Raw genomic sequence first — 144,179 nt, forward strand, 5'->3', positions numbered from 1 at the left:
GTAGGATGTAGTGTATTAACGCGTTGTACCGGTTTTAGAAATTATGGCATTATGGATAAATTACACCACCCAGACCAGTATATTAAAATAAATCATTTGAAAACAATCCTGTCAAAAAATTATATATATAAATAAATAATATATTTATAAAAAATATAATAAAAAATTAAATATGTAAATAATTTTTTATAATTTTATATTATTTTATAATAAAAAAAATATTTTTTATATAAAATTTAAAATTAATTTTACTTTTAAATTAATGTATTAAAAATAATACTTTTAAATTAAAATGATATATTATATTTTTTTAAGTATTATTTTTTTATATTTAGGGTAAGATGCAAAATACGTTGTATAATGATTATTTTTATTTTTTATTTGTTTTTTTTTTTTTTCACTGTAGATTTACATTTTGATAAAGTAATTTTCCATTTTTATCTCATTGATTTAAAATTTACATTTTGCATTAGAGCCTAAAATTATGTATGAAGATGCTTTTTTTTTTGCATTATATTTATTTTTATAATACAAACAAATTTTGAGGTAAAATTTGCTTATGCATAAACTTTGCCATGTTAAATTTTTGGAATGTTAATATTCCGGCAATTTTGTGGTTGGAATGCTCGACTAAACTAGTTCTAAGGGACATCAAATCGCTCGGTCAACCATAAAGTTGACCTATATGATGAGTATCTAATGAATGCTGACATAATTACCACAAAATAGGCATATATTAATAAATGTATTCAAGTGTATATTTGTTTGTTTGTATGTATGTATATATATAAAACGCAACGGTTAGTTAAAGTTTATAAAGAAGATAAAGGCAAACTTGCTTCATCCACAAAGGCATGTTCTTGTTGTTGGTGGTTTCTTGTTTGTTGTGTTTCATAGCTTGGACTTATTGTTACGAACCAAAACTACAGCACAGAAAATATGCAAGTGTGGATGTATATATACCAAAAGACCATGAGAATGAACTTGCATCCACAAAACTCTTGGTGTTTAAATTATTTATTTATGTACGAGAAACAATTCTTGAAGGTCTGTTATATGAAGATTCATTAAGAATCTTTTTAACCAGCTCAAGTTTTACTTGAAGTTTTCGAAAATCCTTCTGGGATTGGTTTACTCATATGGCTTTTAATTAATTGTGAAATTATTTTGGATTTTTTTATCAACAAAAAAAAAATACCGAAGAATTGACGACGATAAGTTTTTTAATTTTAAAACAATTGATAAATATAAATTAAAATATGTAATTTAAATTTTTAAAAAAGTCTTTGAATAATCATTTTTTAAATAATAAAAAAAAAAGCGAAATTAAATTAAATACAACAGAGACAAATCGACCATGTACATATAATTTTATGACAGTCTTATGTCGTATATTTTTTTATGATGAATGCACTGACCTCAGACAATGAAAAAAAAAATATTCACACTGTCTGAAGTTTTAAAAATAAATATTACTAATAATAATAATGATGGTAATAAAAAACACGTCATAAAACAGTGCATATACAAAAAAGGTAAAATAATAATAATTATAAAAAAAGACCCTTTAATTTTGACAGACACAGGAGTCACGATGTTGAGATTCTATTTGTTTACGTTTTTTTTTTCTCATTTTTATTTTGTCTTTAATAAATTTTACTTCAACCCACTTGGCTGCTTAATTTTTAATTATTATTTTTATATGATTTAATTTGATTATTGATTTAAAAAAAAATTAAATTTATATTAAGTATTTTTATTATTTATTTTTGAGATTTATATCAAGCACTATTGTTTTGCACCGTTTTTTTTCTTAACTTCAAAAAAAACATATGGGCTGATGGAGTTAAAGGTGTGTGTGTCAGTGTGTGTGTTTATTTACTAATCGCACAATGCAAAACAACCTTGACATGATGGTGGCAATGGTGATCTATATATATTATGTTTTTTTTTTTCTGCCCTGTGGAGCGAGAGAGATCACACATTGATAGAAAGAAATAAACACAATAAAAAAAATAAATAATTACTAAAAGATGTATAACACTGAATAATAATAAAAATAAAATTACCTTAGGTGTCAACAGGTCCATGATGTCCTTGACAAACTCCAAAACACGTAAATATTAAATTCACTCACAATATTGTCATTCACTATATACACACATTTTCTTAATACATAAAAATAATAAAAAGACTATATTTAAATAATTGATTACCAAAAATCAACAAGACAAATTACGCTATGTACGCCCCTTCAAGCCGACTAACATAATTTTTACTCAACATGGTGTTGCAATGAGATGACAAAATGGCCATGACAATGATGTAAAAAAAATTGTCAATAAATAAATCGATTATCCCTCATATACCTAACCATCCATCTAAAATATATGAAAATTATTTTCACTCACGTTATAAATAAAAATAAAAAAATAATATTTATAAATTATATTCATTAGCTTGCGAATAAAATAACTATGAATAATGCTCAAAAATGTCAATGTTTTCAACGGCGTCCTTTTTTTTACTCATCTCACGATTAACACACAAAATAAAACTACACTTTGATAACACCATTGTGATGTCCACTATTTAAACTATGCAATTGTTATAATTTTAGAAATTAATTCGCACTTGTAATAAATAAAATTTACTCAAATATTTATGACTGACACGAGCGTGGGTGACCACCAACCATAACTGAATTTGTTTTTTTTTTTTTTTTTCTCGAGTGAGACAGCGACAGCGACAATCAACTAGGGGTGAAAGACAGAAACACAAGAAAAAAAAAAAAACAAAACTTTAACTGCGAATAAATACACAAACAATTAGAATACTATAAATTATAAATAATTTTTATTAATAAATGTAACAATTAGTCTAATCATTTTAATTTAATAATTAATATAAACAAAAAAACGTATATTTATTTATTTGTAATTTTATGATTGGTTAATTTATGCCAATCGGTAATGTCGGAATGGCGCAATTATTTATTACTTATTCAAATTATTGACGACTGCGCATTCCGACATTATCGGTTAAAAAAAACAACCTAATAAAAAAATATTTATAAACAAAATTTTAATAATTAATTTTAATGAGTAATTTGATATATCAGTATGAATTAATTTTATGTTTGACACATTAAATTTTATTTTAATTGTTAATAGCAATATATATTTGTATATTTTTAATTTTAGTTGATCTGTGATTGATGTTTATTTTTTTTTTTGTTTCTCTCTCTCCTCTAGTTGATTGTCGCTGTCGCTGTCTCACTCGAGAAAAAAAAAAAAAGAAGTTCAGTTATTGTCGCTCGTCACCCACGCTCCGGTCAGTCATGAATATTTGAGTAAATTTTATTTATTACAAGTGCGAATTAATTTCTAAAATTATAACAATTGCATAGTTTAAATAGTGGACATCACAATGGTGTTATCAAAGTGTAGTTTTATTTTGTGTGTTAATAGTGAGATGAGTAAAAAAAAAAGGACGCCGTTGAGAACATTGACATTTTTGAGCATTATTCATAGTTATTTTATTCGCAAGCTAATGAATATAATTTATAAATATTATTTTTTTATTTTTATTTATAACGTGAGTGAAAATAATTTTCATATATTTTAGATGGATGGTTAGGTATATGAGGGATAATCGATTTATTTATTGACAATTTTTTTTACATCATTGTCATGGCCATTTTGTCATCTCATTGCAACACTGCTCCCCCGCGAGGAAAAAAAATCATGTTAGTCGGCCATTGTTTAATCTTATAGTTAGGGGGAATGTACATAGGTCGTGAATTTTTATTTTCGTCTTGTTGATTTTTTTTTTTTGGTATTTAATTATAATATAGTATAGTCTTTTTATTATTTTTAATTGAGATGTGTATATAGTGACTGACAATATTGTGAGTGAATTTATTATTTATTCATATTTTGGAGTTTGCCAAGGACATCATGGACCTGACATGCGAGGTACGTAATTTTATTTTCATATTTTAATTATTTTTTCGCCGTAAATTAATATTATATTTTTATATTCAAATGTTTTACATACATATTTCAATGTGTATTGATTTTTTTTATTGACTAAAATTGAGTTTTTGTTTCGATCAGTGTGAGGTGTGTTGCTCTCTCTCTCTCACGGCAGGAAAAAAAAAAATAGACCACCATATTGTGTCAAGGTTGTTTTGCATTGTGCGATTAGTAAATAAACACACACACTGACACACACACCTTTAACTCCATCAGCCCATATGTTTTTTTGGAGTTAAAAAAAAAATGCAAAACAATACCTGATAAATTTTAAATATGATAGTCAATAAGTTAATTTCTTTTTCTAAAATCAATAATTAAATTCAACTATAATATTATAAAAAAATAATAATTGAAAAATACGTAATATATAAAGTAAAAGAAAAAAAAAAAAAAAACAATAAATGGAATCACGACAAACACGCCTGTCAAAATAAAGGGTCTTTTTTATTATTATCATTATATATTTTTTTTTTGTATACAATGCAGTTTTACGACACTTTTTCTATCGGCATCATTATTATTTTCAATATTATTTTTTTTAATTTTTTTGCAACCACCAGACAATGTGACTTTTTTTTTTTCATTGTCTAAGGTCAGTTAAACCTTCGTTTAAAATATAGATTGTTATATCTCAATTTAAATCAGATCTGTATAATCTTTGACCTTGAATTTTTTCCAATCAAATTTTCGTTTTAATTTAATTTTTTATTTTAAAATTTTTATTGTAACTTTATTTTCAAATTTTTCATAAATCGACAATTAAAAATATAACAAGAAAATAGTATTTATAATTAATTTAGTTCCAACAATTTTCAACACTGTGCAGGAGTACGTCATAGTACATTAACACGAGTCTTTTTAATCATCCCTTCAAATTTTTTATTTACAGTCTCTATCAGTTGAGCTTCTGATATATGATGCTAGTAAAATCCAAAATGCTAAAACGTTTTTCTTATATCACGTTTTTATTATCTATCTTTATCCATGTGTATATTTTTTTTCCCTCAGAATTACTTACATATTTTCACGTATATAATATTGCACAAAGAGGGGCCGAACTACCAACCCTTAACAATATGTATATCATCACGAAAACTATTGTAATTTTAACCTTGAAAGAATGTCAATTGTTTATCTTTAAATATTTATAATTTTATTTTTAAAAAATGACAGTGTTTTTTTCCAAAGATACTTTGCCTAGAAAATTATTTAAAAAACTATATTTATTATTAAAAAAAAAATCTGTATACAATGATACTTGGATTTAATTTATTTTCGTTAAAAAAAAAACGAGGTTTTTTTTTTTTTTTTTGACGTATGACCAATAGGGTACATTACCATTGGCTCAAATCCACCTATGACAATGAAACCAGACGGGCCATTTTTATCGTTGTTTTATTAACAAGCACACTGGGCGTTTGCTCATTGACAATAGAAAGGGTCGTGTATATAATGTTAGTGAACTCTCTGTGGTATATCTCATTGTTACTGTGTTAAAAATATAAATTTTAGTCATACAATCAAGTAGTTTAGTACACGACCAGTCAGTCATTGTCCATGATCTTATTAAAATCAAATTTACAATATAATAATTTTAATTTCAACGACAATCATTGTTACAGTTGAAAATAAAATTAAAAATCAATTTTCAAATGTGAGCTTGCATGTCGAATCTGATTATTTTTTTAATTTTACTCATTCTTCTTTCGACACTTGTTTTTTTTTTTTTTTCTTTTTTACTTTGCTTTTTGTGTGCGTGATAAATAGATCGTGTGTGGCAAATTATTTGCCAGCACAAAATGGCATCATTTGATGATCTTTTGTGTTGTGATATATTCAAAAATATGATGATATCCACCTGGTTAAAAAATAAAATATATCTATACAATTTTTAAGTCATTCAAACGTATATAAATTAAGGAAAAAATTAATAGCAGCTGTTGAAATTGTTTAGAAATTTTAAATATTAAATTTGTAAAATTGATAAAAAATTCATTTATAGTATTAAGAGTTGTCAATTAAATATTAATAATATCTTAAAATATATTATATGAAGATATTTCGAAAGATAAATTATGATTGTGCATAATATTTTTGTTGATCAAGTAGATTTATCCGATTTAAAAATTACAACCAATTTATGAAATATTTTCCGCGCGCAGCGTGATGCGCGTCCCATCGGTGATAAAATTTGTGTGAAGCTTTGGGCCTCCTCTCGTACGATTTATTGAAACGCCCCGTGTGCAACATATTTGAGAGCCAGGTACATAAATATTCTCAAGCCAAACGGTATATTGTACAGAAAAAAACAAAAAATAAAAACAATAAAAAAAAATAAAGAATAAAAAGAACAAACTCAATATTCAACTTCGCACGTGCGCTGCTTTTAAACTTCACATATATATATTCTGTACACTCAACAACTAGGCAGTGAAATATATTTTCAAATTTTGAAAAAAATAATAAAACATAAAAAGTTGAAAAATAAAATTAAACAAGATTACAAAAATAGTCTAGGCAACGCAGGATAGCGATGTCCTCAAAAAAAATATTTAAAAAAAATTAAATTCCATTGAAAGTCAGCGAAATAATTTTTTTTTTTTAAATTATCAATATATTAAATAAATAATAAATTGATAATTATAATTATAATTGTTGTTTTTTATAAATTATTATTATTTTTTGGATGAAATTAAAATTTTTATTTTTCTGGTTTTAAAAGAATTTAAAAAAATTATTTAAATAATATTTGATAATTAAATAAAATTATAAAATTCAGTAATGTTTGACAGTGTTATTTTTAAATTTATTCCAAGAGAAAAAAAGAAATGTAAAAAAAAAGTTGGAGACAGTCAGGAAAAAAACGATTCCCGTGGTGACATAGTACTGAAATTGGACTGAAAGATGAATAGGACAACATTTTAAAATGACCTTCGAACCAAAACAAGCAATTTGACAATAGGACATTTCTTGATATATTATTTCGTGACAAGTGTTTTTGTTCTTCATCAAGGTCAATTTTGTATATCTATTCAATGTAAAACCGTAATTTTAGTTTAGCACAAGCATCACAAAGAAGATCGTTAACTAAAAAGAAAATAAAAGAAATTGTATAAAAAAAAACTAAATTTTCACTAAACTGTCCAGGTATAGAAATACCTGTATAGATAAAATAAAAATAAAAATTTAAATAGAACTTAGAAACAGGAAGACGGTAGATTTTAAAAGTCGCAACAGAAAAAAAAAAAAAATGCAAAATCTGAATCACTGCCAGTTGTGTCTTGGAAATTGAACGTATGTGACATGGTTTTTTTTTTTTACGTGGCATAGAAGTGTTCAGTGGTGACTGTATGATCTGTGCTTGCAGCTCATACTGATGAATTTTTATTTAAAATTTTTTAAATATACTTGATATATTAAGTCTTTAGAATGTTGGGGTTTTTCATGATACGTCAATATCAAGTGCACAATAACCCCTTCTTGAATTCCCATTTATCTAGTGGCTTTCCATGTGTTGTTAGGAAAAAACTTTTTCCATTAAACCGATACATTGCTGTATCGAATGACAATTTACGATCATGCTGATAATAATTTTTAAACTTTTTATAATAATATACAAAGACGCGTCACTTTGAATAATCAGTTTATTTATTATTTTTTTTTATATGGATATAAAATAGATGATTACAATTGTGTTATTTATATATGTGAGTATTGATTGACAGTTTACGAGATTATATATGGATGCAATGTCAACAGTATAATTGTTAGATATTTATGCACATACATTGTTATGATTTATATCGATCCAACAGACTGAATGAGCTATATGCTTCTGTGTCCGTTTGATTAACATTTAAACAAATCGTGTTTACATCTTTTGCTCTTTTTAATTTTAATTATACTTTTTTTTTTTACATTTCCAATGAGATTGCATATTTCAATTTGTTATCTTCATAGAGATTTTTTTATATAATTATTAGATTTTTGCTTATATAACATCAGCGTAATTTTTTTAAAACACGGTATTAAAAATAGAATTTTACTAACAGTGTTAGCTGACAATTTGAAATTAATTGTTGTTAGATTGCTGATAAATCTTGTTGTATTAATAGTTGTTACATAAAATTGGAAATGAATTTTTTTTTGTCATTCTCATTGAAAAACAATTCATGCTTGTATTTTGTATCCAAAAAAAAAAAAATTTCGACGGGTAGAAAAAATATTTCTCCGAACCGAAAAAAAAAAAGTATTGACACCGCAAGTAATATATATATGAATTAATCTTAGAATGAATTTTCGTCTGGCATAAAATTTAACGTTATAAAAAAAAAAAAAAAAAAGAAAAAAATGAATTTAAAAAGTTTGTTTTCACATAAAACTTCACATAAATAAAGTACCGTCGGAGGAAGCAACTTATAATGTGTATTGCCTGGTCAAAAAATAAATCACTGCTACTCGATCTGTATCGCAATGCTATATAATTATACCTCTTACGCCAAGTACCAGATAATGTCTTAATCACAAAAGGCCAGTTACAAGCATACACTAACTTAAAAAAAATGAAAAAGACATTCAACGAACAAATAAGTGAGTGCATATACAATATACATACGTGATGATAACCTGATATAAAGTGTTAAATATTGAAACTCAATATCAAAAATACATTTTTATATAAAAATAATAATTTTAATTTATATATGAGATAGCGATCAGTAATAATAATATAGTTTAATTATAAAAAAAAACCTATGAAAAATTGCATCAATATACTTCAGAGTTCAGTGTGAATAATTGCTGCTTATGATGAGTAATAAAACAGGTTCAGTTATATATAATAAAAAAAATTAGAAAAAAAAAAACAAAAAAGTAACAAAGACTGGACTTGGTTCAGTGGCACTTCATTGTATGGATAGACAAAATGAGAAATATATATTTCAGAGTATATTTCCCTTCCAGCCATGATTCAACTCCCACCACTAATACCGCCCTTGCATATAAATCCACCAGACATTCATCTCTCGTTCTCTTTTACTCTCTCCTCTGTCTCTCTCAATGCGTAGCACATGGAATTTATATTTGCTTGCATATATGAGTAAATTGTGTGAAGCTTTATTTATTTTTTTTTATTTGCAAATGATCAGTATATTTTATGACAAATATTATTAATAATATAATATTAATAACATTGTCGAAGTAAAAATTATAAAATTAATTCTAATAATAGTATAGAATCGTAATTTTTAATAGAGCAATTTTTGATTATATTATACAGGTGAGGTGAGGTTTATCGCTTTCACTTCTACTGTGCGACAATTTTTGTCGTACTTTGTCTGACTCATGATCACAAACAATTTCGAGGCTGGACTTATAAACTTGCACTGGAGATCAGTGAAGTTGTCTGTGAGACTTTGTATATATTTATATATATGTGGAGGACAATTTTTTTTTAGATTTATTTTTATTTGTATTAGTAGTTTACATGTATATGACTTGTCATAGTATTGTGGATAGACTGCATTGTGTGTGAGAAACGTGAACACGAGGAGTTTAATCTATCCTGCGGTGCGGCGTTGGAGAAGCAGCGCCGCGTGGTGGTACATGGTGGGGACTATCGGCCGTAAACCATCCGCGGTGAACATTTAACTCACGTATTGCCATCCGACAAGTTTGCTTTGACCCACGAGAGAGAGTTACGCGAATATTTGAGAATAATATTAAAGCAATATTTATTTATTTATTATTTTATTTAAAAATTCAAAGTAATATCAAGATGCAATAAAAATCAAATATATTTATAATAATTTATTCTAATCGTGAAATTAAGTTATTAACGTTTGTTATTTTATATTTTTTTTTTGATCATATTATTTTATATTAAATTATTTATTCTGTTATATTTTGAGAAAAAAAAAAAAAACAAAATTTGATATTTATTAATTTTATTTGGATAAAAGTTTTTTGTTATTCTTTGGTGATAGTAAAGAAAAAAGAATTATTTTTATAATTAATATTTTCATAATAATTTCAATAAGTAAATATAAAAGTTTTACGGAGTTTTATTTTTCTTTTTATTTGACAATAATAAAAGGATTAAATAAATCGTCAAATAGAAAAGAAAAAGCATTGAAAAAAAAAAAGAAAAGAAAAAAGTAAAACTAGGACAATTTTATTTGGTTTTTATTTTGTCATGAAAACGGAATGGAGATCTCCACTTCTACTTCTACTTGTGGTGACACTCTTCATTTGAGATATCGACTTTACCGCAAAACGGTAAGCTTAAGACAATCATCAAAATAATCACATAATTTTACTTATACTTTGAATTTTTCATTTACAAAATAAACATTGACCTTTTTTATTGGTAGAATTTTGAGGTTAGATTCTTCATAGTACATACAAAATACTAGGAAAATAATTAAAATTCTCAGAAAATTCAGTCAATTCATTTTTATAATATATTTTGCATGTAGTTGTTGTGTCAATTAAATATCATACCTGTCAAATGTCTCAGATAACGTCCATCTGATGACACTGATTATGAGAAATAAATTATAGAAATAATAAATTAGCAAAAGATACTGCATAGCAATTAGTAATTTTCACATTCAAGTGATTTAATCAATGACTATTTTATTTCATAAACCAAGTGTCATCATGTGCATAAACATAAAATCAAACATCCCATAAAATTTGTTCCGTCGGCCAGTGAGCGATTCAGTTTGTTCATCGTTATTTTAATGGCTGCGGCATGACTAGTATCAAAAAATCAATTTTCTATCTCTAATATTTTCTTTACCTTCTGTATTTTAATGTCAGACAATTTTCCGATCCTCAAAATACAATTTAAAATACCTTAAAATGTCAATTGAAACCACGTGATATATAAAACAATTAATAATAACTAATTGACATGAATATAGTACTACACAATTAACTTGATTTAGCAGTGTCAAAGTTCGTCGGTTTCATAGATTATACTTAACGACTCACTAATTATTTATCTATAAAAATTAATCACCAATATACAATACACACACACACACACACACAATATATATATCACAGATAATTTTTACATCAATGTATTTTGTATCATATATATATCGACCTTGGAATTTTAATCTCAGACAATAATATATAAAAATTGAATTTTTTCGTATACCATAAAAAGTATTTACACAATTTGATATATGTATATTTTTTTTTTTTTTTATTTTTTCCCAAGAGATGAGAATTCTCATGGCGCCAAAAAAAAAATGAAACATGATGTAACGTTATTGAATGTAACGATATTGGACAAACCAATGAAATATTACTCTGAAAATATGTGTGTGTATGTATTTGAGTTCTTCTGAGATTTCTAACAAAGGTTATAAAAAAAAATAAAAAGGTCCGACGGTCAGTATGGCTGTAAACGATCATGAGCATTCCTGCTGCGTTTCTATTCTTCATTTTTTTTTTTTTATGGTCTCCATTTTTCCAGATAACAGTATGGCTTTTTTCTGATATCCATGATGGAACATATGCTGTTAAAACGGTAGCTGGAAAAAAAAGCTTCTTTAAATAAATTAATTAGGGAAAAAGATAATGCAAATATTAGCAAAATATAAAAAACATTATTTGGAAAGACTAAAGAGTATATAAATATTGAGAGCCGACGTTAACTTTGTGTAGATAACAAATATTATATTACTGTACGGGCAGCACGAAATAGCAGTTATTCATATGAGTATAGTCCCGACACTTATTAAGGAAATTGCTGATGTTTGCCAATTTACAATGCCAATGTGTTCACTTGTAAATCCTTCCGCTCTGTATCTATCGTGAAACACCTTACCTTTGAGTTTCATCAGAATATAACCATCTTTTAAATTTAACCCACAAAAAAATACATCTACCTCATAAAATGTTATACATTTTTTTTGTTTATTTATTTTTCCATCTTTCATGCATAATTTTTTTTCTAATAACCAGTCTTGCGAGGTTATTGATCTATTTATGGCAAAAAAGAATTATAATCGCACCAAATTACTATTATTTTTATGAACCCTTTTTTCATCATTAATTATTTATTTTATAATTAAGTTGGTATTCAACGAAATCCGCGTTTGCTCTTTATTTTTATCCGTCAAAAAAAAATAAAAACGAAAAATCAAGTCTGAGTATATATCAAATTTACATTTCCTTTTGTCGGAAAACATCTCTTAACTTTATTTTGCGTGAAATAATAAAGACAAGATATTTTTTTTCTTTCAAGAGCTTATTTATCGAAGATATACCTATTTTAGTTTGCCGGGTTTAAGTCACAAAAAGCACCGTTATTAATGATTAATTAGCATTGCAGTGTGGCACTTGCTAAAGTGTAATTCAGCACGTGTATATCAGTATAAGTGAGTACTCGTTACTGTAGGTTGTCGAAAAATTTATGCAAGTCTATATACCTCTTGCTATCACGTGCTTTCACACATGCTTGCAATAATACTATCAACCAAGAATATCTATTTATAATTACACGTAATTAATATTTATATATTTTTTTTAATTTTTAATTTTCTTGAAAATTAAAATCAGTTTTAACTAATAATATAAATTACAAAATTTATTATAAAATGAATAAATCGTTAATTTAATAATTTAATAAATTTGTGTAAAGTATATTTTGATAAATTATTTTTAAATCAAATTATTTTGTATAATTAATTTGGCATTTTTAGAATAGATTAGATAAAGCATTGATTTAGTTTTAAACCGGTTGTTTTAATGATCGTTAACCCCTAAAATCACACTGGGTTTTTTTTTTTTATTTTCCTCTTTTTTTCTACTAGATCCGGAAGCTTTTTTTTTTTTTATTTTTATGTGATTCAATAGGGGTCAGAGGTAAAATCCGACAAGCAATCACTGCGTACAAGTGTATGGTGATAGTATGCATCAACCTACTGGTTGCCTCTTGTTTATGTATTATCCCAGTTACACATATATATATCTATACTATATTGAAAGTGAGCTTTATGAGTATTTAGATGTGCCTGGATGTGCCAGGCCTGACCGCCGTATAACGACATGGCTGCCAGCATTTTGCAAACCTCCAATATTATACTCAACTCAACTTCAATATAACCGACTAATTTCCTTTTCATATTATATTTATGATCCGTTTCCGTTTTATAAATTTTTTTAAAATATCTTTCAAATCCTTAATAATATTTCTGTAATTTCTACTGAATTTAATACCACAGATATAAATCTAGGAATTTTAAAAGACAAAAATTAGAACAAAATAAATTTAAAATTCATATAAATATATGTATTTTTATTTTCGTTTGAGAATTTTAACATTATATTTAGAATTTTTAATTGTGCCTTTTGTATTAATCATTCTGGTCAGGTTATAGAATAAAGAATGGCCATGAACATTGATTTTTTTAAAGTCGTAAATTATCCAACAGTCAAGTGTAGAAAAAACGAAATAAAAAGTTCGTTTGAGTGACAAAAAATTAAATAAAAAAAAAAAAACAATCGTAATGCAAAGTACAATTGAATGTAACGGTTTATTAAATTATTTATCACTAAAAATTGCATAATATTTTAAGCTTGAGTGGAGGCATGTTTGTGATTCCAGTTTTACTGAGTTCTTTTCAAAGAATTACTTATATACTTTTTCTATATAAATACACAAACCACCCTGTCATCGGGATTCCTTTTGACTCATGTTTTTTTATTATTTTTATTTGATTTTTATTTATTTGACATTGTTGAACCATGAGTTTACTCAATTCATATCATTTTTCATCTTAAAATATAAATTATTTTTTCAATTCTCCAAGACAGCTTATTTCAATCATATATGTCTTGTTTACTGTGTCGTTTTGTTTTGTTTTTTTATCATCAAAATATTCAATACATATTTTGATTTTTATGTCAGAGATCTAAATCAGTTATATCAATTTTTTTATTTCAATCAATTGATCATTTATAAATTTTCTGCTGACAATTAAATAGATTTGAAAAAAAAAAAAAAATATGCAATTAATTTTGATGCTTTTTTTCTGGAGATTAAAAATATCAAAATAAATATAAACAATTTTTTTTTGTTTACTGAGTGAATCACCATAAAATATATAAAAAATTAAAATCGTTTTAAACTGTCAGTTGGTGATTAAAATTCATACTTGGCTACTGCTCGTGGTCATTTTTTTTTTTGTTTTTTGTACTGGTTATTATTTTAAAATTTATTTTAAAAAAATGTTGTTTTATTTTTTTTATTTATTTGAGTCATTTTCATAAACTAAAAAGTTACATACATCTTTTTTTTTTGGCTAATTAATATACATCTTAAAGTTCATTGGCTTTATCTTGACATTGATGTCATGTTTAGATTGTGTAAACTTTATTAGTTTTGAGTTAACATTATGTGTTATATTTGCTTACGTGAATCAAGATATCATACATAATAAGTTGACTAATGATTATTTATTTTACACATTTATCAGAATATAATTTTATCAAATTTGTGTCAAAATTTAAAGATGAAAGTGCAACAATAATCGAAGTTTAATTATTATTTCATTAAATTGTGTATTATATTTTTTTTTTCATTTAATTTAATTTAAAACTATTTGAAAAATTTTATTTAAAATATTTTTATAAATTTATTTAAAATACTTTGAAAATATTATATTCAAAATATTTGGAAAATTTTCATTTAATTTATTACAATACGTAAATAAATTATTTTACAAATCACAAAAATTTAAAACAATAATTTTTTTCTAATTAAAAATAAATGAAGAATATATGTTTTAAATATATTTAAAACTTTTTATTTAACAAAAATTTAAAAAATAAATTATTGATAAATTCATGATTGTTTACTAAGATAAATGATTATCTCAAGCCTCATCATGAATTGAATTATTTTATTTTATCATTTCGCATGAGTACCGTGCGTATGAGTATACGTGTGCTCATCATATAACTAAAACACATGAAAAGAGCTACGGAATAGCCTACAGGGTGGTCAAAAATAAAAAAAGAGGTAACTTTCTGATTAACATATGGGAAGTTCATGAAACACATGCACCTGTTTTTATACATATACCTGACTATACATATTTTCATGGACTAATATTTTTTTTTTCCCTCTGATAAAAAAAAACAGCTCACTGATAATATTTATGCCTTCATTTAAAATTATTTTAACCGTTATTTTAATATTTAAAATAAATACAATAACACTGCATGATATGCGAGGATCTTCATGATGAAAATTAAAAATTGTTTAAAAAATATAACTAAAATAAATATATTAATGAATAATCAAAATATTAAAATACCCTGAAAATTAACTGGCAGTTTGTATGACCGATTTAACACTTGAGAATAAAAATAAATATATATCACTTTTACAATCAATTTACCGATGAATATATCCATTTTTATTATTTTTTTTTTTTTGTATCAACCTATATATAGGCTTTTCTTACTCTTTTTACATTTTTTTTTAATTTTATTTTTTATTTTGTATTTCTGAGGCCATGTATTTACGCAATCTCCTTCCACTCAACAAACCTTAATTAAGCGTTCAAGAGATGAATCTGGTTTTCGATCCCTCGTGGTGTGCTCTCGTTGTTCTTTCATCCAGAGTCTGGCTTCTTTCGTGTGCGGAGGTGGTACACAATGATAACCGTGTGTCCAGTCTATATGCACAGATTCAATGGAACAGTCTGATGTCTTTTATCGCATGCTCAAAGATTTCTGATAACTGAAAAAATAAAAACAAATCATTTTTTTATTTTTTAATTATAAAGTTGTCTACGTACAAAGAAGTCATGAAAAAAAAATTAAAAAAATTTAGATCAAGTATGTTGAGTAGATTGTATTTAATTTGAGTTTAATATAATTTTTTTTTTTTGTATACAAAATCAGCAGTAAAAAAATGAAAAAAACATAAAAACCCCTGAAGCGAATAATTGAATAAATATATCCACGTCACGCTGATGACAACTCTATATTTTTTATGGAATTGACGTTAAATTACAAACACGTATTTGTAATGAAGAAATTATAACATCTATATTTCCATAAGTCATACATTTATACTGTAAAAAAATTATTTGACTTTTATTGTTGATGTAACACCTTTCTGCTTTTAACTGCTATACACAAATAATAAAAAAAAAAAAAAAACCAAGTAATCAAGTGATCTAGTTTTAGTTAATGAAGATACAGTAATTAATTAATTTTTTTTATTTTATATATATAAAGATCTTATTCAATTTTTTTGTTTAAAACAATTATCATATACATAATTCATCATGTGTGTCACACAAAATAATTAGTATGATAATAAAACAAGAGCTTTCTTGCTCATCGATAGTGAATGCACATATATATATTGACCAAGTGACTACAGTTTATGTGTATACTTATATGTAGGTCTTGCAAAGTGGGGATTAGACCTAGGCAACATTTAAAGTGGGGATAAACGGGAGAGTGATGCATTCGCTGAAGCTCTGTTTTGGTAGTAGTATAAACTGTTGGCCAGTTGAATGGGGAGTGGTGTAGGTAGTCAAGCATCGTATTTGCTGACCTATTCAATTTATATATATGTGCTAGATATATTATAAAATGAAATAAAAAAAAATACATATACTGCAATATAAACTTTGACAATGCAATATTTATATAGTCAAATTATCATTAACTAGGTTAAAAAATAATAATATATTCCAATCAAAAATTATCAAAGAAAAATTAAAAAAATATATTAAAAATAATTACAATTAGTTTAAAATTTTAGTCAAGTATTTCAATGTACATGAGAAAAGTGATTGTATTTATAAAATAATAATAATAATCATGATAATAATGGCAAGATAAAAATAATATGTATGGTCATAGCAAAGTGTATCATAGTACCATGATAATAGCATGGAGTAAATTGTGTTTCTAGTGATTTTGGGATTACATTGATAATAAGTGTGTGGTGTCTAGTAAACGGGGCAGAGAAAAGTAGCCAAGATAGAAAAAACAAAAGATTAAAAATAAAGTAAAATAGGGCTTAATTTCTTTCTCGTTGCGACACAATGGAACTACCAGTGCAATATTATGTTGTAAGTACATTTAAGGTTTAACTGGACAATGATTTTTATACTAGAAAACCAAGAGAATCCTTTTTCTCTCTATCTCTCTCTTTTTCTTTGTATCACGTTTTTACACATAAAGTGATTTTCTTCGTTGATCTTCCACCTGCTGCTGCTGCTGCTGCTCTTGCTGGCTTATGTATTTGAAACGATGAAGGTTTTTTTTTAATCGCTGCGCGGTCTACATGAGACTTGTTGTGATTTTCTCCGACGGCAAAAAAGAAAATTTTATATATATACCGTACTTGTCGATACAAGTTATATATATTTATTAGAATATATATTTTTATATTCCAATTAAAATTGAATTTAACATTACATCACACAAAAATTTATCTATCTTTTAAACAATGATAAATTAAATTATAAATTAAACAAATTTGTTTGTTTATTTTTATTAAATAACAATTAGAATATTCATTTTTATTTTATTAATTATCATTTGATATAATATAGTAATTATTATTGAGTATGGAAATTAAATTACAATGAAAAACTACAAAATGAAAATATGAAAAATTAAATTTTTGTTTGATATATTTTCTATTGTATCAAACCTGTGGATTATTTTTTTTTCTCCTTTTATTATTATCCATAAAATTGGATTTTGATATTTTTTTAAACTCATTCAATCCATTATTATCACATCTATAAATTACGTTGTCAATTAATTTTGTATCTTGACATATCAATTCGTGATCATTTATTCTTTGTAACGGATACTTTCTAAAATTCTTATGTTTTTTTTTTGGAGTTAATAAATTAATTAAGTATACTAGGGAATAAATTTTTAGACTCATTTATTATACTATTAAAATATCTATAAAATTTAAGTACATGTTTACCTAATAATTTATATAAAAAGGAGTCATTGTTAATAAAATACATTTGTATTATTTAAATACTCATAAAGCCATCATATTTTTAACGATCATATAATTTTTTTTTATAAATAACAATTGTTATATTTAATTTTATTACAAACTCAGATGCAAATGATAAAGTAGTAGATGTTGTATTCTGCACTGTTGGACATGATACATCAGAATATGCGAGAGATATTCAACCGGTTAGCATGACTTTGGTCGCCGCCATCTTTGCTTTTGTGTGTCTCGTCTTGTTCATAATAAACTGCTCCCAAAAATAAAATAAATTTTACACTAAATTATTTAAAACTTGTCTATTTTTATCAAATTTCATTTGATGAATTTTTTTATTTTTCATTTCTATTTTTTTTTACTTTAATTTCTTCGTCACAGTTTGATGTTTTAGTTTATTTTGTTTTTATACGGTGATATATTTTATGACTCAAAAATAATCTACTGAGAATATACCACTTTAAATGTGCAATGTACATTGAAAATATAACTCAAATATTTTTTTTTTCCCAAAAATATATATGAACAAAAATGACACTTAGTAATAATTAAAATTATAAAAATTTTATTATTATTTGTAATAATAAATTATGGTTTAAAAAATAATATTAAAATTATTTTTTTTTTATTTTATGAATAATATAAAACATGGATATTTGTCTTGATGTTTTAAATGTTGCTCAATGATTAATTACAAAGTCAACTTTTGTTATCATTTTTATTTTAATTCAGTGATGTTGTATATATTCACACTTTTCTATTCGTTTATTATACAAGAATGATATTATCTCTGTCATTTTTTATAGGCAGACTAGGTAGGGCGTATTTTTTAGAATATCTGGGATGCTGACTCGAACGAATAAGGCATGAAAGGAGCGTGTTTTATTTATACATGTATACAAACACACCAAAGCACATACACATATACTATTATTTGTATCTACTATATAGTTAAAGTATGATTATTTTTATATTCAATCCTTCTTTGTCACTGATGACATAAAAAATAAATATAAAATTTAAATTATTCAATCTTATACTGTAACTGTTAATTTTATATTATTTTTTTTTTCTTTTATAAAATGCATTATCAATATGGCTGGCTATAAACATTGGCGCAGTATTCTTGAGCCATTTTTAAATTTAGTATATTGCTATATCGATTAAATATTTGTCAATAAATTCAGCTCTTGTGAGTTATTTTATTTGTTTTAAATTTTGTTATATTTTTTTAATAGGATAAAAAAAAATATTAAATAATTTTTTTGAAATATTTAAATCAATATTATTGATTTATTTTATATTTTTTTTATAAATATTATTATAAACATGTTGTAACAATATAAATCATGAAACCAATAAATATATAATTTTTGAATTTTTAAATTAATAAATTATATACTAAATATATAATTAAAAATTCATATAAAATATAATTTAAAAGTGGAGATTAATGAAATTACTTTGTTATAAAAATCAAGAGTTTATCTTAATAATAGTTTATCTAATTATTTATTATCTGTTTGATAAAGTTCAAGTTTAAATGAAAATATGAAAATAAAAAAAAGTGATGTGAGTATATAATTAGTCAGACAAAAAAAAAAAAAAAACAGGGTTATGTCTATTGACAATGAGTTATTTATTGGTTAAAAAATTTTATCACAAAGTTCTGTAGTGTTAATTGTCTTTATTAAAAAAATAATTCTCATTAAAAATTTCATTATAAAATACAGTTTAAAAAAATTAAAATGTAATATTCTATGAGATTAAATATAACTTGATTATTTTCATTCGAAATTAATCAAAAAATGATATTTTTTAAATTAAGCGTAAGAAAGCATAGCTAAGATATGAGAAAGTTAAAATCACGTAGTTACTGCTCTAGTTTAATTCCCATTATTCAAACAAAAGACCAACTATAAACTTGCGAAAGGCCAAAAATTTCAAGATAAGTAGTTTTTTATTTTTTTTTCAAAAGAAAAAAATACCCGGCGGCGGTTTACAGTAGAATATATATATTCAAAAATAGAGACCAATTGAGTAGAATGTTTGCCTGTACTTGCCAATAAGAGAGAGGAAAAAAAAAGAGAGTAAAATAAAAAAAAAAATGCCGTCGCAACCGGCTCGACAGCATGTCACCCTTTTTGCGCGGGTGGTAATACTTGCTCTGTTTACTTAGTGGTCATACACATCGTCTTGTCACGCTCAAAATACTATGCCGTATATAAAAATTAATATAAAATAATTCCTGATAAATGCCATGGTTTTCTTAAAAGTAATACTGTTGTAATAACGATATGGATTTACCGCAGTATCAGCCATAAAATGTTATAAGCTATCTCAATTTATCTCGAGTTAATTATCTTCATTTATTTATTTTTTTAAACTTCTAATACTTGAAAAAAAATATTGAGAATATATTTTAACCAAATAAATCAAGTATTTTTCTTCTACATTTTGTATATAATTAAAGTTCATAAATTATCATTCAAAATTATAATAAAAATCAATTAAAATACTTGAATAATTTTGTCAATTATAAAATGTATTCAGCAAATATAATTTTTTTAAAAACATTTCACTAAAAAATATTGACAACAAATCCGATCAAAATATGTGATCTATTAATTTGTTCCATACTGAACAAAATAAGACTAAAAAAATCACATATAAAATTCATGCTGTGTTTATTTTTGAATTGACGAGTCAATAAACAATGTTTATTGAATGTAAAAAAAAAAAAAGAAATTTAAATTTATTGTATACATGGTGAATAATATCTTATTTCAACTCGGCTGTCTCTGAGGTCCGCCATTAAGCAAATAACTGCTTCTCCGATGAATCGTAACTCTTGAATTTGTCAATAAGTTCAACATCAATAAAGAAATAAATATAATTATAAAATATTGTCCACTTGATGCACAAGAAGTTACATTTGGATAAATTAATTATTTATAAACGACAATGTATCTAACTCACTATTGACGAAATATTCCAAAATGTCATTGATTCATATATACAATAAAAAGTAAAAGAAAAAAAAAATAAAATGACATGATAAATTGCATCGGTTTATAATCGGTGAGCCGTGAAACTGATACATCTATATATCGTTCGCCAATCTTTCGTACAAACTGTGATATATTTCAATATATTTTATCATCCCTTATTTTAAATTATATATAATTTTTTTTTATATTAATAATTTATTTTAATTTATTTTTATTAATTTTATTTTTTTATTTTCTTTAAATAGTCCTGTGTGTGTATTTGGATTCGGTGCTTGTGGATGTTTCCATTCGATTGTACTGCTAAAGGTCAGTTTTCACAATATTCAAAAGCATTAATATAAATATTTTATTATTAATTTCTTCTTTTCTATTTTTTCCTGTAGTTTTATTATTTTAAATATCGGGTTGTTTATTATTTAACTGATAGCAAAATAGATAAATAAATTGATTAACTAATCAATAAATAAAATGAATTAATCATTTGTAATATATTCAATTTCTTTCTTAAAAATTAAATGTTTCATTGATTAAAATATTATTCAACAAATATGAGCAATAGTATAAATGAAATTACATTTCAAAAATTTTCTATCATTAATCATTTTGAATAATAAATTAATAACATTAATATATTACGGAAAATATATTAACAGGAAAATTAAGCTGGTACTATTAACACAGCCAAATGATCTTGTTTAGTTGTTTTTTTTTTTTACATAAAATAAATATTATTGATTTATATATTATTTCCGGTAATTCCTAATAATGATAAATAATGAATATGATAATAATAAATAATAATAGTAAATATCATTAATGCTTATATCATGACGAATTGATTTACCCAGATTTTTATTTATTTATTTTATTTTGCTCACAGTGAGCTGTAAAGTTTGCACAAGTGGGTAGAAAATACGACAGTATGAGTGACGACGGCACACTAGTTTCTTGGCTATATCAACGGTTTCTATCTCTCCCTAAGTTCAGAAATTGCGGCTTTAGTCTCACTTTATATGGCGGCAAAATAGCACTTTAGTTGCATGTAGGGGAAAATAATACTTCGTGGCAAGCCAGTAAAAAAAAAAATGGTGTTTTTAGGGTGGTGAATAATGTCTAAGATGATTTAAAACTGAGGCAATAAGGTTTCCTATAATAATAATACGTGACACATGAAATAAGTATAAGTCATTTCAAAACAATTCGTTGAAATTTAAAGATGACTCAGTAGATAATACAGGCGTTATTTTAATTTAAAAAAAAAGAAGATATAAAATACATGAGCACCATACTATCTTCATCCCCAATTTTATTTCCGACAAGAAAAAAAAAGAAAAGAGAAAATGAAAAAATAAAAAATTAACTTTATTGGAAGTATATAATTTTTTTTTTTTTTGTTTTTTCTTACTTTGCCAGAAATGAATTCAATTGGTTCACTACATAATTTTCAATTCTGTGGTGAGGTTTTTTTTAGAAAGACTACGAGAATGTATCGTCTCTTTCCGCAGTCTGACAACTAAGAGTTAATGCCAAAATTCACTAGGTCGTAGACGCATTGCAAAAACGTTCGCATATATTTGCATATATGTTTTGATAATTGACTACATCTAGTAGTATACTCACATTTGTGTAGAATAATTAAAACAAGAATATTCGGTCTTTCAAATCTACAATTCATGAAATTAACATGGTCCAAGAGAATACAAAAATAAAAGACAAATAATAATATAAAATATATATCAAAAATATATTTATGATAGTTATATTTGTGAACATGTATATCTTTCTTATTTTAATGTTTATAAAGATGAAGATATTTTCAAATAAATATATTTTTTTAATTTTGTCGTTGAGAAAACACAAAAACTTGAAACAAAACTGTCAAGTTTTTCTTGGCAAAATATGATTTGACTTTTTGACAAATGTTATAGGGTTACAAATTTAGTAGCATAATATTTGCTAATAAAAACTAAACAGCAGTTGTTGAATATACACATATACACTAACATACAACATCATAGATTTTACTTATGATACAAATTAATGTGTGAGTAGATAGCTTTTTCTCAAGCTCACGCATTCAATTATAAAAAATAAATTTTTTTGTCTCATTCTATTCGTCTTGAAAGAGAGTCTGCATATTTTCATCTTTAATAAACCCTCCATTCGTTCTGTTTATACTTGTATATACGTATATTTATACCGTGGAGACATCTCTCACAAAATTCAAAGCAAATATTCGGAGGCTGGCCACTAAAAACTTTAAACAAGCCAACGGTATACAAGTTGATTTGTTTCTCAACGTTTACTTCAGACTATTTTTTTTTTTTTTTTTGTTTTTTTGTACGTGTTTGTTTTGCAAATAAAGAAATGACGGTTAGATGTAGAAGGAACGAGTGAAAAAGGAAAGAATTAAGAATAAATAAAAAAATAAAAATATATGAGAAACGGGAAATAAAAGAGATCAAAGTTTTAACTGGGTGGTTTCTGAATTACGACAATGCTGATTGAATATTCTTTTTTATCTTTTCGTATTTCTTTTTTTTTTTTTTTCCTGCTGTCATATTTATGTATTTTCTAATTTTCTAAAAATAAAATTATCCTTTTTATCATTGTTGACAAATTTACAAAAAATACAAAGAAAAAAATTACAAAATTTTACAAAATTTTCGTCATAAAAAACAACAAATAAAAATTGTTTCTCTCATATTTTTTAAAAAAATTAAATTTCAAAAGTAAAGTGTAATTGTATGGGTATATATACATTTTAAATATACACATATGAATAATATTAATGAAAGTAAAATATCATTGATGTAAGAAGGAAGAGAAAAAAAATTATTGCTCATACAGTTTGCCAGAAAAAAAAATTGGCTCAATTCAGTAAAGAGAAATATATATATCTCACTATTCTCACTTCATTCAGTATATAATATTCAGTAGTGTGAAATTAATTAGTTAATTAAGCATAAGGTGATGGTGTTCATCCAATTAAGTTTTTAACCATGTCCAAGATTGTTTATAATATATTCTTATGCTCTCGTGAATCATCATGCCACAAAACCTGCCATCAACTTTTTCATCTATATCTTATTTTTTTCATGATAATATTATTGAACACGTGTGTGCCACAATTCTTGTAAATTATATATCTCATGAAATATTCAAACTAGTGAACCAAAAATTTAGAAAATAAATACATAATAATATATTTTAAATTTATTTTTTTATAGTATATATAAATTTCTTATTTTATTTTTGTAATAAAAATATTCATTATAATTTAGCATGGGAAGCCAATTGTATAAGTTGAAAAGTTTCATCTGAAGAGTGAAAGATTACAATGTGAAAGACGATAAGAGGGTCACAACGTGAAAAAGTATAGTAACCAACCCTTCGTCTGGCCAAGGGAAGAGAATTGTTAGAACGATTTGTCCCGTCTGTTAATTAGTGAAAAAATGGAGTATGAATCTTGAGCGGTCGTATATTATCGCGAGTGTAATGGATGGGATTACAGCTGCTGTGTTAAATTGAACCCAACCGTGTGCACACAAACCTGTATATACTATTATTTTTTTTCATATATATCTACACAATACGAGAGTCAGTGGAGCGACGGTGTTGCGCACCTCTTTTGACCTCTTGTATACAACAATTCCAATTTATACCAATCTCATCTAGACTGTCGAAAAAATAAATAAAAAAAAAAAACCAAACAAACAAGCAATAATAATAATTAATTTAATTGTTTTTTTTATATATAAAAATAACTTGCAAAAATCACAGGCAGGCCAAAGACCTTTTAGTTTTATTTATAAATAATTATTTTTAATATTACAACTGAGTGCCGAATTTGAAATATTGCATAGTTTTATTAATACCAAAATTACCTTTTTTTTTGCTTTGTTTTATTTAAATAAAAATACTTAAAAATTAAATTAAATGAATATAAAAATACCAACACGTTTGTATACAACTAAATTCGATCCGAGAAAACTTTTTAAAGCTGCCGAAAGATGGGGCGTTAAATTTTTAGTTTATTGACAAAATTATTTTTATTATTGTTTTTTAATATGTTAAAAATACTTGAAAGTATTGTTGAATTATTAAAAAATAAATGAAGAATATATAATTTTTTAATAATTTAATAATTCAATTAAAAAATAATGATTTATTAATTTTATATTTGCACTGTTGTTTGACTAGTAAAACATTAAATGATTTTTAGATATATGTTTTTCATAAATAATAAAGTCATAATTATATATTCAGATGAATAATTATAATGAACTTCATCATGGAGTTAATTATGAATTTATCATGAATCAAATGTTTTTATATATGTATATTAATTTGAGCGAGAAGTTATACAAGCGCATGCGTGAGTTGTCTTTATGCACATTGAGTGCATGGTGTCCATGCATACATGTAATATGATACGAGCTTTGCAAACGATATATAATTAAGTATTACACATATCTATCTATGATAATTTTTATTCCGCTCTCTGATACACAACGCTTGAATATTTTTTTTTCAATCTTTTCCATAATACTATAATTATAATGCATTTTTTATTTTCGAATAATAATTCCAACGGAGATTAAAGAATAAAAATTAATTCTCAATTTAAATTTAATATTCTCAATATACATTTTGAAAATATATCTATGCTTTTTTTGTAAGGGTTTATAAAGTCAATAACAAATTTTATTTATTTCAAAAATTAAAAGCTATAAGTTTTTTTTATTTCAATAAAATTTGTGGGAAGGAAAAAAAATAATGAAAAGAAATCAAAGTGTCGCTTGAAGTTGAGTTAAAAAAAAAAAGGAAGTAATTAAAACATGTCATGTGGTAGAATAAAATTATAAAAAGACAAATTAATGTTATATATTCATGAAAAAGACGGAAAACTTTGACTCTGAATATAAAAAAAATACTACTGGAAAAATTCCAGATTTCTTTTACTGAATCACGAACTCAGTCTAGTAAAAATCCATACACACATATATATAAACTTGCATGAAATGAAAAAAGGAAAAATAAAAAAAAAAAAAAAAAAAGTTAAGATACGAATTGGAGAAAAGCTATATAGTGTTAGAGAGTTTTCTGGTACGCGCGTACACACTTGCCACTCTAGTCCGAAGAGGTCAGGCTCTCGGAATTCAAAAAGGGGATGGTGACTCTGGGGGAAAGAAGAGGCAGGGAAAGATAGATTACTCCGCCATTCTAGCAATTTCCCTGTCGTATCGAAGCTCGTAAATTTTGGGTGAAATATGCGAAGGGGTGCCTGGTGCGGGCAGTACGCTGCTGTTTTTGTTCTACACTTTATTCGTTCACCATCTCTCTGTTTAACGCCCATATCAAACGGGACTTTTCTGTACTCAAAATACTCTGTATATAAATGTTTCTTACCAAAAATTAACAAAGTGTTTTCGACTTGTACAATATGAACAATATAATATTAATAAACAAAAGCGAATATTCCATGTAAATTTTCATTTAAACAAAATAACATTAGACGCTTTATAAAAAATAGATATATATTCGTAAAACTTTTTTCAGACAAAAAATAAAACAAAAAACAAGACAAATTAATGCATTAAATTTTTTTCTTTTGACTATCTATTTCCCAAAGGCGTTTTACATTTATAACCCATGACAGAAAACGAAAAAAACTATGTATATATTTTGAGGAGTTTTCAATCTCTAGGGTAAAAATACGTTTTATTTTTTCTTAATATTTTCGGGGTGTCTTACATTGTTTTTTCTTTCAAGTATTTTTTTTTTCTTTTTTTTTTTTGTGGCATTGATAAAATTTCAAGATTATATTTAAATGATCAAATTTGCATCATTAAAAAGTTTTTTAAAATATTAAAATATTTTTAAATTCAAAGTTCATTAAGTTATTATTCTTACGGAAAAAAAAAAAAAATTACAATAATAATTGACCGTCGAATAATTAGAGCTATGCCACAAGTGGTGATGAGGACTAAGTTCATTTTTAAGGCACTCTCTGAGGACGCATTGAACCCCAACAATGACAATGTAAATTTAAACTTTTAACATGCTTCTATTGTGATTTTACTACTCTTAATTAATGTAAAGTGGCAAAATAATAAAAATAATATTTAGATATATATATACTGGATGAATATTAATGAAAAAAAAAATAAAAAAGATTCAAAGTTATACGAAGACTATATTGTACTTTGAAAATTAGTTGAATTGAGTAAAATATATACGTTTGAAATAATTTATAATCAGATACATCCCTTCAGTATATATCAAGAGTTCCACACGAGAATAAACAGCTGTTTGCTTTTGGGTATAATTTGTAAAAACCACGTACCTTATGTTTTGCAAAAGATAAGATGATGTTATTATTCAAAAATTTAAACTGCTCACACCCATTCTATTAACATTTTTTTTATTTATTTATTTTTTTCAGGGGTACATAGTAATATAATTTGATGACTATTATTTAAAATAATAAAAAATTTAGACATAATGGTTATGGGATATTAAAATGACTTTGTCATTGGTGCTGTTGTTGGCATCTATATTTTGAGTGGAAATATTTTTGTGATATAAACACCTCCCTCTCTAAACAACCCCTTGACTATTCATCATTTGCCCCCATTATGGTTCTCATATATGAAAAACATGAGATGTGAGAGGAAGGTCTGAAAATTGTTCGCCATAGTAAATCAGATAGTTGCAAGCTCTTCTTCTTCTGATCTAGCTCGTAGGTGCGATTCTCTATACTCGGTTACATTTCAGTCTGACTCAATGACAAATAGATTTATTTTTTGTATTTTTTTGTTTAAATAATATTCATTAAACTGTAAGTTATTTAAGTGCATTTTATTTTTTTTTGTTTTTTTGTTTTTTGTATATGTACAATAAAGTCTAGAGTTCTGAGAATGTTCAGTCTAACTTCAAGCAAGAATAATTTATAGCTTTTTATATAAAAAGCTCTAGAAATTTTTTAATACAGAAATTTGTGTAATTAGTTTTATTTTTACTGTATAATATTTTTTTTTTTTAAATTAACATCCAGTGAATTAGTGATATTAAATTAGTTGAAATTTTTAATTATGGAAAATAGTTATTATTGGCTTTTAATAATTATGGTAAGATTGCAAAACTATTGTTTTTTAATTATATATATTTATTTTGTATTCTTACATTCTAAAAAATTTATTAACAATATTTTTAATTTGTCAAAAATTGAGAGGCTTGTTAAATTAAAAATTATACATTTATAAAAAAAATATTTAAAAGCTTGTATTTTATATTTCGAGTTGTTGATAATTTATTTAAAAAATCAGTATCATTTATTGGGATAATAAAAAGTAAATTGTTTTTTACAAAAAAAAAATCAAACGAATTTTTTAAAATTAGCAGGGGTAGGTTTATGAAAGTATATTAGATAATTTCGATATTTTTAGTATAACATAACTGATGTGTGTTCGCGACAACAATCGGTCTCTCTCACACAAACTGCTAATTGCGTAGGATCATAACTCTCTGTACTGTGCACCCCAGCTTTTACTCATTCCTATTTTGTATACTGTTTGTTACATATTGTGAATATATTTTAACAGTGTGAGAAATAACAAGTCTACTTGTGCTGTACACAGTATTTATATCACATTCAATTGCTTTTAATTGAATCTCACTATGAATTATTTTGTTCATTATTATATATTTACAATACAATTTTTTTAATCATCTCAATAATTTATTTTTTATCATTAATTAATTTTTAAAATTATTAAATAATATTTATCTGAGTATTTTTATGTAGTTTAAATTTTTAATTACAATGGTATTTCATTTTATTGGGAATTTTTAGATTATCAGTTTTAATTGATATTTAATTGTGAATTAAATTTGAAAAACATATTGGCGCGCGTGTTAATGGAGGCAGTAGAGCTTCCCTAAGTTTTTAGGTAAATTTCTAAAATTCTTAAAACGAGTTGTCCCCCTTTTACACAAACACTCAACATAGTAGTTTATAGCGCATTAAAGTTGCGCACACAAATGTCCTTCCCTCAATGCAATACCACGTGGTGCATTATCCTTTTGAATCAGGAATAGTTAATGCTTTGTAAAGCACTGTGTATTGATTTATGAATGTACACTGTAACATAAAAATTTTTCTTATTGTTAAAAACGTATTAATAAAATTAATTTACAAAATTTTAATCAGTTAAAAATAATATATAATTGATAATTTATTTATTATTGATTTTTTATAATTATTGTATAATAAAAGTAATTTTTTATATAATGCAAATGGGTTTGTGTATGTGGATATAAATGTGTTGTAAAAAAGATTAAAAGAGCCACGCGCAGTGCAGTGTTGCCAAGTGAGTTTTTTGTCCTCACTTGATTCAACTCAACACCACATTTTATCATAAAAATGAATAATTTTTTTCACTCTTTCATTAAAACAGTATATTTTTTTTTTCATTTCAAATTATTTACATAATGCCAAATTTTACATATTGGCTTTTTTTACAATCTGCACAAGTTGGTTTTTATTTATTTAATTATTTATAGAGCAAAAGTTAAAAAATATTACTTTAATTTGTCAGTAGGGTCTTTTATTATAACTGCGATTGTGTTGACAAATTAATATACAGATAAGAAAAATTTATATACTTTTTGAAAAAAAATTAACTATATTTATTTAAATGTTATATTATGAAGATGATAATATAATATAATTTTCAATAATTCCCTACATTATAAATCCATATACATTTTGTGCTTATATTTTCAAGTAAATTAAATTTTTATTACTCGTTTTATTACGCAAAAATGATGATATTGTGATGATAGCTATTTTTGGAATAATATTTGATAATGCTCTTGGGATAAGTAATAATTTTCTAGGCGGCAAATAAACGTGACGAAGTTGACTTATATAAGGATTTCAATGTTGAATCAAACAGGTCGAATCAGCGAATCAATGCTGGTGTGCCGAGAGGCCCGTCGGACTGCATTTTTTACTGCGACGCGCATTGTATGTTTTTTTTTTTTTTTCTTTAAAGCTGTATCTCATAGTCGTTGGTATGAAGTTGTGTAGGTAAAAATATGTGAACACACGTATTTGTCACTTACACTATACTTTTCGTTGCCAAGCCGGATTGAAAACTACAAATTATAAATGCTTTAATCATTTTTAAATAAACATTTAAAGAGCTAGGTCACCAATTTTACGGAAAATTTATTTCAACTTATTTCAGTATCTAATAATATTTGTAATTTTTTATCAAATAAATTGAGTATATGTTCCAAAGTAATTCTTGAGTCATTGCAAGTCGTTGGGTATATATAAATAATGATACTAACAAATCGAATAAAAAAATTCAAATGTATATAGCTATTTTGATCATGAAAGCTTTCATCTATGAACATTTACTTTCAATTTATAAAAAAAAAATAAAAAATACTTCTTTTTACGTTTTCTAAAAATATGTGTTGTTCATCTTTAAGTACCTTTCTGCAGAATATCCAACAAGCTAGACTCAGCAACATGGAATTCTACCTTTTTCGAAGGTTTTTTATTTTTTATCATTTTCCTTTTTTTAGGTGACCTTTTTTTTTATTTTCGTTTTTTTTTTATCTTTTTTTTTCTTCGGATTGTGTATTCTATTCTTTTTTATTTTTGTGTCATGGTATGGAATTCATTTGAAAAACTTAACAGAATAGATTTATGGTTTCATGGTTGACCGAGTGCGGTCTCCACATCTATAGTTGTCTTTGAACCGTTTCCATATGACCTTCGAAAGGTAGCACAACCTGGACAACTTCCGGTCTTAATTGTCATATGCTCTTGCACTATCTCTTGACCTTCCACTGAATTATATTGCCTCGGGGTACATATGGTGAATTTATGTTTCAACGGTCGTTGATTTTGAATTTTTTTTTAAATTGTTCTTTCAGTGTAGTAAAATGTATGGTCTTTATTTCTATTTTAAAAACAATTAATGAAATTTTAACTCACAGTAATTTCGAGTATATACATCTTTTTTTAAAATTAATTTGAGCTTTTTTACTTTGATGGAATTTTTATATATTTTTATAAAAATACATAAAGAAAAACCAGAATACGAAATAGCAAAAAAAACTTGTGAATGTCAAGAGTAGACATATTAAGTGCCTTTAAAAACAAAGTATAATGATTGTACGTATTCGTAAAAAACATACAATAACATGCGTTTATAAAGCAGCCACGCGCCACTTTATTCGTGAAGAATTGCACGCCCCACGAGTGTTTGCAAACTTGATGGTCATAAATTTACTTGGTGCAGTCGTGCAAGCCTCAAACCTTTGCGGAATAAAAGTTTCGTGCAGATTACCTAATAATGGATATCCGCACAGAGAACAAATTAGCGAAGCGATTTATTTTATCGATGCCTATATATGTCTGAGGATAAAAATTTCACGTTTTATTTTTTTTCTCTTTTTCAATCGTATCAAGGTAATTGCCAGTCATTATTCAGTTTCTTTTGAGTCATCAATCTGACGACTTGAATCTTTTTTATGTATAGGCTCTTATGAAAAATAAGTTAGTAGCCTCAGTAATTTTTTTCAACGATTAGGAATTTTATGCTCACTTAAGAAACCACAATAAATTTAATCAAAATATACTTGCTAATTAAATAATCATTATTTTTTTAAATTACATATTTAAATTTAAAATACCTGTATATTTTTATTTTTCTTTGAGCATTAATAAAAAAGAAAATATTAATTTTTAATGATAGCTACTTTTCACAAATAAAATAATATCAATTTAAAATTTAAAACCAAAATAAATAAATAAATAGCTTCAAAATATTGGTATACAAGTATAAAGAATAAAGGTATAAGCCTAAACCTAATAAAAAAAAAAAAAAAAATACGAAAGAATAGAAAGTTTATGGAATATACACACGCGTTTGTAAACTAATGAGTTATTTGAGCCTTAGAGTTGGCCATAACTCTCTCTTACTATTTTCATTCGACTCGCTCACTGGAATATGTTAGCAGAGGGTGGGTGGTGTTGGGTCACTGTATGGGTTTTTGGGTATATATGTGACATGACAGAAGCCCCGCAGGGCAAACCCAAGCTGTACAAGAGCAAGACAAGCAAGCAAGCGAAATGTTTTTTTGTTAGTGGTATGGGGGATGTGAAGAAACGAGGGAATTCTGTACTATCCATGCAGTCTGACAGCTGTTCTCTCGATGGGCCGACCGACGAGGAGGATTCAACCTAGTCGCGCCCCTTCTATAATGGCTCCCTTTCTTTTCTCTTCCCCTCGTACGCAGCATGGCTGGCACCTAACTATATATTACGTCATCGGTCATGGACATCAGTTCACGACATATAGGTACACTACAACTCAGTTTTTAGCTGAGATTGAAAGAAAAAAAAAAAAAAAACAAAATTAAACGATACGAAAGCTCATCAATAAGTTTATTTATTTAATTTATTTTTTTTTTTATTTTTTATCATTCAGTAGCAATTCTTGATAAATCAATCAACCAATTATTTTCATCATAAATCATATGCATTATAATGATTGTTTAAGATATTTCTAATTATCAGATGTCTGAGTTATTTACAAATTTAAAATTCCACACATTCAATGAATTCTATTAAATAAATATTTATTACTATATCTTTAAATCAACTGTGTACTGTAATAGTTTATAAATTAATATGTTTATGGAAAAGATTACACCTGGCGTATTTGAATTATAGACATAATAAAAAGTACATAAAATTGCAATATATTATACACAATTTATTTGCTGAATATATCTCACGTTATTGAGTGGTCGTAATATCTACCACTTATATAATGTAACTACTTTCATCAATCATATGAAGTAGCAATCTACTATGCCGACTTGTGAATCTTTTTTATTATTTTTCTAATACATGATTATATTTCAAATTATTGCATTGTAATTAAATTTTTTCTTTACTCTTTCATTAATAATATTATTATGAATTATAAAATTTAATTAAATTCTTTATGTATGCTTTGTTAACCTTATTAAAAAATTTACTTAATTGAGATAAATTGTATATAATTTTGTGTAATTTTCATTCATCATCTTGAAATGCAATCTATTATTAATTTTTTTTTTTTTATTTTTATTTTTTATAATGTCTTTTTATATGAGCATTTTACAAATTTTTGAATTTTGTTAAACTGTGTGGTTTTTTCAATTTTAAATTTTTAAAATACTGGATAAATTATAAAAAAATAAATGCTACTATAAAATATGATTCCACGTGCTCCAATTGTCAAGTAATTTTACGAGCTATTTTACGCGCTTCTCCAATCAATTGGCCATGAAAGACACGCACGCGCAAAACACAAAAACATTTCTTTATATATTTTTTTCTCTGTTTAGTATATACATTCTATCTTGCTTTATATGTGCTTCTCGTGAACACCACCAGATGCCAAAAGTACTTTATTGCTCTCGGAATGGCGTTAGAGTTAATCTTCCTACAGATAACAAATAACGATTACCTTTTATATATACTTTATCAAAACCAATGACATTAATATCATAAGATGACATTATTCAAATAATTTCAGCTATGATTTAGAGTCAATCACAGGAAAGTTTGGAAAAAAATAAAAAAGGACTATTAATTGAATTAGAAAATTAATTATAATAAACTCGTTTAAATTCGTTTTTTTTTTTTGAAAGTTCCTTAACTGTAAATTATTTCATTCATCGGATAATATAAAACCAATGCCGGAAGAAAAATACCGCAATGTTGAGTCGGATGAAATTTTCTCTCAATATATATATATAAGGTTTTTGCAAAATGAAGAAGACGCGTTGCAAGACCTTGGGAGTGATTTATTCGAGTTAATTCCAATTCCATGGAAGGTAAAAGCAAAAGGCATGAAGATACAGACAGGCATGAGAAGAGGACTCTGAGTAGGAAAGATATAGAGAGATGAAGGAGGTTTAAGAAAAGAAAGAATAAAGAGAGAAAAAAATAAAAAAAAAAAAAAAAAGGATAGTGGATATTCTTATGCAATTTGCCAGAAAGGTTCAAGAACCCAGGAGATCCCGCAATTTATCTTGCCTTATGTTACACCGAGCAAAGGCAACGGAAGATAGATGGCGTCACTATACTTCTCTCAGACCACCTCTTCCCCTTCACCACCATCCGCCCTCTTTGAGAACCTACCCGTAGACCCACCTTCCCCCGTCGAGCTAGTGCGACCATCTCACCCCTAGCCAATGAGGAACGACCGCGGTGGCCATCTTGGATGGAGAGTTATTGAACGAAAAGATGAGTAAGAAACTTGTTATGGGGGTGCGTTCACTTGGGAATCTAGACACTGTTGAGGGGTTGCAAGAGAAACGGGAAAGTTATACGGATCAAAAAGAAGGGGAAAAAGTCTCAGCAACATACAACACAACTCATGAGGGGTCTGGTGTAAAATTGATCAATTGCTTTTTCGTGTTTTGCATTACATTTCTACTGATCTATATTGTTATACTAGCTTGTGTAGAAATTTTACGTACAAATTTTGAATAATAATAATAATTCACATGATCATAATGAGGTAATGAACATTTGCACATGTAATTGTCAGCAATATGTAATTAATATATCAATACCTGCGGCTTACCTGATTTATATAATCCATACATCATCCGAATATTTTAATCTAAAGACAGATATATTACCAATGCATTTGTGTAGTACGTCAGCATACTTGGGAGAAGAATGAGGGATGATACTGACATTGGTTTATTGATGCACAGAAAATTTTTAATATTTTGCTAACACAATAGAAAGTAAGGGTGAAAAATTGCTCAAAATTTGCTGACATAATAGCCTGAATAAAAGATAGGTCTTATTTCTGAATTGGGGTAGTATTTTAAAATAATCGATTCGCCAGTTTCAAGAATAATTATTAAGTCATTTCACGCAATAGCTGACACAATTTTTGAAACTCTACAAAAAGCTCTTTATCTAAAATAGAATTCTTTTTTTTTTTTTAATAATTAAATCTAGCGATAAAGTTAATTAATAATTAGGTGAATATTATTTATTGTTATGAACTTGGAATAATTTGCTATAAGCTGCAGATTTTCCCGCTTTTTTTGTACTTCAGATAAAACTTGAAGCTATTCTGGAAAGATGGCACTACGATCGTTTGAGTGTAATGCCATCTGTAATAAAATGCTTGAAGTCTATCACTCCCACGTGCTTACCCTCCTATTTATTACCCCGGCAAACGATTGGTAGTAAAGAAGGGGGGAACCCTCTAAATCGTATGTGGACCACTCGACTGAATCGCGCAGTAAAAAAGCCGCTTTGGGGCAGAGGGAAGAGTGTCCCTGTTTACTACAGCGCAGAATCTCATCGATCATCAGTATATCCTCCTGTGTGTTCCAAGTCACCACGTTGTAATCTTATTTATCTTTTATCTCTTTTCACCTGATTCAAAGAATATATAAACACTGTCGAGCCTTTTTTGTAAATTTATTATCAATACTGCACCCTCGAACTTTTGTGAAATGATTCCCTTTCTCTTCACCGGACGTGGATACTCGTGATGGTTCGGTGGGCAACGCCGACCATCACGAGGTCTACCACCTTTGCTATTTTATTCATGAAGACACTTGCAATTGGAAAGGTGAACACTACATAACTCCTGCCTTTATTTGCTCCGAGTCTTTGGATTTTAAAAATTTTTTTATTCTATGTTTTTTTTTGCACCAATCAAATATACACTGTGAATTTATTTTACTTATTTGCCATTTTTTACAAATGTAAATTGGGTGTGTCATAGTCATAATCCCTCGCCGTTTGTTTATTATTTGTTTACATAGTAATATAAATAAGTGATATCAAAGTGCAGATAATAATGTTTTAATTTCCATTGAATTTTTTTTTTATGGACAGTGATGTTACAAATAAAAAATCGAACCACGTGCTGGGTTATCAATTGGCATTTAACTTCTTATTATCCTACTTTTTATTACATAGTAAAATTGTGTATAATTAAATGATGTATCGAATGACATTTCTCGGTCGCGTGGCAGTGATGACTCGAGCCAAACACTGTGACATCTGTATAGTTTTATGGCGGGAGCTGGCTATACCAAGTGGTTCAAGTGCAATGAGATTTAAATTAATTAACTCATAAGAGGATAAATAATAAATTAATAAATAAATATGACATCGTAGAAGGAAAAACGCCTGAGGTATATTTTTTTCTTTCATTCCAACGTGTATATCAATTATTCATTAGTTAAAAAAACAAATATAATGTATTGTTTATACTTTATCATTTTTTTTGATCACCTCATCATCAAGCCATCATGTGAATATACATAGCAATTAGTTGGCTATACTATAAATCAACTAAATACATTATCTAACCACATAGTCTTTGGATTTGTGGTAGTATCAGTATCTCCAACACACGAAGATCAAACTTATATAGAACAATTTAAATTTTTTTGGCAGGAAATGACATTTCGCACTCACTCTAAAGTAGCCTGTGACTTATTATTATTTTTCTTGGAACGCATTCAAACACTTCCTGCCAAAAATAAGGGAACTAATCAAGCAGTCCGACATTCAGTGTTACCACTATGTTTATGTTCGTTTTTTTCTTTATTTTTTTATTAGTAAAAAAAATGTATAAAATAAAATGGCCTAGGCCCATCCGGTTTTTATACTCATTTTAATTTTTTTCGATCATGACATCTGGTGGTTGAAATAAAAAATATTCGACCTGTTACCTGTGTTCATAACAGACGTAGCATGGTAACCAGGTAACAGGCATTGCCTGACAAAGAAAAAAAAATTTTATATGTATATTGTTTCAGCCGATTAATTCTTCTTATAACTCATATCCTTATAAGGGCCTCAATAATTATTTTTTCCATCATTCTGAATATAAAATCACCTTCGATAAAATAATTCCTTATTCAGATATTTTTTTTTCAAAAAGAAATCAATGTTATATTAGTTATTTAAAAAAATATAATCTCTATCTACAAGTATTCGTTTTTATTTTTAAGATAAAAATTTATTAGTTCAAAGTATGATTGGTTGAACATTGAAAGCGCGTTGCAATGAATGTTCTTACAGATATTATTTTCATGAGATAATATTAAATCAAATTGCTATGACTTGTCTGCGTGCAAAAACACGAGGCATTATAATACTACGCGTGATTGTATGTTGTGTAATCGTTTGTAAATTTATTGTTTCAGGTAAGTGACGTTTAACCAGCGAAGACTTTGTTCCTCGTGTATAAAATCAACAATTCAGCCATAATGTAAGCAAAATGTCAATCAATTATTAAACTAAAAAAACTACATATATACATAGAAACAAATTAGAAATATTTTGTTTTTCTATTTATTTTTTGTACTGCTTGTCTGTAATTTTTTTCGAGCAATACAAAATCATTAAAAAATAAATTCAATTATTAGAATCGAAACCTCGCGTATAACCCAACGGAAATAATTTATATAATTTTTTTTAGAATTGTTAGTGCGGCAATTATTAGTTGGTATTACCATAAGAAAAAAAAACATATATGTTTTACTTTCACTTAGTTTAGATATTAGATTATTGATTAAATTTTTTTTAGTTTTTATTCATTTTTATTATTGATTTGAGTCTAAATTAACATGTATGATTTATTTATATTTTAAATTTGAGCCTTAGGCATGCGCATATTGGAGCCAGCATATAAAATGATCAATAAAATCAGAAAGATGAATAGTGGTGAATGTGGTAACTCGTATAAAATAATATCAATGCTTCAAAAATATAATAAAAAATTTTTTAAGGCTGGCATATCTCATTGTAAATATTATTCTTAAGCCGTTTTGTAAGTCGATTGTTTATTTATTTATCGCGTGACCTTAAATCACTTTAAATATAATATAAAAAAATAATAATATTAACATTATTAGACGCAGATTTTGTTGAATGATGTACAGTAAAAAATTAATATAGACCACACATTAACAACTCGTAAAACAAGTGTAAAAAAAATGAGCTTCATTAATCTTTAAAATTAGTTGATTTTGATTTTTTAGAAGTTTTTCCTAGGCTATTTAATTAATATAGAAAAATACCTGAATTTTATTGATAAAAAAATTTGAAATATAAACGTGTTGATATATTTAATAGATCAAAAAAAGTAAATACTTTTTTTATTATAAATTTTTCTTGTTTGTTAGACTGAATCAACATACTCTTGACCTAAATATAAAGTTTATTATCATTCAATTCTATTGCTCATAGTGTGTAAATAAACGTTTAAAAAAGTCAAAAAAAAAAAAAGGTAAAACTATTCTTTTGTTAATTGTTAATGTTGAAATGGGACAGCTGCTTGAAGATTTCACGGCAGTTAAAAGAATCAGAGAACCGACGATAGAGCTGCCATAGTACTGCCATACAACTGTCTTGAGTGCATATAGCATACAAAGATGGAATCTTTTTTATTTGTTTAATGTTAAAACTTAAGAATCCACGCCTACTATATTTGGAGTCATTCAGCATTACAAGCCTATAAGTTTGTATGGACGAATGATTTATTTTATTATTCCATGTGAATGTATAAATAAGTATACATACATATTATGGCAGAAAAGAGTGTGAAAACAAAATAGATTAAAAAAATAAAAACAAATTATAAATTATATCCTAACTCTTACAGTGATATGTGATAGATGATCGATATCTATTTACTATTTTGTACAGTGACCACCTTGCTTATATTTATATAAAATTCTCTGGTTGTACTTGCGCTCACCAGCTGGACATGTTGATACTTATTTTACAATAATATTCGGTCATTATAAATTAAAAATTTATCATTTAAATATCCATGTTATTTTTTGAAAAATTAAAGTTAATATAAATTCACCATACAAAATTAAATGTATAACAGCCCAACAACAAACGACAAAATCAGTGTATAAGACAAAGCATGAAATTATTTGAAGAGCTCGAAAGAAAAATTAAAAAAGATTTAAAATGTTTACAAGAAAATAAATAAATAATAAAAGTAAGTGAATTAAAAAAAATGAAAAAGACACTCAAAAGACATACCGAGACAGAGGTAATACAACGAAAAGAAAAGGCGACAACGCTGATCTGAGAAAAAGTTAGGGATAAGGTGCCAGGAACTCAACCTTGATGCAAAGTGCAAGCAGATGAGATCGCTGATTATGCTGCATTTACGGGGTTACTATATGTAAGCGGTCAACGGGTATTTCCCCTTCTCATATAAATGTATCGGTGCGAAGTTCATATAACGGCTGGTAAGCGTGAGCGTGAGCAATGCATCTTTCTGCTTGACATTGGGTCCCGGACTAATCGTGCGACAATCTTCACAAAACTATAAGATGATTGCAAACGTGCGCACACTAAAAAATATTAGGCAAGTTTATACAAAAAAATAAAATTTTTAAAAGTTTATTTATATTTATTTTAATTATTATACAAAAAAAAAAATACAAAAATTGATAAGAAATTTAAACAGTAAAATAAAAAGACATAAATTTTAAATTTATTGCAATTTATAATTTTTTGGACACACACTTATTTTTAAAGTCATTTGTTATCTACAGACATTTAATATATCTATTCTTGTGTAAAACATGTAAATCATTCAATCAGACAAGTTGAAAAAAAAAAAAAAAATACTCTTGAATTTTTATAATTAATTTTCCATGACAACAATTTATGTCAATTCGACTTGGCAACTATTTATTACCATTATCAAAATCAAAGATTTCTTGCTCAATTAAATTACGTATCATTTAGTTGGACAAATTTTTTTAAGCAACAAACAAATGTCGAGTTTATAGTTTGATATATTTCAATCGAATATAAAACATGGTGATATTCATTCATCACGACAAGAGACTGTACAATATATACGACATTCAGTAGCGTGAAATAAAAATATATGATTTGTTTACATGCGTTAAGCTACATGTACATTGTATGTTAATTTATTTATTTCAATAGATTTTAAATAAAATACTTGAAAATATTAAATGTTAAATTTTTTAAAAAACACAGTGTTTAAGTTTCAAGTAAAATTACCATACTTTTGCCAAACAAATGTCTGATATAAATTCAATTCTCCACTTGTGTTAAATTTTTTTTCTTTTCAATTTTTTTGTATATTCAATTAGAGAATTTAAAACGTATTTTTGGGGTATTAATTTCCTCGCTGCCATCTGTAATAGGAATGAAAAAGCCTTGGGTCAAAAAATAAATAAAATAGGTGTATAACAATAGATGGCAGACTGACTTTTCTTGAGAAAGATAGACGAGAAAGCTTTGTAGGGTAATAATAGGGTGGAAAAATTTGTAGATAGATTGATCAGTTTGCTGCTGCCATCTAAGTTTTTTAGAAGAATAAAAAATATCTACAATTTTAAAAGTCTACTTTAGGGTTCTTTATTAAGACATGATAAGTAGGACCGGGATCTTACCCTAAAATATATAGCTTGGGAAAATTTTATCTTTTTAAATAAATCTTATTTTTACTTTTACAATGACTACTAATTTTTTTTAACATGAAATTTAGTTGTATATCATGATATCCTTGATTCGTTCACCTGTAAAAAATAATTGCAATGAAAATTGAATTTTTTTTTTAATACAAAAATCCAAGATTATAAAACTGATTATAAAAAAATTCTTGTTTTTTTTTTTTTTTGTTGAATTGAACTCACGATTTTATAAAACAATTAAATATATAATTTTTAAAGTCATGTTAATTATTTTGATCGTCAAAAAAATATGTAGCAATTAATCAAGGTTTTTTTAATTCGACAGGTGTGACAAATTCCAAGTTATCTGATTAACAACCCATTGGTATTAATATTATTTCTATTTGTCAATGTCATCACAACGTGTGTGGTATGTGAGTAGAATGTTAAGCATGGCGAAATTAAATACCATGTATTGGTGAGATAATTGACTAATTAAGGAATGCAGAACTAACACACACATACAAACACACGTGTGCATTACGTTTGACTAGCCGCAACTTTAAAATAATCAAACCGAACAAAAAAAAAAAAATTAAATTCATTTTTTTAAATTTTTTATTATATCTGATTGAATGAATTTTTCAACTTTCAAGTTACTGCATAGACATTAACTGTACATAAATAAAACAAGTTAAAAAAAAATAAAATTGCTCTCGAATATATTTCTTGAAAAATATTCAAAGTTTCTATGAAACTGTTTATTATATTTTTAAATTCACAAAACATTTTTATGTATTATGAAATATATTGTTGAATAAACAGAAAATATATTGTACTATTTTCTTGAAAAAACAACTATTTACATTTCTGGTTCGTCAAGAAATCAACAATACAGGTTACAAATCTGATGAAGAAATCTTACTTGACTTTATTATGATGACATTCATACATAACAAATATATTTTTCATAAAACTATTTCGAAATAAAAATGTAGAATAATGTCAGTGTACTATAAAAATAAAATATAATTGTATAAACAGATTATACTGATAATCCTTATAGAGAAAAAAAATATAAAAAAATGTAGGATTTATAAGAAAAAAAAATATGAAAGTATAAAGGATTTCATTTAGGTTCATCATCTCAGTCGATTCAGCCTTGAACGCGTCCTGAATATTTATATAAATATATTTTTTGCGCTTGGTTTATTTGTTCGATGTATATGTATATACATATATCGACAATAAAAGGGGCCTTTAGGTGTGGTTTACTCTTGGTTTTTGTAGTTTGCTGGTTGGTTATATTATGGATTGGCTAAACCATCTGACAGTTGACGAATGATGAGGCGGTCGTTCATATCTCGCTTCTCTTTGTCGCCCTTCAGGCTAACCATCCAGTCTATTATTATTTATTTTATACTATATTTTATACAATATCTCAAAATCAAAAACACGTCATAAACAGATTATTAACAATAATAAGCGTGTATAATATTATATTTTAAAATTTTTTACATTAATTATTTATAAGTTGCATGATTGATGTATTTATCAAACTTTCAAAACCAAATTTTACGTAAAATAATTCGAAAAAAATATCCAATCGATGAAACTCAGTTTATAAAAGTTTTTGTTTAATCGAAAAAATTGATTGAGAAAAATAAATATGTATTTTAAAAAGTTAATTATACTTGCTTGATAAATACTGCAATACGTTTACGGGATTATTAAATAATTAAAAATTATAATTACTATTAATTTCGAATCAAATTGATTATTTAATTAAATTATTAATAATGCAACATAATAATTATTGAATTCAACTACATGTTTGGTTATATTTATACGATTAAATATATAATTTTTTTATTTTCGATACATTGCTTGCCAAAGATATTCATAAATTTTCCCTGGCAGACTTATCATTGCTGTTGTAAAACTGATCGTTGTGATTAATCGATAGTTAAAGTCACGCGCCGTATATAAATGCGATGATAGGACCACCCACCTTGGTTACAGTCACGTCTTTGTTGCAAACATACAATATTACATTTTGAATAAATATATACATTTTTTTCTCTGGCACCTTACCAACTGTTTGGCGTTAAAATTAACACCTGAAAATACGTTTTATATTTTTTATTTTGTTCATTTGAATGACTAAAAAATTTAAAATATAACTAAACTATTTTGACAAATGTTTGAGCAAATTTTACTATCAGCGTATGATCTATTCATGGCATCTGGTATACTGTGGTAACGTGAAAATAAAAAAAATAAAAATATACTCTAATCACCCCTTGTTCAAACAATATACAAGTTTAACGTTATAAATGCAAATTTTTATTTCACATAAAAAATTATTATCGTGTGAAAAAAAAAATAGGAAAAAAAATCGTATTTCAAATTAATCCATGTGTATATTACTTTTTTAATTTTTATAAAAGCAATTTATATTTTTTTTATTTTATTCGATGGATATAGATTTTATAGAATTTTATTTTTTAATAATATACAATTGAGGATTTTCATAGAATCAATAATCAATCAAGTTTTTAAATTTTTTTTTTTTTTTTTTCTCTTATTCAACTTACTCTGTTACGTAAGAAATTTTTTGTCGATGCCGAAAAGGTGAGTCAACTTGCTTTTGACTCATCTTCCGATTTCACTTTGCTAAGACATTTACTCATTAATTTTTTTTTTGTGCTTTTCGTTCGAGCTTACACTTGTAAAGAAGCTATAAGCCACTACAAACAGCTGATAAATTTAAAATAATTTTCCCGCTGGTAATATTACGGTAGCCATCTGTTAACGTTTCGATAAAACCCTTAGCCAAAAAAGTGTCCTGAATGTGACAATAGAGGGCAGAAGGAACTCCTTGAAAAACATTTGACAACGACAGAGCTTTTTAGGGTATAATAGGGCTGGAAAATGTAGAGAAATTGATCGGCTCGCTGCTGCCATCTATAAAAGCTCCTACAAAAGAATATAAAACTACTGTTAGAGCGTTAAGTTACCAGCATTTTGTATCATTGGCGGGTTTAGTGTGGTTTTAGAACAGCCAATGTTGTCATCTGTTATATATATTTCCAATATTTCAACGCGTTCGAATTTAAATGATAATAAATTATCTAAACTCGTAATAAATATATTATCCGTGGATAAATTAATAATGTGTAAATTTTCAAATAAAACTCATTGATACAAATGAATTATAACAATCAAATAAATTATCACAAATTTAGTTACAAAGTTTCAACTTAATTAATAGTACATTTTCTTTCTTTGTTTTTTTTTTTCTTGGCAAATCTAATTGTTATTATGTTAACAAAGAAAAAAAAGAAAATTTAAGTTTAATAGAATGGTGACTTAAGCTCTTGACAAATGTCAATTAAAAATTGAAATGGATCAGCAAGAAAATCAATTTACGGAAACATAAATAAAGATTTGAAAAAAACTTACGTTTTTTTTTTTTTTTTGGAGAAACTGATAGAGATTCTAGTGTAAATAAATATAGAAAAATTTAGTGATTTTATTAAAACAAGAAAAAGGACAATATATTACAATAAAGTGATGCCTGTCGTCATGTTATCGACAACTTTCAAAAGTTTTACTTTTACTTACATGCGCAGTGATAGATAAGAGTGCCAAGTAAACGAAAAACTTTTGACCCAACATCCGTCCAATTCATTCTTTAAAAAGGTATTAAAAAAAAAAAAATAATAATTCTTTTACTATGATTAAAAATTCAGTTTAAAATTTAATTCCCATTCCTACACATATCACTGACCTACGCGTGCTTTGTTGACACATTACTAGTAGGGTTAAGTTACATGATGATAAATTTAAAATTTATAAGCTTTTTATCTCACAGTGGTATCTAAATGATAAATTGAATCATTGATAATTTTAACATAAATAATTTCATCATTTAAAAAGTGAATTAAAAAATAAAAATACTTGCAATAAATTGAAAATAAAATTTAAAATATTTATTATTAAAATTCATTTGTAAAATTTATAAAAATAAATATCATTATAATGTTTAAAAATATTTTTAAAAAATTCTCAGCATTTGGCTGTAACAAAAATTTTAAAACGAGACAGTCTCTTTATAATTGGTACCGACCCTACAGGGATTTTAATTAAACCCGCCTTTCTAATGTTTCATCTAATTGGAGTAACTAATCCCATGGTATGCCAAATGAAAGTAAAGGGTTTTCTTGCATAAACTTACGTTTTTGCTTGAAGACCCAGGAATGAATATTTTGGCTTTAAATAAATTTAACCAAAAACTTCATTGTTCTTTTTTTTTTTCTTCTCTTCCGTCGCATGAAAATACAACTCCAACATTTACTACCCAAAACTTTTAAAGATAGACTGAAAAAGTAACTCACATTTCTAGAAAATAAAAAAAGTTTAGTCTCCAGTTTGTGGAAATAGTAAAAAAATAAAATAAAATTGACTTGTTATATTCAAATTTTACTTTACGATTTAACAATTTTATTCAGTCAATTGTTTTTTTTTTTTTAATTGTAAAATTCGATGACATCATAATAATATATTTAATTATGTTATTTATTTTCATTATATTTTTTTTTTTTAATTTTTAAATTAAAGAATAAATAGACACATCTGTACAAATTTTAAAATATATTTAATATTTAAAAAAATTAATAAATCAATTTAAATAAAAAATAACAAATAAACTCTTAAAAAATATATAATACAATTATTATATATATAGTTAAACATTCTAGGCTAGCTATTTGATTAGATTTTAGAAAAATAAAAAAATAAAACTGGGTTGGGAGTATCAGAAAGAGAGAGAGAGAGTATGGTTTCCCTTTGAGGGTGTCGGTAGGCGTATCAATTCCACCATGTATATATGTGCACAAGGGTAGAAATACATTAGACCACTGGATGACATCTCTATCTCAGCATTTTCGTTTCATGCTGACTTTCTCCACCCTTTGCAGAACGATATATAATACATCATCAACGTAGACTCTGACTCAAAAACTTTGGGAATCAAGTTTTTTCTTCCTTCACTAAAAAAAAAAAATCTAGACATCTACGTAAAATATAAAAATGGTTAGAATATTATTTTTTCATTCAATTGTTGATGATGTTTTTTAAAAAAAACAAAATAAATATGTACTATAAAATTTCGACTGAGGTTGTTTTAATTTTAGAAATAACTATCTTCCTGTTTTTTTAGATATTTCTATTTTTTTTTTTTTAATTTATATAATAAATCTCACTGTGTTAACCTAAAAGAAAAAAAAAAAAAAAATTCTATGGGGTAAGATTTCTATTTCTCCTCGTCTTTTGAATCATTCTTTCGTGGAACTTCTTCTGAGATATATATTTTTACAATTTTCAAATATGATAAATGTCTTGAAGGTATATAATAAAATTATATAAAATCTATTCTTGCTTTTTGCTCTAAATGAATTAACAAGAAAAAAGTTTCTCGTTTAAATTATAATCACGAAAATAAGAATATTGATTTTAGCAACTGTCTTGCTGGGTATTTTTATTTTTCTGCGAATTGAAAAATGAATTAATACTCTTGCAAAAGATTTATTTAATTTACTAAAATTTGATGTAACGTGATCTTGCAAGATCTACCAACATGTTATAAATGATTTACTATTTATATATTATTTTTTTTTCAAGAAAAATATAGGTTTTCTTTTCTTTAGAAATAGAAACATTTACAAATATTCACATACGTTTCTCATAACCATGTTTTCCCTTTGCATAATGTGTTGCTTCAAGGTCGCTTAGCAGGAGAGAATGATTTACTGATCAACTGGCAAAAGATTACCACGGATCTTTCTTTACCCAGCATATTAGAATAGAGAAGAACCAGTAGAAGGGACTTGGAAAAGAGAAAGCTTTAACCTACGAGGATACAAGCATATATACAGGGTGAATTCACTCAGTAGATTCCTAAAACTTTTCTCAACTTTACGTAATATTCGAGGATAGACAAAAAGGCAAACTTGGCCTTTGAAAAAAAAAATAAAATACAGAAGCTCTTTTTTTTTTTTAATAAATCTAATGGCTTTTTATGAAGAGTGAATGTCATCGGGTAAAAGTTGTGAAGGATACTTGATCTCCATAAATTATACAATAAAAAAAATGATAACTTTAGCTTGAAAATATTTTGAAAAACTGTAACCATCGTAAACACGTTTATTTTATATATTTTTTCTTGGTTTTTTTTTTTTGTTCTCAACTTTAGTCAAACCCTCTTGACACAGATGCTTATATACTTTTGATCAACAGCTGCGTTATCGTCTATATACCAAGATCATTGATGACAAACAAACGTTTTAATACAACCATATATTTACTCCCATCAGCATAAACGTTTTATAACTAGAAAAAAAAATAAAACAAATGTAATTTATGTTGTAGATAACGCATACGGAATAATTAATAATTTATTATATTTAAAATTTACTAAAAACGCTATATATTATTTTGAAACAAAAATAAATATAAGACTTAATTAGTTTATAATTGGTCAATTAATTTTTTATTTAATCTAAATGATTTAATATTTTTTTCTTGGATAAATGTATATTAAAAAAAAGTTTCATTGAACCAGCTAAAATCATGCTGATATATCAATGCGTTGTTTTAAATTTTTCGACTGCATATAATAAGCAGTAATCTACCAATTTACAAGGCAGCCATTAAAAAGATTTCACCAACTTTTTAGCAGGTGATTTCGGCAAGCATCTGCCAATACTTTCCTCAGTATGAATTAAATATTCCAATGTGTTTTCGAGGTAAAAAATAACCTTGGAATTACTTGGGGTATTTTTTGAAAATAAGCTCGAATTTTTTCTGGTGTTTCTATTTATTTTCATCAATAATCATCTGATGATTATAAGCAAAAAAAAAAATCTAACAAGACTATTTAAATTAAAATAAAGCAAGTGAGTTGTCAGAAAAGAAACGCAAAAAAAAAGAGCAAAAAATATGGTTTTAAGGTGGTGAAATGATAGAAATACGTGAATAAATGAAATTGGAGAAAATGCAAAGAAAAAGAGATAGAATTAACATGAGTGTGTAAAAAGTTTGCATGTATATGATTACGTAATACATGTGTATGAGTGAGAAGCGGAATATTTACTGCCATCTTCTCTACCATTTACCCGCAAATTCACTGACGGAGTTGTAAACACCTCTTAAATGTATACAGAGATTTTATCTGGTCGGCCCCTCTTCACGTATATGTATAATACATTATACATACTATAAACAGACAATATATATATACATAAATTTTCTCGACCAGCATCACTTTTTCACTTAACTTGTAAATATAAATACAGTAAATAATAATACTCATTTATTTCATTGTTATTAATGTCTTAATTATTATTATTATATTTTTATTTTACAAATGTAATTTAGTCTTTAATGTTTCATAAATTTTACGTGAATTTAAATTATTATTTTATCTTTATTAATATCGATCGTTTTTTTATACAATTTTTAAAAATATCACATGTATATACAGCTTTTTTTTTTTTATGAAAAACAAAAATTAGAGAATAGTAAATAAATACACCTGATTAATCAATTGAGTCATTTTTTTATTTATTTATTTTTTTAAAAAAAGCATGTGAAGGCTTTCGAGGAAGTTTGCATAATCACTTGAATTTTTTTACGACAGTTGAAGAATTTTTTTATCACCAGAATCAGCATGTACATATATATATCCATCACTGTCTGAATAAATGATATTGCGCGACTTGACATTACCTAACATTGTCAAGTTTCTGAGACGAAAAATTATATTTTTTTTAACTTACTATTGACGCACCTATATATATTTATTTATAAACATTTAACTGAATTATATTGATGTCAATTTACCTTTAAATGTACAAATTCAATATTTCTTTGTTTACTATATATTTCAACAATTTTTTTTATCTTAAAACTACTGTACTATTAAATTACATCAATTATGAACCAACTTTTGATTTTCTAAATAGTTAAATGAATGATAAAAATAACAAGAATTAAAAATAATTATACAATCTTGATGAATTATATTAGAAAATAATTTATTAAAAAAAATTTAGTTAACAAAAGATGGCGTTGTCAACGTATTTCAGTTGAAACAAGGTACGACATGTAGAACAGCTCGAGGAGTCAAATAGAAAGAGATAGTTATATCCACTAAATCAATACTCTGCCACGATACCTCATCCCTCTAAATTCATCCCTCTTTTTCACCCCATACCAAACGACGCTGGCTATCTTTCTTCTTCATCCTCGTCAGTCTAACTCGAACTTCTCCTTCCTGACTGAACGACCCTTCTTCTATTTTTTTTTTTTTTTAAATTTTTTTACTTCTCCTCACTTCTCCATGAGCTTTATATGCCACGCCACCCCGTCATGCTCTCAAGCGAAACTTTGCCCCTTGTGATGGTATAGCTACTTTACCTCTATTGTGAGCCTCGACAGCAAACCATATATACCTTCAAATAAATATATATATAACGACCTCAAAAACAGAACCTCTGTGCAAACTCTAAAAACCACACATAGACGTATAATGTCTTGTAATTTTTTTATCTTTTAGTATCATGTAAAAATAGTATTATTATTATGGATATTTATTTTTTGTTTTTTTTTTTATTACAAGTATAATTTGAAGACATTTATCGTACATGCAATGGATCAACACGAAACCAAAGGCGAATTGGTAGCCCTATCACACGCATTCGATAAATGTCCTTATATCACACTTGTAACGGAAAGAACTAATTTAGAATGTTCATGCAATAAATGAATGGAAATGTAATGGCTTTCATGGAAAATGATTATTTAAATGGTCGTAAATAAAATGCAACAGTGTGGGTAATTTTTGCCTTTATAAAAGTTAAAAAATTTAGCGATTTGTGTGATTATTTTGAATAATGTTTTATAATTGATATTAAGAATATTAACTCCCTTTTTTTTTTAACAGTAATTAAATTAATTGATCAATTTTAAAAGATACTTTAAAAATATATGACGTTCTTAGATTTAAGATAACAGTATATCGATTTTATAAATAAAAATTATTAAAATATATAACTTTTTATGAAATTTTATAATATCGATCAAACTTGTAGAAGTTTTAAAGTTTCGTTTTGAAATTTCCAGATGTAGTGATATCTTATTTTGTTATCACAAGATAATGCCATGTAATTTAGCCTGTTTTCCAAGAAATTTTTGTATATTTATCAAGAAAATTCATCGTGTGTATATAGTTTGTGTGTGAAACAAACATTAAATCAGTTGATTCATGAATAGATTTATGATATAGAAAAGTCAATGGCATGCAATTTATATACATGTATACAATCATTTTCTGTTCACAAGAGTAGGTCATTGCCGCCAAGCTTGGCCGGATAGCTATATATTACCTTGGTAACCATCATTGCACATGGTTTTCGTTTGCATATTGATAATCGCTGATATATCTATGATCATAGGATAGTGAGAATGTCGGCCCTCGTGTGAAAAAAAATTACTATTACCAATTTCAGAATGCATAAATAATGAAAAAAGATCAATAATAAATTTAATGAATTATTTAAAACAATAGAAAAACTGCGAAAAAAAAATACAAGTTTTTTTTTAATTTAAATATATAATAAATATTTAGAGAAAATTATTTTAAAAATTTTTGCACATCATGGTGGTTTAAAAAAATTATAATTTTGACAAGAGATAATATATTGTTTGAATTAATAAAAAGTAAATTCAAGAGAACATTGAACCTGAGTACCCAGTACATTCATCAAAAATATTACATGCTCGAGATTGAATCAAGTATTTGGAGCAAAAAGATATCTCATAACGAGTAGACAAAAATTAATGTGTACACACTGTTGATTTGTACATATATACAAATTAATATTTATAAATCATCCTACCTTGCATCCTGTTAAAAAAGTAATATATATAAAACATACTTGATGCGTGTAATTGGAATATCTGCCATATATAGAATAGACTCTGCACGCATTCACATATAATAGTCATTTGTAAAAATTTTTTATAAAAATATAGTTACATTGTTTCATGTGAAAATTGCATATGAAAATAATAGAGAGATTTAAATTATTAATCTCATTTCAAAAATATTTTCACGATACAATAAATTTATTTAATAATAACATTGAGATTTTAAAATATATTTATAATTTCTTTTTTTTTTCAGGTGAGCAGATCTGGATCTCACCCATTGGATATTTCTCAATTCCTCGTGAGTTTATTTCTCCCTAAAAAATTGACACTTTAATAATTATAGAAAAATGATAAATCCATAAATGAGCTGTTGAAAATAATTATAATTTTTTTTATCACTTTGGTTGATTATAGTAATTAAAAGCAAAATTAATTTGAACAAGCATTTAAAATTTTTAAAATATATTTTTTAACATTTTTCTATTTTTTTTTAATTCATTATAAAAAATTATCCGAAATAAATAACTCGAGAATAAATTAATTAAATGTGAAATACTATGATCTTCCGGGTGAATAAATATAAAAATAAAAATTTTCTTGGTACCTATTTATTTATTTATTTATTCGTTTATTTTTGAGTAGTAAAATCCTATTTTCGTCAGACAAATTGAATTTTCTAAAAATTGAATCATTAATTTATTTTCAAGATCATAAACATTTTTTTTTTTTTAAATAAAACACAAGATATCTCAATTTTAAATAATTGCGATTTTACCCTACTCGTTTTGTCGGATATAAAATGTTCTTGTTTAAAAATATTTGAAGTCTTCATTTTTCAATTTTTTTAAAGCTATGGATTAATTTTAAGACAGGTGTGTATTCCCATACTAACCAAATGAGTCTTGGTGAAAGTGTTCTGAGATCTATTTATACCGTTTCCGGGGATCTAACCCAAACACGTTGTAGGAATAAAAAATATGGATTTCGTGTGCGCGTGTCTATTCGGTTATTTTGTATTTTATATATATAGAATATATTCACAAAAAAAATAAATAAAAACCTGCTGAAAAAAATAGATAATATCAAATTTTTTATATGTCTAGAAAAAAAATAAAAATGATTATATTAATCCATAACATTATTAACCACTTTGATATATTTTTACATCTATATTCGATCATCTTGCATGCAGTATATATATTTGCACAAGATGCTGATAGCTTTACGATAGCTGGTTGAAATATTTACGAACAAATCCATTAGTACTTCACCGAGTGTACGGTGAAAAGATTTCATTTTTTTTTTTTTTTTGCAATTTTCCATTCGAAGATAGTTTGAATACATAGTATAACCTGATCACGTTTGTGCTTGAAATCTTTTCGTTTTCCATCAACGCTTTTTTTTCGAAAGAGAAAAAAAAATAATTTCTCAATCTTCAAATATATACATGAAATAAAAATAAAAAATATTATATAAAACATAAGTGTCTTATCTTCAGGGGACATTTTAATATCTTTTTAATTTTGTTTATTAACAATAGATTTATATAGGGACTTATTTTGAGGTTAGAGGTTTAGGGGTGGTGAAATATAAGAAAAATAAAAACACTATATACAGTTTTATACATTATAAACTCACAAGTTTAATATAAATTTCTCCAAGTCTCTTCAAGACCTTTAGAGTCTTAAATAGAAAAAGAAAATATTAACCCTGAACACACACACATTGAGCTTGCATTTTTTTTTTCAAAACAAAAAAGGGCTAAGACAAAAGTAAAGTATAAAAACAATAAGAAATTAAAATTTCCAAAGAAATAAAAAATAGTGAAAATTGTTTTTCTGTATTTATTGAACCAGCCATTTTATCGAAATTTTTTGATTTTGATATATGTTATTTGAGATGGAGGAGTAACAGGGAAAAGTCTGAGATGTAAAAAAAAAAAAAACATTGAAAGTGTGAGAGGATAGAAATTGTGGACTTCAAACTATACAAATCCATGCATATACGTGTGAAATGTGCGGGTGGTTGTGAGGGTAAGAGGAGCGGGCCTTTGTTGACGCACAAAAGAACAGCGTGACGGCGCGCGATAGTCTCCTGCTTTCATAGGATGGGGGAGAAAGGAACTATATACGCCATAGCAAGCGGTGAAGCGAATATCTTTTTCGTTATATATATCGAGAAAGGCCAACAGTGAAAAACTGATAGATAGATAGAGATGAAAGAGCTTGAAAGCCGAAAAAAAAGGGCGAAAAAGGGCCTGAAAGAAGTTGGCTAGATGCATGAAGAGAAAGCGAGGGAAATGGGTGGTTAGTGAGGTGGGGAAATTCTCTGTGGGGGGGCTACTTAGAAGGGGGTGTGGGTGAGATATTCTTGCAACGCATGTGCAGGACAATTTATGTAGCAGCGCTCTACTCTCTGGCTCCTCGCGCGGAGGCTGCGAAAGCACCAGAATAAAATACACGAATCACAGTCGTCCCATCTCTTGGATACATTAAACGTAAATAATTTTTTTATCACAATTATCATTACCTCATTTTTGAGGGTATTAAAAAAAACAAGCTAAAAAGTATTTGAAAAAGTGAATTTTAAAATTTGGTATTCATGTCAAACTGATTGTCATCAATGTTGTGAAAAATTTTTGTATTGTGAAGTTGAGTTTACGCAGGTATAATTAGTAATATGTGTAAAATTAAATTTGTCATGTCATTAATCGTTGAAGATCGTTGAATGACAATAACAATTTGTTGACATTTAAAATATATAAATTTATATTGCATAATTATGTACCAAAAATATTCATGGTATTTAATGTTTACTTTTATTTAAGTGTAACACAAATAATCAAGCAAAAACATCTTGACTTGAAGACTCCAAGTGAATATTGTTGAAAGCAGATTGAAAATAAATAAAAAAAGAAATAAAAAACAACATAACTCAGTGTTCAAGTATAGTGCAAGATCAAAGTTTGATGTTGAATAAAAAAAAAAAATATTTTGGCAACTGGTACTGTATACAAAAGTTACAATGTCAAACAGGTAACTCAATGTGACGTAAATTCCAAACGTTAATCAACCGTCACCTGTGACGAGACTCAGGATTTCGGTAAAAAAAAAATTATATACAAAGATCGATAGCATATTTTATACATTACAAAACAAAAATTTAATAATAAAAAAAAAAAAAACAAAATGCCTCCTCTTTAAATAATATTTATAAAAACATTTTATGTAAAAAAATCTTAAATTGTTTATAAATTAAAAAATTTAAAACTAAAAGAATGAAATAATAACAAAGCAATTTAAAACGTACTAAAATTAATTTACAACGTACTCATCTAATTCAGTGATAAAAAAAATAATGAAATAATAACTGCAATTACTTGACTAGTCAAACATAAAGTACTTGGAATACTAAAACAAAATAGTCGCTCATTTTTTATTACTGTTTATCGACAGCCAAGGAGACTTATATAATAACCAAATAATTAATAAATAATGAAAATAAAAAACACATAAAATGTTGTTAAGATTGTGTAAATAATTATATTTCGGACCAAAAAAAAAAAACAATCAAGTGGAGGATAATAATTATTTTTAAAGCATAAATTATTATAAATAATTAATCATCAAAGTATATAAAAAAAAGCAAGCAAATATATATATTATTATATGTACACTAAAAGTTTGTGTAATTGAAAATTAAACAGTACATATATTATGTGTAATGGCAGTAATTTATCTTTCCATAATGAATATAAACTAGATGAATATTTAAGTGATAATAAAAAGACAAATGTATCATCAATTGTGTTTAATAATACGGTGACTGTCGTTGCTTGCGACGGCAGTTACAAATATATTATTATCAATAATAACAATATTAAAAATACTGATTTACAATATAATAAATGTCAAAAAAAATCATTATTATATTTTGATAAAAGAGAATATCAAAAATATTTTAATTACGTGTATTGGTGTCAGCCAAGACGGGGTCCAGCACCGGGGAGAATACAAGGCCCCCGGTGCAGGCAAACGCGGCCGAGATAAAATATTTCATTTTAAAGCAGGGTGTAACAACGGCCCTAAAGACGCGGGCACGCACAATCGCCTCGTCTGCCAGGGGCAGAATCGAGTGGCGACGGCGCCGACGGAGAAGACGAAAAAAGAGAAAACGACGAAGGTGAGCAAAATGAAAAACAACAAAAAAAAATATCAATGAAACGAAAATAAAATCACAAATCAAATAATAATTATTAAATTTTTTAATCTTTTGACAATGATAATAATTTTTCAAGTATAAATTTTATATTTATATTAGTCTTTCTCTATCGTCATGCTAAGAGTTGTTTAACTCGTGATATGCGGAATTTACCTATCAAACAATTAATCTGCTAATAAATTTTGCACCTGATGCAATTAACTTTTTTTTTCATTCATTACAAATTTAACTTGAAGTAATATAATTAAATGTGGAGGAAAAAAAAAAATGCGTAACAAGAATTCAGCAAATTTAAAAACGTTCTTGGAAATATGTGAAATACCGGCATGTTCCAAGGTTCGTTGACGCATGAGCACGTGGAGCTACTTATACATATAAACATGATATTAAAAAAAATAAAAAAATGAGGCAAAAGGGAAAGAGGTAACGGTCGCTATAAAATGACGTCTACTATATTGAAACAGGCTTGTATAATATAAAAAGTCGTTAAAGAACACTCTTCCTGGAAAGTTGCAAATCGACGAAAGATCTTATCGGTTTGGCTTTTGAGCTCATACCTTCAACATTATACCTATATAAAATTCGTATTTATATTTTTCCACGCGTGCCATGATGTTTACATTTTTCGTTTTTTTTTTTTTTCTTTTATAATTTACAAACCGCAGTTTAATTGTAATTGTTTCTACCGCAGTTTAAATTCCAAATAAATCTATATATTCACGTAGCACAAAAGTTTGCTGTTGCAAGAAACAGAAATTCCAGTGAGACCTGTAATTCATTCTATATTACTTGAATAACAGACACACTGAGAATGAAAAAAAAAAATAGCACACATGCATATATCGACAAGTATCTTGGCCTTGTAAAAGAGGAAACAATCCCACACACATACATCCCAAAAAGTAGAACAAGAAAAATAAAAAACTAAATAAAAAAAACAATGACAAGCTGTGAAGGATAAAAAGTCGGCATTCACCGTATGAACTCTTTTGCCAATGCATTTAACAACGCGTTATAATGCTATATTTTTTTTTATCTTTTATTCAAGCTTCTTCTTTTTATTTATTTAATTTTTTTTTTTTCATTTGTTTTATTTTATATCTCTGTTATTTCTTTTGTAGCCGCTCACAAATTTTATCAATGCATCAATCGTATGTTCTTTTATATTTGTAGAAAAAAATTTTTTAATTTATTTACAAATAATATTTATAAAAAAATTGCTTTATTGAAAATTTAATTATCGGAATTTTGTATTTTTATTGAGATGAGAATAAAAAGTTATGGGAATAAATAATAAACACAGAAAAAAATAATATGTGAAATTATGCAGGGTTAAGGGTTACAATGAAAAAATATAATGAAAAATATATAGGTTGATTGGAAAAATTGATAATGAGTTTCTTGTTTTAGATCAATTGAAAAAATACTAATGAAAAATAAAAGTACAGTTGTCAGGCGTTAAATTCAGGGGTTCGAAAAGCGATATATAAAAAGGAGGGTAATCAATGATGGGTCAGACTTCTTCTTCATACCTCGCATAACATCTGCCATAGCATACTATCCATTTTACTAAATATATTTTTTATATTACCTATAACTGATGCTTTTAGATATCCGTTTCAAGCTCACTTTAATTCCAAAAATATTACTTATTATTTGTATAATTAAATAGATAAAAATAAATATCAGTAATATTTTTATTTTCAATTTATTTTTGTTTCGTGGTTATTTTTTTATTTTATTTTTATTTCTTGGTCTTGGTTTTATAAAATGGCTGAGTACAAGAGAAATAATATATCAAGCTCTTGAAAAATATAAGAAACTTATTCGGGTGAAAAAAAAATTGTTCCGGATGAATGCAGTATTTATTCACCATGATTGTTTTTCTAATGAAACAAATATCAACGTTAGTTTATGGTGGATGGATTCATCAAGAACTCACAATGCATTTATCAGAAAAAACATTTTTTTAAAACGATTATTACCGACCCTTCTGAAGACACTAACTACCGACTGTAATAGCAAAAAAAAAAAATCAAAATTACAAATTGATAAGATCTTACATTTGCTGATAAACATTTTCAATTGTTTTTATTTAATTATTATTCAATTCTTGCAACAGGTCAGTTAAAATGTGTTCTTACTTGACGAATAAATAATAAAAATTTCAGTTCAACATTAACTTGTCTATAAATTTCAAAACTGTAAGAGTTTTCATAGCAAGAGACTTGCGAGTCAGTGTCGTTTTAAATATAAAAATTATTCAGTAATCTTATTTATACTTATTAAATATTTTTTTCATTGTTGTTGTATGTGAACTTTTTAAGATTATTAACCTAATAAAACCACCACACAATAGTAAACGTGAATAAACTGTACTATCTTTGAGACAATAAAGAACTTGATGCTCGTAATTGTCAAAATAAATTGTAGTAATATATAAATTGACGATTACATAGTCATTATTGTGACATCAAATGAATCCGTGTTTATCTGATTGAACAATAAAGAAGATAAAAAAAAATAAAAGTCTAATACCATCTAGAAAGATATACAAGATTCATGTATATCAAAAAGCCTCAACCGGAACTCACTTTATAAATGAATTAACAAAAAGTCAAAAGAATTTAGTTTTTTTTTTTTTGAGAAAAAATATTAAAATTTCTACGATTATAGAAAACGAAATACAAATAATTTCTTTGCATATATATATTTGTCTGTTTGCATGTGTATGCATGTGCAAGTTTGAATCTTGGCAATAAATTTTGATATTATACAAACGGAGACCGGCTTTGAGCCTGAATCGAAAACCTGCATGAATAGTTTGCCTTTACCCCTCACTGACGTAACCAACAATGCGCTCACGAAGTTTTCAACTTTCGTTTCTTTATTTTATATTTTTCGTATTCTGTCTTTTGGTTTTTGTTTTTTTTTTTTTTATTTTTTTTTTACTTCTTCTTGTTCGTCTTTCTATTCTGGATTCTTTCTTTTTTTTTGGTATAAAAATATATAATAGTGTAACTTTTACGTAAACTTTCACAATTTTCATGGCATTTAAATTCCTACTCCCCATTGTGAACTATAAAGATGACCTCCAAAAATAAAATACGATACACGCAATATGTGGAGAAAAAAAAATTTTTCACTGCCAAAATTATTCACGCAATCCACTAGTATCCTCACTGTGGGTTCTTTTATTCTACTGATTTCCTTGGGGCTGAAAGTGCCAAAACTTATACCTGGCTTTAGCTTGTGTTCAAGTTATGGATTGCATTGCTGAGAGGCTTGTTATAGAGTCAGTAAACACACGTCGTCTTTAAAATACATTTTTCAAAAATTCTCTCATAATAAATTGCTCTAAAATTATGCAGTTTTTCATTTTTCTTTGTATTTCACCAACGAAAGAAAAAATAAACCAAAATATTTATTTTCAAGTCTATAAATCGTCTTTGAAATAAAAATTTCAATTATTTTTCATTCGTATTTAATATTGTTTTTACATTCACGTTAGAAGGTTGAGAAAAAAAACAAAAAAAAAAATCGTTCTCCTCTAATATTAATGTAATTAATGGTATTGAGGTAAAATTAAAATGGAAAAGATGCAATGAAATATTTTTAAGTGCACATTATATCGCTGAATTTTCAGTATAGGTATGTTGGTGAATTTTTATTTAATTTTTTTTTACTCTTTATATACATATGAGCGCATCGAGCGTCGGGCACATCGTATTTTTATTCGTTGACTGCCAGAAGGGTGGTGCACACACACGGCTCGAGTCTCGTCGGTATTCGTTCGCTTCTCATTTCTCGTATTTTTCATCGCAATGAATCACGTTTGCTGTCAAGAGATCCTATCTCTTTCTCTCACTCTATCTATCTTTTTTTTTTTTTTCATTTTTTTATTTTATTTTTTTTATTTTTCGCCATCATCACAACATACCAGCGACCCTTGCGGAAACGACGAGGACAGCGATAACAGAGAATATAGAGTGTGCTTGTAGGGAAAAAAGAATATATAATATATGTAGGTATGTCTGTATATAAGTGTCACGTTGAGAATCTGTAAGCCAACAGACACGTTGGAGGTTAAGCAAGTCGAAATCTTATGAAGAAAAATACAAAAAAAACATACAAACGATCTGTTTGTTTGTCAAAATCATAGATTTAAATTTGTGGTTTTAGTTAATAATTATAAACTCATTATTTTACAATAATAAGTATAATTATTCCATCAAAAAAAAAAAGAACCTTTTTACGTAAAAATGCAGTGAAATAATCAGAGTGTTACCATCAATTTTATTCACACCCAAAATCTTTATTTTTTTATTTATTTTCAACGACGTCATTATAAAAAAAAAAAAAACGATTAAATTTTTTAACAAAAAAATGTGCTTTTCTGCTGGCTCATTTTTATTTTACTAATTTTTTTCAATTAATATTTTTATCAGCTTAATTTTATTTTTTAAAAGAGAATACATAATTCAAATATTTTAAAAATATGAGTAAAAAGATTAATCTAAAAAATATTTATAAAAGATTTGAACTTTTTTTTTTATATAAATTATAAATTTACTGGTGATCATTGTAATTTAATTATCATTTATCATGAAATGTGTGGTTTGATTAATTTGGCAATATCAGTTGATGATGTGATGATTGTATCATCACAAGTACTTACTACACCAGCCCGACAAACATCATCGATTATGGATGAGAAAAAAACATACTATATAATGACACTTATTAGCCACCACCACATATGTTAAAAAATGTTTAAAAATTCAAGACATGGTCTGTAAACATAAACGTCATTTGTCACAAGCAAAAAAATATATAAAAATAAAAATAACCCAAAAATATTCTCCAATAATCATGAATATATATTTTTTTCGCAAATGAATAAATTCATCATTGTCAAATTAAAATAAAAATAGACAAAAAAAATAAAATAAAAAATTGGCCGAATAATTAATTAGCTTGTATTTTAAATTATTTATAAATTTTATAAAAAAAAAAAAAAGCATAAAACAATATACTGTGAGCTTAAAAAAAAAATTAGATTATATATAAAAATATATAATCGAATTTTTATATAATCACTCAGAAGCTTATCATCGATAAATAATAAATAATGGTTATGAAAATTCAAAATTTCAATTTATAAATAATTTTAATATCAGTGTTAAAATTTGAAATAAATAAAGGGGATATTATCGGTTGTATATAGTCACGGTGCTTCCTTGCTTCTTCTTCGTACTTGGTCAAATAACTATTATGACACTTAATAACTATACGCATATATACTATATAATTTTAACTAAAAAATTTACATTTATAATTTTGTATCACAACGTTATATTTCAACACAGCACATTCTCATATTTATCAAACGATATTTACTTTTTTTCTATGACTCATTGCCAGTGAGCTTTCCAAATTAAAAAAAGCTCTTTGAAGTGGTATATCACTCGTTCGTTGTATTTATCAATATAATTAAGAAAATCATAATAATAATTTTCATAAAATTAATTGTTATGTTACAATTTAATGTGAGAGCAAAAATTATGTTTTAATGATTAAAAGTATTCGTTAAACTCTCAGTATAAAAACAAAAAAAAAAAGAGGAGCTAGAGTGAGAGTATGAATTTTTATATTCTTGTCATTTGTTTAAAGTCGAGGGTATATCTGACTGGAAGCTCGAAGAGACTGGCAGCTATGACTTTTGCATATCTTCTCACACCTCAAACAGAGTAAAGTTGTACAAGTTTTAGCTGTAAGAGACAACGTCAAGCTTTTGAATTTGTGGGAAAGAGACTTTGCTATATACTTTTGCAGACAAACACTTAAATAAATATATATACCAAGTCTAGATAACTAAAGCCAAGACGAAGCAACGTGACGCCTTCAGGGCGCCATGTCTCGTTATACACCGGATTTATGGCCCGCTAATTGCACTCGTACTTCCAAATAACATGTGCCATGTCTCGACAATCGATTTCAAACTTTCATCAAGTCTAAAATCAGTCTTAAAATTTTTACATATTATTATTTCAATTGTTTTAATATATTTATTTTCATATTAAATAATAAAATAAAATAATTATTTTGTGTGCATTATTTTCATTTGTATTTTGACAAAGAAAAAAGCACAACAAATTTTCTAGAATTATAAAAATAAATTTAATGAAAATAATTGAAATATAATATTTTATTTTATTAATAAATAAAGTCGTGATAATTATTTCCTTGCTATTAAATTATTTATCACAGCTACACATTTATTATTTAAATAACTTGCTGTACGTTTAATATTAATTTAATTTGAAAAATGATATAATAAACAATTGGCAGTTTAAAAAATAATAAAAATAACAGTTATTCAATAATTACATACAGCTTGAGATGATGGAAGAGACCTATATTATGCCAACATCTGGTAAATTTACGTGAATCTTGTGCGAGTATATGTTGGATAGGTTACACAGTGAAACTGAGCTGTTGGACAGCCCTTTGTCAATTTGTTCCCCATAACTGAACTCGCCCAGTATGCTACGAGACCCTAAAATACGTTCATGGATTGGCTGTATATATACAAATGGAAACCAAACAAAATAAGGCTATATATGGAGTTTCTAAAATAGTTTAGTGATTGATCGATTGCTTTGTATCGATTAGAAAACGTTTTGTTACCATTGTGTGTATACAAAGAAATAAATATAACATTTTTAATCTTCTGACTCAAAATACCGAACACATGGACGAGAATAATTTTAATAATTTTTGTTTTTTCCAACTTAGATCAGTATATTTTTTAATGAGTTTATTTTATTTATATTAATTTAAGTGATTAGTAAATAAATACCGTAACATTTTTAAAGACAATTTAGATAGTTGAATGAGTAGGTCAATTTGTGGTATACTGCTTGGTCATATAATGAACTTTGATAAATAATCGTTAGATACGAACCAGCCCCTTGAGCGAACAAGTAGCCCATTGGGAAAAGCATGAGAGAAAAACTTTGAGTAAAGTAGTTCGTAATTTTCTTTCTTGTGAAATATTTACGAACGAATTTTTTTATTTTTTTTTTCTACTTAAGCATTATATAAACTACTGAGAATTTAAGAAATTCACGGTTTTTATCTACAATAAAATTACTCAGTTCTTAAAGACCACAAAAATAAAGCTAAAACATTTGTTTTAATAAATTTCAGTAAATAAAAATTGTAAATTTTATATTTTCCAATCAAATATATCTATTTTTTTTTTTGTTATCGAGATGTATTTTTAAACTTCCTTCTATTTCCTGTTATTTTAATTTAAAAAATCCAACTCCAGTGTCATCTTTAAAAGGAACAATAAATTTCTAAAAAAAAAAATAAGGGTATGTGTGGTCGAAATAACTTTTCAATATCAATTTCAATACCCATGTGTATTAAAAATACATAATTTTATATTCACACGGTTCATTTTTGTTTTACAAAATTTTTTAATTACAAAATAATTTATTTTTTTCAATAAAAATTTGCCTGGGATTTTAAATGCATGTAGAAAGTACATTGTAGGGTCATTGAGGTTAATTCAAATAAAAAATTTAAAAAAATTATTCGATCAAAAGATAGTAATATAAATATAAGTAATAAAGTTATTTCAAAAATTCAAATAAAATTCATAAACAAGTTTGCTTACAAGAGAATATATATATATTATTTTTTTTTTAATTTTTTTTTATACGGTTTGCCTGATGGCCGACTGAATATAATTCTCACCACTTAGAGCTCTCTTTTGATTTTGTCTGCATGTATATATTGTATGGCCGGACGTAAAGGGGGCGGTTGTGGGTCAGCATATAATTATTGAGAATGTAATGGCCGTTATAAATCATAGGCGCCTCTTTCTCCCCTAAATCGATCCCACTTTCTTCTTTCTTGCTCTCAATATATATTTTATCTTTATTCTTTTGGTCTTGTACCTATGTTTCTATTCTTTTATTCCTCGAACAAGCTTTGCATGTTGGCATATGTTTTATACACATATACATATCATCATTACTATGTATATGTGAATAAATTTATACATATATTTTTAATGTGTATATATATAAATTGTATCCATCGCCGTCCAACAAATACGAGTCAAGAATTAGGTCTAGCATAACTGGATGAAGCCATCAAGCTTTCGGCATGCATGGACGCTTCGCTTTCATTTTCTTTGTCCTAAAAAAAAAAAATAAATTCAGTGGAAAAACAGAGGAGCACATATACGTCAATTTTTTTACATGTGTGTGACTTGGTTTGTATGCCCATGTGCGTAGAAAAAAGTTACACAGTCAATGTATTTCCGTTGGACTATTTTATATATTTTGATCTGTCTATCTTTAAAAGTGTTATCGTGTGATCATGTGTAGAAAAAATTGAGTCGTAGTGGAAAATAGAACGTCTTACGTTTACATTATAATATTGCATATATATTTTCTAGTGGTACTTTGTCAATGAATGTGTGCATTTATAACTAAATTACGTAGATTGTATGAATATATAAGAATATGAATAATTTCTTGTTGCTTATGAAACATAGATGGATGTTATATTATAAATAATTTTTACATTATTAGTGACAATTTAATTTTTATTTATTTTATAGTAATATTATAGACAATGTAATTATTTTGATTTGATATTATTGATTTAGATAATTATTTATGTATTTTTTAATTGTATTTTTAAGAGATTTTTATATATTTATTTTGAAAGATTGAAGATCTTAGATCATCTTGGGCAATAAGAAAAATTTTAATTTTATACTGACTTTTTTTTTTATTCATATAATTTTGAATATTCAGTATATTGTATATATTGAATTTTTAATATAGTTAAGATTCAAAACACTGAATTAGATTTGATATTATCAATATTCAATAGTATACAAATTTAATGATTGGTAGAAATTCTCTAGTTTGAGCTTTTTTTCCCAAGCTTTTTTCTGAAACAAATTCGTGGGTACTTAAGAATAAAAAAGTGGAAAATCGATCAACCTGTTGGCTGGTTGTAACAGACATTTTTTGCAAAGCTTTGTTTTTTTTTCAGAAAAATTTAAAATTAACAGTATCGAAACAGAATATAAAGCTTTTTTTTATTCTCTTGTATTAAAAAAAATTACTTCTGTCCTCAATACTTTTAAAAAATTAGAGCTCAACTGATTTTTATAAATTACAATAAATCAATGAAATTTTTACTAAATTACATTATTTGTAATTCCTATTCCATACCAAAAAAAGCAAAAACAATTTCAATAAAAATACAGTTCAAAAATAATTCTACGTCCCTGATGCTTTTAGGTCTAAAAGTTTTACTGCAGAAGGCGGGTGCGGAAATACAAAAGTGAGAAAGATAGAGATAGAATTTGACATGGCGGGTGATCACAGCAGGAATCACACTGTGCAAGAATATAGAGGGGCATTCAAGGGGGGGATATCGAAGGGGGGAATCAAAAAAAAATAAAGAATAAAATAAAATAAAAACGATAACAAGAAATAGCAAAATAGAAATAATATGAGAAAGAGAGAAAAAAAATATGAGATCGCAAAAGAAAGGGAGTCATGGTATATGCAGACCTCGAAGCATTGGGAATATCAGATGTATTATGGAGGGAGAGAAAAGAGGGATCATGTTATAAAAAGGGGGAGGGGGTTGGTCTACGAAATCGAGGGGTTGGGTTCCGGGTGCGCTGACAGCTCAACGCTCTCGTCTGTTCGACGCACCACGGGAGGACACGGTTCCATGAACACATTCACGCGAGTTGTCGCGATTTATTTATATGTATGTGTGCTGCACGTGCATTCAATATATATATACTAGTAAAATTTTACGCGTTTGACTTTTCATCGCTTGACGTTTTTCTCCGTGTGTGTGTATTTTTTTTTTTTGGACTTTTTTTCACTGTCTCCATCACTCTTGATCTCTCTCGTTTTTCGGTTTTTCATTATTATTTTTTTTTTGTATTCTCACATTTCCACATACGATCGTCTTGTTTCCGCTTCGTATATATACACTTACACTGTGTTCTTTTATATTTCATTTTATATATATATATTTATTTATTCTCTCTTTTCTCTCTCCCTCTTTTTCGTGCAGTGAGCTTCTAATCCGTGTATTGTGCGTTTATATGCGTTTGTAGTGTGTGTATTTGAGCTCGTCATATTATTTTTTTCATAGCTACAGTACTGTCTGCTCCGAGTCACAAGCTCATTCTGACAAAAACGAGGATCGTGCTCAAACGAAAACAGTGTCAATATGAGCGCCAAAAATTTTCCTCTGTCGTGAATAATATATTATAAATAATTTAAGTGTTTTTGTTTTTATTAATAAAAAATCAAGTTTATTTATTTATTTTTATTTGAGTTTATAATTTATAATAATTATTTTGTTTTAATGTGGTTGTGTCGCAATTGATGTAATTGAAACGTGTCATAAAATAATGTGTGATGGCGTTATTTCGTGAATTAGTGAGATTAAAATTTTTTTACAATAATGTTCATAGTTTTCCATTAATACAACAATATGGTGGATAGTAAAAGTGTTATTGTTTTTTTTTTTATCTTATTCAGTGTCGTATATGAGGAATAAAATTTTGTGATCAATTAAAAAGATTACGTTTTATGGTAAATTGAAATTAAAAAAAAATTAATTATTTATAAAATATTTACAAGTTAATTTATCGAGGTTTATTTTAAAAACAACCAAGATATTTTTTCGCTGCAGTTAGTAATTATATTTAAGGAAATCTATCAAAGTTATTTGTGAGAAAAGTCATTTAGATTGTAAAAATTAGTTCAACATATGTAGGAAAAATTAATACAAAAGTTTTATTTAATTTTTGATTGCTTAATTGAATAAAGGTTTAGTATATGTTGACCTCATTTTTTCATGTTTTTTGAATTGTAGTTTATTTTTTATAAGGTCATGAAAAACACAGGTGACAAGTATTGCCATATTCTCAGAGTTGCTAGCACGCTAAAGACAAAAATCGACACCTGTGTAATTAGCATTATTTATACAGTCGCTCCGATGCTTTTCGCGTTGACGACAAGCCGGAACGATAAGAGAGTATACATATTTTATAGAAGATACATGTACACATGTTCACAAAGTTAGTTGTAATATTTTTTATTATTTTTTTTATTCAAGATATTACATAAAAGTACACATTCAAACTAAAGAAACAATTTCAATACTAATCATATTCAAAAAGTCTGCAAGGTTAGGTGCAATAATAGTAAAAAGAAAAATAAAAAAAAAAAAAAAACAATCAAGCTGATTTTGACACAAGCATTTAATTCTTCATTAATGGTAAAAAAAAAAATTAAAAATAATTATTGTAATAAAGTAGTGGTGGGAATTGATGATGAACTAAATTTTGGAGTATTTTTTGAGCAAAATAAAGTATAAATTGAAAGTGGGGTGTGATATCTTAAAAATGAAGACAAATGTTCGGCTAACTGTCACACCTTGGTATATGATAATCTTGTATCATGATCTTGTGAGGTTTCCCTTTGGCGGTAACCTTTGGAGTAAACGATAGGCACCGACGATGAGTGTGATCGTAATGGGAATATGTATACCCCGGGGAACCTGGTAGCAAAGAATGGACAACGGGCCACTTCATTACCTGGCAAGATAACAGAGTTGTCTTGCATAATGATGCATCTCTTCAAATCTTTTATTCATCTGCTTTTTTTTTTTTTTTCAAAATTGACTCTATTATTCATTTTTTCTTTTTTTTAAATATTATCTCAAATTTACAATTGAATAGCATATCATTTATAATCTCACTCCCGCACGATATTTAATTTTTCTTTTTTTTTTTTCAACAAAAATTTGATTTTTGTGTAAATTGTAATTTTTATTTTTCCCTGTTAATGATTGTCCAAATATTTAATTTATAAAATAAAAGTACACTTCAAATATTAATACAGAAAAAAAAAATTACTCTACTTATGTATAAATTAAATTTTTGTGTTAAAAAATATTTTACTTTTTTTAAAAATTACCTTTGTAAAAAAAATAATTATTCTTCAGTGTAGACATATTTTATATCTCGAGCACATCGTATGCATGTTATACCGTAACACCGAAAAAAAAAATATATATATATTTTTTTTGTTGAGGAAATATGTGTTAAAAAAAAAAAAAAATACACAAAATATATTTATGTGTTTGCACTGAAATTTATTTAATATTTTTTTGATATAATTAATTTTTTTTTGCTGTTCGTGAATGAATTCATATGCTACAAATTTTGACGTCATGTTTCTTATAATCTTGATGCCATCAATAATAATTACCTCTTTCAACAGTACTATCAATAAATTCATAAACTTTTTTGATGTCCACAAACATGAAATTTTTATTTTGACATAATTTGTCGCCAGAAAAAAAATAAAAAAAATAAATTTCGCTTATAATATCAATATAATATTTATCCAAGAAGACAGTTGTTCAAAAATGACCTTCCATATAGCTACCAGTCTCACCAAAAATAAACAAGAAACAATAAAAACATAACTCAAATTTTTTTTTATCACGTAAAAGCTCTTTTACATTTGAAAATCGAAATTAAAATTTTTTTAAAAATTACAGAATAATTAATTTATCGTATAAAAAACAAGGCAAAAAAATATCTTTTGATACTGTACTTTTATCTCTGTTAAATTTTATCTCAACTAATAAAAAAAATAAATAAAAAAACAACAACATATACTTAAAAGATTTTTATCAAGATGATCTTGTTGAAGATAATAATAGAGACTGTATTAATATTTTTCGATTACTCCTAAAATTAATGGATTAATATTTAAATGAAATTAAATTTATATTACATGCTGTATTATAATGCATCGAGAGATCATATTGCATAGCGATGGAAATATATCAAGATATATTTCTAACCTCCTGCGGGTTGTTTTAGAACGCGATAAATCACGACCGCGCCTCTTAAACTATATAAATGGATTCACCTTGTGAATTATACATACAGTCCATACACTTACATACACATAACGCGTGTGGCCATATAAACGATTTTTTTTAAACCGCATATAATATCGATATTGTCATAAATGAAAGCTTCCATGCGTTGACATGGTAACTGAGGAAGTAACTCCATTAAATTTATATAATCATTTTAATAAAAAAATTTTTTACTCTTATATAATGTAAATTTAAATTTATAAATAATATTATTTTTTTTTTGTTTAAACGTTGACGATAAATAATATGACATAACGAAAATGAATTATCATAAATTTGCAGTGTGGAATAATATTTTATTTTATAAAAGTTGTTGATGATATTAATAAGGTGTTACTTTTGTTAGACTTCAGTTTGAAAATAAGACAGGCATAGTTGTGAATGTCTATTTTCAATTTTTATTAATAACGTTGGCTTATGTAGAATATTTATAATCAAGGCATTTTTGTCGACTGTGAATTTTTTTAATTAAGTTGAAAGGTTTATGTGAATGCAACAACGTCAACGAATGTCATACTCTTGTTCACATATATATATGACATCGCCCTTTTGCTCTCACATTTATTCAACAATCAATACAAAAGTCAACGATATTAATTTATATTTTCGACAATAAGTAATAGTTGTCACTAAAACAATAAATTTATCACGTGTTAATGCAAGTCTGACATTCGTCGGTGTTGATTTTGTTCACATAAACATTTCAACTTTGTCGGTTAAGTCAGAATTGATGAAAATACTAGGCTAACGGATGCTACAAATGAACCGACATTTATCAATGATAAAATTTTAAAATAGAATTCATGATGGCTAACACCACTATTATTCAATCAATGAATATAATATTCAAAAAAATATCCTATTATTATTCAAATTATTTTAGCACATGAAGATTGTTTGCCGTCGGAAAACGGCAAAGAACTACTGAACACTTTTATCCAGCTAAACTCATGATAAATACATTTAGAAATTCAAAACTAACATTCAATTTTATTTATAATTTTCATATTGCAATATCATATATTAATTATAATTATTATTTCACAATATGTCTGACTGAATATAGTTCTATACTACTAGCAATTTTCACTCATTTAATATCGTATTGTAATTATTTATAATTTTCATACGTTTAAAAACGATAAGTTTAATTGTAAATTATTCAATTAAAATTATTCATGACCTACTGAGTGTGAAGAAAAAAATTACATGATTTATTTGCAAATGTAAAAGTTTGTCTGCAGGTGAATTTTATTTAGAAACATGGATATTTATATCTCTGGTAGATATTTTATTTTGCAGTTGCGTTAAATCTTCTTCGTAAACTGGTTTTTTGAATCTATTATAATAATCGTGTATGAGTTTTACATGTTAGTGTTTGACAAACCCAAAGATTATTATGGATAAAATAATAATATATATTATATAACAATTTTCATCTCTTTAAATATATTTTTGTTTTTTTATTTTTTCACTATGTAAATATATATATTAAAGACAAGAAGGTCATCTCATTTTGACCTCAATTTTTCTGTTGCTAGTTTAAAAAGTAAACTTAAATAAATAAAATACCGAGACAAATACCCGTTGTATTATAAAAAAATATATTTAACAGTATATTAAAATACGTGTAGAAAGGAGAAATAATTTTTTTAAATGATGTAATGATTAGAATATTAATAATTCATGTTTATCGTTTGTTAGCAACAGGTAGTACAGCTAGTATTACTACTATTATAAGACTGTGGCATAGTTTGTATATGTATATAATCATTTGACAAACAAACAATGATATAATATTTACGATGCCATAGAAAATAAAGTGGTTGATTGTTTTAAATAATGAGAATGTTACCAAAATATAAACATTGATTTTAATTTTTATGAATGTATATACTTCCTAACCTCCCACGCACCCTCCAGTCGTTACTGATTTTACTACCGACTGAGCTTTTAATTTACTTTATGAGGTACTTTAGTTTATGACTTTTACGGTGTGTGAAAGAGCTGGCACGAGCTTACCAACCTATAACTGTTACATTCAAGAGCCATTTATGGCCCAATAAAATTTTTAGAGACACAGCTGGTGGTAAACTAATGTGCCGTTTATCTTAACTGGTCATCTGTTTTGTACTCAATCTTTTTCGTTACTTTTTTTTATCTCGTATTCTTGGCTTTTTTTTTATTTATGTTAAATCATTCAAAACAAAAAATAGCTTTTTATCGTGATCAATATATTATTTTTTTATTCGATAATTTAACAAGTTTACTGAGTGTTAATAGATATTATTGTTTTTTATCTATTTTATTGCTGATAAATTGAAATTGTTTATTAAATAAAAGTGTAACACTAACAAAGCCATTATGATGATGTAGAGGCCATCATAGTTTTGTAACGTCATTGATCCATTTCCAGTGATGGCGTTATATGTCGCTCCACCCTCCTTTCAATCACCTTGGCCCTGAACCCACCCAGCTGTCGAGCAACGCCCCAACTTTGTTGTTTTTTTTTTTCTTATTTTTTTTTTTTTCGACACGATAGTGCTGTCTCATTTATTCACAAACTTTTCATCTTTCTTTATCTGTCTGTATCAGTCTATCACTCCCGCCATCTATTGGCTGGACATACATCTTAATTCTGGATATTCCCTTCAAATGGTTTATGACATACACGAATGAGGCCGCCACTCTTCCATCCATGGGTGAATCCATAATAAAACCAATCATCATAGTAACAATCATAAATTTATTAAATATTTATTTCCAATTTTTTTTTTTTCACCCTGCTTTTTCTGGCTCTGTGGGTCTTTGGATACACCCGGAAAAAAAATATAAATAAATACTGGAAATAACCATGTCTATGTAGACTCCTCCCTGAAAAAATAATTACAAGCTCATCCCTTACTTTTAATTAGAAAGCACTATTATTTAAATGAGAAAAAAAATTCACTGTAAAATTCATGCAAGCTGATATCAGCAGTTTTATTTATTTTTTATTATTTAAAAATAAAAAGCTTTACCTGAATTTTTTAAATTAACAATTCATCTAATAATTTGCTCAATACACTGTCATTTTACTTTAAATTTTTTCAGATATTTTTTGTTATTATAATATATTGATAGACAAAAATTATTTGTTTATTCATATCCATTATCAGTAGGGTAAAAAAAAAATCATACAAGTATTATCGTTTCTGGTAGATCGACTTTCCAATACGTTAAAAGGTTCATTTGCTTTACAGAAGAGGGACGAGAAAAAAAAAAAGTACATAGAAAATATATATACACGTAAAGTCTAGAGTCAGTTGGGGGAGAGTTATATCCGTTTCATTGGTGGAAAAAAAAAAAGAATGAGATAGAATAGGGAGAATTTATACAAGGGTGGTGGTACATAGCACATAGTATCGGTGACCATTCATCAATCCGAGGAATCAATACACTGAAATTAATGAAAGCGCCGCGTGAACAGCAAGCTAGCGGAAGGAATGTTAATCGCGATCGTCCCGCGTCTGACCCGTGTGCTATACGTTCACATGTACCACATGAACTCCCAAGGGTTGCTTGCCATCATCCCCCTCCTCTGCTTGTATGATCCCGCGAGAGAAAGTGAAACAGAAAGACATGTAAATACCATTATAGCACCCACAAATTTACCACACATGCATTTCATTTCGATTACAATATTCGCACTCATTCAATATCTTTTTTTTTTCTCTTGCATTTTTTATAAAGTGAACACAGGTGAAGCTTGCAGCTATCCCGAGATATATTACGATTAAAAAAAAGTAAATAATATCAAAATGTAATAAACTTATTTTTCAATTTCTTAATAGAAAGAAAAATAATAATAAATAAATTTTATGTCACTCGTAAATTATTTGCAATAGATAATCTACCATAAATAATTATTTTTTAAATTATTTATTATTTTTTTTATGATGAATTTATTTTCAATATTAACTTGATGTGAAATGGTATTTACTAAAAAAAATAAATGAATGATTTCTTAATGACAGTCGGTAGAGTAGGCTGCGTCAACAAGTTTTTATACTTTTAAAACTTCTTGAACGATTTTTTTAAAAAAGAACAGATTCCAATGTATACCGATACATGGAGCTGTGAGTTTTAGTGATTACCGACATCGATCAAGATTTTGCAGAATTCTTTTACTACGCTAGCCTGCATTACCAAAGATCTTGGAAATAAATTGAAATAAATAATAAGAAAATTGATTAATATGTTGATGAAAAAAATCTAATTTTGAATATCTGTATTGTTTTCAGGTGCGGCGTTGCATCGTCAGCGAGCTGGACGGGAAATCAAACAATATCATTGACGATAGTGGTTTGTTGTAAATTTTAACATCATTATAGTACTTCATCTTAACAGGTGAGAAACATTAATGGAGTGATAAACCTGGTCGTATATAAAGCGTCAACGCTATTTTAAAACTAAAAGTTTTGTGTTTCAATTGTTTAAAGTGATCAGCCAGAGTGATAGTGAAATTTAGCGATATGTAGCAACGCATTCAATGTAGTGATGTTGTGAAGGTGAATCTGAGTACAAAAAAAAAAAAAAAAGAAAAAAAAAATAATAAATCTCATTCTAATCTTATTAAAGTGTACGTACGTAATCAAATTTTGGATACAACAAATAATTAAGTTAGTTACAGTGTGAATAATAAGTGATTTTTATGTCAGTACAAAAGTGATTGTATTGTGTATTATAATAAATTTTTTTTTATTATAATTATAAATTATAAATTAAAAAAAAAAAAAAAGCTATATATATATATAAATAAATAAATAAAAGTGGGGAGCGTGAGATTACTGGTGATAGTTGTAATAGCATGAGTTCGTATTTTGCGAATTCGTACATTCCAGACCTGCGCAATGGCGGGGTGGATCATTCCCATCAACATCAGCAGCACTATGGTGCTGCGGTTCAGGTGCCTCAACAAGGCCAAAGTGTTCAACAACAGCCACAACAAGCAGCTGATCCATGTGATCCAAGCATGCTTCGACAAGGTGTACCAGCTCATCATTATGGTGCAGCAGGTACACAACAAGGTATTCCATATCCAAGGTTTCCACCTTATGATAGAATGGATATACGAACAGCAGCATATTATCAACAACAAGATCATACAAGTATGGATGGTATGTCGGGGTATAGATCAGCATCACCTGGTACGGGGATGGCTCATATGGGCCATACACCAACACCAAATAGTCATCCAGCAACACCAATTGTCTATGCGAGTTGCAAGCTCCAGGCGGCGGCGGTGGATCATCAGGGTAGTGTACTTGATGGTCCAGATAGTCCACCTCTTGTTGATAATCAAATGCATCATCAAATGCATACACAGCATCAACACATGCAAGCACAACAACCACATCAACAACAATCACAACATCAGCATATACAAACACAACAACACATGATGTATCAGCAGCAACCGCAACAGCCAAATAGTCAACCTCAACCTGGTGCAATGCTACCGCAGCAACAAGCACAAACGCAGCAGCATCAATCTGTTGTTGCATCACCTCTCAGTCAACAGCAACAGGGTGGACCCCAAGTTGCATCAAATGCCAATTTACCCAGTCCATTGTATCCCTGGATGAGGAGTCAATTTGGTAAGTTGATATTTATTTGAAATATATAAACGATAGCTTTATCTCTGATGATATGACTTTTATCACAAAGTTGTTTATCTTCGGAAGAGAATAATGTTTTATTTTTATTCAAAATCGAATGCGGGTAATGTGGATATCCTGATCATGTGTTAAGATTGTCTGTTTTGCCGGTCCATACCATCTCTCGGTTGGACTTGGAACTTGTTTTTATAATTTTTAAAGTCGTCTTCTGTCGATAACCATCTCCTCCCCCCCCCCTTCATATACAACATAACACAAAACAAATAAACAAAACAAATGATAATAATTGAGTTCTAGTACTTGAACAATACAACATGCATTCAGTAGTTTAACAATAAATTCTAGTTGAAAGTAAATTCTATTTAGGACATGTCCAATTACATATGCAAATAATAATTTTTCATACACAAGTATCAAACAAGAAAGCTCTCACAAAATATTCACAGATGTCAGTAACTGGCAGTCTTACATGATTGCCTGCAAATCTAATTTTTAGACAGAAAAATAAAAAAAAGCATCAACAATACAAGCGATTTCGAATAGTGACTCATATTGCAAATAACATTTTCTATTTTTAGAATAATCATCAACTCTCTCACAATTGTTTTATTGTATTTTTTATTTTCTTTAAATTATAATTTATAAGTACTAAGCGGCTGTCAGACACAGAATCACATGCGGCAACGTTGACTGCATTGCAAAATACCTGCAACAAACTACGCGTGCTATGGAAGACTTCTTATGAATAATTTATAATACTCATGGTTTCATGGATAAAAATACTACGAGTATTTATCAATGCAATGGAAATGTTGATATCCCGTTTTAGTTGACATATAAGTGTATATACAAAAATATTTCACTACTACTTCTAAAAAATTTGAATGTATTTTAAACATGTTAAAATAATCAAGATATCTTCTATATATAATGTATGATAATTCAAACACATTTTCGACAAATAAACTATATATTTTACAAACACACTTGTTACCCATACAAGTGTGTTTATAAATTTTAAAGAAAAAAAAAAGAGCAGCCTAACTACTGACTGTGAATTTAGATTCATTACAATCATAACAAGCTGAATAAAAAAAATAAAAAATTATAAGTACTTCAATAAATTGACCGTGAATATGCCATCATCACATCATGAGTGGTTTTATATTTAAAAAAAAAAAATTCAAAATAATAAAATAAGAAATTTAATCGTTGAAAAAAATTATGACGTGAAACGAAGCATTAAAGAAAAGCAAGCTTTTAATATATGAAAAATAAATGCAATCTTCTTTTTTAAAAAATGCACAATCTTAGTCGTAAATAAGTATGTTACACGGTACAGTTACTTATTAAATGAAGCTTCTGCATGCATGATTCTTTGTATGATGTATTATTGACATTTTTTTTTGACTCGGTGTGCTCATTGAATCCAACAAGCTTGTCACCACAGTATAGTTTACGTTATCGACCAACTAGCCACACAAACTTGCAAACAGTTGTACATCAAAATTTCCAATACTATCACGCAACTCAGTTGAACCATGTGTACACACATGCAGATTGCAGATGGAGGTGTATAAGGGGCATTTCATGCAAAATCATTTAGTCGTTTTCCTCACCCCAATTTACTAGATTTATTATTTTTTCGTGGCTTTCATCCAACGTCCAAAATCACCCTGAATTTCTTTCTACTACTGCTCTCAATTTGTTCCGCTATTCGTTTTTAAATTTATATAATTTTAAAATATATATTTTCCATTGAATTATAAAACTTGAGAATAAATTTTTTTACAATTTTATTATTTTTTTATAAATTTATTTTCAAAATGACTGACGTTAAAAAATTGACTGATTTAACATGAATTGCCTCATATATGTATGTGTGTAGAAGATTGGTCTGAAATTTTAATTTCTTTCGTTGAATGCTTTTTTCTGATGGGCTATACAAAAAACAAATAATTCTCAGTGGTCGTGGTTTATAACAAAAAAAAAAGGTCTTTAAACAAAAAGTCCAAGGAAATGATTTTTAGGGTAAGAGAGAGAGAGAGAGGAGGAGCGAAAAATACTAGACGAAGCTGTGAAAGTCTACGTTTTAAAAGAGGCGGAGGAAAAACGTACGACAATGATGAATGATCCACAGAATCCACAGTAGATCCGTTTGCTTTTGAAAGCCGCCATCCTTAACAAGACGCCGGAATGCATACATAATATTATGAAATAAACGCTTGATTTCTTTCTAGCTTTGGATTTTTTTACATATATATTTTTTACTTCTTTTTTTTTTTTTTTTTATATCGTGAGAAATATTATGTTCCATGTGTTCTCTCAGATCTACATCGAAGGGGAAAGGTGTTTGAGTATGATTTCATATTCAGGATTTTTTTTTTTGATTGTCTCCTTTTAAATAAATCAAAAATATATTTAAATTCAGCAATTTAAATATATTTGACAAATAATTAATTTATATTAAATCTATGAGATCTGTTGGATTTTATTTTTTTTGAATATTCAGTTGTGTTATAATTATTAAAACGAGAAAATTTTAAGATGAAAAAGATTGGACTTTGTGGACTTGAAAATATGTCATGGAGAAAAATAAATATGACCATGTGGAAGGAAATGAAAGAAAGGAAGAGAAATTTTTATTTTTATGTTTTTCTAGATACTGAAGACAGACAAACTTATATTTTTCAAAGATATATAAAAAAAGCAAAAAAAAATAAAAATAAAAAAATTGAAAAACAACAAAAACCATGATTTATATCTTTGGATTAAATGGAAAGAAAATCTTTGACATTAATTTTTGAGTTTGAATTTAAATTTATTATTTCTATTTTTTTTTAAATTTATTTATAAATAATATATCAAATGATTTTAGTGTAGGTAAACATATTTTTACAATTGTATTTTTATTTATCAGTAAATTTAGTTTGATAAATAAATAAATAAATGAAAGTAAAATTCAGTCCAATCCAAGGTTAAGCTATAGAAGTGACTGAATATTTTTTGCATTAAATATAAAATAGCTAGTAATTGTACAAAGCCGCACCTTATTAGTCTAATATCCGGCTTGTATTTTTTATAAATTTTAAATTCTAAAACTTAAATTTGAATCGATAAAAAAAGGGAATAGATTAAAATTGCTGAAAAAAAAAAAAAAAAACTAGACTCACTACTGTTATTATAGCAAAACTATATCGCAATTATATATATAGAAATATAATCAAAAAATATCTAGTCTATAATAAGCAAACGTATTTGGTTTTAGTTTTGTTGGTTGCATGGTGTGCCAGTAGAAACAGACTCATAAATCTCGTAGCATACTCTGGGAGACATTTGATCCTTGCGTAACCCGACGCCTGTTAATTTATTGCTCTACGTTTGAAGTCAATTTCGCCATATATAATACAACTTGGTTGATGTAGAATTTCGACAAGCAAACCTAAGATTTTCATATATAAATCTTAATGTCTAGGGCATATACATCTTTGACCAATTTCAATGATTATTTTAATTTTTTATTTATAAAATTACCTGTTATATTTTATTATTATTTTTTTAAATCAATTCTCACTCGTTATACGAAAAAATATTTAAAATACACGTGGAAAGTTTTAAAATTTTAATACACTATTAATTAAATTAATCCAAGTATTTTATTTTATTTTTTTTTCTACATTTTTATAACCACAAAAATGTTGATATTCTCTTGAAAGAAAAAAAAATAAATTCATTGCTACTTTAATTATGAAGAAAAAAAAAAAAATTCTTTGAAAGTTGTGGTTTTAGTTTTCGACTAATTAATTAATAACATACATGAACATTTAAATTGCCTTTAAATAAATTTTTTTAATTACTTAAATTTTAAAATAAATAATTAATAATAAGTTTATATATTTATCAAGTTTTCATTAAACATTATAATATTTCAAATTGAAAATTATAAATAGAATAAAATTCAATGATTAATTTTCTTTAAAAAAAACTTTATAATTAAATTTTGTATTTTTCTGATAATCATATGAATAATTTATATTTCTTTGTTTTCATATTTAAATTAATTAATCAATTATATATTTCTTTTTTTTTTTTGTTCTATAAATACAATTAGATACGCAAAACATTAATGGCACTAATGAAATGCTACGGTCGCTTGCCTCTTTAATTAACCCTACATATTATTTTGTAGTAAAATGAATAAAACAGAGATAAACGAACTACACACTTTATCCTATCCTGTATATATTTATTATTTTTTTTTCTTTTAGTATTTTATTTTTAGTTGTTACCGTTAATACTTAATATTCTTTGAAATTATATTGTTAGGCTCATTTTCAAACTTTCAACAACAAGTTAATTTTTTTTTTTTTTTGTCTAAAAAACTATATAGTGTTTTGTTGATTTGATATTAGAGCTAGCTATGTTGAATAGACAGTAGAAATAAATTTATATTTTCTAGCTTCTCTTTATGTTTTTTTATTTGTTTTAAAAAAAAAAAAAATTATTTTTATTTCTCTCGTTTATTCGTGTAAGATATAAATATATAATATAAATTTCTCATCTTCCTATTTTTGTTCCTTGTCTTTGGTATTTTTTCTTTATCATTTTCTCGATGCTTGTGTTAACCCCTGGGAACTTTCTATCTTTTTTTTTTTTTTTTGCTGTATTTTCGCTTCAATGAGTAACTGCCGTCCGTCTTCATCGGCCGACAGCGCGACGGGCGGCGTTTGCCTCGAATGCTCTTTGAAAAGTTTTCTTAGTCTTCTCCAACGTTGTTTTTTCCTTTTTCCTTTTTTTTTTTCCACCAACTTTCTTTTTTCAGTGTTTCTCTTTCAATCTTGGATTTTTTATTTTTTTATTTTTCGAGTATATATACTTGCACGCCCTAACTACCTTTCTTTTGAAAAGTGCTTGAAAATATTTCACCTATTAAACCTACTTTTACCCCTAGACTTGGGAACTGGGAAAATCAATTTTTCATTATAAAGATTTTAATTTAACACTTACATCTTTTATGGCTTTGATTATTTTTCTTTTAATATAATAATCTTGTATTGAGGGTGAAAAGGACATAAGCACTACATGTGGTAATGAAAGCTCGCTAGAAAATTTAGGGAAAATTTCAGTGTGGATATTTTGCATGTGTTGGATAGATATATATACATTTGTGTAAGTTATAGGGTGTTGAAAGCAATAGATTTATTTTTTTTTCCTCTATCGTTTATTTCGAAATCGTGCCACCATATACACGTCGATATAATATAGGTGGCATTCAAGGTCAATACAACTTTTATAATAGAACTATATATCCTAAATGAAAAAATATATAAAATAATTTTATTGGCTCATATGTTGATAACAAAACACACACAATTAACAAAAGAATAATTTATTTTGATATTTATATATGATTTTTAAATTGCAATATATATATTTTAATAATATTTGTTTATTTTATTTTCGTTTTCAGAAAGGAAGCGAGGACGACAAACGTATACACGTTACCAAACCCTAGAATTGGAAAAAGAATTTCATTTTAATCGATACCTGACGAGGCGAAGAAGAATTGAAATAGCCCATGCACTTTGTTTAACAGAAAGACAAATAAAAATTTGGTTTCAAAATAGAAGAATGAAATGGAAAAAAGAAAATAAAACAAAAGGTGAACCAGGCTCAGGTGATGGTGATACTGATATTTCACCACAACCTTCACCACAAGGTTGAAATTTTCTTAACTAATTGAGATAAAAAATTAAAAAATCAACATAAAAGAGTTAATATCATTTAAAGATATTATCATCTTTTAAAGTTTGCAATTAATGCAATCTTGTCCTCAAGCACTACCTCCAATTTTCCAATATACTCATCCTTATCCAACATGATCATTAATAATTGAATTGATAATAATAGTTTTCCTTTTTTTTCCCTCCTTTCCTCCCTTTAAATAATTCCTTATCCTACGAGATTCCATGCGATATGACTTCCAAATGACGATTGTCTTGTCGTGTTATAATCAAGTTGCTCGTACCAAAAATATGACAAAGATAAATAAAACAATAAAAAACAAAAAAAAATGATTATTGAATCGTAATTGTGGACGTACTCAAGACAGTGATGGTGAACGAAATAAAAAAGAAATTGGATAAATCAGTGGAAAAAAAAATTTAAAAAAAAAAAAATTTTAAACACGGGAATGCGCAATTCTAAAGAAACAAGAATAAATGAGATAATTATTAAGAGAATAAGGAAATAAAAAAAAATTAAAAAACAAAAAAATAACAAAAAAAAATTGAAAATTAATTTAAAGAAAAATGCGATGTTAGAAAAAAACTGGATCACATGCTAATCAGAACCACGTTAACCTCTATTACGTTTAATCGAATGTAAATTACGAAAACTTAGCTATAAATTAAATATGTATGTATATACTGTCATGCATACGTATATATATATATAATATATATTTATTATGTATGTATATATGTACAGACAGAGAGTAAGATAGAGTGAAAGATAGGGCAAGAGAGAAAATATATCTAATTTAAATATACAAAAAAATAAAAAAAAAAGAAAAAAAAGTAAATATGATGAAATTATATAATAGGTGTAATAATTTGATTATCCTGTGAATTTGTCTTATGAGTACGTGTGTGTTTATCAAGTAAAACAAAATAATTATAATTATAATGAGAGGAAGAGAGAGAGAGAGAATGAGAGCGATTGTTGGGTATTGTATTTTTTTGTTTATTACCTTTCTCATAATGGCATTGATCATATTTATCGAATTTTCTTTTAGCTATGAATAAATAGAAGAATATAATGATGATCGAGTTTTTAAGAAAATGTTTTGTTTATTTAAAATGAAGAAAAAAATATAATTGTATATTGTATAACATTGGTTGATAATTGGTGTCTTTTGGGGTGAATGAAAAAATGCAGTGTGGTTGAGTCGGGGTGGTGAGTTTGTATAAAAGACGAACCAAAGACAAGTCGTTGACTTTTCTTTTGCTAGTCAACTGCAGCTTTTTATTCATGCCAAATTTATCATATTTATTCCAAGTTATACACTATATTTTTCCTGTAACCCACTGTGAATATACTGCACAAATTTTAATGAGTAAGGAGCCACAGTCCTGCATGATTCCTTAAACGTGTGTATATGTGAGTTTAAAAATTTTTTTTTTCATTATTTATTTTATTTTTAATAAATGCAATAAACAAATAATTTTACACGAGAATTTATAATCTTGTAGGATCGTTGGTACTTTAAATATTAAAATTCGTGCTAATTGTTTTCTTTTTTTTTCTTGTTTTCTTTATTTTCCTAGTGGATTTATGGAAAATATATATACTTGAAAAAATTAAATGAGGATTCTGGAATGCTCAACGAGGGTTAACATAAGATTCGTGCCAATGTGTTTATTAAATCATCAAATAAAATTCAATGAAGTAAAAAAATAAAGTGTATTGTCTGAAAAAAGTTGTACAAAAAAAATCCTAGTGAAGTTGTTTTTGTTTTTTAATTAATAAAGTGGTGATTTTAATAAAAGTGAAATATTATTTTAATGAATTAAATTAACAAGAGGAGATTATGATGATATAAGTTTTGCCTGAGTGGGGGCATTTGACGAATCCATCAATAGACCCGATCAGCAAAGATACATTGTCAAACTATGAAACACATCTTCGTCGTTCTACATCGTACCAGGTCAGTCCTGTAACAAAAAAAAAAAAAGACAATTGTAAAAAAGCTAAATTTGATTTTTTTTTATTTGCTATTTAATGAGAATCAGATGGAGTTTTTTTTTTTTTTTTTATACAAAATTTTGAGAATACCACTGGTTGAAATAAATAATGTTTAAATTTTTTATCATTAGAATGTTTTATAGTTTTTCGCGTGTCATTCTTAGAAGTAATATGAAATAAAAAATTTAAAGAACAAAAAAATTAATAAAAATTAATATAAGGTTATGATAACGACAAAAAAATCAAGCCACCAACAAAATGCAATATGTATTTTTTTTATTTTAAATTATTTTGAGCAAATGTATTTGTAAAAATTAATGAAAATTTTTGAAAAAATATAAAATTAACTTCAGCTTTTTAAAATTATTATTTTAGCATGAAATATTGATTAGAAAATTTTTCAAAATTTAAATATTATTACTTTTTTAATTTTTCTATTAAATGTGTCGATAATTTTAAGAAATACATATTTGCAAAATTATAAAATTAAAATAAAAATAACACAATTGTAGGCTTGTTCAATTTAAAAATTTATTTCGATAATTAATTGAATTATCATTTACTAAATAAAAAAAAAAGAAATTATAAGAAAAAAATGCCAGAATACGTAATTAAATTGAATTTAAAAAATTCAGAATTTATATTCTGTTTGGAAAAAAATTAAAAATTAATATACAAATTGACAAACAACCCAGTGACTTGAGCTGAATAGGAATCAATATTTAAACTGATATATGTGATCATGGTCCATGATGCCTAATTTCATTAAATATTTATTTAGAATTTTTTTTTTTTTATTGCGAGAAATGTACATATACTTGTAATCGCAGACAAAATTATATGATAACAATATTTTCAAATACCACTTCTTCCTCTTTTACTTGCTTTCTAATTTTCTATTAAGTAATTTATTTAAATTCAATTATTTATAAATTCATTATCATTTATCATGCAATTTAAAAATTAAAAAAACCTGTCAACAAACTTCGAAAGTATCATTCAAATGATTTTTCATGTAATTTATTAACAAACTGATGACTGCATAAATTTTACTCAAAAGAAAAGCCAATTGATTCAAATATTTTAATGATTTGCATACAATTAAATCAATACCATTTTTTTTTTATTCAAACAATCATAAATAACAAAAAAAAAATATTAAAAAAAAGTAATAAATAAATGTTTTTATCACAATTTATAATCTTTTTAATTATTTAAATTTGCGTGCTGATGATAATTGTCTAAAAGTGCAATAATACGATTGGCACATTTTTTATTTTCTTTCGTTTTTAAATAATAAATTTATATATGCATGTATGACTGCTACTAATTTTTATTATTCACATACAAGTGTTATTATTATTATTTAATTGTTTGATTTTATTTTTTATGTCAAATCATATCTCAATTTGTACAACCTGCCAAAGAAATTTCGGCCTTTTGTTGCCTGTCAAACTACAAGATAGTTGTGTAAAGTGGCAGCTATAAATTATAGATTATAATTATTATTTATAAAAATTTTTATATATTAAAAAAATTATTTTTTGAATCATAAATAAATTTACTTGAATGAGGATATAATTAATCATAAAATTTAAATTTTTATAATATTTAAATAATGATAATTTTTCAAATAAGTAAAATAATAAATAAATAAATTATTATTTAATTTTTTTAAAATGATTTTATTTTCAAAAATTGACCCCAATAAGTGTTTTATTTTATTTTCATTTTTTAATATGAGGAAATATTTAAGCTCCCAATATTTTATTGATTTTTATTTTATTTTTTATTGGCAGGATAAAATACGATGCTTGACAGCATCCAATTTGTGAATTCTGCACGTTTCTTAATGTGCATAGGAAAAGTAGGTACCTGTTTATTTTTTTTCTACTGAAAAAAAAAAGAAATTAAATATACTAGAAATAATGATAGATTAAAGAGTAGTAAAAATTATTTATTTAGTAGTATAGAGAAAAAAAAAAAAAGTATATAGTCTACGAGTCATTTTTATATATCTATATAGAAAGCTTCAATTGATAAGAAAAGCAAGGGTAAAAGCACGTGGTGAGGGTCGAAAAAAAAGGTATTTGATTTATGTTATCGTATTTTTTTATTACCATAAAACGAGTTGACAATATCAAAAAAAAAAAAAAAAAATTCATTGTACTCATAATGACCCTTTGAATTTTGTTATCTTAATCATTTTCCAAAAAAAAAAAAAAAAAAAACAAATGTTTATAATAATTATATCACTGACTAGGATCCAATAATATTGACGTTAAAAATATCGATCTCTAAGGCTCAAGTTTTGTATAAATAATTAACTAAATCAAAGCAGAATTAATATATAAAACTTTTTTTAAAAAAAAAAAAATCTAAAAACGTTACTTCACGTTATGATAAATATGGAGCTAATAACCAAAAAAAAAAAAAAACAAAAGAAAAAAAAAAAATGAATAAATAAATAAAATAAATAAAAGTGTGAGTATGATAGTATATATTGATATAATATATTTATGACGAAATTCAATATAGTCTGGACTGATCGGGGTGTGGTCCAAGGTCATGATGATGAGTCGAATGTTTATAATTGAATGTTTGTCGTCATTCCATTCGCGTAAGAAAGTTGAATGAATCCTCTTGTTGCAAAAATAGCTCTGGAGTAACTATATAATATTTATATAGAAAATTATTAATGAAAAAAAATATATATATATTTAATTATATACACATATAATTGTGTGATTTCATATGAATATATATGAAACTTGAAACATGTAAAATTTCAATCAATAAATTTCTTAATACTCTGATGCAACAGAAATAGCTAAAAGTATTAACACATGTATATGTATGCGAGCATTTGTATGTGTATATGTATATACTGTATCATCTATTGATAAAAAAAAAATATATATACACATACATGTTTATGTAGATAAGTACTTTTTGCGATAACGAAAAAATAAATAAATAAATATTTAATTTTGTAGTGTCTTGCATAATGTAAACTAAATGTACACCGGAAAATAAAAGTGCAGGAAACGCAGATAAATAAAACAATAAAAATAAATTCGAATACATCATAAAAAATTTAATAAAAAAAAAAAAAATGATAGCTTCTATGACCATTAGTGTACTATTATTACCACCAGCGCTGTGAGTATCGAGTATGAAACTAATTAATAATTGAAAGAAAAAAGAATAAATAATTAAACGAATAAAAAAACCATAGAAACAAAAATAAAAAAAATAAAAATAAAACCAATGGTGATTGTATAGGAGTGAATGGTTGAACGATAGTTGAGTCTCCGTAACTTGAACACAAAAAAAATCTATAAAAATAAAATAATGAAAATGCAAAAATTTGGTGCATTAAAATGTCGATATGAGGAATAATTATAATAGTATTACTGGCTATTATGTCGATAAGTTTAAAAAATAAAAAAATAAAAAAAAAAAAATAAAAAACCACATTGTATTATATATAAGAGTCTGTCCATATTAATAATAACGACATTAATTATAATTACTGTGTTTGGAAATGAGAAATAAATTGTGGTTGAATATAAAAAAAAAAAAAAAAAAACAAAAACAAAAAAATACAGACAGTTGTGAATAGTGAAAAATTTCATTTATTATTTTTCTGTTCCTTTTTTTTCGGTAGTCAAGGGAGAAAAAGGGGGAATCAAAAATGTATAAAAATGTAGATTTTGTGATAGGCGCCAGATGATCGATTTGTAGATGTCATGAATGAATACGAAATAAATGAGGAAGTAGATCGAGGCATTTCGATAACAAAAAAAAAAAAAAAAAGTAACGAAAAAAAAAAAAGAAAATTGAACATACGTTTTTATAGCAAGTTTGACTTGTCCCCGAGGGGTTCTAAGTCGCGGAGTTTGCATTTATATATGTATTGCGACGGAAGGAACCATTGTATAATCCAAGATGGCCACCAACTCACAAAGGATTATCATTGGCTAATACGAGGCGTGAGGCTCCGCCTTGGTTCATGGTTCGTGACGGGATGATTTATTGAATTTTCTGTCTGTTCGCCCCTGCAGCAACAAACAGAACATGCAGTATGTGCGTGCTCACTCTGTGATTTCTATATAAGTAGGTGTATGTTCAAAGTATACGCAAAATATCTTGGGATTATTTCTTAAAAATCTAAAAATATGCATGTAATAATCTTATAGAAATATTTTCATTGAATCTACAATTTTTTGCCTTTGTTTTGTTCCACATTGACATTGTTTTTTTGCTGCTGCTCTAGTGTTGTTTTCTAACCTCTATAAAATCAAAGCTCTAATCTTCAAAATGAACCTTTGTCGGTAAGAGAGTTATCGAGCTTTGATAATTCTACTACCCACATATGATAAAGAAATTTTAAAAAACTAAAATAGGTACGTAAAATTTTTTATACATACAATAAATAATAATGTCATATTAAAAAATAACTTTTTTCTTTGCAGGTGTATTTGGATGATCAGCCTTGTTTTTAATATGAGCCTCATCAAGTAATTTATTCTTGGGGTTTTTTTTTCTTTCCCCACTGCCGATGTATCTTTTTTTTTCCTTTGGTAATCACGGCTTCTTTGAATGGTTAAGATGAGAGGCTCTGAAGTATTTTAATGAAGCCAAGAACGAGCAAAATTTGAAGCAGCACGAACATCCAAGCCCATGCTTTTGATTGGTCGTTATTAAATTCTATTTAATAACCAAGCTTTTAAATATTCAAAGCAAAAATATGATAAACGTCATAAATTTTAATTGATAAAAACACTTTTGCTGTTTTTGTCTGACTAAATCTTGATATATACTACTTGAATATATGTGCATAGAACAATCTGTGGGTATATATATATGTATTTTGGATTGTTTGGTCAAGTGGATCAAGGACAATGGCAAGCACTAGTATGCTGCAGAAAAAAGAGGGTCGAAGGGTCGACATGTAAGGACAGGCATTGAGATAACTGGAACCTATATAAAGGTATGTAAATTTATTTATTTTTTTTTTTTTTTAAATCAATTTAAGCATACATATAGTATAATAGTATCATGCACCCTGGCTTTAAATTTAAATTCAATATTATTATTAAATTTATGTTTGTTAAAGATATGTTTGGATTGATTGTATAACGAAAATAATATTGATCGTTAACTTATAAAAATATGCATACATATATCTCTACATATATGCAAAACGTATGTGTGACAAATGAAGCATACCATTACTCCAATCGTCACGTACGATTTAAGAACATTCATCTCTTGCGATGAGTTCAAAAAGATATAGCTTCGTCTCCGTTACAGTGTCTTCGGCACCTTCACTTCATCTCCGGTTTCGTGCTGATATGACCCATCTCAAGCACGTAAATGTCCTCAAATCGAACTTAACGTGCACTGTACTATTTCTCGTTTTATGTTTCAAATGATTGTTCTCAAAACTCTTTTTTTTTTTTCTCTTTTTTTATTCTGTTCTCTAAATTCCCAAAAAAAAAAAATTCAGAATAAAACGTCAATGAATAAATTTTCTTTCGTACATCTTAATGTTGAATACTTTGAATTTGATAACATTTTAATTTAAATTCTTCATTTGATTTATTCTAATAATAGAATAATTTTTATTTTATTTTTAAAATACTATTATTGTTATTAATATTACTTCAAGTATATTATACACTTGATATAAATCCGGATGAATTAAATTTAATTAAATAAATCTTGTTAACTTGTGTGTATATTATACCAGAAGCCAATTGATTAAAGATAAAGTGACTGAAACGAAAAGTGAAGAGACATTTCATAAAGTTTATGTCACTACCTGACGACTTTTGCACGTGCCATAACGCATAAAGTAATCCTTTTCTCCCTTCCTTCCGTTCCTTCTCATTATCAGATCATAAATTTCTAGCTTGGGCTCGCGCGATGTTATGTATGAGCATCGTTAGTGTTAATAGAGTGTTAACTGTTTCTATACCCGCGCTATCTCGACTCGAGTAGGTGTGTTGTTCCCCGTTTGCTTTCATCATTCCGTCTTTCTCCATTGTGTATATCATATATTTATTTATATTATATATCAAACACAATATTTCTAAAACTGTATATGGACTTTATGCAAAATCATTAATTATCATGGCCAAGCACTCAGATGTATTGAAATCACGGTCAAATTGTTTAAACAAATTGCAGTTCATTTTTATGCTATTATTTATAAAATTAAATTTAAAATTTCTACAAATTGTTTAACCAATTATTAATAATAATAATATATATTTTTCTCTTTAATTAATAATAATAATATATTTTTAAATTTTGGAGATATATAATGTTTGTATAATGGCATCTGACTCAGATTGTAATTACTTTGAATCCTTTCAGATTTCTAATGGATTCAGAAAACAACAATTAGAGAGAATATCTTCTATCATAGGGGAATGAAAAGTTATTTGAAGAAATTTGAAAACTGGCGCCCTTCATGTTACTGTTGGCGGCCATGAGGTTTTTGTGGGGATTCAGAATGCAGTCAGGATGATGAGTTTGAACGGGTAGGTAGTGCCTAGATGGGCTCCACCCAGCATTTAGTCAACGTCAAGGCGTCGTCACAGGGCACGCTGTTTCCAGGGTACGGCACGCCCCTGTGTACACAAAACCTTCTCCTATTCGCTGGCCATCGAGACCATTGCATTAGCCTAATCTGTCTTTAAAAAAATACGGCCATCATCTCGTGGAGAAACGTTGATATTATATGTGGCAAATTTTTAGACTAAATTTTGGCTTATATTTAATATTACATATTGTTAAAATGATTTAATTTTATATTCATAAAAAATTTAGTATTCACTAATATTATATTTATTTATTTTACTTTTTTTACTGTATATATTTTTTAATATTTTCCATCATCATAATGAAAATAATTTTCTAGGAAAAGCTTAAAAATAATTTTATTAATTTTTAAAAAATAGTAATAAAAGTTTATTAAATTTTATTAAAATACTGTTGTTAATTTTATATAGTAAGAATATTTTTTTTAGTATAGTTTGAATATAGCGACGATAAATTTTGATGAAGGAAACGAATCAACATTGAATTTAGGGTTCCGTCGGTTGGATTGTCGTTGTGGGAAATTAAATTTTGTTTTTCAAAAACACCAACTTTACGAAAATGACGAGAAAAAAAAATCTACTAGTTTAAAAAGCTCATTATGTACCATAAAATTTTTCATCTATTTTATAAATGTAAAATAATATTAATAATGTCTTTCACATCATATGCCACTTTAAAAAAGCAATAATAATTTCAACATTATTAATAAGCTGCTGCAGCAAAGGTAAGTCGATTCAATAATTATTAAAATTATCTTTTACTGATGTATCATCATCATTACATAGCCAGTATAATTTTCCAACGAAAAGAAAAGAAAAAAAAAAACAATTTCTCGAGATACCATCACTCAACATTGACATGAATAACCATAACGATGGAAAAAACAAATAATCTATTATATAATAATGTTTGATATTCAATTATAAAAAGTGACGAATAATCAAGCAAAGTCATAAACAGCTGGATGCACTGATCAAGATCAAGATTAATGATTCTTTAGTAGCTACTTGAACAAACTTAAGCACGCGCTATCATCGTAAATGACTTAATCCGCTTATATTTAATGGATTTTTAAAAGTGGTTGTTAAGATTCACTTGAAAAATTAATAATTTACGTATGACGAATAACGCACTTATGCTACATAGTTATAACTATCAAACAAAAAACTGATACAATTTTTTTTTCCATGTTTAAATGTAAAAAAAAAATCAAATCAATTTCCTAAATTTTAAAAGCTCAATTTCTTTTATAAAAAAAAAATAGATCAAAGGTAGAAATTTTTAAATTTAGTATAAGAACAATATTGAAAAAAGAAAAAATGTTTTTATTTTTTTTTGAATAAATATAAATAGCTTTTTTTTTTATTTAGGAAATTTTTATATTAGAAAACTAGAAAAAGCTTTTTCTAGTTTTTTAATATAGTGTACAGTATATAATGAGCACTTTAATAATTAAACAAAAAATTACTTTTTACTTTTTTCGATGGTGAAAATTGGTGAGTTTTGACAGGCTACAGTTTGTACTTGATGTTTTTGAACTTTTCAAGTTCATCCTTATTTTAACTGCACGTCGTAAATCTTTCTGTGTCATCCATTTTATAAACCTTCAAGTGTACCAGTGGTTATGTTGCTGATGCATCAATAATAAAAATACTTTTGTGTATTCGAAAGTATTGTTTAACCTGCAACAAAAAAATAATAAATCAATTCAAATTTTCAAGTACTTTATGTCAATATAAAAAATATAAAATTACTACTGAAGAGTGGAGCTTTTTTTTTTTTTTAAATAAACATATATAAAAATATTATTTACATTTTTTATCGACGGGCTATTTAATTTTTTTTTATTCCATAATTCACAAGATAAAATATATATTCAAATTAAAAATAAATAAATTATATTTTGTCCAGAAAAAAAAAACATAGATAATCGTTTTTTTTTAAATAGAATTTTTTTTTTCATAAAAAAATATTAATAGAAAAAAAAAACAAAATATTCTTTTACCCTGAAATTTGTTTGGAATGATTAAATTTTTTTTTTTTGTGTATATATGGATGTGATTTACTGCATGGTCCAATTTAAATGACATGGTAATTTTTAAAAGAGAAAAAAAAAAAAAAACATGCTAGGGAAGCTTTCATATAGTATAAGCTTTCCATTTGGGATACACATGTTGCAGGAAAATTTGTTATGAACTTTCACTGGACTAAAATAACTCTGATATTTTAAGGATGATTTTCCTGTCATTGATTGATACAAAATGAAAATAAATCACAAGAAAGTAAATTAATTTTTCATATAGAAAAAAAACATTCTCAAATTAAACTATACAGGAAAAAATAACTAAAAAAAAATGAAAATTATTTTAAAAAAACAAAAATATGTCATTGGTATTTTTGTAAAATTATTTTGTTTATTGTAAATTTGTCATTGACTCATGCAGACATTGTGTGATCGTGCGGCCGAATGATTCAGTGATAAATGACAGTCGATTTAAGTTTGTGAATTCCCGTGAGGTATCACACTGAGGGATATCCATCTGAATGTGATGTTTTCTCAGGAGTTGAATTTGAACGCGTTGTCTGCCACAAGCATGTACTAATATACATACACATAACAGCAAACACAAATTCAAGGAAGAATTCGATTTTCAAAATACAAGTATATATACATTCACATTTACTGGGGGCGTTTGGACATATCAAGAGAAACAAGAAGGTGTATACTGTGTGAGAGTGAGATAAGATGAAAAACCAAAAAGGGGATTATATCCCTATGGAAAAAGAAAAACACCCTGAGAGAAAGGATCACAGGATCAAAAGCAGCCTAATCAATCACAAAAAGAGCCCTACTGCCACACGTTTTTCGAGTCCCTCATATCATTCGTCGTAACGTATAGAGTAAACGTTTTTTTTTCCTTTTTTTTCTCTTTTTTTTTTTTCTTTTTTTACTTCATTACATTATTAATGTTAGTCACATCGAGCATACAGTCCCTTTTTCGATCTTTCATGAGTGCTAGAGATATTTTTCATTTTGTTTTTTTCCTTCTTTTTTTTTTTCTTCATATTCTTCTAATTTTTTGTGCTTATTTTTAAACTCATAAACTTTTTACTATATTGTTCATGCTTACGGTCATCCACTCACATGACTCAATTGTATTTTAATTATCATGGCTTTCATGTTTCTAGACAGCTATTTTCTCTCTGTTTTAATATTATTAATTTTTGTCGGAATAATTACAGTATCTAACGTTGTATAAAGTAATGAAGATGCCAACTATGTGCGCAACAGTGCGGTATAAAAATAAAATTAATCAAAGCACACTTAACCTTTTTTTTTTTTTTGCAATGTTCATTGTGCGGAAAAAAATATCTCACTGAATATACATTTTATTTTTTATTTTAAACATCATTTTCACGTTAAATACATATTTTATAAATTTTCCAAGGTAATGTATAAATTATTAATTATTATTAATTATCATTGACGATACATCGTTATTTTTATATCTAAATAAATTATAAAAATAATTTTTTAAAATATATATTATTTTATATTTATAAATATATATATTGAGAGAACATTTATTTTATATTCCATCAATTAATTAAACAACTTTTATTGACTTGTAAAAATTAAGAAAAATAAAAAAATGATTATGTTTCAATTTAAAAAATTTAGAAACGCAATCAGTCAATCGAAAAATAATGGCTTCCTGATTTTTCAATAAGGTGTATACAAAATGATCATTAACAAACATTCGTTTAAAATATATATCAAATAAAAAAATAGCAATGGTGGTATTTGACTAGAGTAAACGTGGTAAGATCAAAATCCCACATATATACAAGATGCACATTGGATGATATTTCTTTTCTATATACCGCCCTCAAACGCGTGTCATTTATTTTCCATGATTCATTCAGAAGTCCGATTATCATTAATCATTCTTTTTTATTATTATTTTTTATTCCAGAATCAATAAATCATATGATACGACGTCAGTCTGACGCCAAACTATACCACACACTCCATGAATTTTAGAAAACTTTAAGATGAAAAAAAAAAAAAAAAAAACCATAGAAAGAGTTGAAATTATAGGAATAAAAATAGCTTTTAAAAATATTTTCATTGGACAAGAATCGGCTTTGTATGTCTTGGATAATGAAGATTGGGTAGGGGGACAAGGGGGATGCGATGAATGCCTCCATTGATTGAACCTAACATCCGTTTTTTTTTTCTTTAATATAAAAAATAAAAGGCATTATAATATGCCTCATGGTAGAGTGAAGAAATAAGTTAAAATACATCGTTAATGATTATCTATACGCTTGGTCAAAAATAAGACATTAAAATTGTTATAAAAAATCATGATCTTGACCTCTTTATTTATTTCATAATAATTCCAACAACCCTTTTGTGTATGTGTCTATTGTTTACCCCTTGACTTCATCACTATGCAAAGTGTGTTGAAACGTTTGTCTTTTATTTATATTTTTTTTTATTTTATTTTTTCATTCCCTTGATATTCCAATCGTGTCTTATATTTTTTTACCTTCCCCTTTTCTCAGGAGAAAAAGAGAGGGTTTCTATAAAGTGTATTTGTTAAATTTGCATAATTGTTAAGACCATTAACATGTGCAAAGACAGTATATGTTAAAAAATTTTTTATCTTTTTTATATCGTTAGTTTGATGATAAATATATTTAAATAAATGTTCATTAATTTTTCAAAATGTAAAAAGGAAATATAATTTTTTAAGAATACATAAAGTTTATGTTGGAAGCTGTGCTGTTAAAAATAAAATGCATTAATTTATAAACAACTTGAGATTGCAAAAATTTAGACTAATGTCAAAAGCTTTTGAATTGGAGGATAATGATCAAAACTGTCACTTAATTAAACCAGAATTATTTAGATATCTGTTGATTTTAAATCATTGGAGAATTTAATCTTTTAATCCAATTTATTAACGAGCTTGCTAAGGCAACCCTTAACTATTAATTTTTTTTTTTTTAATATAAAATCAACGAGTTATTCTTTTGATGTTAAAATTTTTTTTTTTAAATATAAATTTGAATATACAAGCGTGTTTTTTTATATAAAAAATATACTAAACAAATTTGTTTTCTTCTGGTTTTTTAATATTTTTTTTTTGACATCAGAGGGTTAACATTTTTCTACCCAAAAAATATATAATGCATGTATAAATATGATAAATGTGCTCGCATGTAAAAATAATATATGTAATTTTGAGATTGATTTAAAAAGACTAGAAAACTTTGGTAAAAAAAATATTTCATATCAGAGCTTTTGTAATCAAGTGAGTGCTGTAATATAACGCATTCATAATAATATAAAAATCAAAATAACAAATGAAAAAATAAATTTATATTTGTCTTTAGTATTGTCACGTCGTTTGCAATAAATTATTTGCTATACCTTTTTTTTTTTACGAAGCTATGTATTGTTTCTTCGACGAGATATCTTAAATGTTTGCTGATAACTTGGATCATATATGACATCGATGAAGCTTATCTACGGATATATAATCCAATGACAAAGAAATCGTGAACTGCTTATTTATCAGGATGATCAAACGATGAGTACAGTCATTTTCAAAATGTTGAACAAACACATTAACTAAACTTTATATTTCAAACGACATTATATCAAACAAAAATCCCATCAAACAACAATAATAAAAGTCTAATAATTCTTTTGCAAGTTAGCTGCAAAGAATCGATTTTATTTTTCTTCTATTTTTCTCAATAATGAAAATATAAAAAATTCAAGTTTATATTATTTTTTAATATTTCAATCTTTATCTATAATTAGATGATAAATTTTTAATATCAATTAATTTTAAATTAAATAAAATTATAAAAATACAAATTTTTTTTTATATTTTTACTTCAAGATTCTTTGTTAAAAGAAAATAAAAAAAAAAAGTGAGTTCTATAGAATATACCATAGATAAAAGTGTAGGGCGTCAAAGAGGTAAAACGAGAGTAAGTTTCTTCTTCTTTTCTATTTTTTTTTGTTTTTTTTTTTTTTGCTTTTTTTTTGTGTGTCTCTCGAGACATGCAATAGAAGTGATCTTTACTTTCTCATATAGAAAAGATCTGGCAGCTCACTTTATCTCTGTTAGATCTTTTTACCCCTCTGATACTCTCAGTTCTTATCGTTCTGCATTTTTTTATTTTTTTGCTTTTTGTTTGCTTCTTTATATACACCCTGTATTTCGTAACCCACGTGGACCAACATACAGACTGATGTGTTTTATAAAAGACCGATTTAACATCCCCTACTATTTTTTCATTCGGGATTAAATAATCTACTCAAAAATTATTTTAATATTTAAATTTTTAATATATACATGACTCGTTTTGATTAAACCTTTTAATATTATACAATTGTAAAGCAACAAAAATTTTAATTCATTATTTTTTCTTGTTTTATAAAGTGGATAAATTTATTTTGAATAATATATTTCTCGTTATATACTTGTATAAATATTAAATACAAATAAGATGTACAAAATAGATTCAATAGTAGTTTAAACTTTATGATATATTTCATATGATCAACCCACACCGACAAGTATATTTCTGAGATAAATTTATTCATGACTGCTCATCGTTTATGAGTTGCTCATGTATAAAAGCCTCCCTTGGAAGTCTGTGAACTATTCGATTATTTCTTGCACTTTTTGTTATTGAGCTCTACCCACGTAAAGTAGAAAACAAAAAACAATTTACATAAATCATTTTTAAAATATATATAGACCATACACAGTACATAGATTTGTAATAATAATTTTTATTTATATTTATTTATTTTTAATTTAAAAAAAATATACTTTACTTTATTTTTTTTTTTTATTTTTAAATTTTTATTATGATGTAGTTTTGTTGGTTTTTATTTTCTTTTGTTTAAATTACAAATAATGAGTTATAAAACAAATTTGTATTATCAAATATCTAGATAAAATCTGGATAATTTACTACCGACGTTTCAGCACAAGGTCATTGGTAATACTCGGTTGGATTAAGTACAAAAGTTTTTAACCCGGGGTTGAATATAAACTTGATATTAAATTTAAAACATTTGTATTAATTTTGAGATTGTCAACAAGACAATTACATAATTATTAACATTTTATTTAAGCTCAAAAAACAAAACTTGTATTACTCAATTTTTTTATTATTTTTTTTAAACTAACGAGCTAAAATCTCTGTTGGTTTTATAAAAAAAAAAAAAATGATGGCGCCAGACAAATAAATGGAATTGTGCATGCGTGAATTCAACCTGTGTATAATTTAAATATTTTATAAAAATAAAAAATAAACGCTAAACTATATTTCTGTGATTTTAAAATTGACTAACCAAAAATTAACGAGCTTTTTTTTAAATAATATAAAAATATTTTTTTTTTTCACATAAAATTATAATATACATTTAACTGTGAGAAGCAAGAGATATCTTGTATGAAATTTACTAAATAGCATGTTATCAATCTACGTTGTTTTACCCCACGACTAAAATGTACATAATGTTATCATCAACCTCAAAATTTTTTCAACCAAAATATATTCATAAATATACATTTTACTGAAATAAAAAAAAATTCAAAAATACCAAATCATTAGCTATCAGTGCTTGCACAAAAAAAAAACAAAAAAAAAAAATGCAAGCCCAAAAAAAAACAGGCTTTTCGTTGATTGACACAAGACAGAATAAAAATGAAAAAAAAAAAAATTGCAATATGAACGAGGAGCATGATTAATGGCTTAACACTTTATTAATAATGAGAAAAATATTTAAAGAATATACACAGGTATATCTGGTGTATATGTATTTTAATATTTGCTTCGTATATCGTGCGTCTTGGGTTAAAAAAATATCCAAGGTATGCATTTCTTTGGTAAACTTTTTGCGGTTGTACGTGCACGAATTACAAGACACCCTGTATTCAAAATAAAAATAAAAAAATGATAATAATAATATAAATAATAATAAAAATTAAATGAGAATAAAAAAGAAAATGGTGGGAGATGAAATCGAGTACTACGTCTCCATTCTGAGAAGACGATAAATTTTATCCGAACGATTTTCGCTGCTCGTAAACTATTCATTTATTAAACGGCTATAATTTCGATCAGGTCTTGAGGGTTATTACCTTGGTCTCTTTCTTTTTTTTTTTTTCTTTATTATTTATTTATTTTTTTATTATTATTTTTTTGTTTTTTTATTACTCCTTATTCATTGCTTGTAACGGTGACCTTAAACTTTTTTATATACTTCCCTTTCAACACATGTATTTTACGTTCATTTAAATTCATATAAAATTAAGATGAAAAAAAAAATAAATTCACAAATAAAATTGATATTAGGGTTGAGTATTGGCGTATTGGCTTATTGGATATTTTAGTTTCAAAATGTTATTCAATACACATGATCATCATGACTATTTTACTTATCATAATTTATCGTTCAATGCGTGAAAATTTAAAAGTCCATGACCAAAGATGATTATCGATCAAATGTTTATCATCACTTTGAATTACTTCATTTCATCGGCGTATGCAATATGACAACAAATATATTTAAAGAATAAGAAATTTCAGAAGCAGATAAAAATCTTATTTTCATATAAATAATATATAGTTATAAATATTTTATCAGCAAAATTGTATATAAATTGCATTTGATTAATAATAAAATGTTTAAAATAATAATATATTTTAAAATATTGATTAATATTAAAATTTACATTGACTTAATATATTTGGTATTATAAAAAATGAAAAAAATAAATATATATTTAGCTGTTTTTCACCGAAAATTATGTACACGTTTTTTGAAATGGTGTGGAGAACTAATGTCTTAACTGAAAACAGTTAAGAATCATTATCGTAATTTGGGGTATTTTCTTGATCGTCTTTGATATTCAAGTTTTGAATCAAACACATTGAGCCACCCTTTACAATAACAGAGTAATCAACTCTACTGGGTGGCGATGTAGATTATCAACAGGATGCTTTGTCGGTGATTGAGATATCAGAAAATAAAAATATAAAAAACAATTTCTTTTTTCATTTTTTTTTTTTCTTTTTTTCATGATATTTAAGGTGAACGTGTGTGCACGTGTAAGTTTATTGCAATCGATTTTGTAAAATGCATATACATAATGGCTCAAGAATAAAAAAAATAATAATACTTTCGTCATTATAACAAGATCAATTATGTGAGAAAAATTTGGAAAATTATATTTTAAATAAAAAAATAAAATAATAAAAAGATAAAATATTATATTTTTTCATTTAAAGAATTATTTTTTTCTGTTAAATAATTTTATAATGATAATAAAAATAAATTATTGCGTGAAAATGAAGATTTCAGACAAATCCAGTATTGTATGTTTATGTAAAATAATGACAAGACTTTGTCTACATTCAAAGTGAAATAATAACATACCAAAAACCCTGCCAACCCTCAAATTCTACAATACATCTTTTGTTAAATTCAACCCTTTGATTTTACGGGTATTAAATTATATCTGACCGGGGTTTGCTTTAATTTCCTCTACATCACAATTTCTATTTATCACTTGAAATTTTCAATTATTTACTTTTTACAATAATTAATAAAATAAATTCTAAAACAATTGTATAAAAAAAAATATAAAAAATATTTAAAAAAATTTTCTTTCAAATTTATTTCTTCACACATAAAAAACACATAATTCGCACAAAATTTCAAGCCCAATTGCATCGAGATCCGATGATTATTGAGAAAGTTGTGCTAGCTTAATACGTGAATTTTAAAAAAAAATGTAAAAAATATTTTAAAAATTTTGTTTTTGAATTATTTCTTCACAAATAAAAAACACATAATTCGCACAAAATTTTGAGCCCAATTGCATTAAGATCCGATGATTATTGGAAAAGTTGTGCTAGCTTAATATGTCAATTTTAAAAAAAAATATAAAAAATATTTAAAAAAATTTTCTTTCAAATTAATTTCTTCACACATAAAAAACACATAATTCGTGCAAAATTTTAAGCCCAAGTGCATTGAGATCCGATGATTATTAGTAAAGTTGTGCTAGCTTAATATGTGAATTTTTTAAAAAAATGTAAAAAATAAAAAAAAATTTTTTTCACATTTATTCTTCCACACATAAAAAACACATAATTCGCACAAAATTTTGAGCCCAATTGCATCAAGATCTAATAATTATTAAAAAAGTTGTGCTAGCTCAATAAGTCAATTTTAAAAAAAAATATAAAAAATATTTTAAAAAATTTTGTTTTTGAATTATTTCTTCACACATAAAAAACACATAATTCGCACAAAATTTTGAGCCCAATTGCATTAAGATCCGATGATTATTTAAAAAGTTGTGCTAGCTTAATATGTGAATTTTTAAAAAAAAAATGTAAAAAATATTTAAAAAAATTTTGTTTTTGAATTATTTCTTTACACATGAAAAACACATAATTCGCACAAAATTTTGAGCCCAATTGCATCAAGATCCGATTATTATTTAAAAAGTTGTGCTAGCTTAATATGTAAATTTTTAAAAAAAATGTAAAAAATATTTAAAAAAATTTTGTTTTTGAATTATTTCTTTACACATAAAAAACACATAATTCGCACAAAATTTTAAGCTCAATTGCATCAAGATCTAATAATTATTTAAAAAGTTGTGCTAGCTTAATATGTAAATTAAAAAAAAAAATGTAGAAAATAAAAAAAAAATTTTCTTTCAAATTTATTTCTTCACAAATGAAAAACACATAATTCGCACAAAATTTTGAGCCCAATTGCATCAAGATCCTATGATTCTCAAAAAAGTTGTGCTAGCTTAATACGCCAATTTTAAAAAAAAATGTAAAAAATAAAAAAAAAATTTTCTTTCAAATTTATTTCTTCACACATAAAAAACACATAATTCGCACAAAATTTTAAGCCCTAGTGCATTGAGATCCGATGATTATTGAGAAAGTTGTGCTAGCTTAATTTGTCAATTTTTAAAAGAAAAATATAAAAAATATCAAAAAAAATTTTGTTTATTTGCTTTTTTTTTTTTGTTTTTTCGTTGCTAACGAAATAAATAAAAAAATAATAGAAAAAGGCAAACAGAAAGAAATTCGTATGAGAGTAAGTGAGAAAAAAACAATGACCAATCAAATGTCCGGAAGACCGATGATGTTTGTCCTTTTTATATTAGGATGATCAATAATTAATTAATTTTAAAATTTATAAAAGTTATTTAAAAAAAATAATTACAGTTCAAAAAATAAAATTAATTTTGCATTGTAAAATTCATTAAAAAATATATAAATTAATGTTAATTTAAAAAATCAATAACAGCTCATTGAACTGAAATTGAATTTTGAAGTTTGTGTATTTAGGGGCTTTGTGCAAAAGGTATATATATTTTTTTAATATTGTCATTTAACTGTGGTACTATGTACTACATTCAAGCTGGTACAAATCCGTTATGCGATGGCACAGTTTGCTAGCAATACACCCTTCTCTATTTCAACTAGAATCTCAAACTCTCTACCTCAAACCCACTCCTTTTATAGCATCACGTTTACGTTTACGTTTACGAGCACCACTGCTGACGTTTACGAGCCACCGGCTGACGTACGAGCCACTTGCTGCTGCGTTCTATTTGCTTTCATCGCTTACACTCACGCTCTGACTCCTTTTTTGGCTTCTTTCTAACACTCAACTTTTATTATACTTTTTACTTTTTTCATTATTTCATTTGCAAGCACAAACCACTTGTTTCATTACCAACAATTTAGTTTATCTATTTTTTTTTTTATAATTATATTTAAAAAAGCTGAGATTTATATGCTGAGAAATGTCAAATATATTATGCTCAAGATAAATCATATTAAAATGACATTTGTATATTCCATTAAACTATTTGAAAATATGTGAATAATATCAATATCCCTTGAAATTGTATGGCAATATATTTCTAACGTTTATAAAAAATTGAAAAACGAAAAATGATTACATGAAAAATAAAAATTATATTTCAAAAAGGTTGTGGAATTTTTTTTAGATGGCTCTATTTCACAATGAAGAGTATGAGTTTAATAAAAAATAATTAAACTGACAGATGGATAATTTAGTGACATTATATATAAATGTCTCTCCGAACAAAATATTAAAATAAGAAAAAAATTCGACACAGTGTTTTAGATTGTTTCATCCAATTGTCCAGTGGATAGTCTATTTGTTGCCAGTGGTGGAGACATTAGGCCTATAGACTGAAGTTCAACTGACCAAAAAAATATTTATTAATTTTTTAAATAATTTTATATTGGATTTTTTGTTAGTCAAGAAAGAGCCTATTATAGTTTTTGACTTTTTTAATTGGTGGTTGAAATATTATTTTAAATATTTTCAGCCATTTGCAAATAAAATTAGTTGGAATATATTGAAGCTTCTTACTATAGTGTCTCGAGTACAAAGTATACAAGCATAAAAAAAAAAATTAAAAAAGAAAAAAAAAAAATGTTTGATTGTAAAAGATTAATGTGTGCTTCAGCATTATCAAAGAAATTGATTGTAAATCTTACAATTGGAAAGTTTCATGTGGTTCAGTGATTGACTTGTGGCTTTTTTTTTTTTTTTTTCTTTCTTTGACTTTGAATAAAATTTATTTCTAACAGTGGCATTGTGTTATTTTAAATTTACCATGACGTGACATGACGCAACCAGGTTAGTTTATTCAAGTTTTTAAGAATTTTCTTAACAACTATTGGCTTCCTGCACATATGTGACTGTAACCATACAGTGGCCCTGATTTGCACACTCATTCGATTTAACAAAGTATGTTCTAAACACTGTGCCCTCCTGGTAAGCAAGTCTCAAGAACCTCCATCACTTTTTCAAAATTTAAAACATCACTAAAGTAGCCATTTTAATTTCATCCTATATTCAAACTCAACCGCATAAAACCAAGAAAAAATAAAAAGAAAAAAAAAAAAAACCACTTTTAAATTCATGAAATAATAATTTATTTATTAATTATTTTTAATAAAATAATATAACTAATAAAAATTATAATTTAATGACATTTAAAACGTATTTCATTTTGTAGTATTTAAAATAATAAATTTCATAGACCACCTATTGAAAAAGTATATATAAATTTTCTATAAATTATCAAGGAATTTGATGAGATGAAGGAAAATGACTCCTTGATTTCACTTGGAATAGCTCATACATATATCTCTTCCAGCATCCATATTGCTGTTCTCACTCTCTAGCTAGCAACAAGCACTTCCATGATTCATTGCTGGCACGATGGATAATTTATCTTTTTCCCTGGCAACTCCAACTGAACCGGACTTGACCGTCGACCGGATCCAGTGGGACCCAAACCAAATGCTAGTATATATAAGAGTGAGATGGAGAAATATAGTCGTAAGCGTAATGTGTGGGGTGCTCGCCATCAAAGCTTGTATTACTATGTATAGTTCTTGTCTACTGATATATGTAAATTAGTAGATTATAAAAAAATAAATGAAAATAAAATATTATACTATGAATAATAAATATTTCAACTTGTAACAATCATTCTTTATATATATGAATTCAACTGTTTTTTATTCTGTTGTATATTTTAATGACGTTTTGTTTTTATAAATTTTTTAATTGCTTATTTAATAACAAAAAAAAATTGTTATGAAAAAATTATTTAATACTAATGAACCATTATTCATTTGTTAATTCTTGTGAAATTGAAAATGAATAATTCACTATTGTTTAAAAAAAAATCTAAAATTCAGATATATAAGTGAAAAAAAAACCTCCATTTTATAAAATCATCAATTTGAAATAAATTATTTTGCAAGCAATCAATCGAATTAAATATATTTTTTTTTTAAAATAGTCGTTTTTTTTTTTTAAATAAATTTTAAATAAGAAAAAAAAATTATTGATGAATAAATAAATATATATAAGTCTTATCTTGACATAAAGAAGCTGAAAAGATTAATGGTTTAATATCAAAAATAAATATATTCATATTTATAATAAAATTTATAGATGTTATAAAGTTTTTTTTTTTTTTTTTATCATCTGAATTTATAATTATTAAATATTCTATGAATGATTTCCATATTGCTGATGATTTTTTTGGTATATATTAGTTTTTAAATTTTTCAAGTTTTTATACATTCGTTTTTTTTATATTAATTAATAATCCCTTTATTTGTTTATACAAAAATATTTTGAAAATCTACAATACCCATATATAAATTTAAAAAAATAAAAAATGTCAAGATTAGAAAAGTCGTTAGCAAATGAATTTTTTAATTTCGCGTTCTGCGGTTCAATTCCACTTGGATCCCCAAGCTAAAATTGAAATTCATTTTCAGATTTCTATTGCTTTATTTAACTGTAATTGTCAAATAAATAATTAAATAAATATTCACGGACATTGTATAAAGATTCAACAAGATTGAACAAACATCAAACAAAATCTAATTTAAAAAAAACATTTGACTCTTTAAAATTATGTCATTTCTGAACATCATATTATTATTAAACAAAATTTTTATCGCTCAATAATTGACAGCACATTCAAGCTACTGTATATTCACGTATAATGACCAACATAATATTTTAAAAAAGTATAAACAAATATTTGTCATGATCATAAATGTCTTCATTATATCATAAAATTTTTTTATTGATCATAAAATAGTTATTATTTGTACAAAACATTTAAATTATAAATATATGTACATATAAATTTATTTATGAATTTAACATATACCTGTACATATAAAAAATGAAATAAAAAAAAAATTAAAGTAAACATCAGAGACGCCACATTGCCGCTACCCGTCAGACGCACCGTAGCTATTTGTCCTGTGAGGCACGTGAAAATACGATGTAAATATTTCATTTCTTGTATCGCTCCGACGACAGCGTCGCGTTGCTACGTCACGGGGCATTCATTTCAAAATATAACTCTGTACTATACATGAGTAGCCTTAATAAATGTATAAACATTTATAAAATTCTATACAATATTATTAAGTATTGCCCTCGATATCCTTTTTTTTTTTTGTTTAAATAAATGTTTTTCATATTATATTTTTTTGAAACATATACTTTTGACATTAATCAAATTGGTAAATGGAATTTTTATTTTCAATTGTTTTCAGAATAATTTGATGAGGATTTTAGTATTAAATAAATGTTTTACGACATTTTGGGGATAAACGATTACTTGATGTTGTTATTACTCACTGTAGCTAAAATACTTGTTAAAATATATTTCAAAAATAATAAATTGGTCAACGATAATGATATAATATCAAATTCATTTTCTACAATTTTGTTTTCATTTTTTTTTTTAAGTGCATTGGGAGGGTTAAACTTGTTTCATGAACAAGCCAACATTTACTTATAAAAATTTTAAGAATAAAATTTGAGCAAGTTTGTGCAAACAAAAAAAAATTTCGCTATAAATTTTTGTCAAATATTTAATGTAATTAAATTTTTGTGGGCAGTTAGATAGAACAATTAAAAAAAAATACATAAAAATTGATTGATTTAAATGGATAATTATCTACAAAAAAAATGCATGTTAATTGTTTACAATTTATGATTCTTTTAAAAAATTTAAGCCAATAATGAAGTTAATAGCGTTGCTAAAAATATAGAACAATTAATATCAATTTACTTTAAACACAGTTCATAAAATTAAAAATATAATTTTTAGTGATAAATATTATTCCATCGTTAACTTGATAATAAATATGATGAGATGCAACAACAAACCTCAATAGGATTTAATTAATTCATCAAATTTTTAGCACAACAATGTAGTACAGTAAAATTAAAAATTATATTTGAAGAAATTTATTGTCGACTGAGACGAATTTTGAATTAACTTGACATAATTTATTGTATCATTTGTAATTGATTATTTGCGTGTATGAATTGTGACATTTTAAATATAGTTGTATAAAATTATGACATTTAAAAAATTTAAATATAAAAATAAAATATATTTCATAAATACACGACAGTGATTAAAAATTTAAAATTTTTTTTTACACAACAATTATTTAATGAATCATAAGTTCAACTAGAAAAATTATTTAAATATATTTAAATAATTATTATTTTATAAATAACCGATTTTTCTGTACGCCATTGGTATCATCCGACGCTCGATAGAAAACACTGGTCCACCATTGCAACGCGCCAAAGAAATCGGAAGATCCGTCGGCCGACAAAATTCAAAATACTTTGGCTATAAATCACGCTACTTAAATAATCATTGTCGTTAAAAAAATCAACAATAATACAAGCCATAAATTGCCATCATTATTATTATTCAATGTCACTTGTCAAAAAGTTGTCGTCAAAATAAAAAAAAAAAAATAATAAACAAAATAAATTAACAAAATTCAAAACAAAAGAAATGAATGATACTTTAATTGCAATTTATAAAAAGAAATAAATGGTCTAAAAATTGAAATAAATCATTCTAAATAAATTTATTTTTAAATAATTTTAAATTTATCGAGTCAATTTAAAGAAAAAAAAGAGATTTTGTTATTGAAAAAAATTATTTCAATTAATTTTATTTCAATTTATGATTGTATGTATTTTAATGAATACTAAAAAATAATTTTTAGCTAGTAATTATTTGATTAAAATCATAAATAATTTGCGATTATTTAATCACACCAATTGAAAGTTGATAATTAGTTTAATTTGTGGTAATTGTTCATGACCTTTTTTTATTGCAACAGATAATTTTCTGTGCTGGTAATAAAATGTCATTCCGACGGTTGAAAATTTTAATAATGATTAAATCAATTATTATAAATAAGGCTTTTGATATTTAAATAAACATTGTAAATTATTATTCGAGTCTAAATTTGATTGTTACAGTGTGATGCACATGGTATGCTTTAACAAATTAAAAAAAAAAAAAATATACAATTAAATTTGTAATAATGACTCGCAAAGAACAATAATGAAATTATTTTAAAAAATGGCTTTATTAAAATGAAAAATGTATTATAGAAAAAGCAACGAAAAATTTTTACTTTGTATTCAGGTGATTTTGTTTTAATAAATCAACATGACACACCTGATCTTGGTGTCATAGTCATAAAATATTTCAAACAACAAATTTGTATAAAAGAATTTGTTTGAAAAATCATTATGCCTATGGCTTGAATGATTTTTCAATTTAAGATTAATAACCTGATGTCTATCTGTATTGATTTTATGCTCGATACCTTGACGATAATACCGTCAATGATTGCGTGAATCTATATTCAATCTTGTTAGTCCCATCAAATTTCCACGTCATTTTTTTTTTTTTTTTTGTTAAAGAAATTATTATTTGAATAAATACAAACATAAAATTGAACCCGCAATTGTCACTGAATGATTTTACACAATTTTAATTGAAAAATAAATTATTCGTAGAGCTTTAAAAATTAGAAAAAATATTTTTATACAACTTTACCATTATATTTTGAAGATAAAACAGGAAACAATTTATTAATCCATTTGACATTATAGCTAGCTTCCTGTAAAATATTTCAAATAACATTAACAAGTTTAAACTGGATGTCAAAAAAATTTAGCCCACTCAAATTATCATACACTTATTATTTTTTTTTTCTTCTACAAATTGATCATTGCACTAATTAAAACTCGCAAAAAATTAAAAATCATAAAGATGATAAACTTGAGCGTCCATCCTCTTGGTTCCTAAATTTGCAACTAACTCTGAATCTTTATTTTCAAAAACTAGAAGTGATCAAAGATTTCCATTTCCAAATAAAACCTGGTTGAGAATATATATTTGACCTTAAAATTTTGTTGTTTGAAAAAAAAAGTAAAGAAAAAAAAATAGTTTTTAACCTTTAGCAGTAAATCAGATTTGTAAAACTCCTTTTATTCTTGCAAGAATTGTTACAGAGAACAAAGGATCGACAATGGCTTGGATATTTAACTATAAAAGACTTTTAAGGGATTCTTTTAGCAGGTCTGTGAAATATTCACAGGTACCCTTTTGAATCTTCGGTATCTTATTTTTGCATAATCGCCAGCGTAACCCGAATAGATTCGATATTCTACATTTATTTATTCTTTTTCTCTTTTCAGAAATTGACTGACAGTCGCAAATAGCTAAAAAAAGGTGAGGCAACCCTTGGTTGTATCTGAAAACTCCTGCTGATTCAAAAGGAATGGGTAATACAATTCGATGTGCTTCAGTTTCTTAAATGTCCAAGGACGTTAGATCCTTTGTAATTGAGCCAAACGTTTGCGGATGTGGCCAAGTATCAGAAAATTTTTCAAAATAAAAGAAACCACTGGAAGAAAATGCATTTTTCATTTTGCTCTCAATACATACTGTGATGTTTAATAAATTGAAATCCTTTATTTGAAAAAAATTCTTATACATCAGACGAAAAAAATAAAAAAAAAATAAAAAATACAGTAATTGGCATAAAAGCTTCAATCGTACCGATGTTTCCTTTTTTTTTCTACGATAAATTAATAATTATTCATGGATATAAATAATTTGAAAAATTCTAAAAAAATAATTTTGTAGAAAAAAAAAAATGTGAAATAAATTCAAGAGCCTAATTAAAAAAATGTATGTTGATAAGTTGACATAATTATTTAAACAATTGACACTTAATTTGAAGCAACACATATGGAGAATTAAAAAAAATAGTAATTATGAATGACTAAAGGTCGCAGGGTATCACAAAGCCTAGAATAAATCATACACGACTAACCCATGAGTAAATCAAAAAATAAAAAAAATTACTGAGAGGTTTACATGTGTAGTCTGCCACAAAATCCAAACAGTAATTCACTTCTTGGCCTATTTTTTGTGTGCACCAAAAACTCATCTCCAGACACTATAACCAACATCAAAGAAGCGCTCCAGGAATTATACAAGAAACAAAAAATAAAATAAAAAATATCAAGTTTATTTAAAAAATAAATAAAAATATATATTTAAAATAATAAAAAGTTTAAATAAATTAAAAATAACAAACTAACAAACAATATATTCAACAGAAAAAAAAATAAAATATAAAAATAATAAATTATCAATATTTTGTCATTTTAGAAATTAATAAATAAATTAGTAAATTATGTCGATAAAAAAAGAATTTCTATGTGAAAAAAAATAAATAATTTCTATGATGGTATATAAATTTAATTTTCACCGACAAACGATTTATTTGTACTGATAAAATCATCATTATGATAATATTGTTGTTCAAGATTAATGAATCTTTATAAAAACAATAACAAAGAAAATTAAAGAATACATAAAACAAACTTGTAATCATCAATGATTGTTTGTGTTATAATAAGCTTGTATATACAGATCACGTATAAAAGGTGTTACAAAAACGATCATAGAAAAAAAAAAAAAAAAAGTATAGATAAAAACTATCCACTTGGTGATAAACATACTACATATAATAGTGATAAATGAATAAGTAATTTAATGAATAATACTGACAGCCTCATTGGCCAACATTTGATTAATGATTTTATCACGTTATTTTATCATTCTCTTATACAAAAGACCACATGAGAATAAAAAAATACTTAATACTGTATTACACATTCAATCTTGTTGAACATCTGAAACAATTCATCAATCATTTTGTTTTTTTATTTTTATTTAATAAAAATTAATTGTTACTAAATTTTTTAAGTATATATATTTTATATTATATTTTGTTATGTTTCATCAGTTTTCCAAGCAAAATTGTCATTTAGAGTTTAGACCACCCGTGTTAAATATATTTACATACACATTCAGTTACTGAGTGAGACCAAAAATTGGGTAAAGGCGTTCAAACGAATTTGTGTGAGGCAACATCGTAAATCACATGAAATTATGTGACTTTTCAAACGAGAATGTGGTCTTCAGTTTTATATGTAAGCTTCTGTTTAACTCTTTTGATGCTGGTAATATGATATAATGTTGTTATTATTTTCGAGATATTTAATTACACCAACAAGAATGGAAATATTGAAGAAAATATTTCTAGCATGCATTTATAAGTTGGGTATATTTTAAGAAAATAATATGGCTTCAATGAGTTGAATAAAAAAACATACTCTTCTTGGATGAATATTGAATAGATAAATAATTTTAATTTATAAATGTAAAAAAATTATTACTACTAATTGATTAAATATTAAAAAAATAATTGAAGCATCATCTAAAAATGAAAAGCTCGCATTTTTCACGAAATTTTTTCATACATTGAAAGCACAAGGATTTTTTTTTTCTCCAACGACGACAAAATAGAAACAAAAAATTTAACGATCTTGTAGATCAGCTGAATCTTTTGCCAACATTTATAACATTGCGTCTTCTGACAGTTAAATATTAAGTTAAATAATAAGCGAAAAAAAAAAAGAGAAAAAACACCTCCAGTTAAAGTGCTAGTAGAAAATGTCTAAAGTGTAATGAGTAAATCGATAAAAATACATTAAAAACAAACAATGAGTGGGCGTTGTAAAAGGTGGATTTCAAGTCTCTTATTCTTTGTCTATTCTCAGCTACTGGATTTTCTTATAGAACCTCAGGGTTTTCGTTCGTTTTTCCCTGGTGAAAATGAGAATGCCAGAGTCGGGCTTTTCATGGCAGGGTGATTGGTGGTGACCGTTAGTTTAATCATCGCACATTAGATCCCTCAATCGTCCCTTTTCTTCGCTTTCAATTTTTTTTTTTATTTTTTTACGAATTTTTAACCTCTGGCATTTTCAATCTAATCACATTTTCTTCTGGAATTTCCTTTCAATCTAAATATATTCTTAATTATTTAAAATCAAAAAAAAAAAAAAATATCGAATCAATTCGTGATTTAAAATCGAAACAAAATATAATTAAAAATAATTTTAAATACAAAAAAATTAATAAGTAAAATATAATTATCATTACATATTATAAAATTATTTATTTATTTTTTTGTATCAATATTTTTATTACTTATTTTGATATTTAAATGTATATGTATATTTCAAAGCCGAAGAACCAGAAAAAAATAAAATGGAATGAGATAAAATAAAATTAAAAAGAGAAAAAAAAAACGACCAAAGAACTCAGAGATAAAGAATACAAGCGGTAAAGAACACACCTGCTGTTTTCCAATCCTTTTTTTTTTTTTTTTATACATGTATGGTGCAGCAACTCCACTGGTTATAAACGAGCAAGAAAAATATTCATCCTGAACTCTAAAGTGTCTTGCATTCGCCTTTGGGAAACACTGCTGAAAGCAGTTAATAAAAAAAACTTAAATAAAAAGTCACAAATAAAAAATAAAAAACAAATGTTGATACAACTAGTTTTTTGTCCTTTCTTTCATCTATCTTCTGATTCATTAAAATAAAATGTATTTTTTCGGTACAACAAAGAAATTATTATCGTTTTTTAATAATACAATTTTTAATGCTTTTGATGAGAGTCAATGATAAATTTATCCATAAAAAAAAATTGTAATGTATTGCTCCATACTGTTAGTGTCCAAGTAATCAAATTCCCATTCGATTGAAGAAAAAAATTTAAACTTCAACCACAACTTTATTTGCTATCCAAACTAAAAATTCATAAACAAAATATTAAATTGGAATAATACTTCTTTTTAACACCCGAATAATTTATTATATTCAAAAAATTGAAAAAAAAAAATTAACAAAATAAAAAAAAAGGACAACTGTCGAGGAGTTGGGAGATTGCGGATGCTGTTGGCAGGCAAAATGACGCATTGATTCGATTCATGGAAGCTCGTGATTCCACATGGTTAGTCTCGTGTCACTCCCAGTAAACCTTTTTTACTCGACTGCCTTTCTCTATGCCTTTTCATCGAACCACCCACCTCATGGGCTCCACCTCTCTAACTCGGATGAATTCGATCAACCCCTTTTACCCGAATCTGACATTCTCGACATGCATGCATATACATATATATTTACCTGACATATGTACTTAGTTATGTGTTTTGAATGATATGAAATTTCATGACATATACACACAGTGGTCATACTGTATCGATTAGCATACAACTTGCTTGACGTACATTAATATAGTTTGAATATATAGATCCTGCATGTGACATTTCACAAATGTATCATCTGACAGTCGAGCAAAGGTTCTAATCAGCTCTTGAAAAATAAAAGATTATTAGGAAATTATTAATTCGTTTATTCAGCAAATTTACAAGTGATTGCTATGATTATCAAACGACCCATGCGTGACAGAAAGTTTGATCGAACTTAAAAATGTAAAATACCATCGACATTATTATTTATTTTTTTTTTCATATAATGACATAATTATTTAGTATACACTGCGGAAGGAAAAAATTGTCGAGTATAAAATGAGAATTGTATTTGAATCGATATTGATCTATATTGAAAAATATGTAAGTGTTCAGAATTTTTTTTTTATTTTTTCTACTGACAAATGATTGTGGTAATTGTTTAAATTGAAATATAGGAAATTCCATCGGGTTTAAAGACAATTGGTTTGAAAAGAAAAATAAATAAAATAAAGCGGAAAAACTTCTGAAAAAAAGCCATCAAAAAATATGAATTCTTTGGGAGAAAAATGTTCTGGGATCAAGAATAAAAGTTGGTCGCATAAAATACTTGATAAGTATCGAAATAGCTTGAAGAACATGCAGGAGGTCTTTAGAATAGTTCAAGAAATGAATTTTATAAAGATGGTAGAAGAGGTGGATCAAGGTACCTTATCATGAAATGACATACAACTTTCGTTGTGTATAAGTAGAGGATTTTTTTCGGCAAGAGCTGAAGGATCACTCAAGTTTGCGCAAAATCTTCGAGGTCATGAAGAGGATTGGAAGCCGGATTTGAACGAAAAAAAAACAGTGTAAAATATAAAACAAAATAAAAAGCAAGGACACTGTTTCTTTAGCATCAATAAACCACCAAACTGATTCAAAGAAATTTTATAAAATAAAACTGAAATCGAAAAGAAAAAAATAAATAAAAACAAGTATTTATAAAATAAAGATGAGAGTTGTTATATAGTTATCTCATATGATCTATTCAAACCGCACATTTGAATTATTATATATCATGAAGATTTCAAGTTTGAATGAACTGGCTCATGTTATGTCTACATTTATCATTTTGTTTATTTCTATTTTTTTCTGCAATTTCGTCTCAATTTCTACCAAGAGTTGATCAAACGAAAAACCGTTCAAAAATTATTTGAACCCAGTCGATATTTTTCCACCAAACTAAATATCAAAAAATCAAATCTTCAAGTATTCAAAAATTCAAAGAATTCCACTGACCCAACTCATCAGTCACCCTATATTTGATTAACACTCAAGAAAAATATCTTAAAAATCTTTTTCGACTTCCAAACATAAATGCTTTTATCATTGTTGTATTCCTATCTATTTTTTTTTTTGTATATATAATATAAAATATATATTATCTGTCATAGAATGCATCACAGATTATGATGGAAAAAAAAGCAAGAGGGTAAAGAAAGAAAAACATTACACTTTCGGAATTTTTGTAAGGGGGTTGAGCATAGGAAAAAAAAAAAAAAGATGAAAAAAGTGACTGACTAGAAAGAGGGAGAAGCAGAAGGGTATTAATATAGGAAGGGATGATATAAGTAGAGAAGTGAGGCGAGGTAAAGGCAGCCATGATATCAGTCTTGCTTGCGCCGACAGTTCGTCATTTGTCACTGTCATAGCCATTAATAACTCCAGTGTTCGCTGTCACTGTGGATAATACGAGACTTTCCTACTCTATATATATATATATAAATATTTCTCTCTCTCCCTTGCCACCTCTGGACTCTCTTCCACTCTCTCTTTCTCTCTCTCTCTAGGGCAAACGTATGTATTGTCCATATGTATATGTACAGCTCCATCTCGGTGTACATGTATAGGGGTGGGATTCTCGTTCAATTCGGTTTAGTTAAGGGAGTTCCCATATATACGACGGATTGAAAAGACACATCGTTAAAGGCATGTCACTCACGCATTTTGATGCGACATGGCATCCCACAATTTTTTTATTTTTTCTCTCACTCAATCTCCATCTTGATTTCTTCGTGGTACATAATGCAGAAGTTCAATTTTTTTTTTAATAATTCGTTATTTTCAGACAAAGAAAGCTTTTTTAAATTTTTATAATCAGTTTTTTTTATTTTTTTAATTATGATGTTTTAATGGAGCTGAGAAATAAAAAATGTAAAATAAAAATTACATATGCATGAAGAAGAAATTAATTTAATTATTTTTTAAAATTGTTATTTTTAAATTTTTGATATAATATTTTTTTTGGTTGTTGAAATATTATGTATCGATATTTGACGCTGTGGAAATGGGAAAGTAAATATATAGATATATGAAAAAGTGGGATGAAATAGTTGTGGAGAATATGAGAGAAGGGGAGTCGGCCATTTGAAAAATGAAATAAATGTAAACGAAAATGGTTGAAAACTAAAATGCACTGATATGCTGTTGTAATATAAGATGATTAATAATTTGAGTAGGAATTCTGCGAATTTAAAATTAGATCAAGATTTGTCAATGATCTATAGATCATACAATAGATTATTTTTTTTATTTATGTTACAAAAAACGAACACACCGTTTCATTCGTCATAGTGGGATACCCTGTTTACGGTAATGCGGGATGTTCCATGCAGTGCGAAAAGAATCTGATGATCTTTGAAAATAAAAAAATAAAATAGACAATAAAGAAACGTTCATAAATCTTATCGAGGTCACACGTCAATTTCATGTTTTGTTGTCAAATGTCATTCAAAAGAAAAACATAATGGAAACACAATTATGCAACAAAATTCATGTTTATTTTTTAGAATAGGCTGTTTAATCTTGACTCTTCCATCTTGTTTAATGATCAACCGCATTAAATTTTGTTGATCATTTAGGTGTCCAAATAAGAATTCATTAGTCAACTGAATTGCATTTATTTTTTCCATTAAATTCTTTCGATGCTTGGTTTTTAATTTTATACAAAAAATTAATTGGTAAAAATTATAATTTAAAAAATATTTTAGTCTCGAGTGTCCAAATAGAACGATCATATCGAACTTGACTATGAAAAAATAACTAAACAAAAATAAAAAATACCGAATTAAAAAAGTAAGAAAATATATTCAAGTCGGATGAAAGATAACGTCCAAGAAATTGTTGTAGTTCGTTGTGGCAGATATCCATCAAGTTGATGACTTTATTTCTCAACAAGGCTCTATGAAATATACATACGCATGTAAATACCAAAACTTTCGAGGCATAACATTAATAGGATTATGCAAGAAAAACCCCAAAATATATGTAAAAGATCGACAACGATATTTTCTTCATTTTGAATATATCTCTAAAGATCCCGCGATCTATCAACTGTCAGTCGATGGTTGCGTTTTTTTTACTCTTATTTTTAAATTTATTGAAATTTGACTTTAAGAAATTGTATATATGATAGACAACCCAGCTGCTCTTCTTATTTCCAGTTCTTATACAGTCTTCTAGCCTCATTCTACCCCGGGGGTCGAATTCTCATTCTAAAATCAAACATGTCCCCGTATATATAGCTCAAAGTTACCTAGCCGAGTTGAGAAAGAATCAATTCTATTGATTGAAAAAGAAGAAAAAAAAAAAAAAGGTAAAGCATTTATTTCTGAAAACACAACCAGGAAAGAGACGCATATCGCCATTTTTCAAATGTCACTCAAAATCTCGGTCTTACAAATACGTTTTGTTACACAATGACTATTATATAAAAAAAAAAAATTTCTAGAAGGATTATAAACCAGCCAGTGCCCTCAAATAAATTACCCATAAACCCTACACAAAAAATAATCAACAAAAATTGAATTAATTTGAGCTTTAATATATTTGTGAGTTTTTAATTATCAAAAATCCATATATGTAAATTTACAAATGTCAGAAAATGGAGAGACAATACAGAAAATAATAATAACGCAACAAATATGAGAGAAAGAGAGAGAGAGAGAGATTTTGTGATATGAAAAATAAATGTTAAATTCATTGAATATTTAAAAGCATGGAATGCGCAATATATTTACATAGCCAATGATCAGTATAAGATATTGAACAAGAGTGGTGAATAATCATACAGAGAAATGTATACAGAGAAACAGAGTTAGTTGTTTGCATGTGTGTATATTCAGCGAGTAAAGTTGGTATAGAGCGAGTAGAGATTGAACTAGGGAGACATGCGTGTGGTAACGAGCTGCGGCAATTAATATCACTGGGTTTCCACAATGCGCTTGCAAATGAATAAAGGTCTTTGTGACGTATGATTGCGTTACCGAGTGAATAGTTGAGTTATGGCGGTTGGCAAAGAGAGAGGGGTACGTTTGCCCGCGTATTTGGTGGTAGTGCCCTTTGTTGTATACTTTTCCCCAGCGTAACAACGTTGCTGCTGCTGCTCTCCCAAACCAGAGGTATATATATTCGAAATTATATTATACAGAAACTACCAAACTCTCTCTCTCTCTCTATCTTTTTCTCTGTTATCTGTAACACACAAATAGAAACACAAACACACACATCTTCTATCTCTTGTACACTTTCTCATTGTACCCTTTTTTTTAATTTTATCTTTCTCCCTTTCACACATTTGGAATTGCTGTCCGTTAACATCCTCATTGTGGTCTCTTGTTTTCCATGGACATGAGTATTTGTTTAGTTGATATTATCATTACTAAAATTTGTCACTGACTATGCCTACACACAACTTTAAATTTCAATTTCTATTTAGCTTTCTATAATATTAATTTTAATTAAGTCATTAAGTTAATAATAATTAGATTGTTTTTTTATTTTTTTTTTTGTTGATTATTTAAATTAGCTAAAAATAAAACTTGTATTGTTTTTTTGTGTTAAATTTCATAAATCATTTTGTGCAATATAAATAAAGGGACATTCATCCGGTATACCAGTAAAGATTCATGAGTTATAAATTTTGAAATTTATAAAGAAATAAAAAAGGGCAGGTATGCCACAGCAGCATCACCTGTGACTCAACAATAAACTCTGTTAAACAATATAAACATAGTATATAGTTTACTAATAACATTTGTATACATAAATTTGTATATGTATATGAGTACAATGTTAATATATATATCTACAGTGGTGTGCATCGAATTGAAATGAATTTATTACATCAAGCGAGATTGTACACTTGTGTATTTGTTGACATGACATTTATATTTATACTATATATTAATATGTATAGGTTTATATTGTTATACATGTTTGTGGATGTTGAATTTTGTAAAATTTATTTATTATTAAAATACAATTTTTATATTTGAATTCAACGAAATGAGATGAGAATTTCGAAAGTTGGATGACCGAATGAAGAGCCAACACAGATATACAAATTATTTAACTCAAGATAAATGAACATCGTGTGGCGCAATAATTTAAAATCTTAGTAGCGGCTGTTGAGTTGTCTTGAGACTGAAGTTTTAATGTAAATTTAAGATAGCAACATAAACTAATCAACAATAATATACATTTGTTTGATAATTGTAATTCAAATATAAATATAAAATCAAACAAATATCATTTATCATTGTCTTGATCTTTGGAAGTTAAAAAATTGCTTAACTTAAATTATACCAAAGTCATTATATTGGTGTGGACGAGAATAAACTCATTTCTTTAATCAAAAAAAAATAAAAAATAAATAACGAGTTAACAATCTTTCACGCAGTCATAATGATCAGGAAAAAAAATATATACAAAAAGCTTTTTTTTAAAAAACCAGTAGGTAGCTAAATGAATAAATAATTCGAATAGCATGTTTGAAAATTATGGTATAGAAATATAATGCGAGTGTGAGAGGCACTCGCGACAATGAATAATATTGCGTGGGCTCTTATAATTTTCTTTTTTTTTTTTTTCGTAAAGAAATGAGTAGATGAAAAAAAAAAAAAAACAAAAAAGCCGCGAATATATACAGTGAAAGCATAGTTCTACATAGCGTTTTGTGTATGAAGCTGGTTGCAGCAGTGGGTGCAGGGGGTGAGGGTTAAAAAAAAAAAATAAATAAAAGGAAAAAAAAAAAAAATATACAAGAAGAAAATGTTGAGGGTGCGGCGTGCACAAGGAGTAGCACCGATCCATCAGCGTCTCTCTACCCTCGCCTTCCGGCACTCTCATTTTTCTCTACGGTCCGCGCTCCATCATTCCGCGTCGCATCCGCCCTCTTTTATCCCCTTATTTGCGGATATATATATATATATACATGTACCTTTTTCTAGTCCGACCTCTAGCTACCCCATCATCCCCCTCTTACACTTTTCCGTCTCTTCGTTTTTCGACCTCGTTCACTTTCCTTTTCTTTTATTTTTTTCTTTTTATTTTCAGTAATGTAACCTATTCGTGATTTCACCCTAACGATCTCCATCGTCTATATATAGATGCTATATAATCTCAACCACCGAACCAACTTTTTCTTCCAAGTTTCATTTTGATAAATTGTTTTAGGTTTTTTAAAAAAATTCAATTGACATTGTTGTTTTTGAAATTTTTCCTCAATCTTCAATGAAATAATAATTTTACATCCCCTAATACAACTATGCATATTAAATTTTTTTTTCAAAATCATTTTTAATAAATGAGACAGAAAAAAAAATATCTAACGATTGCTATTTTAGTCAATCGTTTATAACTCAATCAATTTTAAAAAATTCAAGGCTATTTGAAAATTGCTGGATTGAGATTTCAATAACACAACTTGTGAATAAATTATTGGCTTTGAACAGTGATTGACTAAAGTTTCTACCTTAAAAATTACATTTCTCATAAATTCATGTATTTAATTTTCATTGAAATTAAATTATTACAATGTAGATCAAGTTTATTGTAATGAACGACGTAATGATAGAACAATTTTTATCGTATAATAAATGTAAAACGAAATATCTTGATGAGATATAAGATGATATAAAGTAAATTGGCTCAACAAGTAATTTTTCAGGGGTTGAAAGAAATAAAGAAAATAAAAAAAAGACAAAATATCCATCTTTAAAAACAGCTTACTACATAATAAATTTTGTAAAATTATTTTTAATGAAAATCAATTGTTAAAAAGTGTGTGGGGGATTATACAATATGTGCAGTTGAATTGTACTATATGCAGATGAATGATAGAATAAAGTACGTGCCACTGGCAGTTTATCGTAGCTGCTAATAGCCGAGGTGATGGGATAACGAGATGGGATGACCCAAACATGGCTAGGGAGAATAAAAAGGGGGTGAGTGCAAACGATAATGATGGAGATGGTGATGATGATTACGGCTGACGAAGAATTTCTTAAAGTCGGCCATGTTTTGTTGCTTGAATTGCCACGTCATTTCATATTTTTTTTTTTAAATTTATTTACAACAAAACACCATCTCAAAAAACTGTTATTATTTCTAAATGTACTTTATGATTATCTTTATAGCATCAGCTCACTTTGAGTGCAATAAGTTTGCTATTAATTTAAATCGTAAAAGAAAAAAAAAATATTGAAAATATATACACTTACATGACTTATTTGACGATCAAATTTTATTTCAAATTCAATGAATGAAATGAACATACGAAGACAACCCGCTGTCAAAGTAATAATGCAGCTTTATATTTTATTTATTCATTAGTTTTTTTCAATAAAAAAAAAGAGAAAAAAAATAAAAATAAATAAGAAGTTGTATCTTTTTCGTGTCCTCTGATTGCCGGCATACATCAAGAAGAATAATGTGGAAACCAAGAAGAAAAAATCGCATGTGGTAGAGAGGCAGAAAAAATATAAAAATAATAATAAAAAAAAAGTACCAAAAGATTTCTTGTCTTTCTTTGAAATTGTGGTGCATGCAGGAAATATACTTCATTTCATAAAGTGGACTCGCGCGCGGTCTTTTTCGTTGCCTCCAGTATGCGGTCAAAAGTCACTGCAGTAGCGACGAGCTAAGACAGATGGCATTCGTTGTCATGAATATATACATATACACTATATTTGTTTGTGGCCAGATGAATGTAACAACTCAAGTCCATGTTGTTTTGATGATAAATAAAAAAAAAATAACTCGTATTTTATCTGATATTTCTGAACGATATTGTTATTCAAAAAATGATCCATTATTTTTGTAACTCAAAAATAATTAGATACACAATCTTGGGTCAGCTTTTGACATGGCTATTGATGAGTCAATTTATCCATGTTTAGGAAAACACTCGTCGCGCACCAACCATAATATGGGAAAATTAAAAAACCATGCGGGAATATTTATTACAAAGCTGTACTAAAATTGATAGACAATGTCAAAGTTTCTAGTAAAAATAATTAAATTTTTTAGTATGAATTTCAATTTTTAATTTATTAAATTAGCTAAGGAAAATTTTTGTGGTAACATAAGTGGTATTTTTGGACAGATGTTGGTGTTCTAAAAAGACGGAATATATATGTATACGAAGCAACTTACAACGAAGGTTTTTTGTGGGTGAATAGATTCAGATGTATAAAAATTAGATGACGAAGTATTGGTAAGAACAGTAATGGTGAAAGAAAGAGAGAAAATGTGAGGAGCACTGATAAATACGTTGCCATTTCTCTTTGCGATCCCTGGAGAGCACAAACACAGGGCGGCTCCCGTTTTCTAACCATGGAAGAACGAATATAGCAGCATGAACCAGTGATTTTTTTCATACCCATCTATTCACGTATCTTATTTTTGTCGCTATTCTTTTATTTTCAATTTTTCACAGTTAATCATAGTTCTCACATCAGTCTTTTGAAAAGTCAGATATCTAATGATCTGTGTACAAAAAAAAAAGATAGATAAAATAAGAGTTACTATGTTCAAATTGTTTGATCAATTGGTACTTTTATCAAATTTTTCTACCCAAGCAATCAAAACATTAAGAATTATTATTAAGAATAACAAAAATACAATTGACTATATTTTTAATAATTCTTTTACTCATCCAAAGACTAACCTTAATTGCAAATCTTGCAAATCTTGAAAGTACTCTACATAGTACTTCTCTTGGTGTCATATTGCAGCATGTTTCATCAGTATAACCGACCGATTATCACCTTCTTCCCATGAGTATGATAAGCTCGTAGTATTATTTGAATTTTACATTTCTCGTAGATTTCTGATGAGCTCGTTTTCCAGTATATATATAAATGTATAAATTACAACGAATGAAAATGATCGAGCGATCGTTTCTACAATTCTTTGTCATTATATATTCTTGTACCCTTGTGAATTGTACAAGCTATACCATTCTCTCTCGAAATTTTAACATCCCAAGGGTCACTCAAATTCATTCACTGACAAATACCCTGAACTCTCGTGAATTATGCATTGAAAATTACTGCACTGCTTTTAAAAATACTAAGAGAATATTGTTATATATAAATATCACACCCAGTTGGTAGTTAAGCTTGCAGTTTCAGCTATTGTCCACCAGATTATGACAGACTTTGCTGCTCATCAAAATGAAATTTAATTAAATATTTTATTATATTAAATTATTTTTTATACACAAAATTAAAACGCGATATTATTTTTTACTTAACAAGTAAACAACTGACAATATTAAATATATATTTTTGTCGTATTACAATTTGTTCATCATTTTATTTGTCAATGTTTAAAAAATGATCGACATTTTGATTAACAATTACTTCAGCTATTCGTGGCAATTAATTTTCTGCAATGATTTATACTTATTGACAAACTTTTGTTGCATGCAAGGAATCAGTGTGAATCAGTTACCATCCACCACTGATTGATAACTAGTAAATTCGTTTTTACCGTCTACACACTTGGGGCTTGAGTTTACAACAGTTTCAAACAACTCTCGACAGATGTCTGCAAGCTCGAAAAACAATTTCTCCCTTGCAGAATATTTCCTCATACCGATAGAAGTATTAGGTCTATTACTAGACCAATGCTTTTATATTTTTCAAAACAAAATACTAATTATTTAATACCGATTATTTATCAATTGAAAAAAATTTCTCGCAGTTATTTTTTCCTTCCAAATATCACACAGTATCAAATAGCTTTTTGCCAAGACTCAATAAATTTTTCTCATATTTTTTTTAACAGTTTCCATAACCTCCCTTAAATTTAAAACATACTAAGACGTGATTCGCCAGCTAATCATGGACTTGTACATATTTTATTACGTCAATGTTTTAAATATCATTAAATTTAAATTCCATGACGTTCAATCTAAGCACATTATACATTTTTTTGTTCTGTTATATCGTATAATGTAGCAGTCTAGAGTGTGTGATCTACAAAGGCGAATATACTTGAGGAAGAATTGCTAGAATTATATGGGGCGAATCGTATAAGCATAAAATCTCTGGCACATTTCCCTCCGGCTGTCTTCCGTTCGTCGAATTACTTATTTTTGCTTGTTTTTTAAGGTTTTTTTTTGGTTTTGTGACTGTCAAAAATGAGGTCTCTTCCATATAACGCCACGCGCAGTTTGCAACCACACCTTGCAGCCATTATTTGTTGCTTCCGTTCAACAACTATTTCTATTTTATATATGTATTTATTATGTATGTATAATGTCTTTAATATATGTATCACAAAACAAATTCTTAAAGTTCAAAAGAGCCGATCTCTCAATGAGCTAGCTTTTATTTATTTCTACATTGATATTTTGAAAGTTCATTAAATAACATGGAATAAAAATAAAGAATATTCTTATTGAATAATTTATTAAATGTGCTTTGAAAATTCTGGGTAATTTGATAAACTTGACAATTAAAAATAAAATAAACTGATAGTACAAATAATAAAAAAAAAGGAAACAATGTTCTCATCAGTGATTATGTTATAAATTTAATTACCTAATTGACACTTTATGTCAATGATTAATTTTTTTATCAAAGATAAAACTAAAGTGCAGCTAGTTATGTTTATCGACATGTAATTTTTATTGTCTCTTTTTTTTTTCATTCAATATACAAACTCACTGCTGTCATAAATTAGATGATAAATATTTCGTGTTTTTTTTTTTCATGTTTTGTTCTCATTCATGCATTGTTTATTTATTTGTTGAAAGAAAAAATATACACACTCATTTTCTTGTTGTTTAAATGCAAGTAAATTCACGTCAATGACCGATTACTCGTATCAACTTCCTTCTGCCGAGCAAGTTTTTCTGATGACCTCAACTTCTTTGTATTTATCGAAAAAGATATAAACTTAATAAAATTTTCATAATTACATTGTTAAGTATTTTATTGTTTTTTTTTTAATAGAAGCTTGACAATGCAATTAAAATTATAATTTATTATCATTATTGACATACACAATGAAAATTAAAAAGTAATAAAATTTTATTAATTTAAAAATCACTTTTTATTGTATTTTAAAATTATTTAATAATTTTTTTTTAAAACAATGTATATTTTTAATTAACTAGATTATTTGTGAATAATAAAATTAATATTTTTTGATATTTATTTTATAAACTAAAATAGAAAATATAATTTATAATGTTTTTTCAAGATTTTTTTTTATAATGACCATTTGAATAGTACTAGTTCCAAATGACCAGAATTAAAATTAGCTGAGCTAAGAAAAAGATTTAATAAAATGACATATCTAGTTACATTCTATTTAAATGAAAAAAAAATAAAAAGATAAAAAATTTCTGATGAGTCGTATGAAGTAGAATAAATAAATAAATAATCATACGTAAATTTGAATTATCGGTGGTAATTTATCTTGACACGAAGTAACTATTTAGAGGGTGGAATTTCAAATGATATATATATTTTTTTTTTCATTTTTTTTTTTATATTTTTAAAACAGCTTACGTATACACTGTATTCATAAACGACAGGGTTGCACAGAATAAGAATACAAATAATCAAGAAAAATTGAAAAAATAAAAATTTAGAATTTATTTTTTTCATTACTATTAAACAATGTTTAAAATATTTTCAATATTTCTATTATTAATAAAATTTATTTTTATGAAAATGCATTATTTAAATAATTATTTATAAAAATTATTATTATTTTTTTTACACTAACCTTGTTTTTCTTTTACGTTTCCACACAGTTTGGCTGACATAGCGTTGACAGGTGTCACTGAAATTAATTAAATAGATAATTAAAAACATTTTCATATGTATATAATTAAAAATAAAAAAATATATTGTTAAATATTAATTGAATCGATTGTTAAAGAATTTATTGAAAATAAAATTAGGCAATGTTGTTTAATTTTTAACAAGTACTTCGAGTCAGGTATTGCTTCTTAATTAAGGCACTGTTTGTATTTTCACAATTGTAAAAGCATTTTAGTTATAACAATATAGTTAAACTGTTCCGTAACAAATTGTCTTGCAAAGATGAAGTCTAAACGTGTCGTGTGTTTTAAGTTTATGCATGATAAATGACTGAAGGATTATCTGTTGTTAAGACACGCTCGACCCAGGATATCTCAAAAGTACCGTAACTGTACCAGCAACCTTTTCGAAATTTTATTTTATCTACCTTTCTACCTACTTCTCGACAATAGATATATTTTATTTTTTTTCGAAATAAGTCTTCAAAAAAAAAAAAACATACATTCTCTGCCGACACAAACTATAGTTTTGTGGAAAATAATTTTCTTCCTAGATCCTTCGAAGAATTTTAGACGATGGAAAATGTTAGCAATAATAATGAGCACTGAAACTAGTATGGCCTTCAGAAAACAGCAGGTTTTTTTCGAAAATATATTAAAGTAAAATTGAGAACCACGTATTATGGAATTTTTCAAATAAAATTTCATTTAAAATATTTTTTCTTTTCTGTATAGATTAAATTATTTTTCATTTTCAAATTATTATTTGATGAATAAAATTTGTGTACTTGAATCTCCAACTAATGATTAAAATGATGTAATTGAAAATTCAATATTTTTTAATGAGCACATGAAATTTTTGGTATTTGAAAAAAATATATGATACAGACAAAAATTTTGTCGTCCTTGTATAGAGAAATTTTTTTGCAACCTTGTGTATTTTTCTGTATTCGTTATCGAGCGTCTGAACAAAAACATTCGTGCTTACCAATAACATCATTAATCACAGTCTCCATAAAGTCCAACTGTTCGTGTTGTAGGTATGTATTTGTATAGCCTAAGTTAAAACCTATTACCGTATCTCAGTCTATTCATAATGATTGCTTCAAAGTGCTTTGTCAAACATTAAAAAAATCCATCAATTAAATTATTTCATTTTCAATCAATTAATATACTAAATTAAATTATATCTCAATTAAATACAAATATCAATAATTAAGTAATATTATTTCTATTTTTTTTTTAAAAATAATAATAGGTTAAACAAAAAGAAAAAAAAAATGTATTACCTTATAATTTTGATTTATGAAAATAAATTTGATTTTTAAACTAATTTAATTATTTTATTTCGACTATTACGAGATGAGATGTATGTTTTATTTGTTTGGATTTGTAGACAGCTAGAACAGACTGATACAGCAATAAAATGCATATGGAGAGTAGTGGGCCACAAGGACTCAGCAGGCGATCTCTGTGGGTCACTCTTTGAATGGACATAAACTGGCGTATTTTCAATCAATGTTTAAAACATAATGATTTATTTAACAAATAAATATTAAAACATCAAAATTTATTTATATTTATTTATAATTTATAATATTAAATTTCCAATAAATTATCAAAATTTATTATTCAATTTAAATTTAGAAAATTATTATTTAAAAATAAATAATTTTATAATTTTAAATATTTCAATTACTCAATCATTTTTATTTTTAATAATTTAAATAAATGAATAATATAATGAATAATATTATATTTTATAATTAAATAAAAAAAAATAGTTTGATGGTTTAAGTTTAAAATTTTTGGTAAAATTGAAAAATAAAATAGAAAACTCTAGACAGGATTTTTGCTAAATACCGTAACTTTTTCGTCTCTCCACTAACCATTTTACTTAAAATTTAAACTGATATTTTCAAAAACCTTGGCAAAGCACCACTGTGTCGAAGTTTTTCCCTATTCTTTCTTTTTTCTTTATTTTTCTCTGCATGTAACCTTCAGCTCTATTGCCTTAAACATCAGTGTCGCGACACCCTAGCTCTAACTTTGTTAAAATATTTTTTTTTTTTTGCCCAAGCAATAATGCATTAACAGTGAAAGTTTTTGAAACCTTAGTTCAATTCTTCATTGGCATTGGCACGCGTACAATGTTCCCTTAGTTTGTCGTACCCATAATGCTCATCCAGACTCCCTCTCCCCCTTTTTTCCCCCCAACAAATGGACGAACGAGAAAAATCGGCACTAGAGTACACAAATCATCGTACCCTCCATTGTATCGGACATCGGGGGCACTGGAGTTTTCGTAGTTTCGTTTTGGTGCAGTCAACGGCATGTCATGATTTCACAAGTTTCTGGTAGTGTTTAGTGTTTAACAGTGATTTTTTGTTAGTTTCTAGGTTAGTGTAATGGAAAAAAAATAAACAGTTAAATTAATATAATAGTAAAAAAAAAACGTATGTCAAGTGTGTGTATTATAATATAAAAACTATGACAAGTTCAGCATATTATTATGGCAATGAGCCAGGTTATTATCAACATAATTCAGTGAGCAACCCAAGACCAATTGATGCATTTTATCCTCCACCTTATACATCATATTCATCATCACCTGAACAAAATAACAACAGTCAAGTATCACAATCAAATGTATCAGATGAAAGTATACCATCAACATCATCATCACCATCTTCATCATCATCAACAAGTTTATTAAAAGCATTGTTAACACAAAAAAAAGGTACTCGAAGTAATATTTATAAATATCCATCAAGTGAAAATTTAGTGAATAAAACACAGACAATTATTCCACAAATTCCATGTAATACATCACGTTATAGTTCATCATTATCTGATGATGATTCTACACCACGTGGTGTAATTGTTGATCCATACAATAAATGTCCACCAGTTACATCAGTTATACAAAGTACTGGTCATGCAAAATCATTTTCTAATTATCAAAATTTTTCTCATCAAGTAAAAGATGAACAATACTGTTCAACATCATTATCACCATTGGTAATTGATGAAAGTTCGAATTCTCAATATTCATCTTATGACATTGATAAAAATAAAAAAAATCATAGACAAGAAAAACATTATCAATGGAATTACAATGATGTTAATAAAACTAAAGAAGAACACGATGATTTTAAACAAAATGAAATGTCTAATTGCTCGTGGGACAATGGTGTACCAAAAGACAACAATGAAGATGTAGATGATGATGAAGACGACGGTGATGATGATGATGATGATGATGCCCAGTCAAAAATTCCATACTATGCTTGGATGAAAACAAACCATTCATCTGGTGAGTCATAATTATTATTTACACTTAGAAAAATCTATCAATAATTTATAAAAAAAAAAATTATTGATAAATTTAGTAGCAATTTTTTATTGAAATGAAAAATTTAAATAAATAAATAAATTGTAGGGGAAGGAAGTTGTACACCTTTTACCCCATATTTTTGAGCACGTGATAAACCACCCATTTTCGGCATTTCTCTCCCTCTACACATATGTACATTTATATGTCGAATTTGGGCTCTTCTCCCCCTGCGATTTATTTATTATATATGACTTTATATATTTATCACTTTATAAAAAAAAAAAATAAACATCATTTACGCCTGTATGACTTGAAAATTGAAATAAAAAAAAAATAATTCTTATGTTAGTTTCCCAGTATTATATTTATTATAAAAATTAAAATTACTTGCAAAATAATGATAATAATATTATGTATTTATTTTATTTTAGCTAATCATAGTCTTTATGGACAAAAACGAACACGACAAACATATTCACGTGCTCAAACATTGGAATTAGAAAAAGAATTTCATTCATCAAAATATTTACCACGTGATAAAAGAATTCAATTTGCAAATATATTGGGATTAACTGAGAGACAAGTAAAAATTTGGTTTCAAAATAGAAGAATGAAAGCTAAAAGAAGTGGTACATTTCCAGGATTGAACATGAGTTCAACAAGTGATGATATTAATAACGATGTATTGGACTTAGCATCACCAAATCAAAATTCAAGAGCACTTCAATCAAATCAGTTGTATCAGAACAATTGGCACTATCAAAATCAGTATCATCAACAACTATGGCAACAACAATTACAAAATCAGCATCAACTTCAACAGCAACAGCAACAGCAACAACAACAACAACAGCAACAACAGCCATATTATCATCAGCAATTCAATTCAACATATCAAAATTATCATCAACGTGAGCAAGGGCATTTGTATCAAGGCCAAGAGCATCTACAATCGCAGATACATGGGCCAGGCTATGGTCAGCTAAAGTTGGAACCCCAAGAACACTCATAAGGCGAAATAACAATAGTGTTTAAATTGAGGGTTGCATGGAAAGAAGGGAAATGAACAACACACAACAGAGCTTGCCTGCCGTGATCATAATGATTTATGAGAAATACAAAACCAAACAGTCCATGATGCTTTCATGAGTTACCGTTATACTGAGCATCTGACCATCAAATTTCTTTTTTTTTTTTTCTTTTTTTTGTCTTCGATTGAATTTAGCAAAGATTAATTAATTTTTTTTTTTTTTTTTCAGCTTTCTATAAGTAATGAAAATACCAACTGCTTTCTGAGATTTTTTTTTTTTTTTTTTTTTTTTTAATTATAATTTTTGTGAATTATTTAAATTAGTCAATGTTTGAGAAGACATTATTTTAGTTCTTTAAAATAATATTGAATTTTGCACAGTTGAATGGAAAATATATATGTAAATATTTGAAGAAAATTTTTACATTTATTTTGTTTAAAATAAATGTTAAAAATTAGAATTGAAAAAAAAAGTTTATTTTATAATTTTTTTAATGTTAATTGTTTATTAACAATTAAATAAAATTTTTTACTTGATTTGATATTCAGAAGAATTTATATTTTTTATTTTTCAACAGGGGGTTCATGTATTTTATAGAGAAAAATGTTCAAAAGTAATTATAATTTGAATTTTTGACAGTGAAAAAAAAGTAGTAGTAGTAGTAATTTTGTGATGCAGCTATATTTAATTTTAGAAACACAAAATGATTATAAAAATAGTTTACATACTGGAATTGCCTGATAGTATACGTATATTTTAAGAAAATAGAATAAATAATTTTTTTTTTTTTTTTTGTTTAATTTTAATTAACAATGTGAAAGCAAAACTCGTGTAATTTGTGGCAATCAAGTGAAAATTATAATAATACATTTTTTTTTTGATGATTATTTTTATAATGCCAAACATTTTAAGAAAAAAAAAAAAAAACTTAAATGTTTTTTAGAGACTTGGTTCAAATAGCAATTGGTATTGTCGATCTGACTTATTACCTCACTGATTTCTATATTTTTTTTATTTTTTTAAATAACAAAAAAATTAGTTCTTTGTAAGATTAAATAAGTGAAAATTAATTTTTAACTATACTGAATGCATTTGTATAAAAAAAAAAAAATTGATCAGCCGATTAAAAAAATATTCCCGTCGACAATTTAAATTTATAAAATTATATTTTTCAATTAACATACAGTAAAGTTTGATTTTCAGCTAATTCATAATTTAAAAAAAATTAAAACCACGTGGAATTTATTATTTTTTTTTTAATATACAATGACAGCTATTAATTTTGTAAAAATAATTTTTATTGAATAACACTCTTTGCAACATTGCTCTTCAATTTTTAAAATTATATTTTTGATATGCATCTAGTTAAAAAATTAATTTAAGTGAGAATACTAGTCCAATCGACGAAGAAGGAACAAAGATGAATGATTGCAAAGCTAGTATTTGTATGAATGAATGTAAGAATGTTATGTATTAATGTAATTAAGTATTGCAATAAATTACTTTTATTAATTACTGATTGACCAGTTAATTTTTTACCTCAAAAAAAAATATATATACCTTATTTTTTTTTCTTCCAACACAGTCATAAACTGATAAAACCAAATCCTAATTTTTATCTAGTAGAGATTTTTTTAAATTTATTATTAAAATAATTTTTTAAAATTCACAAATCTTGTGTTTGTCAAATTAATTAATAGATTTGGTGAATTGATATAAAAAAAAGTTTAAAATTTGAGGAAAAAAAAAACTATAATCTTCAACTGAAACAAGTATTATTAACAACACGAAGCATATTATCTATAAGTAATATATTAAATTTGAGTTCGTTCGGTTAGACTGACAAGTGGAGGTGAATGGTAAAACTGAAATAAAGTGAAGTAAAACCACAACGGTGTCACTTGAAGAGAAGTGGATCAAGAGACTGGGAAAGGTGTCTGAAAGAACGACAGTGACGGTCGATATTGGACTTGACAGACTTTCTCATATAGTACTAGACAATCCATCATTGTTGGCTCGTGAAGTACTATTGACTTTTTGTTTTTTTTTTTACCCTGTAAACACTTTTACTCTTTTTTTTTTTAAATTGAATATTTTACAAAATTTAGATATTTTTTTCTCATACATATTTGATTTTTTTTTTTTTTAAGATGCTATTATATTTTATTTTTTTATATTTATTTTATTTTTTTAAGAATCAAACTGTACATCTTAGAGTCAATTTAGCTGTCATAATTATTTTAATTTCCTGCATGAATTAATCAAACTAAATCAATCATAATTTTTTTTATAATATATTGATTCTAAACGGTATGTAAAATAGACAAAGTAAACACTCTATAAAAACTTAACAAAATTTAAATATTTATTTTTAAAATGTTCATACGTTGCCAAGTTGTTGAGGCAGTTACCTCGAGAGCCCTAATCATGGGTTCGAGTCCCATAGGAAATAACTTTACTCTTCATTTATGTACAGCAAAAAAAAATTGTTTTTCAACTTGATAGAATAATTTAAAACAATTGCATATGACTTGATTTTATTCGATCAAGTTTTTTCATATTAATATTCTTGTTCATATGAGACTTGAAAAAAAAAAAAAAACGATTAGCAATTGTAAGTGCTATTATTACACTTCATGGTCAGGAAACGAGGATAATAAGAAGCCTTAAGCGATAGACACGCCTTTTTTATTTTCTTTTATAATTTTTTAATATCCATAAGTGTGATCGCTTCATGTACTTTTTTTTCCCCTTTTTGGTTTAAAAATAAATTTAAATATATACAAGAGAGTGCTCACTTCCCATAGCGCATTGGCCGGAGCATTCATCCGGTAGACTGAAGTTGTGGGTTCGAATCTAACCATGTAACAATTTTTTTTGATTTTTTAAATATTAAATTGTAAATATATCCGTTCATTTTTTTTTTTTTTCAATGTTCTCATGGATTTTTCAGTTTATCGTCATGATTGTGAGGAAAAAATAAGGGCATTGGATAGAAAAAATTAGAACCTATAACACTGATAAAGAAATTGGAAAATACATGCATTCTATGTGATTTAAAAAAATAATGTGAGAACCACTTGATTCTCATTCTTATTGCATTAGGGGATCCAAAACGTAGACATTAAATTCGACACACATTAAATCCTGCGCAAGGTTGAGATTATTCCTTGATAATTGCTTGAATGGAAATAAATTTTTCATAGTTTAAAAAAATAAAATTAGAAAAATGTAAAGAAATATTTAATAAACGAGATTCTTTGTCAAATAAAAAAAAAATGTAATTTTAATTTATTCAAAGATTACAAACAAAGATTAGTATACAATTAATAATCTTAATTTTTGTAGAATTGAAAAAAAAAAACATATATATTAAAAGCGACTGTAATGATCAACATTGGAGAGTAAAATAATCACTTTATCACGAGACACCGATAATCGCAGCATACACTCGTTTGCCTCTACACTTTATACCCCATCATCCCGTATGAGTAAAAATAAAAATAAAAATATATAAAAAGATGAAAAAAGAAGAGAGCTGTTCATTTAAAAAGAAAATAATTAATAAAAAAAATTATATGAAAAAAAAAAAAAGGAAAAAAGAGAGTTGAACCTGCCACTGTCGCTGACGTTTGTGTAAAGCACAGCAACTTTATGGTGTAGAAGAGATAGAGCCAGTTTAAAGCAAGTTTGCCTCAAAGGCACTTTTAACAAAGTGGGGAATAATATCTATGACCGGAAAAAGGTGGGGTAAAATGTTGATCAAGAAGGAGAAATCAGGGGCGGTCGCAGTAGTCAATTCAACTGAATTCAACAAGAACCGCCACACTTACCACATCTGGTGATCAAATGCAGAAGCTTTTTTTTTTTATTTTTTTTAAATATCATTCGAAAGCCCTGAGTGTCGTGATACTACTTTTTAAGTGTACTTATAAAACAAAATAAACAAAATATTCATAAAAAAAAAGAAAAAAAATTATTCTTTATAAATGTCTCAATATAATTTAGACAATTTTTTTTTTTTTTTAAATTTATAAGCATGTACAATCATTCTACTGTATTTATTTGTTGATGTTAATTCACGGATTGATTATTTTCTTTTATTTTATATAGAAAAAAAAAAAATAATATAAAAAACAAAAATTGAAATAAAAATAAAAAATTCGCAACATATAAATCTTAGGAGATAATAATCGAGCTCCGCCTCCTCGACTGCCTCCATGAAGATATATGCACATGCACCTATATTTTCTATCTTACTTTATAAACTCATCTGAACTTTAGTACATTGTGCAACTGGTGTCAAAAATTACAAATTTCGGCTCACCTTGTATTCGTAAAGTAATTTTTTTATTTTTTTTCAAATCATTTTTAGCAAAATATAGTTTTTTTTGTTGTTTTCTAAAATACGCATGCGTAGTAAATCTAAAATCATCAACTGCCAGAACTTGCAGGCTTCAATACTAGGTACTTGTGTTAAAAATTAAATTTTTAAATTATCCATGAATAAAAAAATCAATGCTGTCATATATAAAAAAGTATATGCATTCAATTATTGATATAATTGATTTATATTTGGAAATAATAATAGCTTGATAATGTGCTTTTAATAGCTATTAATAAAATATTAAGATTAGAGCTTGTCTCCAGTTTGGGCAACAGGTATGAATTCATGCGGGATAATATAAAGAGTACGGGGTGCGTACATAGAGTGTGCGGTTAAACTCTGTCGCACTTGCTCAGAAGTATAGTAGTAGAATCCAAAGGGATCTATGTAGTTGTACCCAAGAGGCTATCAAACTCACATAAAACTGTCAGCTCTGGTCTGCGTCAGCTAACTTATGTGAATACTTTTTTTTTTTTTTTTATTCTTTTTTTTTTTTATAGTTCAATATGTGTTATCCCAACTTTAAAACTCATATATGAAAAACAACTCTTAACAGATCAAAAATAAAATAAAAAAATATTCAAAAAACTTTTGCAACTTGCTTTTATTATTTAAATAAATAATATAAATTAAAAACTTAAAAATTTGATAAATTGTTAATTTAAAGAAAAAAGATTTTTTTTTTTTTTCATTAACACTATTTTTTTTTACATGGAATTATTAAAATTGTGACAGTTCAGTATCTGCAAATGTACAGTCGTACTACTGGTACACAAAAACCGGATGTAAGCAAAATTAATAGTATATATTTTAGCGGAACTCAAATAATAAATGAATCAATGAAACAAAAAAAAAAAAAATTCATCAAATATATTTTTGTTAAAGAAATGACAAAGATGATAAATATATTTCAAACTAGTTTATTGTTTTTTTTTTTTTTTAATAATTGACCATCTACGGCTGACGTAATTTTGAGTCGTACTCCTTTTTTTTTTTTTTTACCCTTGTCCTAGAAATGATTTCCGTTTATTCACGTGCACGAATATAAAGATAAAAAGTAAATCATAATAATTAAAGACAAGAGAGCGCACACTCTCCGTCGCTAGGAGATATGTAACATCAACAAAGTATATAGTTTTGACTGTTGAAGGACAAGGCAAAGAATTTTTGATAAGCCCTCTTTGGCCCCTCCATAAAATAAACTATATACTGGTCGGCTCCCGAATATCTCCATTCTAGATATGTTTATAAATTCCCCACTTTAATATATCAAACATCACCAACACTATTTCTCTAAGCATCATGTAAAATGTTTACCCCTTCCGGAGTTTTTTCATCTTACGAGAGTAGTCTCCTCTAACTCTGGTCGGTATTTTTTGATTTTTTTTTGTTCATCTCAACTATAGGTAAAAGATCCATCCTACTCACGCTGATTTTTCATGAAAATAAAATTCTAAACAAAGTTGATGACCGAAGATAGTGAAGACGGTCTGGAGCCTTGGAAAATAAAAAAATTTTTAAACAGTGAGAGGGGAAACTCCAATGTTCAAGCTATGAACGAGAAAGAGTAAAAGAAAAAGAGACCAATCAAGGTTTGACGAACGATAGCGATTGGTCGGTTCTTCTGACACGCAGCGCGGGCACGTGACAGCTACCGCACCGGCTACGAGGATCACGGTGGTTCAGTACGATACCACCTCCCTACGCGTACGCAACACAAACTGCACAACGTCAAGGAAATACTCTTAAATAAAAAAAGCTCAAATATTATAAACAATACATTTTTTGAGTAACTTACTATCAGTATCCAATTTATAATTATATTAATTTATTATTTTTGTTTTAATTTTCAAAATTCATTGTGTTTTTTTTTTTTTTGTTTATTTATTTATTTATTTATTTATATATATTTTTTTCTCTTTTTACAAAAAAGAAGATTTTGTTTTTTAAATTATTTTTTTGTTCAATGCGTTATCGGAGTTTATCAATTATTTCAAATTGATTGTTGGATCTGTGATTTTGTGTTAATCTGAGTGATTTATGTTTAGTTTTTTTTCATCCTTGTTGATTTGTTTGGTTTTTTTAAATTTATTTATGTTTAGTTTTTTAAATTTATTGACTGGTGATTTTTCAAAACAAACGAGGTGGTTTAAATTTGGCGTTAACTAGTTGTGCTTGGAAATAAAAATATAAATAATAATAGATTTAAAGAAAGAAAAAAAAAAAAACAACAACTACAAATATATACTGTAAAGTGATTAACATCGATGTGTTCCTCAATGGGACAGGGCCCGTGCCAGACGGTTGTTGTAGAAACGTGCCGGGTCCTCAGTGTTCCCCGTGGGTAATTGCACCCGGTAAGGTCGTAAAGAAGCGGAAGACAGTTTTATAGCTGTTTCTTTCGACACTGTAATACCCACGTGGCGCTTGTAAAAAACAAATTATTTTTTTTCAACTATTTACCGGTTTTGTCCTCTTCATTAGTCAAATTTTGAATTATAAATTGTACTATAATTTTTATTTGTTATTACCTTATTTACAAATTACACGACACATCTATTGATGTATATTTATAACAAAAAGTACTGATGAAAAGATAATTTCAAAAAAGAGCATAGAGTGTACAAAAAATTAAAAATGACACAATTTAATAAATGAGCAATAAATTATTATTTGCTTAAGATGATCGTAAGTGTATAAATAAAATACTTATGATCATATAAATCTTAAACAAAGATTAAATAGTTGAATTAAAAATTTAAAAAAAAACGAAAGAAAAAAAAAATGAGTTCATATCAATTTGTGAATTCATTGGCATCATGTTATGCTGGCCAACAGGCCCAACAACAACAACAACAAACTCGACCAAATCCAACCTCTCCAAGTGAGCCATTACAGGCACCATCACCAGCTGGAGGTGATTACTACAATCCAAATCCAGCAAATACTGGATATCCAACACCATGTTATTCACCACAACAACACTATCCTCAACATCCATTTGCAACACCAGCAACTGGAATGCAACATCCACCACCAACAGGAATGATAGACTATACACAACTTCAACCAGGTCCAAGAATAAATACAACATCAACAACACAACACAATTTACATGCTCAACAACATCATCAACAACATCATCCACAATCATTAATACATCCAGATCAAACAGCTCCATTATTACAAGCTGGAACAACAGTATCTGTACCATCAACATCAAGTTGTAAGTACTCAGATTCAACGTCTTCCACTAGTGTATCATCACCACAAGATTTAACAACATCAACATCAAGAAATAGTCCAACACCACAAGCTAGTACTAGCAAAGCAAATTTAAATTTAACATCACCATCTGGTATATCATCAAGACCATCAATTTCAGCATCAGGATCATCACCACCAAGTGGTAGTTCAAGGGTTATTGGTGAAAGCAGTACAACATTAACAACAGTATCATCAGCATCATCACCAGCATCATCTACTTCAAGTACTTCTAGTACTGGAAATAATTCATCAAATAAAGGAAATGCAAGTGGTGGTAATCCACCACAAATATATCCTTGGATGAAAAGGGTTCATATTGGTCAAAGTAAGTTTAATTATTAATATTATTACTTTTTTATTTATGCGTTTATCATTATCAGCAAAAAATGATTTAACACATATTATAAATATAAATCAAAAATGTTAGGAAATTAAATCAAGGGCCAAAGATTTTAAAAAACAATTTATATGGTAATTGTTGTTGTTGTTGTTTTTTTTTTTTTATTCATTTTAATTTCAGTCACTGAATCATAAGTTATGAGGATAATTTTAGCTTTTTTTTTTTATGTATATTTATATTGCATTTAAGTAATTATTGAACTAATTATTTAAGTCCATTTTAAATTTCTCAAAACGGTATTATGCAACATCTTGATCGTGGTTAAATTTCTTTCTACTTAAATTACACCAAAGATTTGCCTTTCAAAATGGGACCACCAGCAGTTACATTAAAATTTTTGAATTCTTATTTAGAAATTTAAATTCTCAAAGGACATGTGTGCAAAAGTATGCATTTCTTTTGAAAAAAAAAAAAAAAATGTAAAATTTATTTCTTTGAGTATTGGGCCATGTGTTAAATCTGCCTAGAAATTTCGAAAAAAAAAATACTCTGTGGTAGTAAACTAGTCCAATTTAAATTGTCATTTGGACGAACATAAAATTGATATTAATATCAAGTAAAAATTATAACAACAATGTAGTAATTTTAATTGTGTTTTAAAAAAATTATTTCAATAAAAAATAAACAATTGTTTTGGATAAAAAATTATTAAACTTTTGATATTTTGATAATTACAAAATGTCGGATAAGCTAAATTTCATATCATTAGATTTTTGCAAAAGTAGAAACTTCAAACTGCAAACAAATAAAAAGAAATAAAATATATTTTTGATAATTTATTGTGGCTCGTTAAATTTATTAAGAGTCGAGACGTTACGCCGTCGGATAAATAAAAATGAATTAAAATTGTTCATTTAAAAACACTATGGAACGATAAATTTTTTAGATACTAAAAAAAGTTTAAATAAAAAATTCAAATATATAAGAATTTCTATTATCTAATTTTCCAGTTAGAAATAATAATTTCCTTTTTTTTTTTTAAGTTAATATTTTAAAAACAATATAAAAAAAAGCCATAAATTTTTTTTTTTGCATTTTAATATATTCCAATATTCTTCTCTGTTTATTTTATATAAATATAAATTAAATAATATTTATAAATAGTTTATTAGCTAATAATAACCATAAAAAAAATTAACAATATATTAAAAAAAAAATTTATTATCTTTTTATTATTTAAATTAATATTAAAATAAATGAATAAAATTACAAATGAATAAGTTATTTTTAAATAAATTATTCTCTCAATAAATTTGATTGAGAATTGATGATATTTCAATACATCGACACCTCATAAAATCATATGTGTTTATATATATTATTAAAATTGTTGTTTGAGTGGAAATATATAATTAGAGGTTGACTCATCAAGAGCTTCTGTAAATATTTAAAAATCAATAGGCAAAACAAGATGGATTTCAGCTCAAAGGTTAGCTAATTTCTGATCTACCTGCAATGCATTTTCTTGAAGAATGTAATTGCACATAGAAAAACAATTTTTAAAGAAGAGATTTATGTGTTTATGCATGTATTTACGAGTTTTTTTGTTCAAGTAATTTGTACATATGCGCGTTGGTAGCATCTCCGCTGTGATTTACTGCGTCGGCTCAATGAAATTCCGATTATAATTATAATTCTAACGATTAATTTCATTAGAATATTTTTTTACTTACACAAATTGGTTATAAAAAATCACAGCGATTTTAATAACTATAATAATTATTCTTCTCTTATATATTTATCAAATTGAAAATTTAATATAAAGAAAAAATAATTTTAATTTTAGACAACGAAAAAATTAAAGTAAATAAATAACAAATAGGAATAGAATTTCAAAAAAAAATAAATAAATAAAAAGAAAGATTATTTTTTAAATGTTAAAAATATATATTTATTTATTATTAAAATAAAATTATTTTTAATTATTTAAAAAATATTATACAGTTGGTATTTTATGTATAATAAATTTTCACATATAAATATAGTAAATTATTATTTTATATAGTTAAATTCATTATAGGTGGTCTGATATTTTTAAAAAAATTAAAATAAAAATCATTTACTATATTTATTGTTGAATTTATCATGCCACATAGTAAATCTAAATGCTCCCCTTGCTGTCCATGATAACTATAAACATAATAAATTTAACGACAAGCATAGTTTTAAAATACTATAAATTTTTATCTTTTTTTTTTTTTTCCAAGTAGTTTTAACAGTAGGTAGTCTATTGCGAAAAAAAAAAAAAGAAAAAAAATACTCAAACGCAATAATTTCCAACGTGTTTTAAAAATTACAAGAATTATTTTCTAAATGCTCCAATTTGTTCCTGTTCAAGCCTTTTCTTTGGTAAAATTATTCAACCTATTGATATTTTGCGGAAGTTACTAATAGTTTTTTGCAACACAAAATAAAGCATGAAGGACATCTTATACCCTCGTTATCCTTTATTTACATCAAAAGCCAAAACCCTTTCTAGTCTATCAGTATGTTTCTTTTGAAGGTTATTCTTTTAAATTTTACCGAAAAAAAGGGCTTTTGAAAAATTAACAAATCTTGCACAATACCATTTTGACGAATGCAGGTTTTTATATAATTTTCTTTGAATATATTTTCAAACAATAGAAAACCATCAACAATGTTCATTCGATTTGAAGGTCAAAATCATGCCGAAATAAAATACGTCAGAGATGGCGGCTTCGTACCAAACGTTTTTACTTGAAAAAAAAAAAAAATAAATAAATAAAAAAGGTGATGAGACACACAGGAAAACGAAGATTTGAAAAATTTAGGTTGATGAAAAGGGTCTAAAGAGTGACATTTGATAAATCGGAAGATTTTAGCTGGTTGAGAAGCAAAATAAAATGAAAAAAAAAAAAAAACAAAATACTGAGTACATCTGTCAGATTTCGTGAATATGTATCAGTGACACTAGGATACTTTTATTCTTTTTTTTTTTATTTATATTTGTATACTTTTATCTTTTTCTATTTTTTTTTTGTCAATTGGTCTATTTTTCATTTTGATTTTTCTGTATCAACTTTTTATTCTCGTACAGTGTATGAGAAGATCAACTTTTAAATTTAAAAAAAAAAACAAATACTGTGAGCATGATGAAAAAAATAAAACATTGACTTGTGAGAGAACTAATTCATAATTGAAATAAGAATCTGGGACGGGGTCTTTTTCGATAAAGAACAAGATGAATCTAATTATAGTTTTGGCCCGGGCAAAAAGAGGAACGACAGTCAGGTTTGTCAGATATGTAAAGCACCACAAAATGTACTCAATTTTAAATGCAATCATAATTTGTTTTTTTTTTTTTCTTTAAATTTAATGTTTTAATCAAAAATAATGTGGTAATTTAATGTGGTATTTTTTAAAAGAAACCAACAACAAAAATGTATTATATTTTTAAATAATATGTGTGTTAATTTATACAGTCTTGATAAGTTAAAATTATTTTTGGATTTCATTACGAAATTATCAATAATATAATTTTATATCAAAGTCAATGACCAGTGGGTCGGACACTTGATGATTAGCTGATTATAAATGACCCTAATGTCTTATACGCATGACAACATACGTGAAAATTATTTTATTCAAAAATAGCTGTCTTATAAAATTCTGATAATTATTACAAAAAATTAATAACATATTGTCGTGTAAATAAATTAATGTTTACACGTAATATATAAATTATATAAAAAAAAAAAACTAGAAACAGATTAGCTGTATAATAAATCATAATTCCAAGTTAGAATTTTATCTTGTAATATTTTTTTTTTTATCTCATTATAAATCAGAAGCATTTGATAAAATATTTTTCAATGAAAAAATTCATAATAATAATATTTACAATTTATATAAAAATTGTAAATTAATATTTGCATTTTGATAAAAAATTTATTATTAATTTACTTGTTAAAATTTATATTGATACATATAAATAATATATATTATTATTTAAAATGTATGTAATTTTGTATTATATAATACATCAGCTGTACATTGGTGATAATGTGTGGGATTAAATATACAAAATGGCTTGTTGAAAATGTTGTGATTGTGATTACGAATTTAACCAATCGTGATAGGACATGTGTTCATGCGGGGTTTGAATTCCTAGAGGGTTCAAAAAATAAGAAAAAAAAAATAAAATAAAAAAGCAAGTATAAAGACGCCTGTTGCAGAACATAGCATTGAAGAACCTCTAACTTTTACAGCATGCCATACAATCCAATATGGGGATCTTTGATTCTTGTGTGTTAAAAGACCGCATGTCATTCCAAATTGGGAATAGAGGACCCTCCAAGTTGGATAGTCTTTTGCAAAGCTCAATGTCGAAAATTTACGAGCTCACGTGGTTTAATAGTTTATATATCATAATAAATATCAAAAAAAAAAATAATAATAACGATGGAATTTTAAAATAAGTGTGTATATAAAATATACTATATCACTTTTCTTCGCGGATTTTTTTTTGCTCTCTTTATGATCCATTTTGATCTATATCAATATTTTTTTTTTTTCTTTCATGAGGCAATACATGATCAAAACATAATAATTATCTGTCTTTTTTTCTTCCCCTTAGTTTACTTTCGTTTGATATGACTTCATTGAGTACATATATCTCAAACCCATAGCATATTCTAAATCTTTTTGTTGCTTTTGTTCGTAACCGAATCCCATGATATTTTATGGTGTGCTATTTGAGGTTGTTTTTTATTTTTTTTATAATGCTCTTGTTAAGCTGTCACATAAATTTCTCTACTCAATGTTGCTTTTGTTAAAAATAATGACTCTATTATGACAATGACAGAAAAATATAATATACTTTTTCATATTCATATAGATATTTTTACAAAAATTTAAAGCCGCAAACATTTATATAAGCTTGAGTTCTTCATTAACTGATTTTTCGAATTTAAATTTTGTATTTTTTTGAGTAAGATATTTTTTGAAAAATATATAATAGGATATAAATTTCTCTATTGATATTTTTTTGTAAATTTAAATCGATGATTAAAACGTGACTGAATTGGTTGTATTTTTTTTTTGGTCGATCAATTCAGTATCGTAGCAAGGTTTAGCGATAAAATAGAAAGGAAAAAATTTGTGTTAACTTAAACAGATGCACGAACCAAGACTAGAAAATTACACACATGTTATACAGTCAAGAGAAAATTTTCCCAACATGGCTTTGGACCCCAAATGGATTTGAACTGGGATGACTCAACTTGGTAAATAGTTTTGGAATCCAATCGAAAATTTATTGGGCAAGCATTTAAATTCGTGGAAAAAATAAATCAGCAATATTTTATCAAAAAATTGTTTGGATAATTTTAAACACCAACAGTTAAATTATAATAAAAAAATAAAATTTACCAGATCAAGAAATATTCACAAAAATTATTATTTAATATAAAAAATAAAATTGATGCTAGGCCATGATTGTTTTTAATTGGGGCTCAATGTTGAAATAAAAAATATTCAATTTGAATCAAGTTTAAAAAAAAAAAACTTTAATCTTGAATATACCAATAATTTTATTCTCATATATTTAAAAAATAAAATATTATCTCAAAGTATTTAGTAAGTTATTTTTATTATATAAAGATTGAATGAGAGTACAAAAGTGTTGGGTGTGTTGGGGGCGTTCCTAGATTGAAACATACTTTTAAATGAACATACGATACCCCTGTTCAGTTGGGTTATAAATAAAATAGTCTTAGTGATCACACACAAGGCTTTATAACATCTTCAAGAAGTGAGAAAGATACATCAGCCAAGATGGGATTTACAAGAGAAGGTACACATATTTTAACGTATTTGTAAAGGATTTTGTAAAACATATTTAACTAGAAAGCATAATATGGAAAATTGAAATTGACACATTCATATATATTAATAATAAAAACATATTATATTTTTTTTAAATTGAATAATTCTCATCATTAAATATTGTCAAATTGAAATATTGAATTTATTTTAGCACACCTTTTATGATTTCAATTTTAAATATCAATTAATTCATTTTTTTTTAACTTTAAAATCTATTCTACTTGCACAATAATTAATTGCTTAAGTTAAATTCAAGTTAGCCATTATTAACGATATAAATTTACACTTAGTAATTGATATTTGATATGAAGAAAAAAATAATAAATAATAATTGCTATATTGTACGCAAATAAATAAAGAAACGATAAAATATTACAAGGAAAAAAAAAAAATTGCAAATAAAAACAGGGGTGATGGTTTTTTTGTGCTTGACCTTTAAACACAAATTGTTGATGCCGTCGGAGCCAGGTTGTGACATGCTCTCGGATGCATATAAGTATCAGACTTCACCAGTCGACTATGTGGTTTTATTTCTCTTTGGAAAATACAGTCATTAATATCCCAGTAACAAAACGTCATTGGATCAGTGTTCGTCTCACGAATCTGAATGAATAAACAATTATATATTTGTATCTATATATGGGGCAAAACAGCTCAACTTGACCATATCAAAAAAATTCTTTTACATCTTCAAATTTTATTCGTAAATTTTTTATTTTATATTTTTTGGTAAATCAAAAAATACATTATTTATTTTCAAAATCATGGAAATTACCATGCTCGCACAGTAATTTACTAAAATCCAATGAAAATTACCAAAAAAAAAGTCCAATAAAAATTACTGTGCAGCATAATCATTTTTTTTTTTTTGAATACGTTACATGGACTACAATTACTATGCAAGCATACTAATTTTTATTGGAATTTTTTCATCTTGTATATTAAAAAATCAATGTAAAAAGATTTTAAATTTAATACTCAAATAAACCGGCTAAATGAATTATAAAATCATGAGTTTATTTATTTTTTTTAAATAATATTTTGTCCATTACTTAATAAGTTTATTAATTTATAAACGTAAAAATAATAATTTTACTAAATTGCATAAAAATTAAAAACCTTGATTCAACTATTTTAATTCAAAAAAATAAAAATTATTTATAAAATTTAATTGATAAATGATAATCAATGTGAATTATAAATTCAGATAAAAAAAAAAAAAATATGTTATATTTGCTTGATGGTATTTTTGTTGTTGTTTTTTTTGTTTCATTTAATGTTGTGATGCAAAAAAAAATAAATAAAGTGCATTGGGAGATTGTTGGTTACGTTTGAGACTTGAATGACTGAGAATGTCGATCAGACTGTGAATGACACTTGATGGATGGCAACACGGGTAGGTCTCTATTCTGACTCGACTTTATTTCCAGGGACGATTTATTCTACTCTTTATAATATACACACATAAAACCGTAAAAACATTTCTTTAATTCTTAAAAAAAAAATACAAAGAAAAAAAAAAAAAATGAATAGTCTAAAGATATATAGATAAACATTATAATCTCTACTACGTAATCTTTAAATGCTGCAGCTGTTGAAAGTTTTCGAATTGCAAATAAGTGACATTACAGCGACACATACGGATAACATGTGATTCATTATTTCCATGATTTTATGTATTAAATATGTATATTTTCTTTTCATGAAAATTCAAAGAGAAAAACATCACACACAAAAAAACCAGTGGCATGAGGTAAAATTAAATTTGTACATGTGATCTAGTCATTCCTTCCGTAATCGGTTGGCCATAAATATATATCAACTTTTCAATCTGAGGAAAAAAAAATTTGGGACTGGCCAAGAGCCAGAATAATACGTACATGTCGTCTGTGCACGTATCAATGCTTTGTTCTGTGTCAATTGTAAATATTTTAAATATTTCTATTACGTCATTTACTCATTTATGAATGCTATTATATGAATATCAGTTTTATTATTCGTTTCGTTGATGTTTACAATTGTCTTTTTCATTAATTAAATCACTATGTTACAGTCAATTTAATTATTTTTTTTTATTTGTTAATTTACATTTGACATTAATTTGTCAAGGTAAAATCTAGGAAAAAATAGTAAATATAATTTTTTCAATAACTATAGTGTTTTTTATTTTTATTATTTCTTTTTTTTTTGAATCAGACTTGGAATTTTGAGCAAGAATATATAAGGAAAGTCTAAAAATTTTCTCTACTATTTAAATTAAAATATCAATGGATTAAAAATTTATTTTTAAATTACATAAACATAGTTTAATCTCAAGTCAAATTTTCTCAAGACAAAACACAATCTATTGTTGTCTTGAAAATAATTTTATCAAGATTTTAATAGTTTGGACTATGCCTAAAATTCTAAAAACTAATATACAGATTATAGATAGATAGATAGAAAAAAAAATATATATTTTTTTTATTTTTGAGAAAAAAAAGCAAGACATTTATCGCTGAGAACAGACAAGTTGATGAGTGGAATGAAATGAGATGAAAAAAAAATAAAAAAATATATATATAGAGAGATAGAGAGGGAGGTAAAAAAAATTAAAAAAAAAAAAAAGGAAGAAAAGTAATAGGAAGGAACATGGTGCATGTAAGCCTGGTGCCGTGTCGTCGTGTCAGCCATCTCGATGTCACGTTTACGTCGTGTCTAGCGTTTTCGTGCTGGGCCTCGCTCTTAATAGAATGCAGAGTAGAAAAAAGAGATAAAGATGAATATAACAAAGAAACAAAGAAAGGAAATAAACGCCAAAAATATAAATAAAAACAAATACAAAGTCTACTCTGTTTCTGTCACTTAAATGCATAATGCATATATTTTGTCGAAAAAAATTTAAATATTTCATTATTCAACAATTTATATTTACAGGTATTTGAAAATATTAATTTTTTTTCTTAATTGAAAATCATCAGAGTAATTAAATTAAAAAAAAAAAAAACAACAACAATTCAAATCAACTCAATTCTCATTAATTCCAACTCAAAATTTTCCTCTTCAATTTTCACTGGATTGATGAATTCTTTTTCAATTTTTCAGCCAATTAATATTTAAATAACAATTATTATTAATTATTATTATCATTATTACAAGACAAAAATTATTTTGGTATTACTAGTAGAAGAAAAAAATAAATATTTATTAAATAATAATAAAAAAATAGTATTAAATTTTGAAAAACAAACACTGTGCTTTTTATTAATAGAAATTTTTATAAAAAAAAAAAAACTTGAATTTACAACATGATGTGCTACATGAATAGGAAAGCGATAACATGATCATTACGCTTGGCTTTCACCTACAAAATTTGAAGAAAGAAAAAAAAAAAAAAAATTGTAACTCATTAGTAATCTTTTGAGCATAAACTTAGTCCAAAGGATTCCTCTAACTAGAAAGCTCAATTTTATATTCGTCGGTTTGTTCATACGAATATATGAGGAAAATGTGTATACATTTGAGTGGCAATCGTTCACGCTGCTTTGAGCACCCAGTGTTGTCATATTTATAGCATTTTCGCTGTTGCTCTAAATGAGCTGACACTTTAATATATACGATCATTTGGTGGGTGAAAGTGCACTTGCTTATAGTGCTTTCTACTTGATTCAATATGTCATTTGCTTTAATTTTTTTTTCATTCAATTGTCAATAACAAATACAATTAATGAAAATTAATTGATATCTCAATAAAAAATTAATCATATTTGACAAGAATGATAAATGTAATTTAAAAATTTCTATTTTAATTTTTAAATTTTATTCTATGAAATTTATAATTTTTTTAAAT

The 144,179-nt window shown here is 26.3% G+C and overlaps 3 protein-coding genes across 11 annotated transcripts in view; all 3 read left to right on the forward strand.

The window, feature by feature from the left end:
• Positions 1-9,365: 9,365 nt before the first annotated feature.
• Positions 9,366-84,410, forward strand: LOC122855433 (homeotic protein antennapedia). Of its 9 annotated transcripts, none has more exons than XM_044156781.1 (5): positions 9,366-10,316; positions 37,353-37,417; positions 50,854-50,898; positions 72,131-73,486; positions 78,978-84,410. In XM_044156781.1, exons 4-5 carry the CDS (start codon positions 72,697-72,699, stop codon positions 79,229-79,231), a joined length of 1,044 nt encoding a protein of 347 aa, XP_044012716.1. In that variant the 5' UTR covers positions 9,366-10,316; positions 37,353-37,417; positions 50,854-50,898; positions 72,131-72,696; the 3' UTR covers positions 79,232-84,410. The 9 variants fall into 9 exon arrangements, with proteins under 9 accessions (XP_044012716.1, XP_044012721.1, XP_044012720.1 ...); XM_044156784.1 differs by lacking the exons at positions 9,366-10,316; positions 37,353-37,417 and adding exons at positions 16,570-17,158; positions 21,323-21,383; XM_044156779.1 differs by lacking the exon at positions 9,366-10,316 and adding an exon at positions 16,608-17,158.
• Positions 84,411-124,571: 40,161 nt separating this feature from the next.
• On the forward strand, positions 124,572-126,430 carry LOC122854017 (homeobox protein lin-39-like). Its single transcript, XM_044154430.1, has 5 exons — positions 124,572-124,743; positions 124,867-125,300; positions 125,352-125,397; positions 125,850-126,041; positions 126,210-126,430. Exons 1-5 carry the CDS (start codon positions 124,572-124,574, stop codon positions 126,428-126,430), a joined length of 1,065 nt encoding a protein of 354 aa, XP_044010365.1.
• Positions 126,431-132,514: 6,084 nt separating this feature from the next.
• The window catches only part of LOC122855431 (homeotic protein Sex combs reduced), a 15,100-nt gene continuing 3,435 nt past the window's right edge, over positions 132,515-144,179 (forward strand). The window contains exon 1 of the mRNA XM_044156776.1: positions 132,515-134,428. Coding sequence (XP_044012711.1) covers positions 133,621-134,428 — 808 coding nt within the window. The 5' untranslated portion in view covers positions 132,515-133,620. The remainder of the gene's footprint in view (positions 134,429-144,179) is intronic.

The sequence above is a fragment of the Aphidius gifuensis genome, linkage group LG4 (assembly GCF_014905175.1).
Source record: "Aphidius gifuensis isolate YNYX2018 linkage group LG4, ASM1490517v1, whole genome shotgun sequence".
Taxonomy (NCBI): Eukaryota; Metazoa; Arthropoda; class Insecta; order Hymenoptera; family Braconidae; genus Aphidius; species Aphidius gifuensis.

Coding starts and splice junctions, on each gene's coding strand:
- LOC122855433 (XM_044156781.1), top strand. CDS start 72,697: ATGAGTTCGTATTTTGCGAATTCGTACATTCCAGACCTGCGCAATGGC. Junction 73,487..78,977: donor CTGGATGAGGAGTCAATTTG/GTAAGTTGATAT, acceptor TTTCGTTTTCAG/AAAGGAAGCGAGGACGACAA.
- LOC122854017 (XM_044154430.1), top strand. CDS start 124,572: ATGACAAGTTCAGCATATTATTATGGCAATGAGCCAGGTTATTATCAA. Junction 124,744..124,866: donor ATCAAATGTATCAGATGAAA/GTATACCATCAA, acceptor GTGAAAATTTAG/TGAATAAAACACAGACAATT. Junction 126,042..126,209: donor TAGAAGAATGAAAGCTAAAA/GAAGTGGTACAT, acceptor AACTATGGCAAC/AACAATTACAAAATCAGCAT.